This window comes from Orbicella franksi, chromosome 11, assembly GCF_964199315.1.
Source record: "Orbicella franksi chromosome 11, jaOrbFran1.1, whole genome shotgun sequence".
NCBI classification, from domain to species: domain Eukaryota; kingdom Metazoa; phylum Cnidaria; class Anthozoa; order Scleractinia; family Merulinidae; genus Orbicella; species Orbicella franksi.
In genome coordinates, this window is record NC_138155.1 from 22,579,267 (window position 1) to 22,708,879 (window position 129,613).

The 129,613-nt window shown below is 40.1% G+C and overlaps 10 protein-coding genes and 1 pseudogene across 11 annotated transcripts in view; 5 read left to right on the forward strand and 6 right to left on the reverse strand.

Moving 5' to 3' along the window:
- Positions 1-759: 759 nt before the first annotated feature.
- LOC145502859 (uncharacterized) lies at positions 760-9,344 on the reverse strand. Its single transcript, XM_081482260.1, has 3 exons — positions 6,848-9,344; positions 4,713-4,913; positions 760-2,922 (listed from the first exon to the last, which is right to left on the reverse strand). The coding sequence occupies exons 1-3, from the start codon at positions 7,301-7,303 to the stop codon at positions 2,584-2,586; spliced, it is 996 nt and encodes a 331-aa protein (XP_081338386.1). The 5' UTR covers positions 7,304-9,344; the 3' UTR covers positions 760-2,583.
- A 12,954-nt stretch (positions 9,345-22,298) lies between these two features.
- LOC145502212 (uncharacterized) lies at positions 22,299-23,790 on the reverse strand. Its single transcript, XM_081481470.1, has 2 exons — positions 23,082-23,790; positions 22,299-22,840 (listed from the first exon to the last, which is right to left on the reverse strand). The coding sequence occupies exons 1-2, from the start codon at positions 23,788-23,790 to the stop codon at positions 22,338-22,340; spliced, it is 1,212 nt and encodes a 403-aa protein (XP_081337596.1). The 3' UTR covers positions 22,299-22,337.
- A 4,854-nt stretch (positions 23,791-28,644) lies between these two features.
- LOC145502855 (uncharacterized) lies at positions 28,645-37,018 on the reverse strand. Its single transcript, XM_081482255.1, has 5 exons — positions 36,712-37,018; positions 34,979-35,164; positions 33,142-33,509; positions 31,291-31,491; positions 28,645-29,327 (listed from the first exon to the last, which is right to left on the reverse strand). The coding sequence occupies exons 2-5, from the start codon at positions 35,139-35,141 to the stop codon at positions 28,989-28,991; spliced, it is 1,071 nt and encodes a 356-aa protein (XP_081338381.1). The 5' UTR covers positions 35,142-35,164; positions 36,712-37,018; the 3' UTR covers positions 28,645-28,988.
- Positions 37,019-38,863: 1,845 nt separating this feature from the next.
- On the reverse strand, positions 38,864-56,548 carry LOC145502513 (putative skeletal organic matrix protein 3). Its single transcript, XM_081481820.1, has 11 exons — positions 55,177-56,548; positions 52,394-52,599; positions 47,772-47,901; positions 47,559-47,674; positions 45,399-45,565; positions 44,934-44,965; positions 43,797-43,810; positions 43,136-43,196; positions 42,494-42,597; positions 41,795-41,873; positions 38,864-40,726 (listed from the first exon to the last, which is right to left on the reverse strand). The coding sequence occupies exons 1-11, from the start codon at positions 55,460-55,462 to the stop codon at positions 40,428-40,430; spliced, it is 1,494 nt and encodes a 497-aa protein (XP_081337946.1). The 5' UTR covers positions 55,463-56,548; the 3' UTR covers positions 38,864-40,427.
- Positions 56,549-62,806: 6,258 nt separating this feature from the next.
- On the reverse strand, positions 62,807-79,347 carry LOC145502851 (uncharacterized). Of its 2 annotated transcripts, none has more exons than XM_081482249.1 (9): positions 77,738-79,347; positions 72,118-72,326; positions 71,311-71,431; positions 70,291-70,382; positions 68,476-68,674; positions 67,571-67,699; positions 66,319-66,794; positions 65,442-65,988; positions 62,807-65,064 (listed from the first exon to the last, which is right to left on the reverse strand). In XM_081482249.1, exons 1-9 carry the CDS (start codon positions 78,057-78,059, stop codon positions 65,042-65,044), a joined length of 2,118 nt encoding a protein of 705 aa, XP_081338375.1. In that variant the 5' UTR covers positions 78,060-79,347; the 3' UTR covers positions 62,807-65,041. The 2 variants fall into 2 exon arrangements, with proteins under 2 accessions (XP_081338375.1, XP_081338376.1); XM_081482250.1 differs by having other exon boundaries at positions 70,291-70,370; positions 77,738-79,346.
- Positions 79,348-79,834: 487 nt separating this feature from the next.
- LOC145502852 (solute carrier family 2, facilitated glucose transporter member 8-like) lies at positions 79,835-83,758 on the forward strand. Its single transcript, XM_081482252.1, has 4 exons — positions 79,835-80,386; positions 80,894-81,100; positions 81,630-81,933; positions 82,514-83,758. The coding sequence occupies exons 1-4, from the start codon at positions 80,162-80,164 to the stop codon at positions 83,173-83,175; spliced, it is 1,398 nt and encodes a 465-aa protein (XP_081338378.1). The 5' UTR covers positions 79,835-80,161; the 3' UTR covers positions 83,176-83,758.
- A 775-nt stretch (positions 83,759-84,533) lies between these two features.
- Positions 84,534-92,637, forward strand: LOC145502998 (solute carrier family 2, facilitated glucose transporter member 8-like). The gene is made up of 4 exons (XM_081482421.1): positions 84,534-84,997; positions 87,067-87,273; positions 87,857-88,160; positions 89,160-92,637. The coding sequence occupies exons 1-4, from the start codon at positions 84,767-84,769 to the stop codon at positions 89,813-89,815; spliced, it is 1,398 nt and encodes a 465-aa protein (XP_081338547.1). The 5' UTR covers positions 84,534-84,766; the 3' UTR covers positions 89,816-92,637.
- A 3,627-nt stretch (positions 92,638-96,264) lies between these two features.
- LOC145460392 (uncharacterized) lies at positions 96,265-98,991 on the reverse strand. The gene is made up of 2 exons (XM_081445170.1): positions 98,105-98,991; positions 96,265-96,314 (listed from the first exon to the last, which is right to left on the reverse strand). Exon 1 carries the CDS (start codon positions 98,958-98,960, stop codon positions 98,307-98,309), a length of 654 nt encoding a protein of 217 aa, XP_081301296.1. The 5' UTR covers positions 98,961-98,991; the 3' UTR covers positions 96,265-96,314; positions 98,105-98,306.
- A 10,605-nt stretch (positions 98,992-109,596) lies between these two features.
- Positions 109,597-111,530, forward strand: LOC145502213 (uncharacterized; the record flags this gene model as incomplete). The annotated part of the gene is made up of 3 exons (XM_081481471.1): positions 109,597-109,971; positions 110,411-110,611; positions 111,189-111,530. Coding segments are annotated over 3 exons (915 nt in total), but the record flags the coding sequence as incomplete, so codon positions are not given.
- Positions 111,531-117,965: 6,435 nt separating this feature from the next.
- Positions 117,966-120,033, forward strand: LOC145502989 (uncharacterized; annotated as a pseudogene).
- A 6,344-nt stretch (positions 120,034-126,377) lies between these two features.
- LOC145502214 (uncharacterized) overlaps positions 126,378-129,613 on the forward strand; it is a 4,015-nt gene continuing 779 nt past the window's right edge. Inside the window, exons 1-4 of the mRNA XM_081481472.1 lie at positions 126,378-126,516; positions 127,400-127,761; positions 128,235-128,435; positions 129,018-129,613. The exon at positions 129,018-129,613 is cut by the window's right edge and continues 779 nt beyond it. Coding sequence (XP_081337598.1) covers positions 126,378-126,516; positions 127,400-127,761; positions 128,235-128,435; positions 129,018-129,356 — 1,041 coding nt within the window. The 3' untranslated portion in view covers positions 129,357-129,613. The remainder of the gene's footprint in view (positions 126,517-127,399; positions 127,762-128,234; positions 128,436-129,017) is intronic.

Here is a 129,613-nt window from a genome sequence, read left to right on the forward strand (position 1 = left end):
GAAGTCAAGCGAACTCGGAGCGAAATCTGTCATAATCCCGATGGACGGATAGCAAAGAGAAAGACTGAATTAAAAAAAAAGAACGAAAAAGAGACCTTTCAACAATGAATTTCACCCACTCTTACGTTTTATTTATTTATTTTTTTAGTATAACCATAATAATTATTATGTTTGAATAACGAGAATTGATACGGTAGTTGCGTTCGCAAGTTCTCCCAAAATGACTTATTTACGATAAAACGAGTAAAACTTTAGTTACCATTCCTATTTCTTATTTATTATGACAATGTTTTTCGTAATTTCACTTGGATATACATTTCAGTTCCAGACGAAACAAAAGATTACTGAAAACAAGTGAATAACGTTTCTCCCGCGGAAACCACTTGCTTAATTTTGCGTTTAATTGGCCCGAAAAATTCAAGTACTGTTTAACATAAGTTAGTAAATGAAGCAACTTTTACGTTTATTTGCCTCAAGGTAAACAGTGAAAATTCATTCTTTGGGGCAATTATTAGCTACAATCCATTTCTTACCTTTTTCCTTTTCTCTCAATAGTGACCAGCGTTCTTTTGCTTTCATTTAAACTGTAACACACGAGCGAGTGGGCAAGAGTGCTGATGATGCATCAGTTCTGTAAGTATTTTAATTTATTCACCGTTTATTTAGTTGAACCGTTTGAAATATGCTTGCTAATTATTTTCAAAAGGATCCATGAATTTGGTAGCTAATTTACCGTATGTCAAATAGACTTAAAAATAGATGTTAAAGAAAATATACAATGACAAATCTAGAAGATGAAAAACCAGGATTTATTAGACATAAAAATGTTTAATATATTGTGGGGATAATTTTAGTGGTCAAGAGTTTTAAAATTCGTATTTTTCTTTTTTCTATTGTACTTTCTTTGCATAGTTGCATGGAAACCTTTACTTCATGGCAAATATGTAGAACAGTTAACAGCTTTGTCTGTTGTGTTGTTGTGGCTCCAACTGACGCGATTGGAAGAAAAAAGCCTCCAACTGACGCGATTGGAAGAAAACAAGTACTGACGTTTCCACAACTTGGACCAGCTCCAGGTCAACAACGGTTGGAACACAACAAAGTAAAGAAATTTTGTGCGGATTTTTGAAACTTTCACCTGTACCGTTTGCAGTAGCCTCCTTATAACAATATCTTTAACCGGAATTTTCGCCGGGGATTACGAACAGTATCCGATTGCAACCGATTGTCATCGTATAATCGCCGTTAGTTTTTCGGGAAACGTGCATTTGAAAAATCGCATGAGTAACTGGGTCGAGTCATTACAGCGTTAGTACGAGATCTCTAAAGCCTCGGCCAAACGATCGTAACATTTCAACGCAACAAATTGTTGGGCGCAACATGTTGCGGCCGTTTGGCCACTCTGTCAGTGACATGTTGGTTGTCGTTGGCTCAAGTTTGAAAATGGTCAAATTTGAGCCAGCAACCGCCAACATGACGCAACACGTCGCAACAGGGTGGCCAAACGCGTGCAACATGTTGCGTCCAACAATGTTGTGATATGTTGCGTTAAACTGTTGCGGTCTTTTGGTCGATCGGGGCTTGAGCAAATCTTTTAAATCTTGTTTGAGATTTGTTTGTGATTCGGCCGGTAGTAGAATGTCAAAAATGTGCTATAACTGCGATCTTTCAGAGTCAAACTCTCCTCCCTTAAACGCTGACCAAACGGAGTCGCAAGTAGACGCAAGTTGAGAACTTGCGTCTACTTGCGACTCCGTTTGGCCAGGCCTTGCGTGCACTTGCGTTGACGTACTTGCGATGACTTGCGCTCACTTTGGTCGAGATCAAATTTTCACGCAAGTCGACGCAAGTTTTTCACCGTTTGGCCACCCAGCCCAAGTCAACGCAAGTTGAGTGACGTCCATTAACCTATTATTAGCCAATGAAATACAGGATACGTCTGCCTTGAAATGGGTTTTTTGCGACCTGCGTGTACTTGCGAGGAAACTTGCGAGTCCGTTTGGCCACCCAACGCAAGTCTCTACGCAAGTTCAACTTGTGGCTACTTGCGACTACTTGCGAGTCCGTTTGACCAGGGCTTTATTTCTATAACATCGTACTGAGTTTAAGCATTTTCTCTTGGTTTAAGACAACATAAGGTATCCTTTGTTTCTACAAGACAGAACCGCTTTTTTTTCTTAAGATTAAACAAATTTAATTATAACTTATGTCAGATGAAGCACCGAGCGTAAATTCGTGGAAAAATGACTGCGCAAAGCTGACATCCATGTTTTCGTACAGAGATATTGTCTGTTTTGTCGGCTTATCTGTTCTTATTATGTCAAATGATCGTAACTTCGCGAGATCTGGTTCGAGCAGTTCAAACGAATGAATACATGAGTATATTATCAGATAGCAGTTTCTGTTATATAGCAATGATGTCATTAATTTTCCCATTGCAAATTGCAAGGGTTCATTAGTGCTAGATTAAAAAAAAAAAATGAAAACTGGAATATTCGGATAAAACATTGATACATTGATATGAGAACAACACACTGTCAGGAATGAACGAGCCCATTTGAAAGCTAAGTCCATGACGCATGCTCAAGAAGGGTATTTATCAAACGAATAGTCTTTCAGAAAAGGATAGCTTTTCATCATCTCTGTGATTCGCTTTATTTGCTCGTCACTCCACACTACTTTGTCCCTCGTGACGGAAGGCTTTCCATACATGATTTTACTGCATTTTTCAAAGTACTCCTCAGAGCACGTGACACCCAAATGGTCACACAATCTTTGTAGCGTTTCCTTGGGTCTTAGCACTGTTTCGTGTCCTGGAATATCAAGAACTGCATCTCCGTACCGTTCCCTGACGCGTTGGTTTGAGGCAGCTAACTCAAAATAATTTGCGATGCTTTTTTGCAGGTGAAGCTTGCTGTTTACCTGTTATAAAGGATACGGAGATCCAATATATAAATGCTTTATAGTTTTAAAATGGCTTAAGTAGCCTGGATTTTTCAGAGGGGGTGGGGCATCACACTGTGTCAAATTAAAGTGCGGGGTACAGGGTACTCACCAGATTGTCATGGCGTTTCCGTCACCTGTTGTAGGTTGTTTGCTTAAAAAATGCTTACAAAAGGGAGGGAGATCACGGGCACCCCAAGACCGTCCCCCCCCCCGGTTACGCCCTCGAGAAATGCTACCACTGGCTCCTTGTAACATTAGAAATATCCGATTAACGGACTTCCCGCGTCAAATCTGGCAAATCTGATTGGTTATTGGCTGCGCAAACTTGACGAAATGAGCAAGTCCCGACAGTTCCGTTACAGGCTCGATTTTGATTGGTTTTAAAGACAATGGAAATGAGCGGAAGTTAAACTCCAATGTCTCGTCGACGTGTTTGTCAGCTACGCATGCGCAATTCAGCCGGAAGTCCGACAAAGGGAGGCAGGTTATGTGTACAGTGCTCAACGTGGCCGAAAAATTCAGCTCTTGTAGGTTGTCTCCCTCGGCGTTTTGTGAAAACCCGGACCTCGACTGCCAAAACGGCTAGAAACGAAATTAAATGGCATTAAAAGCGTACAGTTATACTGCCACGACTATCATCTTACGATCATTAATTTTAACGAGAGTTAAGCAGGTAATAATGTGATGTACGCCATTATGCTGTTACTTAGCAAATTCATAAAAGGTAAGGAACTGGAATTTCGTTTAGTGAGAGTGTGAATGGCTTTCATGTCCATCCCAGTTGGAAACGCCGTTTTTGTCGTATTTTGCTGCGGCAAAATGGCCTTGTAATCTGATCTCGTAAGTTGTTATCGCAATCGCGAGTTAAAAATAAGAATCATGTAGGTCAAATGGCTCCTGGGCTTAACGTGGGCGTAGCTATCTATGGAGCGTTTGGTTCGCGCCCCGGCAGGGATCACTGAGTGTTCTTGGGCAAAACACTTTATTACCCTCCCGGCGCCTATTTCCACCCAGGTGTATAAATGGGTACAGACGAGTTTAAAACTGGGAAGGGACGATGGAGCCCTGCGATGAACCTAGATCTAGAATCTAATCCGGAAGCGGGGGGGGGGGGGGGGAATACTCGAGTAGAAATACTCGTACTTTCATGTTAGGCCACTAGGCCAGAATAAAGACTTTACATATTATCTTAAATGGTGCCAAACTAACTTATTACACAGTGGTCGTTGTAGATTTTGCCATCCTGGGTTGTAAACCAGTAAATACAATCACCCCGACCACAAGGGGAGTTCCTCCTTCCTCCTTCAATAATTATCATGACATTAGCCTGATATCCTACCTTTTCATGAGATGGTAAGGACTGAAGGGAGAAATTTCCTCAAAAAATATTCAGGGTTAACGTAAAGCAGAAATACATATCGGGGAAGAGAGCAGCCAAATTGAAAATCGAACCAGTGGTTTGATCGTCACGCAACCTGTCTCAAAGACGCATTGCGTGACAGAAAGAGCTGCGTGACGAGCTAACAACTGTGGGAAATTGAGAGGAAATGAAGGGAAGTCCTGGACGAATGTGTCAAGCTGGGCTTTTCTTTGTGGGTAGCTTGCTAACCAGCGTGGCAGATTTTGCGCCATGTAACTATTTCCTAGTCTCTATTGGCCAATCACAGTACACCTTTTAAGCTAATAGTATTAATTATAATTACGGAAAAACAAATCTTTAAAAAACTAGGCGAAGGGAATAATCATTCTACTAATAGGGAACTCACTATTACTCCTGCGTTTCTCGCAGCGTTACGTGACGATGTTTTTTTAAGCATCATGGTTGCTATGTTGTCAAAGGGGTTCCTATGAACATGAATGAATTTCATTGGTACTTGAACAATTTGACTGATCGCCTCAAGTTTACTCATATTGCTTGGGTCGATAAGTATCTCTGACGTGACGCCTCCTTTTTTGTCTCCCATCACCTTATAAGGAAATCAAGTCGTAAAAATATAATCAATCATAAACAATGGAAGGCGAGTTAAACACAAAGGTCATGAGAGCGTTACATTGAAAGGAGCCTTGACTGTCCACCAGGTGCTTGGCCAATAGGCCAATTCTGATATATTAAAATTCTAACTTGGCTCCGAGGCTTAGGGGAATAAACAAAAGAAATCCCATCGAGGATGAGGGATGAACAATTAATTTCTTTTGTTTTATTCCCCTAAGCCTCGGAGCCAAATTAGAATTTTAATATATCGGAATTGGCCTATAGACCATCATTTGTATTATCGGTGTAGGACTGGAACTAGCTTGCAACTGAGGCTAATACGGGAGTCTTTTCAAATGCAAATGATACTAATCTCTTTTTGGTGTTATTCCCCCACACGAGTCTCCATTGCATGCTAGTTCCAGTCCAATGCCGAGAATGCGAATACGGCCTGTTGTTTGAAATTAGAGCGTCTTTTTTTTTTTTTTTGCCTTTAATTGGTCTTACTAACTACGGTGTGTTGGAACAGCGGTTGTACTGACAAGCGTTCATCCGGGAAAGTTAGGGAGGGTGTGAGAGAGGGATTAGCGAGCAAAAGAAGTATTTGATGAACTCCGATTTAAGGACATGTTTTTAAACCTTTATGGCTTTACAATACTGCATTAACTGTATTTTCACAAATCACAATATTTACATTCATTAGAAACTTCGTTTTCAGTTTCCAAAGGCATAAGCTCCTCCCACAAATTCATGTTCGAGCAACTTAGTGGAAGGACTGGAAAAACTTTCAGATTCTTTGAAATTGGCAACAACGTCAGCACAGACCAGACAATAAGCTCAGCCTGGTAGTAATCTCCTCTCACCCAAATAAAGGTTTGTACGCTTCTGTTTAGCAATTAGATTATGAGCTTCTCTATAAAGTAGAAATCAAGATCGAATGATCTAATTGTTTAAGTATAAATCTACCAGTTGTTCAAAACTTTATATTAAATTAACTCTCTTCTCAGAGAATTTGAAAACGCAAAGAGCGGCAGTCATTTTGTTAATTACGAATGCACACTGCTAGGCTACTCACTGTCTATCAATATAGATCGTGCATACTTAGTTAATTGAGGAAAATGGTTGGGAAACTTGGCAAAGTTCTTTGTTGTATGATTTTGTTTGCTATTTTGAGGGTTGACCCTGCACAAAACCTTTATTTTATTTTATTTTATTAGCTTTGCCTTTATGGTACAAAAACAAAACAAAACAAAACAAAACAGAAATAAATAATAATAATAATAATAATAATAAAAACATTACAGTCAATATGTAGAGGTTTGGTAGGGACATCGCAACAGCTAAGTGGCCAATTACTGCGGGTCCAGTAATAAGATATATGTCAAAAGAAAGGAAGAAAAACCACATTACGTGCAGCACATTATTGGTACGTCTAGAATTCTTGTGGAGTTGCAATTCAAACAGATGGCTTTAAACGCTCGAGGATTGTCCGGATTGTAGTTCATTCTGAAAGCACGAGTCAGAGTAGTAGTCATAAAGAAGAGATTTGAAACTAGTAAGAGTAGCACTAGCTAAGTCCATTGTGCCGGTGGCAAAACACCAAAGGTGGTTACGTGCGCTGATACAACTAACTAATAGAAGCATTGCGATTATGTAATTCATGCATAGTCAATGAGAAAAAAAACAAAAGATGTGCAGGGTCAAGGGCCCTCCAACATAAATCTCAGCCTGTTTGTTTGCTTCTTTGATGTTAAGCGGCCTTCCTAACCGTTTCCCCCTATTACCTATGTTGATTAGCGTAGTCGATAAGAGAACAGCATCCGTGATAGAATGCTAGTTGATTTACACTACACCTGAACTTGTATATTTATCTTTCATTGCCTTTTATTGTAGGGGCACAAAACGTTATTCATTAAATTATGAAATTACCTTGATTCGCCTCTGATAACCTCCTTGCCATAAACCAGGCACATGGTATGTATACTTAGTTAACTCTCCAGTAGGGTTAGTATAATTGGCGCTGGCACGTATTCCAAACATAGCTTGTTCCATAGCAAGATGGTGAAGGTCATGAAACAAAGCATATCTCTGCAAATTGTTTGGTTTAACTGACTGGTATCCTTTAATTCTTGTCATCAGACCAAACTCGTGTGGAATGATAATTTCAGGGTGGGCATCCAATATAGCGCCCACTAAACTGTGACTGCTTCGTTGATATCCAATGAACATTACAAATGTCTCCACTCCATCGTATAATTTGAATAGATTCTCTGGTGAAGAAAGGAAATGTGTTTCTTCTGAAAGAAACAGAAGCAATCTTTGTTCAGTGAATTGATGGTCACATTTCCATCTCACAAACCCGTTAGGTTTATGGCGAATTGTCATTCGGTTTCAGGTTTGTGAAACTACGCATAGGAATTCAACTTCTCAAACTCATTAATAATTCATCAAGTTAAAACAAAGAAAATCTCAACCACGAAGGAGGTTTGGTTACCCGGTCTTAATTAGCATAGCTTTTGACGATTTTACTTCTCCGCTTATGCACTCCTTAGTTTTTGTTTCGATTGAGAAGATATATGAAACACTCGAGACAGCGTTTCATCGGCTATCGAAACACCTCGAATTTCTTCAAAAATACTCCGTTGCGCGTCGTTTTTTCAACTCTGTTTTGGGTGTTTGGATGTCCCGATGAAACAGTGTCTCTGGTGTTTCATATATTACATAAAATGTTTCCTGCGGTAAAATTTCAATGACAAGTCCTCCAATTCAAAATATATGTTCATGTGCTTATTCCGATGTGGCTCTTAAAGAATTAAAGTTACAACTTCTTTTCATTCTGAAACTCCTGGTACAGACTAAAAACTCGCTGGGAATAGGCCCTTTGCACGATCCGGTCACATGGTACAAAATCACACATGCTGGCGCGCAAGTTGCACAGTGGGACTTCCAAAACAATGCCACTCGTACCAGTCCACCTGGACCTGCCTTTGTTTTGGAAGTCCCACTGCGCAACTTGCGCATCAGCATGTCTGATTGTGTACCGTGTGACCGGATCGTGCAAAGGGCCTATTTCTAAAGGATAGGACTTGGTTTCAAAAGTAGCTGGACGGATCTAGGGGGATGTTCGCTAGGGGTTTCGGTTGAGCCCCCTAAATTAAACCAGCTAACGCCATAGCGACATTATGACACGCTGACCTGCCTCAGAATGCCAGAAGTCCCATTCCCGAGGACCTCAATTTTAAAAATTTTCCGGGGGAACTCCAGGATACCCCCGGAACACCCTATAGGGGACCCCCTTCGGTGGTCGGTCTCTCGAACCCCTTCCTCTAAAATCCTGCATCCGTCCCAAAGTAGTATATAGGGAGTCAGACAAATACCATTTCGCAGAGGGAGAAGTATTTCCTCATTTTGCAACCCCCAGCTTTAAGTCCGAAGCTCGCAAGCTCGCTTCGGTTAAACCAGGGAGTTGCAAAACGGGAAATACTTCTCCCTCTTTGAAATAGTATTTGTCTGACTCCCTATATACTACTTACAACAGGGAAGGGAGGGCCACATATTAGAAACAAGCGAGCCCGCTGTTATACCGCCCGAGCCGCGATGTCTCGAGCGACAAACACGTGCGCGTGGCTGACGCGGGGCCGGAAAGAAAGCTGCGAACTTTCCGAGGCCATTCAAAACCTCCCTCCAGAGCTTCGCGAGAAAATTTACAAAGATTATGTCACCATAAAGCTTTGCCAGCGAGCGGATTTGGGTTGGGACAAGGTCCACGAGCATATTTCAAAACTGCCTTTCTGCCAATACAGGCAGCAGATTGTACCAATGATAATATGCTTCGATTATCCGGACTGCTATTTCGACGGTTGTTGTTTCCCATGTTTCGAAAGGGAGGGAAATCTTCACTAAGCCTCGCTAAGTCGGCCGATGGAGTTAATACCTCTCATTGAAGCCAGCCCAGAGTACAAGAATTTTTTAAAAGTTTGCTCCTGGGATGGTTACAATTGGCACGAGTGGTTCCTTTTTGGCAGGGAGCGTTAGCGAAAAAAGGCGGCGACGATATTAACCTTCGTTCGAAGCAATGTTTTTATTTTGAAATCTGCGAGTTGCGTGACATTTTTCTCAGAAGACTGGAACCAAATATTCCCCAGGCCCTTGGACGAGCAGTACTGAAAAACATGGAGGACAACTCAAGATTTTTTTGTTTGGGCCGAAAACACGAACCAGAACAGAATTTACAAAAAAAAATACGCTCAGTCAACGCGCTGTAAGTTATTTTTTCACCACAGAAGCTGCCGAAGTGAAGCGAGAAGGAGGAAACGAGAAAATAGCAAGATTTGATCACAGCCTTCGATCGATCGTAACATGTGATATTCCTTGAACACGGGACTCAATCGAGCCTGTTTAAGTCTCCTCTGCTTCTCGCATGGCTTCAACGACTTGATATGTTACAGGAGCGCATATTTTTTTTCGACAACGAATTTTTCGACAACCAATTTTCGACAAGGACACAGCTTTTGGTTGCAAAAAAAAAGTACAAGGTCTTGGATCTGCGAACAAATACCGTTTTGTAGAGAGCGCGGCGCAAAAATCCGTTGCAACGCACACCTTCTTCTGGAAAACGCGTACGAAAACAACCTATTGTCCTGCATTTCCAAAGTAGACTATCTGGCCGGGCAAAAAAGTACAAGGTCTAGGATCTGTAGGAATTTGTTTTTTGGGAAGACAACCATATACCGTTTTGTATGTAGAGAGCGATCTTTTTTGTTTTTCGACAACCATTTTGGAGAAAGAACAAATTTTCGGTTGTCGAAAGGGCGCACAATTAGACAACAGATGCAAAAACAGAACAAACATGGTTTTGCAAGAAAAACTTCTGGATTTCAACAACCAAACAATAGTTCTCCAACCTTCCAATGTTGTTACTCTATTTTTCGCAAGAGCCAAAGACGCAGCAGAAGCAGTCGAAGACGACGATGCAGCAGCAGACAAAAGCCCAGCAAATACAGCGACAAAACAAGCCTTCGAAAGCGAAGACGCAGAAGCAGACGAAGACGAAGACGAAGACGAAGACGCAGCAAACACAGCGACAAAACAAACCTTCGAAAGCGAAGACGCAGCAAAACAAACCTTTGGAAACGCGGACACAGCAGCAGACGAAGACGCGGCAAAACAAACCTTCGGAAGCGCGGACACAGCAGCAGCAGACGAAGACGCGGCAAAACAAAACTTCGGAAGCGCGGACACAGCGGCAGGCGAAGACACAGCAAAACAAACTTTTGGAAGCGTACACACGGCAAAACAAACATTCCGCAGTGCAGACACAACAGCAGACGAAGCCGCAGCAGCCACAGCAAATACAGCGACAAAACAAACCTTCCGAAGAATGGGCCTCCGGTGCGAAAAATCCGTCGCAACGCACCTTCTTCTGGAAAACGCGTACCAAAGCAACCTGTTGTCCGACATTTCCAAGGTAGACTATCTGGAAGGGAACCTCGGTAGCACGAATTTGCGCCCGCTGGAGGGTCTGCCGGCATTCGTAGACGACATATTTGTCTTTGGCTACGTTTCTCGAGAGGAGTGCGTCTTCCAGAGAGGAAAACTCCATTGCACAAGTTGGGAGAAGGGGGTCGCAAAACTAGTGTGGCGAGCATCGCGAACGCTTTGGAAAGAGCCCTGGGGAAAAGGGGCTACATGCAGACGTCCCTCGTGCACACGGTCGCGGTCGGAGAAGCTGCAACCAGCACAATCCGCGCAACAATTGCGAGAATCGAGAAAGACACACTCTACAAGGCGAAAGGAAAATGGAAAGAAATCCACCCGAAAAAAGAGATTGCCGGGTATTTCGTGGCGAAATGCGATGTTTCCGAAATCCCTCTGGAGGATATCCACAGCAGTCTGCATGTTTTCGAAAAATGTCTGGAGGGCCATGGCTACGGAGTCTACAGCATAGACTACACGCAGGATTTTTCAGGAGTTCTGGATCGCGAAGCGCTTGTGGCCCACCTTGGTTTTCGAAAGGCGGAGGATTTCTGCACTGCAATCGCCGAAGAACAGCCGACGATTCTAGAAAACACAAAAACCGTCGGGAAGCACGTCTGCACCTGGATAGCCGCCACCGCGGAAGGGCGCACAGCACGCACAAAAATATATAACAAAGTCGTGTCGAATTTCGAGGCAGGAGAAATCCGCAAACCTGTTGGCGGCCATCTGGCAGACCACGCCGACTGCCCCAACCCGCACCTCCGCCAAACCTTCCAACACCCGGACGTGCAAGCCCGAGGGTGCACACGCATCGAAGTCTCTCTGTACGCGCCCCCACTGTACGAACTTTCGAGCAAGAAAGCCACAGACTACATCGGGAAAGTCTTGGAGCAAGTTTCCACCGAAGACGAGGAGGACGGCGTATTCGTGGTCCAACCACCCAGCAAACAGTGGCAAAACCTTGCCAAAAGCCTGGATCGGTGTCTGGTTCTCGCAGACAGACCGCAAGGAAATATCTTTGTTGGCTGGTACGCGCACACAGGGACAGAAAGAATTTCGGGGATCCACGTTCGTCCCACACCAGCGAAAGTGCGAGACCAAGAAAAGTGGGGAAAAGCTGTCTTGTGGGCGGCGGGGGACTTTGGCTTCCGAAAGATGTCCAATTTTTCGGGTAGACATCCTGTCCGCAGACGAAGAAGGGGTGGAGCTAGGCCCGCTCCGTTGCTACACGAAAAACGAAAACGCTCGCACAATACTCGCCGCGAGCAAAAAACCAACACAGCTCCACCCAAACGGGGGCGACCCGTCGAAGCTTCTACCGCCAACAGACAAAGTTGTGTGGGAATGGCGGGACAAAAAATGCCACGCAATCGGCAACGATTCTTCGAAATACGAGCTCCAAGAAATACAAGAAATCGCAGAACAGCGCAAAATATCCGCACTTTCGACAAGAAACGGAGAAAAAGTTCTTGCAGAGACTTGACACGCCCGCACAGCCGAGGAGTGTAGACGAGAGGTTTGGCAAAGAGAAGAAAAACAGCGAAAAAAAGAGGAGGAAGCGGCAAAGGCTCGAGTAGCGGAAATTGCCAACCTGCGAAAGTACGCCGAGTCGAAGAAAAAGATCGAAGCAAAAAGCATGGAGATTCGTGCAAAAGTTGTTCGAACTCTGTCTGGGGGGGGGGGGGGGGAAGTTTCGGAATTGCTAGCAGGCAGAAAATGGGATTTACTAGGCTTTCGAGGCAAAGACGGCAAATACCGAGTTGTATTGCGGCATGGGGAAGAAGAGGCAGTTGCTGTTTGGGCGACAAAAGGTTTGCAGAAAATCCTTCTAGAATGTGTGGACAGCTTCCGTTCGGCCGAGGAAGACAACACTCGTCGGAAGCTTTTCTGGCTAGTGGCTTTCTCCGGTGTCGAAAAATTTGGAGGGTTGGAGTTAGAAATCGAACCATCTAGAACTTTCAAAAACAGGGAAGGAAAAACCATCGTGTGGAACCCCATACAAGTGCTATCCGCGCCAGACAGCGGAAGACTTGCACTCTTGCAGGCTCTAGGATCAAAATGCGAGGAGTACGAAGCCCTTCGTGTGGAATTGGCCAAAAACTGTCTGCAGAAAATCCCCGCGCCGGGAAACAAAACGACGAAGAAAACAACAGACTTGCCGGAAGGGGAGTACATATGCAAACGTTTCGCTACTACAACCTTTCGAAACGCCTCGCGGACCATTCTGTTCTTGCTCCCGCTCGGAGAAGATGGGGAACCGGTAACAGACGAAGAAACTCCAGCACACGGAGTCTTTCTGGAAAAAGAGATAGCGGCGATGGGCGGCATCGAGGCGCTAGAAAAAAGAAAAACCCCATTGCGTTGCTGGCTTGGCGAGGAGAAGACAGCACCGAGCAAGAGAAAGTGCCGCAGAGTTGCGATAGCGTAGCCTTCTACACGGGAACAATAGTTCCACCTTCGAAGCAGAAAACAAAGTCTCCATCGCAAGCAACAACAAAGAGTTCTCCAAGATTCCAGTCCAACCATTTTTTCGCTGTCTCCGAGTCGATATGGCCTACAATGTGCGCCGATTTGTTTTCCAACGAAGAGACATACTTGCAAAGAGCGGACCAATCCTTCCAACAAACCTTTTCTTCTTCCAGCTGCTGGTATTTTTTCTCGCATGCACGGAATTGTTCGAAGCGGAAACGTGGAAGCTGTCCTTCTTTTCGAACAAGTTTCATTGCGTATATACTTGTGTTGCTTCTCTCCAAGCGCCGCGACACTTTCTATTCTACAACATTGCACGAGCTCCTTTGCGCACAGCCAACGGCTCTTTTTCCGGTGGAAGGTACTTTTCTTCGGGTGGCGTGTCGCTCTGTGCAGCCTTCCACTTTTCCAGTTTTTGAGATCCATTTAGCCACAGAACTAGTGTCTTGTTTGTGCAGAATTCCAAATGGAAACAACTGGTGTCTTGTTTGTGCAGCAATTCCCCCGATTTTTTTTCTTTGCATTTGTACAGTATTTACACAGTATTTTCTTAGCATTGCACAACATTTGTATACTAAAAAGGGAATTGCTGCACAAACAAGACACCAGTTGTTTCCATTTGGAATTCTGCACAAACAAGACACTAGTTGTTTCCATTTGGGATTCTGCACGTACTGCTATATTTGCAAACATGCCTCCTGCAAAAAGGCTTTCTGCCGAAGAAATTCGAGAAATCGTTGCCGCGCGGGGAAAGGAGTCGCCCGCATCGATCCGGGAGCGCTTCGGGATTGGCACAACAAAGCTATACAGAATTTGGAAAGAAGCCGCTGCAATCGAACCGAAACAAGCCGCTGCAATAGAACCGAAACAAGCTGCGGAAACAAAAACAGAGCAAACTAGCGAGCTTTTGTACCAGATCTTGGACAATGTGCACGACTTGCAAAAAAATATGGATCTTTTGTTGGGGTTGCAAGAGAGCCATTTCGAAGATGTGGAAGACATCGGTGCAGATTTGCGTGGGTTGGGTGTGGAAGAAACGAAAGATGGAATCCTGGGGTACTTACCATTTACATGGGAAAACCGGAAATTCCAGTTGGAAAATCAAATGGTTCGCGCCATTCCATTTGGGAAGCTTCAGAAAATATGGGATGTGATTTGAGGTGATGCTATTTTTCTGATCTTTTTAGTCTCTCTAGCTGATGTAAATATACTTTATAACAATTCCCTCTCCCGCAACGTCAAATTTCATTGTTTCATGTTTATGCCTGAAATTTCCAACCGGATGGTTTTTGTAAATGGTAAGCACCCCTGCAGAGCATAGAGAAAAATAGCAACTCTGTGCGCGAAAAAACCGATAGAATTGTTGGTGCAGCCAATGCGACAATGTCTGCTGTTTTTGGTGTTGTGGAAGCGGTTGGACTTGTTTTGGGGCTTGGTGGTGTTGCCCTTCTTCTGTGGCTATGTGGATCTCAAAAACTGGAAAAGTGGAAGGCTGCACAGAGCGACACGCCACCCGCAGAAAAGTACCTTCCACCAGAAAAAGAGCCTTTGGCTGTGCGCAAAGGAGTTCGTGCAATGTTGTAGAATAGAAAGTGTCGCGGCGCTTGGAGAGAAGCAACACAAGTATATACGCAATGAAACTTGTTCGAAAAGAAGGACAGCTTCCACGTTTCCGCTTCGAACAATTCCGTGCATGCGAGAAAAAATACCAGCAGCTGGAAGAAGAAAAGGTTTGTTGGAAGGATTGGTCCGCTCTTTGCAAGTATGTCTCTTCGTTGGAAAACAAATCGGCGCACATTGTAGGCCATATCGACTCGGAGACAGCGAAAAAATGGTTGGACTGGAATCTTGGAGAACTCTTTGTTGTTGCTTGCGATGGAGACTTTGTTTTCTGCTTCGAAGGTGGAACTATTGTTCCCGTGTAGAAGGCTACGCTATCGCAACTCTGCGGCACTTTCTCTTGCTCGGTGCTGTCTTCTCCTCGCCAAGCCAGCAACGCAATGGGGTTTTTCTTTTTTCTAGCGCCTCGATGCCGCCCATCGCCGCTATCTCTTTTTCCAGAAAGACTCCGTGTGCTGGAGTTTCTTCGTCTGTTACCGGTTCCCCATCTTCTCCGAGCGGGAGCAAGAACAGAATGGTCCGCGAGGCGTTTCGAAAGGTTGTAGTAGCGAAACGTTTGCATATGTACTCCCCTTCCGGCAAGTCTGTTGTTTTCTTCGTCGTTTTGTTTCCCGGCGCGGGGATTTTCTGCAGACAGTTTTTGGCCAATTCCACACGAAGGGCTTCGTACTCCTCGCATTTTGATCCTAGAGCCTGCAAGAGTGCAAGTCTTCCGCTGTCTGGCGCGGATAGCACTTGTATGGGGTTCCACACGATGGTTTTTCCTTCCCTGTTTTTGAAAGTTCTAGATGGTTCGATTTCTAACTCCAACCCTCCAAATTTTTCGACACCGGAGAAAGCCACTAGCCAGAAAAGCTTCCGACGAGTGTTGTCTTCCTCGGCCGAACGGAAGCTGTCCACACATTCTAGAAGGATTTTCTGCAAACCTTTTGTCGCCCAAACAGCAACTGCCTCTTCTTCCCCATGCCGCAATACAACTCGGTATTTGCCGTCTTTGCCTCGAAAGCCTAGTAAATCCCATTTTCTGCCTGCTAGCAATTCCGAAACTTCCCCCCCCCCCCCAGACAGAGTTCGAACAACTTTTGCACGAATCTCCATGCTTTTTGCTTCGATCTTTTTCTCCGACTCGGCGTACTTTCGCAGGTTGGCAATTTCCGCTACTCGAGCCTTTGCCGCTTCCTCCTCTTTTTTTCGCTGTTTTTCTTCTCTTTGCCAAACCTCTCGTCTACACTCCTCGGCTGTGCGGGCGTGTCAAGTCTCTGCAAGAACTTTTTCTCCGTTTCTTGTCGAAAGTGCGGATATTTTGCGCTGTTCTGCGATTTCTTGTATTTCTTGGAGCTCGTATTTCGAAGAATCGTTGCCGATTGCGTGGCATTTTTTGTCCCGCCATTCCCACACAACTTTGTCTGTTGGCGGTAGAAGCTTCGACGGGTCGCCCCCGTTTGGGTGGAGCTGTGTTGGTTTTTTGCTCGCGGCGAGTATTGTGCGAGCGTTTTCGTTTTTCGTGTAGCAACGGAGCGGGCCTAGCTCCACCCCTTCTTCGTCTGCGGACAGGATGTCTACCCGAAAAATTGGACATCTTTCGGAAGCCAAAGTCCCCCGCCGCCCACAAGACAGCTTTTCCCCACTTTTCTTGGTCTCGCACTTTCGCTGGTGTGGGACGAACGTGGATCCCCGAAATTCTTTCTGTCCCTGTGTGCGCGTACCAGCCAACAAAGATATTTCCTTGCGGTCTGTCTGCGAGAACCAGACACCGATCCAGGCTTTTGGCAAGGTTTTGCCACTGTTTGCTGGGTGGTTGGACCACGAATACGCCGTCCTCCTCGTCTTCGGTGGAAACTTGCTCCAAGACTTTCCCGATGTAGTCTGTGGCTTTCTTGCTCGAAAGTTCGTACAGTGGGGGCGCGTACAGAGAGACTTCGATGCGTGTGCACCCTCGGGCTTGCACGTCCGGGTGTTGGAAGGTTTGGCGGAGGTGCGGGTTGGGGCAGTCGGCGTGGTCTGCCAGATGGCCGCCAACAGGTTTGCGGATTTCTCCTGCCTCGAAATTCGACACGACTTTGTTATATATTTTTGTGCGTGCTGTGCGCCCTTCCGCGGTGGCGGCTATCCAGGTGCAGACGTGCTTCCCGACGGTTTTTGTGTTTTCTAGAATCGTCGGCTGTTCTTCGGCGATTGCAGTGCAGAAATCCTCCGCCTTTCGAAAACCAAGGTGGGCCACAAGCGCTTCGCGATCCAGAACTCCTGAAAAATCCTGCGTGTAGTCTATGCTGTAGACTCCGTAGCCATGGCCCTCCAGACATTTTTCGAAAACATGCAGACTGCTGTGGATATCCTCCAGAGGGATTTCGGAAACATCGCATTTCGCCACGAAATACCCGGCAATCTCTTTTTTCGGGTGGATTTCTTTCCATTTTCCTTTCGCCTTGTAGAGTGTGTCTTTCTCGATTCTCGCAATTGTTGCGCGGATTGTGCTGGTTGCAGCTTCTCCGACCGCGACCGTGTGCACGAGGGACGTCTGCATGTAGCCCCTTTTCCCCAGGGCTCTTTCCAAAGCGTTCGCGATGCTCGCCACACTAGTTTTGCGACCCCCTTCTCCCAACTTGTGCAATGGAGTTTTCCTCTCTGGAAGACGCACTCCTCTCGAGAAACGTAGCCAAAGACAAATATGTCGTCTACGAATGCCGGCAGACCCTCCAGCGGGCGCAAATTCGTGCTACCGAGGTTCCCTTCCAGATAGTCTACCTTGGAAATGTCGGACAACAGGTTGCTTTGGTACGCGTTTTCCAGAAGAAGGTGCGTTGCGACGGATTTTTCGCACCGGAGGCCCATTCTTCGGAAGGTTTGTTTTGTCGCTGTATTTGCTGTGGCTGCTGCGGCTTCGTCTGCTGTTGTGTCTGCACTGCGGAATGTTTGTTTTGCCGTGTGTACGCTTCCAAAAGTTTGTTTTGCTGTGTCTTCGCCTGCCGCTGTGTCCGCGCTTCCGAAGTTTTGTTTTGCCGCGTCTTCGTCTGCTGCTGCTGTGTCCGCGCTTCCGAAGGTTTGTTTTGCCGCGTCTTCGTCTGCTGCTGTGTCCGCGTTTCCAAAGGTTTGTTTTGCTGCGTCTTCGCTTTCGAAGGTTTGTTTTGTCGCTGTGTTTGCTGCGTCTTCGTCTTCGTCTTCGTCTTCGTCTGCTTCTGCGTCTTCGCTTTCGAAGGCTTGTTTTGTCGCTGTATTTGCTGGGCTTTTGTCTGCTGCTGCATCGTCGTCTTCGACTGCTTCTGCTGCGTCTTTGGCTCTTGCGAAAAATAGAGTAACAACATTGGAAGGTTGGAGAACTATTGTTTGGTTGTTGAAATCCAGAAGTTTTTCTTGCAAAACCATGTTTGTTCTGTTTTTGCATCTGTTGTCTAATTGTGCGCCCTTTCGACAACCGAAAATTTGTTCTTTCTCCAAAATGGTTGTCGAAAAACAAAAAAGATCGCTCTCTACATACAAAACGGTATATGGTTGTCTTCCCAAAAAACAAATTCCTACAGATCCTAGACCTTGTACTTTTTTGCCCGGCCAGATAGTCTACTTTGGAAATGCAGGACAATAGGTTGTTTTCGTACGCGTTTTCCAGAAGAAGGTGTGCGTTGCAACGGATTTTTGCGCCGCGCTCTCTACAAAACGGTATTTGTTCGCAGATCCAAGACCTTGTACTTTTTTTTTGCAACCAAAAGCTGTGTCCTTGTCGAAAATTGGTTGTCGAAAAATTCGTTGTCGAAAAAAAATATGCGCTCCTGTAACATATCAAGTCGTTGAAGCCATGCGAGAAGCAGAGGAGACTTAAACAGGCTCGATTGAGTCCCGTGTTCAAGGAATATCACATGTTACGATCGATCGAAGGCTGTGATCAAATCTTGCTATTTTCTCGTTTCCTCCTTCTCGCTTCACTTCGGCAGCTTCTGTGGTGAAAAAATAACTTACAGCGCGTTGACTGAGCGTATTTTTTTTTGTAAATTCTGTTCTGGTTCGTGTTTTCGGCCCAAACAAAAAAATCTTGAGTTGTCCTCCATGTTTTTCAGTACTGCTCGTCCAAGGGCCTGGGGAATATTTGGTTCCAGTCTTCTGAGAAAAATGTCACGCAACTCGCAGATTTCAAAATAAAAACATTGCTTCGAACGAAGGTTAATATCGTCGCCGCCTTTTTTCGCTAACGCTCCCTGCCAAAAAGGAACCACTCGTGCCAATTGTAACCATCCCAGGAGCAAACTTTTAAAAAATTCTTGTACTCTGGGCTGGCTTCAATGAGAGGTATTAACTCCATCGGCCGACTTAGCGAGGCTTAGTGAAGATTTCCCTCCCTTTCGAAACATGGGAAACAACAACCGTCGAAATAGCAGTCCGGATAATCGAAGCATATTATCATTGGTACAATCTGCTGCCTGTATTGGCAGAAAGGCAGTTTTGAAATATGCTCGTGGACCTTGTCCCAACCCAAATCCGCTCGCTGGCAAAGCTTTATGGTGACATAATCTTTGTAAATTTTCTCGCGAAGCTCTGGAGGGAGGTTTTGAATGGCCTCGGAAAGTTCGCAGCTTTCTTTCCGGCCCCGCGTCAGCCACGCGCACGTGTTTGTCGCTCGAGACATCGCGGCTCGGGCGGTATAACAGCGGGCTCGCTTGTTTCTAATATGTGGCCCTCCCTTCCCTGTTGTAAGTAGTATATAGGGAGTCAGACAAATACTATTTCAAAGAGGGAGAAGTATTTCCCGTTTTGCAACTCCCTGGTTTAACCGAAGCGAGCTTGCGAGCTTCGGACTTAAAGCTGGGGGTTGCAAAATGAGGAAATACTTCTCCCTCTGCGAAATGGTATTTGTCTGACTCCCTATATACTACTCCCCAACATTAGTAGTATTAATTAGTTTATTCGAACGTTGTTTGTAATAAATCGAAAAACGTTTTACAGTCAACTCGCTCTAAGACGGACACCATCGGTACCTGCCTTAGCTGTCCGTCTTAGAGAGGTGTCCGGCTTTTAGAGAGTCGACGTAACATGACCCAAGGAATTTTAAGATAATAATGCTGAACCTGTGCACAGTGAATACGCGTCTGTTTAAAGTTTGTTTTAAGTTATTTACTTGAACGAAACCTACAAACTGGAAGAAAAACATATTTATAAAATTGAATCTCTTGTCGTATTACAATCAATAGTTAAAGGGTTAACTAGAGTCCAAACAGTGAAGAGTACATTCTGCAAACGGGAACATATTCATATTGTATTACAATACAATTCGGTTGTCACCTCCAAGTTATTTTTTGAATGGGACAATGACTGATTTAATTTTAACTTGTACTGTATGTACAAGATAAGATAAGATAAGAGCTGTCGACTAAACGTCTGGTGTTAAAAAGAGTCACGTAAACGTACTTGGTAGAGTTTTTCTCTCCTAAATCGTAACTTGCGGTCACATTCAGCAGCTTACAAGTGTCCGTTGACGATTTCAAAGTGTCCGTTGTCCGTCTTATGGAGGTGTCCGTCTTAAAGAGAGTTTGGTTACAGTAAAATGACTGAGAAACGGCCGGGACCAGCACCAGGTGTCCGTCTTACAAAGGTGTCCATTAAGAGAGAGTTGACTGTAATGCTCATGCATGTTTACAGGCATAGCACTCATTATGCCGTTAGTTAAGTAAATATGCCCAGTCGTGGAAACGACTTTCTTCAGGTATTCCGTTTCAAAGTAAGCTGTTCTTCATCAAGAATTCTGCTTATAACCGGGATTTCTAGTTGACTTTAACTCACTGTAAGAAGGGAGAACTTAGCTCGCTCCCCTTGAAAAAAGCCTACGTGGAATAAGTACAAAGTACGACGCACCCTGTCAAATGAATATCCTATGAAACGTTATGAATAATTACAGAACCCCCTGTAGAGGCTGCGTACGATTTCAGCGATCGTTGCAATCATATGGAAACAACTCTTCGGCGATAGATCCCGCAAAATTTATCGTTTCTCAAAGTTCCACTCGTGTTTCTATTTAATAAGAGATGATAAGTTAAGTTCGAGATTTCTATGGCGCGGTAATTCACGAGGGCGCAGCCCGAGTCAGCTATCATGCAGATCACGCATAAAAATCGAGAGCGTATAATCTAGTTGTTTTAGTATAAATCTACTACTCGTTCAAACCTTTTCTAAATCCTCTTTACAGAAGCTTTGAAAGCGCAAACAAGCGGCTCAGTGCAAGTGTATACTCACTATCAGTAAAACGGAATAGATATTGAGTAGCGTGGCTAATGAGTAAACGGCATTAGTTATTATTAGTTATTAGTTATATCGCCCTTAGGTTCTACTCACCAAATATTCTGCTAGTCATCAGCGCGCTGCGGTAAGTTTTCAACCGCTTTCAGGCAATCTCTCTTTTTATAATATAAACAGCTAAGTGAATTTTAAAATGTGAATTCAGTTTACCATTTTCCTTGTAGAGGATGGCCGGCTGTTTACAAGACGTATTCTCGAAGATGTAGCCTCGACCCCTCTCGACTTTTAAAAAGTAAAGAGCCAAGAACGAACTTCCAAAGAGTCCAGTGAGGAACAGAGGAAACCATGTTCGTCTTAGAGTCCTTACAAGCATCTCATACGCCGTGACTGAATAACCTGAAAATTATAATAATTGGCGCTGGTTTGACTATTGTTTTACCTTCCAAATGAGTGTCATTAAGCAGTTCCGTCTTTGATGGCCACGCTGGTCAAGCTTTTCAAATTATTCACTCCAATGCACGACGTGGCTGTGACCTTTTGAGTTTGTGTTAATGTGACCAATGACAATTTTAAAATTGTTACCATTTAACTGAAAGTATAATTTTGCACTTCTGAGCATTAATTAACCAATATTTTCCACAATAGGATTTTTTATGTTTAAAATTCAAAACTGAAGTTGCCACGCCAACTGTGGCTCTACTTGAATACCTAATTTGTGATCATAAAAAAAAAACAATTAACACTATTCTTTATGTCACGATCACCCAAGACGCCCACAAATGTTTTGCCGCAATAAACTTAGCCAGTTTAGTTTATTCTGCCTTGCAGTTCTTCATCGGTTAGTGAAAATGAAGGGAAAATACGTCCAAAAGAACAATAATTTTATTTTAAATTCTTCCCAACGGAAAATGATTCTATTCAATTGGTATACATGACTTCTGTTCTCTTCTCAGCGGAAGTTCATCGAAAGTTTTAATTTTCTACCAGTAAGCATGCTTCAAAGCAAATAATAGAAAGACATTTTGTGTATTTTTAAAATGAAAATGTAGTTATAGTAGTTAATGTATTGACGAGAAGTATTAGATCCATATTAATGGCCCATTTCCCTTGTAGGGAAAAAGAACATGGTAATTATATCCATTAAAGTCGATTTTCCTCTTGTATTCATTTATATATTTCAGTTCTGGTATCAAAATTTGTTTGAGGACAATTTTCAATATCCCTTAATTGGTCAGAAATATTTAGCCATTGTTGAATGTTTGGTGTTTGGTTTCAATGCACGTTGTGAGGTTTCGGGGGTTTGAAGTGAAAACAAACGTGAGTTTACAAATGTAATAACGCAGACAAACAACGCAGGCAAACAACGCAGGCAAACAACGCAGGCAAACAACGCAGAGACGTGGTCTAATTACTGTACTATGATTAAGCCCGCTTTTCACTACGGCATAAGTACAAGCATAAGCATAAGCATAAGCACAATTGTAGTGAAGACGCCCAAAACACAACAATAAGCATGTAAGCATATTATTATTATTATTATTATTATTATTATTATTATTATTAAATTTTGCCGCTTTTAACTTATGATGCCGAGTTCAATCCGTGAGCCTAGGGCAGTCATAAGTCTGCTGGATTACTTGATGGATAGAGTCCTCCTAAGTATGTGAGCAGTTCCAAGGAGGACGGTCTTCTGTAGCTCTGTTATTCTAATATTGCCTGGGATCTTGCCGATGTAGTTTTCTGTTCCCTTCTTGACAAGCCCGAAAGCTCCAATGATCACTGGGACAATTGTTGTTTTCATTCCCCACGTTTTCTCGATTTCAATCTCAAGATCTTTGTACTTTGTAAGTTTTTCCATTGTTTTCAAGGAGGTGTTCCTTTCTGTGAGGATGGACATATCGATACGTAGACAGGTTCTTTCCTTCTTGTCTTTCACCACTATGTCTGGTCTGCTTGCTTTTATCTCTTTGCCGGTTTGGACTGGCATGTCCCAAAGTATAGTCGCTGTTTGGTTTTCTGTCACAGTAGCTGGTTCATGTTCGTAGTGTTTATCTTGTACTTTGATGTTATAGTGTTTGCATATTGTCCAGTGGAGATATGCTGCAGCTTTATTGTGTCTTTGTGTGTGTACTCTGTCTTGGCAAGTTCAGGGCATCCGGAGACAAGGTGGTCAACTGTTTCTTGAAATTGCCCACAGATTCTGCACATTGGGTCGGTGCCATCTTTCAGGATCTTGTTTCGGTAATAGTTGGTCCTAATACATCTTGGGCAGCAAGAATGAAACCTACTGTTTCTGATTTGAGGCTAGGTGTACTCAGTCAATTGTGGGTTTTGTCTTGGTCTACATCCTTCTCTTTTGTTCTTTTTGGGTACTGACCATGCAAAGGCTTTTCTTCCCATTTGCTCTTGAGTTGTTCTAAAGCTTGGTGTTTGGCTTTCAGCTTGACCCTTCGGGCATAGGTCGTGGCTGGCTCATTCTCTGCCACTTCAGCTTCTGGTAAACTGAGTTCTCGCCCGTATTTTGCGGCTTGATGGTGTATGGACATTGTTTTCTTGCCGCGGTCATGATCCCTCACAATTTTGAGGAGGTAATCATCTTTGTTGTTGAGATATGTGTTTAGGCTAATTGCAGTTGTTTTGTAGGTAATTTCTAATTGTACAAGACCCCTTCCACCTGCCTTTCTAGGGATATATAGCCTGCCCACGTCAGCTTTTGGGTGGTGCATTTTTGCCATCGTCAAGAACTTCCTTGTTTTTCTGTCTAACTTCATAAGATCTTCCATTTTCCAGTTTATGATGTTGAAACTATAAGTGACGACTGGAACAGCAAGAGTGTTGATTGCGTCAATTCTGTTGGCAGCATTAAGTTCGGATTTGAGCACCAGGCGAATTCTATGGCAATACCCTTTTCGAATTTTCTCTTTCATCTTTGCATGCTGGATCCTCTCTCCTTCATTCACACTAAGGTATTGGTAGGTGCCTTCCTGCTCGAGGTCTTGTATGGTGGTGCCAACATCGAGTTCAATGTTTTCGGTTTTCGCCAGTTTGCCTCGTTTGAATGTAGCTTTGTCAAGCCCAAATTCCATTCTTATATCATCACTGTAGCCTTTGACAATTTTAAGTAGGCCTTTCTAGTCTTCATCAGACTTGGCATAGGTTTTCAGATCGTCCATGTAAAACAGCTGAGTGATGTTTGCGTTGCTCATTTTGTATCCGTAGTTACTCTCATTCAAGAGAGAGGATAAAGGTGCTAAAGCTATGCAGAAAAGAAGAGGTGAGAGGGAATCTCCTTGAAAGATACGCTGTTTATTTTTATTTCACGAGAAGATATTGTTCCCTTAATATGGTTAAGCGTAAGGGTTGTTTTTCATTTGGTCATACTTGCTTTGATGAAATCTTTCATTTTTGGTGATATCTTGTAGATTTCAAGACATTTTAATATCCAGCTGTGGGGAACGGAGTCAAAAGCTTTCTTGTAATCCACCCAAGCTGTACTGAGGTTTTTCTTTCTCGTCTTCATATCTTCCTATATAGCTTTGTTGATGAGGAGTTGGTCCTCACAGCCGTAGCTCCCTTTTCTGCAGCCTTTTTGTTCGGATGGTAGTAGGTTGTAATTCACAAGATGGCTATAACATCTAGCTGACAAGATTAATGTTAAGATCTTGTACATTGTAGGAAGACAAGTGATGGGCCTGTAGTTTTGGGGGTTTGCAGTGTCCTCGGTTTTTGGAAGGAGGTAAGTGATACCAGTTGTTAGCCAGTTTAGGCACTCCTCTGGGTTTTCGATGCAGATGTTGTAGGCAGTAGTCAGATCTTCGTATAAGGCTGTCAGATGTTTAATCCAGAAGTTTGCTATTCCATCAATCCCAGGGGCTTTCCAGTTGCTGGATTTTTTGATAGCAGATGTTGTTTCAGCAATGGATATTTCCAGTCATTCCTGAGTGGGCGTTTGTTGGTTTTCATTATATATTTGTTTTATCCACTCTGCTCTCTCATTGTGACGCTTTTCTTTCTCCCAGATATTAGCCCAGAAGTTCTCAAGAGCTTCTTTCCCGGGTGGCTCGGAGATTTCGATGGTCTTTTTCCCAAGTTCACGATAGAATCTTTTGGTGTTTTCTTTGAACATTTTGTTCTGGTAGTAAAACTTTCGTCTTTTCTCAAAGAGCCTTATTCTCTGGGATTTAGCTAATAGCTGTTGTTTCAGTTTTTCCGTGACAGGTGGGATGTCGTCGTTGGATTTGAACTTATATTTTCTCATGAGAGCTCTTCTTTTCTTCTCCTTAACACGTCTTCCTTGGAGGATTTCAGCTAGGATTGAGATCTCTCCACGTATTTGTTGGATGTCTTTCTTTCTTTATTATTATTATTATTATTATTATTATTATTATTATTATTATTATTATTATTATTACCATAGAGCGTGAAAACTGGGGATGAGAATGCGACAGCCTGCTTTGCAGTGTGCTCGCTCTTCCTGAACAATATAATATACAGATCAATGCATTTGGGCAGATGACCTTATATAAAAATAACTATATGTAACTCATGACTCCAGAATAGCGCTATGTAACTTTATTCTTAAATCGGCCGAATTAACATCCGTAAACGGCCAATGTCACAACCTTAAAGCGGCCGAATTAACAGCCTTAAATCGGCCGAATTAACCACCTTAAATAGGCCAAATTAACAGTCTTAAATCGGCCGAATTAAAGCTTTTGATGCGGCCGATTTTAGGTTTTTAATTCAGCCGATTTAAGGTTTTTAACTTGGCCAATTTAAGGTTGTTAATTCGGCCGATTTACGGAAGCAACTTGAACAGTAAATATCTAATCGTCACTCTTGTGTCAGTTGTGTCAGAATATCCTGATTCTTTTACTTTACTGTGTTCAATAAGCTTACTCGTAAAGTACGATTTGATATTGCGGTACGAAGCCCTAGTAAACACTCTTAGGGCGTCTAGTTTTAACATTGGTCATTCAGCGAAACATTTGTTTGCGTGATCTTGTCAGAGTGGTTGCACTGAAAATACATAGTCGTTTTTGTGGGAATTAGGGACTTTAAGCAAAGACAACGCGGACGGCGACGGGAACGCCATAAGATCAGGGAAAAGCCAAAAGGTCCACTGCGCATGACTGGCGGGAAACAAGTTGACGTTCTGCGTTGGGGCCCGACGTGAGTGAAGCTCATTTCGCGTTGTCTGAAAACGTGAGTTTTCGCTTTCGTTTCCTCTGCTGTGTCAACGCTAAATAACCCGTGTTACTAATTTCGAGGAACTTTAATGTTTGTTTTCTCTTGTTATGTGAGATATTTCATTTTAAAGAAACGTCGAGAAATCTGAAGCGAACTCAAGCCAGTCGGCGAACATGTGAGTACCGTGAAATATCTTTTTGAAAGCTAATGTAAATAAAGACAACTTACATGAATTTCAATCGAAATTTTTCCTTTCGAGAAATACTCAAATGTGAAATGGCTCATGATGGTGAGATTCTAACACATTTAAAAGGGTAGACACCATTAAAACTTGCGTAGCTGTTTCCATTTTCAGTCGTAAGATCAGTGGTTTACTTAGATCTTTATCAGTCAGCACACTGTTTTGTCGCGCCAGTCTGATTAAACATCTGCTGATAACAAGTTCGTTTACTTCATTGTACAACTCAGCGAGAAGGGGCAAGTTGCGTTTGTGGAAGCGAAATTCAGACCAGCACTCGTCGTCTTCAAACCATCGAAGTTAAAATCAGGAAAGGAATCATTAGACCGGTTTAAATCGTACAAGAGTAGAAGTTCGTGATCGTTTAACACACCTTCATCGTGGATTATCAAGAGTTGATTGCGAACTTCTTTCAATAAAGTGATCCTAGTTCATCTTGATAAACAGAGGACGAATATCGATTATGTCAATAAGCTTTCAGTGCGGAAACCACGGTTTCCGACGGTGCCGCTTAATGTTTGTGAATTCCCGCCACAACGGCGTTCTCTCCCCAGCCTTCTCACAGGTTTCGGCGTCCCCGTCGCTGTCCGCGTTCCCGCTGCTTAAAGTCCCTACTATTTGCTACAATACGTCATATCCTCACTTTTTTTCATATTTGCCACTAGAATTGTCACACAGCGAGCGAGCCGACAACCGTAATAGAAATTAAATATTTCATTTTTCTGTAAACAGTTTTTTTATTGCATATTTACATTCATGATATCATAAGATATTCTAGCTAAGATATTCTATCATAAGATATTCTAGCTAATCATTTTCAAAAGAACGAAAAGGAACGATAACAAATCAAGAAAAGAAACGAGATCCCGAAAAGGAGAAATAATCAACTGGTTATCAATTTTTTTAAATCGGTTTTTGTGGATGATATAAATAAATTTTCCATTCGTGCGCATTTACACTCGTAATCTTTCCATCAACAGTTGCATGGAAACCTTTACTTCAAGATAAACATGCACTAGGGTTGCGGGGGGGGGGGGTGGTAATTATAAATGGGAGGGAGGTCAAGATCACGTTTCACGGAAAATAAATTGGTCCTTTCACAGTTCACGGGAAACAAAATCAGCACTTCACGTTTCACATTGACATTTATTGACACGAACTTTCGTAACTTGTGATATTTGAAAAGTAACGCCCAAAGCACAGCCTTGTTAGATGCCTTTATCCCGATGGTCTGAACATCCGTGAAGAAACATATTAATTGTTTCCTTTTATTATGTTATTTCATTATTTTATTTTTCCATACACTTATCTTTAATTTATACAGTCAGTTAGTTTTACGTATTTCCAGACTACGAAAATATGGTACATAAAAGCATGTCCCAATGACTTGTACCTGACGAAGGCTGGTTTGGCCAGCCGAAATATAGTACACCTTCAAAAAAAATCATGCTACGCTGTGTAGGATTCTTCTTTAATATTTTTCATTTTACATGTGAAGCCGATTAGATCACTATTGATCCAACGTACGTATACTAGCAAGATCATCGTTACGGTTGCTTGCTTAAACATTTTATGCTCTTTATCATCCGTCCGCTTCTTGTTCTGCGCGCAGCGAAACGAAAACCGAGTTTCTTGTTTTGCGCATGTCGAAGAGTCGGCACTACTTTCCTCCACCACTACATCGTCCTATTCGCTGTCGCAGAAGTCTTCATTATATTCAGAAAGCTGATCACCTCCCGGATTCCTTGATGAAATCGCACCTTCTCTCCTTTATCTCTTGAAAAGTTATTTTGATGTTCCTTTTGTGGTCCAAATTCTAGCCGTTCTCCCTGGTGGAGAGTAGTCTGATACATGGTGAGAGTGATATGAAAATGTGTGTCTGCTACAGGTTCAATTTCGGACAAATCAATCTCATTTTCATATGATATATTTTGCGCAAGGACTTGTTTTAAAACAGAAGCAAAAGGGAATTCAGAAATGGTCCTACATGTATTCTTTTATCAAGCGTAGCTTAAAATTACGATGTTTTGATGATTTGTAGTAGATAAGGGTGCTGGAATCTATCTGATCAGGAGCTTATCACTAAAAGTACCCCATATTCCTGTCACGGTGTTTTCACAGACTGATCTATTTTTAGTTTGAATTTACCGCGAATTCAGATCCCCACCGGAGCCTCAGTGACCAATCACAAGCACGGACTTCAATTTTAACAGACGTCATCATCTCACCGGAAGATTACAAAGACAAACAGCCAATTTTCCTTACTGATGCGCGCTCATGTAGACCGGAACTGACATATTTCGCGGGAAGAGAAGCCTAAAAATAGACCGGTCTGTAAAAATGCCGTGACTTAGGCTTAGTGTGGGAGTTGCACGCTCCTAGAGATGGGCTCCTGAACTGATATAATTTTATTATCTAGTAGGAGTTTCGATTATATATTCAGCATCAATTTTCCCTTTGGTAAGTATACATTGTATACGTTGGATATCGTTCTAACCGTTATCGCTCTAACCGACCTAATATTCGAAGAGACATCTTCTATTTCATGATAATTTAACTAAAGTTAAAGGAAACCCCAAAATTACACTTCTGTAATTCTGTTTTCTTTGTGTGTGTGTGTGTGTGTGTGTGTGTGTGTGTGTGTGTGTGTGCGAGTCTGTGTGTAAGAGACTGAGTGAGTGAATTAAAGTGTAAACTGAAGTAATATAAGAAGTGATCGTGATGTGAGCAATCCATACTGAAAGTAATGTAAGTAATTATCTGTTTTGCAAGTAAAAATTTAAACTGAAAAAGAACAACAGGCTATAAATAAATAAGCACATCTGCATGTTAAGCTGAGTTGCCCTCGACGCATTTTCAAGAAGGGTATTTATCAAACGAAAAGTCCTTGAAAAAAGGATAGCTTTTCATCATCTCCATGACTCGCTTTATTTGCTCGTCACTCCACACTACTTTGTCCCTCGTGACTGAAGGCCTTCCGTACATGATTTTACTGCATTTTTCATAGTAATCCTCAGAACACGTGACACCCAAATGGTCACACAATCTTTGTAGCGTTTCTCGGGGTCTTAGCACTGTTTCGTGTGCCGGGATATCGAGAACCGCATCTCCATACCGTTCCCTGACGCGTTGATTTGCAGCAGCTAAGTCAAAATATTGTGTAATGCTCCTTTCCAGGGCACTATTGGCCTCTGCCTGTCAGAGATGAAACGGGAAACCAATACATGCTTTATACTTTTAAAGTGGTTGCTTTAAGGACGGTGCCTACTTTTGTTAGTGCGCACACGTTCTGCGCATCACGCAAGGCATGGTTTAAACGTCACGCGCGCGCTGGGTTGACATGACGCAATCAACTACGCAACCAAGTACGCGACTAAATTGAAAGCAAAATTTTCCTACTGTGACCAAATCAAGTTTAATGAACCTGTACTTAAACCAGGAACACCAGAACAGCAGCATATCGCTAACCACTAACTGTTAACGTTTTCCAGCTGAAAAACTAGCTGTTATCTGTCGAAAATTATACTGAAATCCAACCGTAAACATGCACCTGCAGATGGCGTAGTGCGCGCGCAAAACAAGTGCGAGATACGCAAATGTTTTACTTACTGGGGAGGTGACAGGAAAAAATGTAACAGGCACCGTAAAAAGTTTTAAAAAGGATCAATAACTTTAAAAAACGCGTGGTTACCCCTATATTTTATGTTATGAAATGGAAGTGGCAAGCCTATTCAGCAGGTGATTAGTTTCTGGTTGTGAGCAAAAGATATTTAGACTGTATTTTAGCTGAAACAGAGGAAGGCTGTCAGGGACGCTAAAAGTACTGTTGCAACGATTTTGTTATTAAAAACATACCAAAAATGGTATTTACGTTACCATTTACCATGTAGTTTTCAGATCTTTATAAATGTGTTTGCTTTTCTGTATTTAAAGGCGAATTCTAAAGAAAGCTGTGCAGAAATATCCTTTCCTTCTATTTTCAGAAAAAGGCTGATGCAGCATTTTTGTTGAGATTCAAGGCTAATTATCTCGAAAAAATGCTTGGCTACCCTCTTTTTTCTTTGTGGATTCCGATAGCCCCGGCAAAGATCTACTTTTTCTGCACGGTCCTAACCTGGCGCAAAAACCTTTGTATTTAGTAGGCACCGTCCTTAATAGTCATTTACGTTTCTCGCTCACTTCAGCTCAAACTCATAAAACTCATTGCCAAGGCCGAACTCTGTTTGCTGAAAACAACCTATAAAAATGAAATCAAGATTTTGCCATAGTTTGTTTGCTAACAACGCAACTAAATTACAGCAAAGTTCAGGGTAAACCGGCCGTGTGAACCCGTTGATACCACCCACGAACTAACTGCCTTGGGAAGGAATAAGGTGAGAAAAACATTTTCGCACTTAAGCTGAAGAAAAAGAGGCCTGAACCCAACCCTACACTGATTTAAAGGAGCTCAGCCATGGCATTTCGAGTTTCTTTTGCCATATACAAAATTAACTTTAATTTGAAGGGAACCTGAAAATAGTAGTTTACCAAGATAGAAAAACACCAAATAGATACTAATAAACCATAGAGGAGCAAGGATGGTTAAGGAAGGAGAAGATTAACATGGATTGCATACATCGAACTTGGAAAATTTAGGTTAAACTTAGTAAGATGCACAAACCATGACGTAACACCTTTAAGTACTCATAACTAAGAGTCCCGTATGTAACCTGTTCTCCCCGGTAGGCAAATCCACGATATCATGCCATTGTCTTATACCCATGGAAAGTTCAAGAAGGAATTAAAGACCCCATTAAATTTCCTCAACAGAATATTCCAGCTTAACGTGAAAGAGAAAAATATCTTAAGGAGGAAGCAATAAAAAAAGCAAAATCGCACCCGTTATTTGATCGTCACGCAACGCTTCTCAAAGATGTGTTACGTGACAGAAAGCGCTGCGTGATGGATGACCAATTTAAGACGAAAGGAAATTATGGCAATTCCTGGATGCTAAACGAATGGTAGGTTTTGTACCATGTGAAAGTTTCTTTATCAACATTGATCAATCACAGCACACCTGTTACTTAGCTAATAAAGATAATTTATAAAACGCTGAGCTTTATTAGTAATATTAATTAATAATAGTTATAAGGAAAGAAAAAAAAAGAAAACAACTCACTTTAAATCCTTCTTCTCTCGCGGCGTTGCGTTTATTTGCCTTACGTAGCGTCATAGTGGAAATGTTGTCAAAGGGGTTTCTCACGACGTGTATGAATTTCATTGGTACCTGAACAAGTTGACGGATTGCTTCTAGTTTACTCATATTGTTGGGATCGATTAGTGTCTTCGATGTTTTGCCTCCTTTTTTGTCTCCGATTACCTTGAGAGAACAACAGTCGTTAAAACATAATCAACCAGAGACAGTGGAATGCGCGTTGTGACACAAAAGAAGAGAGATCAACATCTAAGAGAACACAATCCCCGTACGGGCCTTTTCGAATGACAATTTTTTCAATCTAGTTTTAGCGCGTGGGTTATTTTAGGAAAGACACGTGAATGTTCAAGTTAAACGACGTAATAAAATTTGAGGTTTGGTTTTGTTAATTAAATAAGTAAAAAATGTGCCCGGTTATTCGTAGGAAAAGGGGAGGAAACATTCTAACTGACCGGCGTTTTGAAAGAGGTTTCCAAAGATATATTAATTCGTTTTGTACTTTTCGAGAAACGACTTTCGAGGGTGTGCAATTTTTTTCGGCAGCCATGGCGCCTCAGGTGAATCAGTCACGCAGAGAAATGGCTTATAGTCGAAATAAACTTGGGATAAGCACATAGAAGGTAATTTTTCTGCCTAGCGCTTTGAAAATGCTTTCCAAAAGACCTCTCTCTATCTTAAAAGCAAACTGATTCGTTTATCTCTTAACCCGTTCCATTTTCAACTTCAGATTTAGATGGACGCGACGCGATGACCTTGATGACAGCGCGATCATGGCACCTAGCGTAAAAATAACTTCCACAGCATGACACAAAGCTTAAAATAGATTGAAAAAGATTATCATAGGGCACGGGGATGTGTTCTCTTAGATTATAGACTCTTGGGGCGCTACATTTCGAAGGGGCTTAGGGCTGTCCACAAGATGCATGCCGGAACTTTGTGGAAACGTTTTCACAAATCTTACAGTTAGGCACGAAGAATCAGAAAGTTCTACAGTTCATTGAAAATAGTAATAGCGGCAGCACACGTTCGCCTATTGTAAAGACAATTATTATTTATTAACTCGGGTTGCAATAAATCTACACAAAAATGCTTTGATATCTCACTTTTGAAGGTCAGTTATCATAAATGTGAATTACCTAAAATGACAGAACTCCACAAAAAAAAGTCATGACACTGTCTAGATTTTTGCAGCAGCTTTTAAGCAATGTCTTGAGAAATTTTAAGCAACTAGTGGACAGCTCTAACTTTGAAAAAAAAAGAAAACATTTCAAAATAGCTCCAGTTTTGGAATCAATACATGTATAAAGAATGCACCTTATTCCAAAATGGCCGCCATTTTAGTATTCTTTTGTTTACTTGAAAATGAGCCCTTGTTGCCTCGTTTAAGGGAAAATATTCTTTTGAATTTCGAGTTTAAGACCGAGGTAAAAGGGGCTAATTTGCAAGTAAACAAAAGAATACTTAAATGGTGGCCATTTTTGAATAACGTGTATAGCATTGTAAAATTCCGCTTATGTGGTCCCCCTCCTAGATGTCCTCCTACACCAAAAATAGGCTGGTAATAATTCTTCCCCTTCACCCATTTATACACCTGGGTGGAGAGAGACACTGTGAGCTCGAGAGTAAAGTGTCTTGCCCAAGAACACAACACAATGTCCCTGGCCAGGGCTCGAACCCGGACCGCTCGATCTGGAGACGAGCCCACTAATTACGAGGTCACTGCTCCTCCCAGTGTGGGCTATACCGGCCCTACTTATCTTTCATTGCCTTTTCTTGTTCAGGTAGAAAACGTTATTCATTAAATTATTAAGTTACCTTGATTCTATTTTGATAACCTCCTTGCCATAAGCCAGGTACGTGGTATGTATAAGCTTTTGGACCCTTTTTAGTATAATTGGCGCTAGCACGTATTCCAAATTTAGCTTGTTGCGTAGAAAGCTTGTGAAGGGCAGAAAATAAAGCGTATCTCTGCAAATTGTTCGGTTTAAGTTCTGGTGACAGGTATCTTCCCAGTTTTGACATCAAACCGTATTCGTGTGGAATGATAATTTCTGGATGTGCATCCAATATGGCGCCCACTAAGCTGTGACTACTTCGTTGATAACCAATGAACATTACAAATGTCTCCACTCCATCGTACAATTTGAAAAGATTCTCTGTAGAAGAGAGGGAAGTAGTTTCCTCTGAAAGAAACAGAAGCAATGTGTGTGAATATATATTGTTGGTGACTTTCATCTCACAAACGCCGGTGATTGTGATTGTCATTCGGTGTGATCGTGAAATGCATAGGAATTAAACATCCAATGTTTCCTGCCGTATAGTAGAAGTTGTTCGTTGATGATTCCCCAGAATTGAAATAGGATGTGACTCGTAAAGGAAGGCACGGTTCCTTAATTTCATTTCTAAAACTCGTCACGATTTCAGTCCTGGTTCTAAATACAAGATCTACTTCGCCAAGAACTCCCGACTTTATTCTCAGATTTTTAATTATATTACATCTTAATGCTTTTGTTTCTGTTTTATCTTTTTGTGTGTGGCAATACCTGGAAAATAGCGATACTTACAATACTGTAATGATCTAATTGTATTAGACCACTATGGTGGCCTACAAGGACTGCCATAACAAAAAACCCATTGTCTTAACAAGTTTCTTGTAAATTTATGTTTTATTTGCTTTTTCGGTTTATTTTTTGTTTCTTTTAATGTCATTTTATTTTTATTTTTATCACAAAAATATTTTAATTTAAAATCAAAAGTAAATAAATCAAGAAATTGATTTAAATCAAAAGAAAATATCTCAAGAAACAAAATAAAAACAAAATGATTCTGAAAATGAAAGTAATTTCAAACGAAACCAAACTTTGCGGCGAAATCAATTTGTGTCTTTCGAAGATTTCGACGAACTCTCCAATGATAACATTGAAAACGCGTGTTTTTTTTCTTTTTTCTTTTTTTGCTATGGCAACGATAGGCCATGGGCAATTTTGCTTTTAGTTTAGTTTACAATAACTTTTTTTTTTCAAATTATTTTTTAAATTAGTTTTTAAATTTATTTCGCCGCAAAGTCTGGTTTCGTTTGAAATTACTGTTATTTTCAAAATCGTTTTGTTTTTATTTTGTTTCTTGAGATATTTTCTTTTGATTTAAATCAATTTCTTGATTTATTTACTTTTGATTTTAAATTAAAATATTTTTGTGATAAAAATAAAAATAAAATGACATTAAAAGAAACAAAAATAAACCGAAAAAGCAAATAAAACATAAATTTATAAGAAACTTGTAAGACAATGGGTTTTTTGTTATGGTAGTCCTAGGCCACCATAAAGACCACCGTTTGAGTAAAATAAATTTATAGGTTTCATTAGGCTACTCGAAGTTTATTACTGCATGAGAATATCCGGGACACATGATCCGATTATAAGAATGAAAAACAGGGTTTCAAGCTAGCTAGAATGCCCAACTTTTCCTTAAGCTTTTCAATGATCTGTATCTTCATTTGTTTACATGTATGTCGAAATGGTCACAATTCGGAAGTTCTGTCATCTATGGAATAGCTTTAGAAATTCAGTAAGCGCGCCAGGGTACGTTTTCAACAGTGCTTTAAGACAATCCCAAACCATTAAATATGAGAATAAATGTGAATTAAATTTACCATTTCGTTTGGAGAGGATGGCCGGCTGCTTTAAAGGTGTATTCTTGAAAATTGAGCTCAGATCGGAATTCTCGACTTGAAGAAAGTAAAAAGCCACGAACAAGCTTGCAAAGAGTCCAGCGAGCAGCAGAGGAAAGCATGTTGAACTTCGTCTTAGAAGCATCTCACTGGTCGTGAATCATTAACCTGAAAAATAATCATGTTGTGTTGGCTGTTTTACATCAGGGTTCTTATTAGCTAACCATTGTCTGTGGCCATTCAAATGAGAGTCATTAAGCTGTTCTTTGATGGCTCTGCTACTCAGGCCTTTTTAAACTATTTACCATAATGCATAAGGTGGCTGTGACCTTTTGAATTTGTGCATGTGATCTTGTACAAGATTATGACCATTTAATTGGAAGATGACAATTTTGCGCGTCGAAACCTTTCTGTAGGTTTCAAATGATATGTTAGAATAGGATTTGCCAACTCTGACGATGGAAAACATAGATCTAATTTAATTTGTCGCCACAGAGAAACACGAGAGCCATTCTTTAGGCTGTCATATGAATGACTAACCACGTGCACGACACCAGCAAAGGTTTTGCCGACACAAACATGACCATGGAAACCAGCGCCGTAGCCAGAAATAAATTATTTGAAATTATAAATTATGACTGAGGCAATCTCCATGAAAAAATGTATGACTGAGGCCATGTCCATGGTTAGCTCTCTTCTTAGGTTTTTACGGTGTTTTTGATGACTATTAACAACAAAACCGAAGAAAAGAATGGCTGAGACAAGCGCCTCTGTTTGCCTGTTACCAACTACGGCCCTGGAAACAATTCTGCCTTGTCAGCCTTCATCAGTGAAGAGAAAATACGTCCAAACATGTAATACAGAAAAAGAAGAATAATCATCTTTTTATAGATATGTTCTTCCCAACGAAAAATGACTCTATTTGATCCAATACAATGCCTTCCTCTTGGGGATGTTCCTTAAAAGTTTGCTATTAGCGTGACATGAATCAAAACAAATACAAAGCTGTTAAATGTATACTGAAAATGAAAATGTATTATTTAAAGTGCAAACGACAAGTATTAATCCATTCTTGTCGGTTTCACCACGGTTATTTGTATATTGCTGGCCGATTTTTGATTTGACGTTCAAAATTAATTATCTTGTAACAGTCATTCATCATTTCTGGTATAAAAACCGTGTAAGTTTCGATAATGCTTAACCCAAATTGAACTTTCACGATTCGGTTTCAACATCCGTCGTGGGATTCAAAGTAAGCGAACACAGGCAAACAGAGAAGACGTTCACTCACTGTTTAAATAAATGATAAATTACAGAACACAGGAAAGGCCTTATTTATTTGTTGATGTTCTATATACAAGGCCATCTGCTGTAGCCACTTTGACTTAATGACCGATTCACGCAGACTAACATTATACCGGAATCATCGGTCAGTCATACTTAAACTTCAACACCGCTGCGACTACTCTTAACCAAACAGACAACCAAACAAATTCTGTACAAATTCTGTTTTCATGCTGAAAACCTCACTTGTTCTCAATAGATTTCCCTCAAATTATCGATCTGAACAAGCTATACTCTACGGAAACAATGAATTTGTGATTTTGATTGTTTAAACATTGCTCATTTTGAAGACAATTATTATGACTGGAGTGGTCACACAGTAAATTTGAATTTTTTTGGAGGGAATTATTTGCTAGAGTACATTTTCTAACCTTTTCGTTATTTGCCAGTGGTGTGAACTGTAACGTAGCGGGCGAGCGGACAGCAGTACAAAAGAAAATTATGATATATTCCATATTTCTATAAACATTTATTAAATATACTACTTGAGATATAACGCGCGTGCTAATTGGTCAATTGGTGTGTTTAGATGAATTAAAGTTATGCAAACTCTCCACTGCGTCTCGAGTTTGCATAACTCTATCGAATTCTCCGCCCCTTGTGTTTAGATGAGGTTAATATGTGAATACGGAAAAATTGCTCTATTGCTTAATTATTACACATACCCTTCTATCTCATGAAATATGCCAGCTAATTATTTTTAAACGGACGAGAAGAAACGACAACAAATCAAAAAGAAAATAACGAAACAGAAAATCATAAAATTGGACATAAAATTTCCTAAAATACTTTCTGTAGGTGATATAAATTTTGGTCGTGCGTTTTTAAATTCGCAGTAATGTTTAAGTTTTCTTTCCTTGAAAAGTTTGCATGGAAACCTTTCCTTCGTGGCAATTATGCACCGTATTATGACTTACTGTCATTGTCATTGAAGTTCGTGTGTGAATATTTAGTATATGGCCATGGCTTCGAAATAAAGGAGATAGAAATTAATTGAAGAAAAGTTATATATTTTCATTGTGTTTGAAACATATTTATCAAGAGGAAATGTATATACAGTCGAGCCTCCGTTGTGACCACCTCTCCTCGGCAACCAGTTTTCCATAATACCAAAAATTTCCAAGTCAAATCACTATATTTGGAACCTCTTGTAAGCGACCACCTTTCGTAAGCGACAGCAACCACTTTTGGTGCTAAAAGTTTGAAATTTTCATTTGTTTTTAATCTCCCGAAAGCGACCACTGAAAGATAGTAGAGCGGAAATTGGAGCAAGACAACGCCTTAGGTTTAAAATAAAGGGGCGATCAAATTTAAAGATAGCTGTCCAATCCTTATTTTAAACTGAATTAAATTTCATGTTCAGTTCCCCCTAACGTTTAGGCAACATTAAAAATCCAATTTACAACTGTGCATGGGCAGTTAGTCTGTTCAGTCACCATATGGTAATTAAGGAGGCTAAAGTTTGACCCAATATGGTCTAAGCTCTCGTAAGCGACCACCTCCCGTAATTGCTTACAGGAGCGGAGGTTCGACTGTACATGTCTTCACATTGTGTTTGACACTTTTCTCCTGTAATAGCGCGCGAAAATTCACACGTAAATGTTCTCTCTTGGTTCGAATTGCATGATGGTTCCGAATCCACCTCTATGAGGAGTGGACATGGCGGCCATCTTCTTAATGAAACAACAACAGGTCCATATTATCCATTGGGTAAGATACTGGAAACAATTTAAGAATTTTCCTGATCAGTTATTGACCTAAGTCCATCAATAGGCCGGAATATTAAAATGAAATATACCGCCTGCAGCGAGAGGCTGTTGTTTCACCGGTGGAATGCAACATCACTTTAGGTTATTCCTCAGAATTGCATTGCACATCCCTGCTGCGCACGATTTTCGCGTCATTTGCGCGCGCTCACGAACGCATGCATACACATCATATGTAAAAAGGCGGCTTTTTCTAAACGGCTTGGTTTGCGAGAGGCAATTCATTGCTCTTTTCTCGAAAACGAGTACCGGTACCTAACAATTTTTTAAACTCAGTTTGAATGTAGCGATCACTTTCTTTCTATACAGTGAATATAGAACAATTTCTATTGCAGAGTAAAACATTATCACTGAAAATGAGAGCATAGCCAGCACTCGTAAAAGATAACATGCGGTCTCAAGAACACTGCACGCTTGGAATGTATTGAATCCCTGTCGACTAAATAGGGGTGCCTTTATCATGAAATTAAAACGTACATCAAATTGCTCATTAACATTGAAGCAATACAACCATTGTTGAATTTCCCGCTAAACTTTCTCCCTATTTGTCTGCCCTCACAAGACGTTAAGTGAATGATTCAAATATAAGCGTCTACGAAAGTAGATAGTTTTAGGAATTATGGGGTTTATCGAAGGTCCTCCTGCTCCTAAACGAATACCGCGACCCCACCCTTTTTTGTTTGGAAATTTATGTTCTCTTGAAATAAGCAGCCAACAGGTAAAGTTTGAAAAAAAATCTATTGTGAGTTCTATTTCGATGGAATTAACTTAATGTTATACCCATGATAAGTAATGGTAATAGGTCTGAGTGGAGTCCAACTCGGTCTATGACTTTTAGGATTAAATAGGAAAATAAATACGTAAAGTACCTTTCTACATTGTTTTTATATTTTATTTGTTTTAGTTTACGAATATATCATGTGTGTTCATGTAGGTGCACATTATAAGCACGAGTATCGTATCTCTTTTGTTTTAGTTAAGGATTGTTGTCAATGCAGAAACGTAGTTTTATAAATCTGAATAAACAGGTATTTAGATGTTCTCAAATTTGAATATCAAATACTGTGACTACAGACTCATGGTACATTTGCCCTTCGACAATTTTTGCTATAGTGGTCGAGTCAATCGTCTCCAAGGTAACATAAAAGTTTACAATTATGGCCCAATAATCGGAGCACGAGCATAAGGTGACGTCATCCTGCTTAGCAACAACGTTGGAGAAAACCGCTGGCTCAGCGACACCTCGAAGAATGGAAAATGTTTCAAACGGTTTCCTTCAACTGATGATCGACAGATGATTTGTGAGTCCCTCATACTGTTCCTTGTCATTGCGTTGAAGTATCTGGCTAGACGCTAGAAACATTTCTGGACGCGCTAAATCTCGAACTAATCTTTTTCACCCTCATTATTCATAAATACTGACTTTTTGACAAGTTTTGGTTTGTCTCGCTTTGTCTGTTCAGCCTAACCCCTTCCCTCACGTACTATGTAGCATGCACTGACCCTACCCCTGCTCGCTTCAGTACAGAAGGACTTTTTTGTCTGAATCTCGCAACACTGTTGTGAGTTGTTCTTGCAAATCTGCATGGAATCCATGTTCCTTTTCTATCTCAGAATAACCCAACGAAGACAAAACTTGAATGTTCTGAGGTTGTTTTCTCACTATTGGTCGCTTTGGTCTAAACAAAAAATATATATATATCTACTAAACAAGAAAAATATAATAGCAAAGTAAGATAATATGCAAGTAAAAAATAATTGGAAATTACAGCAACAATAACTGTTTTAGTGACATGAACAATTAATTAAATTTAAATTCAATTAATATTTTAAGAGGAGGCCTCCAATCAGTTAGAAGTGGTTTTCTAGAGGATCCTCTAAAAGATAAAAGTCTAAACTACATTAAATATCTAAAATACAGAATAGCTGTAAAAGCTAAAAACGTAAGACTACAACTAAGGTTTAAAACTGGAACTAGGAAATCTATTCATGTGAGAAAAACGGAAGTACCAACTCTACTTTTAAACATGGCTAATACTGTACTTTGATTGGCCAACTCATGATAGTATAAAAATATTGCATAACAATATATAATTTTAACCTCATTACATGGAATACTTTCGATAGATAGGCTATTTATTCCCAGCATTCCCGCGTGCCTGCTGTTTGCTCTCTCCCCAGCCTTCACTCGATTATCATTAAAAAGAGTTTTGCCTAGAGAGGCCTTAGCGAAAGGGAGTTATCGAGGCTCGATGTTGATTAATCTATGATTACAATGGAGTTATTTGTTCATTTGAAGGATGGAAAGCCATGTTTTTCTTTCACACTGTACGGTAACGAGACTCAGCTGTGTCGTCATAATCATCTTCGTCATCTGAAGGTGGCTCCAGGGTGTTATAAACTGGAGGAGGTTCCTCTTCAATTGCCGGCTCGGCTGTGTCGTCGTAATCATCTTCTTCGTCCGAAGGTGGCTCCAGGGTGTTATAAACTGGAGGAGGTTCCTCTTCAATTGCCGGCTCGGCTGTGTCGTCGTAATCATCTTCTTCGTCCGAAGGTGGCTCCAGGGTGTTATAAACTGGAGGAGGTTCTTCTTTAATTACAGGCTCATCTTTTGTTTGCTCTAAAATAATATGAAATGATTGGTTACAATTCATTCTTTTCACTTCCAGAGTGAAACCTGGTTCGAAACTGAAGCCTGTCAACGTGAGCCCCAGTGTGTGACCATACAAATAAGAGCTATTAAGCAGTAGTCCCATCGATACTGTTTATTATGCTTTACAAAGTGGTTCTAATTTTTACGTTTGTGGATGAAACCCTAGTGTGTGACCATTCAAATGAAAGCTATTGAGCAATGCTTTCATGTGGTAGTGTTTATTATGCTATACAAGGTGGTTCTCACTTTTAAGTCTGTGGATGAGACCCTAGTGTGTGACCATTCAAATGAAAGCTATTGTGCAGTGCTTTCATGTGGTGGTGTTTATTATGATGTACCAGGTACGTCGTTCTAATTCTTAAGTTTGTGGATGAAACCCTGTTGTGTGACCATTAAAATGAAAGCTATTGACTAGTTCAAGTCCAGTCGTACTGTTCATCATTACAAGATGGTTTAAATTTTATGCAGAAGATACGTTCAGTAAAAGCTGCTTTTAACTTGACGTCTTTGAGTTAAACACTATGGTGTGATCGTTTAAATCAAAAATATTGAGCAGTACTTGCACTGGTATCGTTTATTATGCTGTACAAGGTAATTTTATCTTCGAAGTCTGTAAATAGACTGGCCCTAGGATGGGACCACTCATACACTGCTTTTAAGTGGTACTGTTTAATATGCTTTACAACGTGGTTGCTACATAGTCTGGGGAAGAAACAACAGTGCGTGACCCTACAGATGAGAGCTATTGAGTAATACTTTCATGTGTTGCTGTTCATTGATGCTGTACAAGGTGGCTCTAACTCTAAAGTCTGTGGATCAAAGTGTGTGACCATTAAAATGAAAGCTATTGAGCATGCTTTCATGTGGTACTGTTTATTATGCACTGTACAAGGTGGTTCCATCTTTAAACTTATGTAGATGAAACCCTCGTGAGTGACCATCGAGATTAAAGATATTGATCCGTACTCTCATGTAGTGCTATTTCTTTTTTTCAGGTTTTGTTGTGTAGAATTTGTGTTTAAAACAAACACTAACCACTTGACTCTTGAGCTTCCGTTCCTAGCCCGTGGTAACCAACATTCCTTGTAATCATTGGCTCTTCATATATGCCTTCCTAAAACAATTTTAAAATGGCGGTCAGTAAACAAATTAGACTTTTAAAGTTCTTAAGTTTTTAAAGTTCCTGAAAAAAACATTTTCCATTTCCAATAATCTTCGTGTTTTCTTGTAGGTAGCTCGAAAAAACATATAATCCCTGCCCGAAAAATATTAAATTAAGTTTCCCTCTTAAACGATCGCCAATTCAGCATGGAGGGAGGTATGCAGAGGACCCCATCCACACATTAAAATGATAATAATAAAAGAGATATATATCGGAAATTCAGTTTCATTGTCAAGTCTCCTTTGCCGAGATTTCTTTACGTATTCTCCTCAAGTGTGTCCGCTGAAAAATTCTCTTGAAAAATAAAGACCGTGTAGATTAGGGAGAAATCAATACAAATATTATGCGCGCATAGTGGACGACGGGAAGAATAAAGAACAGGGTCCGGATGTTCGAAGGTTGGATAACACTATCCACCGGATAAATCGCTATCCAGTGGATAAGTCTTAACACAGCAAACCACGCTATCCCTTGAATAGTGATTTATCCAGCGGATAGCGTTATCCAACTTTTGAACAACCTGGGGCTGACAAGCAGTATCCCATGTTTAATGTTTGCTTGTTAGAACTGACCTCTGGGGGCAGAGGTGGTAAGGGACCCAATCGATACGTGTTGTTGGTTGTTGCAGTTGGTCCTTCGATCGACAGCACACAATCTGTATCGTAAAATTCGTTCTCTGTAATAATTAAGAACATAACATATATGGATGGACATTAATCATAGACAGAGCACTCAAGCCTGTCCATATGCAACTCACACGCCCGTATGGACGAAACAAGTCTGTTAGTCCCGTCTAGACCACTTGTGGACTGCAAGAGTTATTTAACTTTCTGTCCCCGTTTATGTAGTTAGTTAAACAAGTGTTTTTTGGTGCTCACTTCACCGTTGAGGAAATCTATCAAGTTAAACACTTTGTTGACTTGCAGTTATAAAAAAGGTACGTATAGGTTGTTGTTGTTGTTGTTGTTTTTTTTTTTTCGCTTTTTGCATTTTTTAAAATTGATTTACAAACAGAATATACATAGGAAAAAACTAAACAAATAAAAGAGGAAATAATAATATTACAGCACAATACTTACTTACAGTACAATATGATCGTTAAGACTACGTACATCGTTCTTTACATAGCTATAACAATACAGTTTGGTACGTACAGGTATGACATACAGAGGGAAAAGCATTGTTCTTGAACTCAACAACGCTGGAAGACTTACGAAAGGACTGGTTGCTGTTTCGTTTCACGACCGCATAGCGGGAGGCCGGGTCAACGGGTTCCTATTGCAAATAGCAAGGGAAAAAGGCATCCATGAGAAGAATGACAATAGGGAGGGGTGCCTGGGGGTGGGGGTAGTTCATTAGACCTCTGAAGTGCTTCTTAGGAGCTTGGATTCATAGGGCTTAGTTAAGAACAACGATAATTGTGCCTTGGAGCCTTTAGAAAAATTCACTGCTTTCAAGCAGCCTCATGTTCTCTATCAACGTACTAATGGCCCGCCTAGATTAGCACTTGCTATCCACGGGCTAAATAACATGAAATTTTAAAATGAAGGAAAATAAAGATTATTATTGTTGTTGTTGTTGTTGTTGTTGAAAGGATGGGGAGGGACTTGGAAGCGCGTAGTCGCAAACTTCCTGCTTCCAGCACCCTCGAGCTATTTCCGTGCGTGTTCCCAAAATTAATACAGAAGATTTATTACATTTTATTTGTTATCATGTTTCAGTTTGTGAAGAGCCACTGGTTTATAAGCATTTCATGTTAAAACTAAACAAGACCAACAGTGTTCAAGAATATTTTCCGTCGTTCAAAAGTAGCAAGTAAACCAAAAAGCAATGCTACTTAACTTTTCAGCAAAGTCAACAAATCAATTGTCTTACCTCGTACCCTGCATCTACAAAGACAAGAAAAAAAAGCCAATTATTATGAAATAATGACAGTTAATTTAAAAGAAAAAGTTAAAAGCATCCATAGAAAAATTCGCAAGACTCAGACAGGTTGTTCATGCTATTTAGAAAGGTTCAGGATTATTATCCAAGTTCAAGGTAAACGAGCTTCCACCTACGGTTAAGTTATGAAATCTTTCAATAAAACAAATCTCAATATGGAAAAAAACTACAGAAAGCGGTGGTTATTCAGCGAAAAAGCTTTTAAACGCCCCCCCCCCTCCCCCGGGGGGGGAAGGGTATTAAGATAGACTGATAATCCTGCCTTACGCTGTTAGCATAATTTACTTGACAACACGAATGCCATTCACTAGTGGCTGCGCTACTCACTATTTCGATTCTGTTGTAGATAGTGAGTAGCCTAGCAGTGTGTGGTTATTAAAAAGCTGGCGGCCGCTCCTTTGCGTTTTCGAAGTGTCTGTCAAGAAGATTTAGATAATTTAGTAGTCAAATTTTGAACGACTAGCAGATTTATACTAAAATAATTAGATTATTCGCCCTCGATTTATATGTGTAATAGTGGGCTCGGGCTGCGCCCTCGTCGACTATCATGCCCGATCACGCGATTGAAATCTCGAGCTCATAATCAAGTGGATAAAAAGAAAGCTCATTTATTATATGCTCGCTCTGTATGCGGGCAAGATAACCGAATCCTGCTTTGTGATTGGCTACCCGAGTGGGCAAGATGGCGCTATCTTGTCACCTCGGGATTACCCGCTGTGTCCAGCAAGAAAATAGTGTTCATTTTCCACATAATAAATCCTTTATTGACCAAGCTTGTTCTGTCACGATGGCTTGATATTGGCCTCGTTCTGTTTTTTTTTTTTGTTTTTTTTGCGTGTTTATGGCCCTCGACTCCGTCTCAGTCCATAATCACGAATAAAAAGAGAAAAAAACTTGGCCAAGATCCAGCCATCTTGACCGAACAAGCCTGGTCAATAATCCATATTTATTAAATTTTTATGGACAGGCATCAAGTGCTTTGAATGAATGAACTATGTTATGTTCACGATATTATAAAAAAGGAATCTGTTGGGGGTAAACTGATGTAAAGTTGTCATTTTTGCTCACCTCGAGCTCCAGCTTTACCTGGGCCTTTTGGTCTAAAATTAAAGAATAGTTACGTACTCATTAAGAACAGTTATCACTGAAATGAATAGATAGGAGTAATGTAACTAAGAGCCACGCAGCTTTAAGACGTTACGTGAGTAAATAAACGATTGATTGACTGACGTACCGAGCAACCGACACACCCACTGACTGACTGACGGAATGACGGACTGACGGACTGACGGAATGACGGACTGACGGACCGACGGAATGACGGAATGACGGAATGACGGAATGACGGAATGACGGAATGACGGAATGACGGAATGACGGAATGACGGAATGACGGAATGACGGAATGACGGAATGACGGAATGACGGAATGACCCACTGACTGACGGACGGACGGTCGGACAGATCCAGAAGACATTTTGCCTCGTTATTTAAATAAGTTTTCATTGTATGATTTTTGTGAATAATCCTTACCTCGTAGACCCACTTCTTCTCAATACCAGAACACAAACGAGGGCGATTCCCGCCACTAAGGACAAGCACACACCGACCACTACAACACTGTTGTTCTTTTCTACGGTTTTTCTTTTCTTCTCGGTATCTGCAGCAGTTTCTCCAGGATGAACATTGTTGACATTGTCCTTGAAACACAATAATAAAGCATGCAATAAAAAATGTAGAGTTTGTAATACGAGTGGCATACATGTTATAGTTCCTTAAAAGAGGTAGTTAACGGTTTCCTCATCTTGAAAAGTTTAGCGTAATTTTTTTTAAGATCGTCGCTTGTAATCCTAATTGTTAATCTTCTCCATCTTTAGCCATTCTCGATCCTTTATGGTTTATAATTATCTCCTTGAAGTTTTTTGATTTTAGTAAAACCATTTTTAGGTCTCCGTCAATTTGACAATAAAGCTGACAGCTACTTGTGATAATACACTGTTCGTGGCTAATCCTACGCAGCTCGTCTCGTCCCGGCTAAGGGACTCATCAGGGACCTTTCTGCTTGGCAAACTTGTTGGGCACCGCGCTTAAAGTCCCGTTCGCTAACAAAATGATGACAGCAATCTCGCCTTATATCGCATAAGGATTCCCGACCGCACAAATTTACGAGTGAAAATTGACAATAAAGTTGAAAGTTACTTGTGATAATACATATTACATAATCCTTCAATTTAAAGGTAATTTTGTACTTGGTTAAAATCACTCCAGATGCCATGACTGAGTTCCTTTACGTGATCAAAATATAATTTTTCCTTATAGCGGAGCTCCGGCGGCCCGAAGGGTCGCCAAGCGGAGCCCCACACTCATATAGGAAAGAAAAGGAAACCCATGAGTTGATTTTCCCATGGTTATCATGGCTAGCGGTACTGCTCGTGGGCGCGTACGCACGACGGCGACGACGACGACGACGGAGTCGCGCAACATGGCGGCCATACTCCAAATAATCCGTTGACTGAGACATGCAGCCTTGATTTACCGTGTACTTCTTTGATATTGGACATCCATGTTATGATCAATTGATACCTGTCAAAACAAGGTATCCGCTGACAAGTATCACGTGACCATATCGCAGGCTCAAGTTTAAAGCTCATCGAGGTCGCGTGTTTTTTTGAAGTTGACCACTGATCAAGTGCTAGTTTTCGATTGGATCGCGGGCTCATCTGAGGTTTAAGTTGTTGAAAACAGGGCAGGATTGTTCGGAAGCCGGTTAACGCTAACCCAGGATTAAAAGTTAACCGAATTATAACTTTTTCTTCTGTACAAATGTTTTTTGCTGCTTTGTTTTGTGTGTATAGTGATTATTAAAACTCAAAACAGAAGGCCAAACAATATATAGAAAACCTCAACGCAAAGTTACAAAAATCAAATCGAAATTTTACCTTTTCCTAGGTTATTTAGCTCTGAACAACCCGGCTCAGGAGCTACGCTTTTAGGCTGGCCTAAATCTATATATTAATTATAGGACATAGAAAAGCAGTCGGGCCTCCAGAATAAAGAAAATTCTCAATTAGAGACATACAGTCTTTGTATCGCAAGTTAATCAAGCACAGCACAGGCACGATGCAAAGCAGCGCGCAATATTACAAGCATTTTCTGAATTGCGCGCAACATCGTGCACAATGCCACAGAATTAGTCTCCCTTTAAACTCATCCTTTATATTATTGCGCGCAAAAACTTCAACAATACGTTTGTCCGTTATCTGTAATACTGCCTTAAAATGGTGTAGCACAGGTGTCAGTCATTTCCTGCCTTTTGGCCATCGATTCTTTCACTCAAACGCAACGAACTTTGTTTTATTTTTTACGACTCTTTTTCTTTATGAAAGAAAGGAATACACAGTCACTGTTTATCCTTCTTAGTATTGGCCACCGAATTGAAAACATAAGAACTTGCTTTCTACGTCAGCAATGTTACGCGAATTGTTGCACAACGTTGCCACGTTACAACATGTGTCCGACATAAAGGTCATTAAAATGGACAAATGTATGACAATCAGCCAGGCTGGCTAACTGGTCAAAAAACGTTATATTAGTTAGTTAAAAGGAAAAAAAAAAACTAACAAGAAGTAACACCTTCTACATTCTAAGACTGTTCTGAAAACTGCTCTTATTGGTGTGACATTATTCGCTTACAGGTTTTGTGTCATTTCTCTCAATCCGTGCAGTCGGCTCAACTTTTCTTCCTGTTACATGTACATCTACTGCAACATCGTTGGGAACTACTTGTAGTGGTGGGGTTCCTGGTGCCTCTGGAGAAAAGAGTTCACAGAAAGAATGTGAATAGGAAACTACCAAAGCTAATTTTTCAAGAGTTTCTGAAGACAGACATAAAGAAGACATATATACCTGAAAGAGTATAATTTCCTTTCGATTTGACCAACAGACATTGAGATCTTGAATAAGCCTTCTTAGCGACACATGCAAAATCAAACTTCAAAATCAATCCAGAATATTTTGCGTCAAGACCTTTATTCCACTGAAAAACAAAACAAAACAAAACAATACGTGAAAATATGCCTACGCGTATTTTGGCTGTTTACAGTCCAGGGTCGCTAGCACCTTTAACCAAGCGACACCGCGGAAATACGTTTTTTGGGGCGCGATACAGTATTTTGCTGGTCAGCGGTACACCTTAACAAATCTACAAAATGCCTGCAACTTTTAAATGGTTTTCGCAGCGACTCTTATCGACAGTCAAAAAGATACAAAACTTAGAGCGCACACTGTAAACTTAGCTTTTAAACTCCGCTCATTTGTTGGATAGTTCTCAGTTAATATTATATATTATGCCAAAGCCAAACTGAACTTGCACACGGTGTGAAATTGTTGTTGTTTCGTGAGAGTTCATGTTCGCAAGCGGCGAGCCAGTGGCAATTTACGTTACGATGTGCGCTAAGGCGAAAACTAGGCAGCTTTTGTGTTGCTGTAACGGTGTTCTGAGGACATCAACTTCTCAAGTTTGTTGAATTGATGGGCTTGAACCGTATGAATCGGTATGTCAACGGCATTTCGATCAAAATCGTCGGGAAGACATGCTCGTGTTCGTCCTCTTGTTCGATTGGGGGCACTCACGTAAGTAATCACGGTCATCCTGTCCTCACTCGGCATCACCGAATTATAGACCAAGTTGGCCGAAATCGAAGCAGTGCTTCGTATAAATCTTGGACACGTTGGTGTAACAAGTGTAGGACTGAGTCCCCAAAAGGGTTCAAAATCTGGCCTCAACTCGAGGAAGAATTCACCGAGGTATGTTTTCTCATAAAATATCCAATTTTAATTATACTGTACTTCAGAAAGCTTGAGGTTGGCGAAAATAAAATTTTAAATTTTCATGTTTATTGTTGTTTCTTTGTTTCTTGTCATAATTTCGAATTGTTGCAGTTCTGTATTTTGCTTTTAGCGCCTCTAAAGTGTGAAAATTATTTTAAACTAGTTGCATAGCTGTTAGAGTTTAGAAAAAAAGCTATTTAGCTATTAAAAAAACCACAAGAAGTACATGACATCTGATTATCTTTAGATGGCAGAAGACATGGAATACAAAGCTGTTAAAAGTGTAATTAAAAATACATGCATACGAGACAATAAAATTACCATAAAATCTGGGTAATAACAACTTTCAGTTAAAACTCAATAAATGAATTTCATTTTTAGTTATAAATAGGCTATCCCCCCTGTATTCACACAACAATCTTCTGATTATAAGGCCACCCAGATAATTTCTGACCACATTACCTTAGAGCCCGAGACTCTATAACTTTGTAACATTAATATTTGTTTACATATTACTATTATCTGGATTTCCCAATAGGAAACTTCTTCTATTGTACATTTTTTTCTATTTTGGCTCAGCAAAAATCCTTTTAGATACTGTCCATGGATGATTTCCACAACATCAATGCTGTAAAAACACCAACTGAGAGAACACTGACCAATGCTCTCCATATGGCAACTCCTCTCCTGAACATTCAGTTGTCTGTTGATGGTGGGGAGAGGCAGGGGGCGGGAGCCTGGGAGAATAGGGGGTAGGAATCCGGAGAGAAATGCAAAATGCTAATTTTTGTCATTCATTAAGGCTTCAAATACTTTCAAAAACAAGAACTGAAAATGTTACTTGACTTTCATTTAGTGTCTTTAGAGACTTCTAGGCCGACGGGCAAAGAAAAATTCACCCTTGGGCTCAAAATGAGGCTCAAAATGAAACCCTTTGACAGTGGTTACGTCATAGGTCATTCACTTGAAAGACGGCTAAGAGTAGCAAGGCTGAAAATGAAGGAAAAAAGGAAAAGGAAATGCCTGAGGACTGTGCAGCTAAATGACTAGGGATGTGTTTTGAGTCTCTTAATTTACAGGGGACACGAGCAGGATGAACAAGGTTGGGAGTCAAGAGATAGAGGTATGGGAAGTGGGAGAACAGGGTATGGGAAGTGGGAGGTTCTGACTCTCCTGTCCCTCCCCCCACTTGATGCAGTACCTTGTCCCTAAGTAAAAGGTAAAGTCTACATAGAGCCAAGTGGCCCATCAGGCCAGGCTTATCTCGGTTTCTGCACCATGAACCGACTAGGAGTATTTCTACTACCTCCTGGATAGGATGCTAGTCTATCACAGGGTTACCCCCAGCATTAAATTCACCAGTACCCATATGTACACCTTTGTGGAGAGAGGCACTGTGAGAGTAAAAGTGTCTTGCTCAAAAACACAACACAATGTCCTTGACCAGGGCTCAAACACGGACTGCTCGATCCATTGCTGAGCGCACTAACCACATGGCCACCATACCTCCCACCTTGTCCCTTAGGCCTAACCTTAACCCTAAACCTAAAAAAAGGAGTCTGTAGATTTCAGTCAAGTCTACCTCATCACTTGCGTATTTGAGACAATTTCTAATTTCCTCACTTTGCCATTCAGTTTACAGCACCAAAGCCTGACTTTAAGTGATTCGCAACTACTGACGGAACTTGTTTCTGCAACTTACAACTTCAGACTTTGCACAAAATTTCTCACTGGAGAAAAGCAATGTTGTAGAACTAAAGTGATGAACTAAATGCAATAAATATTAATTTGTAAGAAATGTATCTGTTCTTTAATACATGCTTTTGTGTCTAGTATCTGAGTTAGATGTAGCCAAGATATATTACCAATGGTTTGTAGACGACAGTAAGCCAATTCAGAGACACAGTGGCATAAACAAACCCACTTGTTAGCCCATTTATCACAGGAAAAAAATAAATACCTATAATAATATTATACATATATAATTTATTGCCATCAGGTGCTATTATGTCTTGTAATAAAGTGGTTACAAGTTAAGTAAGAATCTTATAGAAGGGAGGATGATACAATACTATTACTAAGGCAATCATAATTAATTTCATATTGTTTCAAAGCATGTGATATGTACATGTATGATTACAATGTAAAAATTATTTTGTAGTGATTGAGCAAAGCTCATCTGAATTAAATTAAATGAAAGGAAAAACAACAACAGTCAATTATTTATGAAAGTTGATACAATGCACATGTAAGATAGGGAAATAGAAATCGAAAAGCTTCAATGACTGAGTAAACAAAATAAACTAGTGGGTTTCATTGAGGAGTTGATTGCTCCCTCTCTGAAATGTTGAATGTCTTTTCAGCATCAAAAGAAGTGAAACATGACCACATCCCATAAGTGGAAGCGGTTTCGTGTAAACAAATACAGGTGTTTGGGCATTTTAAAATATTTAGTTACATGTGCATACATGTACAGGGAAACGGTCTTGAAAATTTCCATGTGCTATCAACATTTAATTGATGGAAACAAAAAAGACCTCAAAAAAGGAAAAATTGTCAATGAACCGAAGATATTGAGCGGTCTTAAACATTTTCAGTATTTCCAGCGTTCGCTGCGGCCAACAAATCATAATATTTTCGATTTCTACTCCCTTCGCAAACGCCACAATTATATAAATGTAGGCTTAAACAATCTTTAATGATAGAGAAATATCTTGTGAATGAAATGAACAAATGTTTTATTCTTACAGCAAACGGCAGGTACAAAAAAAAAATATTTCACCCGTTCCAAAAGGCGCAGAAAGTCAGAAAGGTGATAGAAACGCCAAAACGCCAGTCTTAAAAGACAAATTCTTATCAAAGTTTCTTTGACGCGTTGCGAAATACAATCTCAATGAACAAGGACCACATGTCGGCGCAAAGTGAGTGTGAATAAAACGGTCCCGACTTACATGTACCTTAACCATTTCGTGCAAATTACACTTTAAATCCAACCAGTCTTCAAAATCCTTGCAAAAGCTGCACACAGGACAAATTTTCTGCTTTGCTGGATACCCATCGTTGATTTTCACAATTCTGAGGCGAGGGCGGCTGAAGCAACACGATCCACGCTTCGTCCGCTCGAGCTGGCTCGAGTCAGCAAACTACACATTACTCCACACAAAATGACTCCCCTGTACCGCTATTCTTTACGAACATTGCTTGAGTATTAAAAACCCATTTCAGGATGTCAAACTCACCAATAACGAGAACTATCAAGGATATTTTCGACCTTAAAACGAAGCAAAATACCGATCTCAGAGACTGCTCGATCGAAGGACAGCACAGCCCGATGGTGATGACCACTGACCAGTTACTGTGACGTCAAAAAACGTATTTCTGCGGTGTCTAACCAAGCTATTTAGCAGTATTTTCATGTGGTATTGTTTATTATGCTGTACAAGGTGGTTCTCACTTCTAAGTCTGCGGATAAAACCCTAGTGTGTGACCATTCAAATGAAAGCTATTGAGCAGTACCTTCGTGTGGCACTGTTTATTATGCTGTACAAGATGGTTCTAACTTTCAAGTCTGTGGATGAAACCCTAGTGAGTGACCATTCAAATGAAAGATATTGCGCAGTGCTTTTATTTCATGTTGTACTGTTTATAATGCTGTATAAATTAAGTACCTGATGAAACATTTTTTTCAAATTTCGTACCTGTAGATACCATCTGCTGGACCCTCCTTTGACTATGAAGTTGTTCGGTTGTTCTTTAATCATTTTCGGTTTATCCAACCGATAAGACCATTGCGCGACCCGTAATCCACTGTAGCATCCATCAGCGTCACCATCAAACAGAAAAATCCCCGCCTTACTGAAGTCTACAACTGCGATCTCTGAAGACGTGGGACGAAAATCGCAATCTACACAGTTTAACAAGGAAAGAAATTAATCAAGAAATAAGTTTAGTGCCTGTGATTTGTAATCTGCACGTTCGTGGTAGTTCGTAACCGAGCAACAACCAATGACAGGAACAGACTTCTGCTGAGCTACGCCATCAGTTTAGAATTTTTCAGCTAGAATCTCCGACGTCCCACTCGCAGGAAAAGCCGCGCGAGAGACTCACGCGAGTGGGTCATGCGTGTACTTACTTAGTTAATTTCCTTCGGTCCTTGCGGGACATAAAGCAACAAAAATCTCTCTCCATTTTAGCCTTACTTTGCGCAGCATGCTGTGCTCGCCCATGTCAGTTTTACCAGTCTCTCAGCTCAGCCATGATAATTCAGCACTGGGTGGTTTTAGCCCGGCTAGGTTTCCTATTTCTTGGGCAAACTTGGTTACTTACAGGAACTTAGCTTTGAAAAGCTAAGTGTATTAAATAATAAACTGCTATTGAATTGAATTGAATTAGTCATGCGCTTAGCATGACGAAAATATAGTGTTCCATCTCTGTCTACGAAAATTGGGACGTGACAAATTTTATATATATATATTGCCCTTTTGATCATTGTCGGCTGGTTATTCAGCCTATAGCGAATATCACAAGCATCTGCACTAGCTGTGTCTTTTGATGAGGGGTTGAACTGTTGCAGCAAAGTGATTAGTCGTATTGAGTCAGTTTTTGCCTTCTTTAGCTAGCCGAGTGCTCAAACGTTATGAATTACAATGAGACGATCATTCGGAAATACAAATCCCATCTTTCTAAGGCACCTTGCTAGAATTGAAATAACTAAGAGTATTGCTACATGCCTACATTACATCTGAAAAAGCTGTGTAAAATTTTCTGTTTTTTCCTATTTTAGTTTCCCATGCTAAGCACTTTAGTAAAGAAAACTTGATAATAAATAGTTTAACTCTGTGGAAAGCCCAAATCATTGCTTTTGAACTGACAAATGAAAATGATCAAAATCAGTTTCGCAAGTATCACAAAACAATTTTATAACTAACAAGTTAATTAATTAATTAATTAATTAATTAATTAGTTTTTAATACGTTTCGGATGAATATTTCTCTTTCTGTCGCTGAAGTCAGTTACGAAACCTATTTTGCTTTTCGTTTGTCGTAAATCGAAAACAAACTTAATCAGAAAATTTCAGAAGGTATTCTTTAATTTGAAGTTATGTAAGTAAAAGTTGGCTACCTAAATCGACGGTTGTCCTCATTGCGACTCAAAAATACATGTGCACTTTACACATTCGACGTGCGCGCCAGTTCACCAAATTAATTTTATGGCATGTTCGAAGACACACATGTCAGTTCGAAAATTGTCGAGGTAGCGAAATGGAGTTTACGTAACGTCGGCCAGAGTAGTAACGTGCGAAAATTTCTCAAAATAACCCGCAACGATATTGAAAACTGTGCTCAAAAAACAGTACGACTATCTGACACGTTTATCAGAAATGTTTTATCCTTAAAGCTTCGTTGAAAAGGAAGTTTCCACCACTTTTACGGGAGATAGAATCAAACTGTTTGAGATAATGACATGCTTGTAGCATTATAAACGGAACATTTTTGTTGTTGTAAGTGGATGCAACATTTGTAAAAATAATAACCAATTCATAAAGGTTACGGTTCCACACTTGATGCGAAAACCAACACTTCAAATTCTAATTCGACCAGGACAGAGGACTCACATAAAAAGCAGCTAAAGTTAATGTGGGTTCCTCTCTAAATCTTATAATCTATTTATTCACTTTAAAATTCACCTGATTTTTCCGCGTGTTTCGCAAGCACAGGGCCCGCGACTTTATGCCATAAACTTAAAAGTTACCATAAGAAAGGAAAGCAAGTAAAAAACAGATTTTGAGAATTCAAAGAAAGATCACTTTTTGTAACTCCCTCCGAACTTGTATTCATATAGTTTTATATGATTTATTTGTCATGCTTAACATTAGCTGAAGCCAATAGCTAGGAATAAACAGATTAGCGCTTTACGGCATCATGTTCTTGTATCATACAGTTTTAACGCCGTAAGTTGGGATATTGATATTGTATCAAGCAAATTCTCCAAAAACCTCAGTTGAATCGGAACAAAATTGCGAGACAATGTAGAGCACAGCACTTTAAAAGCCAGTTCAAACGAGATGACAGTTAACAAGACTCAACGATGGGAGCTGGATGACCCAGAGCTTTCTTCGACAGCCGACAGCTATTGCTCCTTACAAACGATCAAAAGCGTACACTACTCATGGAAATTTCAGCAAGGTCTAAATTGGATGCAATCGGTCAGTCATGAAACTGTAACACGATGATCTCACGCATTAAAGAAAATTAATTACATTATTTAGAGAGGAAGCCACATCAGCCTCATGTTGGTTTCATGCAGGTCCTCTATCCGGGTTGAATTGAGATTCGGAGTGTTGCTTTTTGTGGAGGGAGGAAAGCCCGAGAACCCGGAGAAAAACCCTCGGCCTTGATCTGGGCCTAAAGTTATATGGCCAAACGAAGCCACTCTCATTCTCTAGCTAGACAAAGAACAAACCTAACTTAACTGTCCTTACCTCCTCTAAGATCCTCATTTGGTACACACGCCTTACGGTGGATGAGGTAATTCGGCCTACTGCGGCTACACTGGCACATGCAACAGTTTCCACCTTTGCAGCCATTCGCTCCGCGGACTCGTCTGCAACCGACGCGGCTGCAAGGCGAGGTATCGGGATTAGAGAAGACATCAACATCACTCCGTATAACACAGAGTGCGTTGGTTCCACCAAAGACACTCATCAATACCAAAACCACCAGGAAGCGAATGACGAAGGCTCTTTTCCAAAACATACAAGCCATCATTTTGCACGCGTTGTTCTTGAACCAAAGGAGTTGCTTTCGTAAAAGGTGACTCGAGAATCAATCTTGTCGAAATACTTGTGCAGTATTAATAAGTGCTTTCCTCCGCGAGTTTGTTGATTTTTTTCAAAACACCGAAACTGTATGACGCCTTTCAATGCACGAGTGAAGTAGCTTTTTCTCTCGCTAGCTGCAGACAAGCCATTGTTTGTTTTTCTTTCTTTTTCATTCAGTTTAGAGTGTGATATACATAGCACAGAATCGAATATTTATTTTAATGGAAACCCAAGCTTTTCTTTAGAGAACTAGCAATATCGCACACATTTTGATTTGCCTAATGTTGTTTTTAAAATTGTATAGATACGAAAAGAAAATCTTAAAGCGATATTCGTGACTGTATATTGCGCTAGTTTCGTGTGAAAGCAAAAAGCCACAACTCATTTTGAGATAAGTTCATTTTTGAAAACAAGAAAAGAGATATCTTACTCTTTAACAGTGAGTTTTAGCGAGAGAGTGTTGTAATCTTCTTGTTTAATTCCCCGTCAACTCGACCTAAGCAACAAAGGTATAGATCAGGAATTCCATCTATTTTATTCCAATATTGAGCATGTGCAATTCCAACGGAAATATTACCTAGCAACACTTGAAAGAAACATTGATAAGATCTCAAAGCAAACATATCGCATCTTATAAGGGTAATAAAAGTATAAAATAAGACTGTCACGAAACTACTGCAACACACTATCGTTTTCAAAACGCAACAAAATAGCACTGTCAAGAGTCAAAAGCCGGCTTCACAGTGCTCAAGTTGTGATTAAAATTTTATGTGAATTATTGAAGAACCCATTATAGTTTTCAACGATTTTGCCACGACACGACTACAGAATGTTTCTACCAGACATTTTCAGTTTGACAGCACAATCCCATGCATGCATAACCCATTACAACAGCACCGTTTTAATAAAAGCTTCCGTGCACCCATTTAGTAAGTTTCAATAATACTGAAAAATAACATTAAAAAGAATGAAAAAAAACAAAAGAAACCCCATTAATAAAACGAGACCATTAACTGAAGTTTGCATCATGAACATGACTTTTGAGGTTTGACTTTTTCAAGTACTAGTCATACTCGAAAAAGTACCCTTCACAAAGATTCGAGTTGCATTAGCGTTTCATTTTTTATAATAATTATACGGGAAAAGACCAATTCATTTGTAATATCTTCTTTTAACTTATTCCACATGCTTCGCTGGGTATGATATTAAAAATTTCACTGCTTTTCACGACAAAATTCCCCGACTATTGTACGGCGATATAATTATCAGTACTTTACGAAATTGAAAGAAAACAGTAATACAAATCTTTGAGCTGGTTGAAAAAAAGATCGAAAGATACTTCTAAGTTTTTAAAGAAAAAACCAAAAAAAAGCACATATAGCTGCCATTACATTTGTCTTATCGCAGTAGCCCGTCAGCCAATTTTCAATCCTTGTAAAATGGTTTTTGTCTACTGAGCAATTAGATTATAAGCTCGATCGAATTTCTATTGGGTGATAGTTGACGAGGGCGCAGCCCGAGTCAACTGTTACACAAGGAAATCGAGAGTGAATAATCTAATTGTTTTATAAATCTACTAGTCGTCCACAGCTTTATCTAAATCCTCTTCACAGACACTTCGAAAAACGCCAAGAAGCGGCCGTCATTTCGTTAACTTAACAAGGGCACACTGGAACGCTACTCACTTTCTATCACAGAATAGATACTGAGTAGAGTAGCCAATCAGAGCACAGCATTCGTGATAGAACGCTAGTAGATTTATACCACTAGGTTTTAGTATAATTCAGTACATGTACTGGCGTTCTATCACGAATCGCGTTCTCTGATTGGCTACGCTATAGCTACTCCGGCACTATTTACAGTTTATTCTGTTGAAGAATAGTGAGTAGCACAGCAGTGTGCGCTTCTTAACAATTTAAAGTTTTGAACGACAAATAGATTTATACTGAATTAGAAATAATTATATTATTCGCTGTGCGTGATAGTTGACGAGGGTGCAGCCCGGGTCAACTATCACCCATCTCAGAAATCTCGAGTTCATAATCTAGTCACAAGAGTCAGGTATTGATAAACACGTATATCAGGCCAAAATATGTTTAAATCACACGTCGTTGAAGAAAGGTTATCGATTTTGGAATTCACTGGAGTTAGTGTATGGATCATGAACCTTTCAAGCTCTATCGGCTTAGTTAGATGAGCTCAGTCACAGTATTTTGAGTTATTTTTCCCGTGTAAAAACTCCTTTAAATTGAAGGAAACCTGAAAATAATAGTTTAAAACACCAAAGAGATGATAATAATAATACATAAAGGACCAAGGATGGTCAAGAATGGAGAAGATTAACAAGGGATTGCCAACGAAGAAATGGAAAAATTGAGGCTAAACTTTTCAAGATGCGCAAACTTTTAAGCAACTCTTTCAAATTTAATGATTTACACCTTTCACCAAAATACGTGCTCTTGATTTCGATTCTCATTATTCAACTTGAAGTATGCTGAAATGTGCTGTTATGCTAATCTGTTTTCACTTTGAACGTTATCAACTGACAGACTGAATGTCGTTGCAGAAAGAAACACATTATATACATGCCAAGTTTTATTCCCAGGTTGTTCCAGAAACGTTCAGTACCTATGTGTGGCCGGATAAATTGATAAATGATATCAAACACATATTTGCTAACCCATCAAGTTCACATTACTTTTGACGACGCACTTAGCCGAGATGTTATAATAAAGGCATTAGCTATGTACTACCCTAAAATGCAAACGCAATATTTAAATATGAAAAGGTGTTTTCAGTTTGGAAGGAAGTGAACTCCTTTTTCAGCATGCCTTCAATAACAAAATGCACTCATGGTGTAAGTTTGCCGACATTCTGAACTCATAAATAAAGATTTCACATATTTATATAAATGCAATATTTAGATTTTATCCACGATGTTTCCCGGCTAAGTTTTGCATGTGTAATTGTCTCAGCACGTGGCTGAATTAACCATATCACGACTTGTACATGACCTTAGCTATATTACACGTATTTTCTTCAAGCTATTACAAGAACGATGATTCAGTATGCGCGTTGGGGCAGAAGCCCACATCAAGAACACGAGTAAGAACGTAATCAAGGATTGAACATGTTTGGTGCATTTAGCTTGGTGGGCTATCGACATCTTACAAGGCACTAGCTATGAACCACAGTGAATGTCATGCAAAAGAAAAGGTGTTTTCTCAAGGAACTGAATTCCTTTTCTTAGCACGCGTTTAATAGAGAAAGACACTCGTATGGTTTTTTTTTTTTTTTGTCAAAATACATTCTTTATTGATACACATAAACCTATATACTCGTATGGTTAAAGTTACTTCAGTCAATCCATGCTGAACTCACAAATAAAAAATTCACATAAATGTGGTTTAGATTATATCGGCGATACGTGTACTTCACCTTTGTATTGCAATGTGTAGTTTTCCTATGCAGGAGGCTAAATTAAAGATATCACAACTTGTACATGACTGTTATAATATTACACTCATTTTCTTCAAGCTAAATTTACAACAACGATCATTTGGTATGCACGTTGAGACAGAGCGCTCCCCCCTCCCCCCTCCCCCCCAATGCAAGAACATGAGTAAGAAGGTAATCAAGGATTGAATATTTCAGTTTAGAGTTGACAAAATAAAAATACACGAGCAGTATACAGTAAAATCAATACTCCCCAGGCTTGTATGTGTTCCCGGCAAAGACTTAAGGTATCATGGTAGGTGGATTGACAGTGTTTGGAAATCGCGCTCTTACGCTGGCACTTTGAAAGAAAACCCCATCAACCTGTACATTTTCTGAAAGCTGAATAGTTATAGAATACAATCAAATCTTTGAAATTTTCTAAAAAGTTATTGTCGCAGTGATATTAAAAGAAATACCCAGAAACACTGCTTCGCTTAAACTGGTTCGCTTCCTCGCGTGAATTATCGGAGCGGCGCGATTTACATCGGAAATGTTTTCTCACACATCACCCTCAAAAATCGTGTCTGCGATTTTCCAGATGTGGTTTGGTTTTTTTTTTCTACACCCTCCTAAACTTTGATATCTTTAATGCGGACGTTTCCCCCGGACGTTTCCTTCTACAAAAGAGGCCATAACTTTGAAACGGAAGCGAAATTAAACAAAGCCCGACACGGTTTTTCGAAGGAGGTATCCTAGAACATACCTGCCGATTTTCAGCCAATTCCATCGGAAGACGCGCGTAAACGAACTAAAAATGTTCATCCTTATATGCAGCTTTATTTCATCGAGATAAACACGAAAAACCTTTCATGAGATTTGTATGAATAGGTGTTAAAAATCCTCTCCGCACTGACAGATGTCGGCATGGGTCAGTTTACCACAACAATGGGCTATGACAACTTGAAATAAACAGACGACTAATATTCTGGAGCGGAAACCCGCGTCGCAGTGAAGTCGTCCGAGAAGGGACAAACTACAAGTTAAACTGCCGTGATCTTTTACTTAAAGGATTTCGTCGGCGGCATTGGTATCATGTTGCTTAAGTTTAGGCTCCTTCGTTCTCCAGACATTTTTTGAAACCATGCCTCGCGAAGCCAAAAAGCATGAAAAAGAGGAAATCTCGAGTTCTACATTGTCAACATCTACATCTGCGCTTGACTCTCTCTTTGTGGGAGTTTCGGAATCGCGTCCGTTCTACAACAATTTCGTGCGACTAGCACTTGTTGTATTTTGTCCTTTAGCTACATTGGCGGGACTAGTGTCCTCGAGTTCCTTCAACCATTCTTCTTGGTTACAGTGCGACCCACGGTCGCTCAGAGCCAAAGATCTTGTTCGACGCTGAACCTGTGGGTTCCACCAGATTTTCGCCTCTTCGGCCTCTTCGAAGACGAAAACGGGCAAGAATTTTTCGTCCTGACATAAAGAAAATTTGAGAAGAACGAAAGCCAACTTGCGCTGAAACAACCAGATCAAGAACAGTTCGCGTGCACAACTGAAATATCACATCGCAATTCGCGTTACTTGTGACAACTGGCGGTGAATTTTAATTAGAGGTGTCAACGCGCTGTAAGAGGTTAATAATATTCAAAAATAGTTTTTTTTTCTTTACCTTAAAAAGAAAAAAGCCCTTTCCCCCATTCTTTTTGCAAAATATTTATCTCAGTCTTCTCAATTTGAACAGCCAAAAAAAGATTTTTCGCATTTTAAGTAAAAATCCACCTACCATGATACCTTAATACTTGTTTTTTTAATAAACAGTGAAAAGTGAAACAACCTTTCAAAGTAACATCTTGTTATTTCATACGGTTGCTTGCTGGAAATATTACTTCAAGCTTTTCAACAACGAAGCTAATACTTCCTGTTATTTTTTTGTTATACTAAATTTAGACTTCAAGGAGCTCAGTCGCGGTATTTTGAGTTATTTTGGCTACATACAAAATTACGTTTACATCGAGGCAAAAATAGTAGTTTACTAAGATAAAAAACACACTAAAGAGAAAATAATAAGCCGTCAAGGAACAAGGATGGTTAAGGATGCATGGAGTAGATTAACACGGATTACAAACGAGAAACTTGAAAAATTTAGGCTATATGTTTTCAAGATGCGCAAACCAGTGACGTAGCCCCTGTAATAATTATTTAATCTCACGTAATAACTAATGCGAAAAAACCCTTAAACCAATATCTTGTTATTTTATCGTTGCTTTATGGAAATATTGGTCGTTTTCCACTCGACCAAAAATTCCGGTTTTCATTTTCCGGAAGAATGGAACAGCATTTTTCCGGCATTTGCGGAAAATAGGAAAACCTTGCGAGGCCTAGGTATACGGAAATTTTCGGAAATTTCTTACCTAAAATTTCCAGCATTGGGCTTTCCTCCCGGCATTTCCAGAATTTTTGGTCGAATGGTTCGCTTTTCGGAAATTCAGTCAACAATTTCCACGGATTTTTTCATCTGTCCCCATTTCACAATGTTTAGAATTTTTGGTTGCATGAAAAACGCCCATTACTTCATGTACCACGATCAAACTGACACGTAATGCTATTTTTTGTTACATTTAATTTAGACTTCATAGTTATCAGGTAAGAAATAACAAGCTCGAAGACACCCTTACACCACTATCTTTACATTTTATAGTAAGCTCTCTGGAAATGTAGTTGCATGGTTCACAAAATCGAAAAAGAAAAGGAAGTCGTAATTTTTTTTCCTGATCTTTAACTTGGACTTTATAATTATCACTCCCAAAATTCAGTTTTATTCAGCTGTTTTCTGAAATTATGTTATAATTCAACACATATATAAAAAATAAAACGATATATAAACCTAACAGTGCTATTTTTTGTTAGCTTTTATTGACCTCGTTGATGAAAAAAGGAAGTTAATTGTATCGTACTTTTGAACCAGTAGTATGTAAATTGTAACGCTAAGTGTTATTGCGATATGATATTAAAATGGCTTTTAAGTTTCCGTGAAGCGCACGCAGACCATTCAATACAATTTTTTTTATATATATATTCCAAAATCTCTCACTCTATACCAACCCCAAACGTCGAAAACCTACCCGTTTACGCTACTATTGTCTTGAGCTTTCAGGCATTCCCTATAATTTTGATAACTTTTTACAGCTTTAAGCTTCTCTCTTTTTTTTTTCCTCGACGAGAGAGCAATTGTTACGAAGCTCAATAATTATTATAGGATTGAAAATTTTGGTTCGTGATCACATTTTGTAATGTTAGTCTTGTGATTCTGGGGCCCGACTGCCCACACAGAGAGTCTTGTGACTTCAAGTTGTTTTTCTTAGTTTATCGAGAGTACTTAAGCTTCGAACAATACCCCATCGAGACTCGTGTTTGGGTTCGTCTTCTTGCCATGGTCTGGATCTCCCACGAAAGATCCTGTTTGGGCTTCTTGTTCTCTTAACTATAGTTTCTATTGTTTGTTTCAATAACTTTGTAGTTATTAGCCTCTGACAGTCGTGTGAGTATTCTAAAAGGCTGTTTAATCTTCCAAGGTCAGTTTGCGCGTTTGGCGCAAACATAGCTACCGATGTGGTAGTTAAGTGCGTGTGCATTTGTTTGCCAAGTAGTAGAAGTAGAAGTAGAAGTAGTAGAAGATGGACGAAGCTAATCGTGCAAGATAGTAGTCCAAGAAATAAACGACCCTTAAACAGATTCTCGGTACCTCCTCGCATTAACAGAAGCAAGCCAATACAATAAAAAATTAGTTGCCAAGTTTCAGATGGGAATTTAAAAAATCCAAAAAATTGAAGCGGGAGGGGGGGGGGGGGGGGAAATAAAATTGGTATTGTGAGCCAATAATTGAGCCAAATTCAGTCTATTGCGACAAAGTATATTAATCTGCGAAATCGTTATTGAACAAGCAGCTGTTCACTAGGAATTCATTACGATGTATGATTTGTTTGATTGCTCTTCAAGTTATTGACAGCAAGTTACAAATAGTTTGAAACAAATATTGCTGTCATGAGGCTTTAGAACAAAAAGATAAAAAATTCCCAGAACGAATGTTTCTAATTTGAAGTCACGATGTTCATCTGTGATACAAAATTAACCCTTTGAAAGTATTATCATTTCCGTGATGATCAGGACAAAATCAGACATTGTACAGACAGACATGATAACAAGACGTGCTCCCTCAATATTGGCCTGGGAAAAGGAACACTCCTTAATTTTTTCTTCTGATCATCTTGAAGCCCATAAAGCTCAAGTAATTGTGCTGAACCCTCAAAAAATAACTAAAACAAAAGACACCATTGGAAACTCGCTATGCCGGCCAATTTTTTTTTACCTTTATAGTAACTGCGCGTTTCATTGCCCGCAAACTCACCTCAACCATAAGTTTGAAAAGTAATCGTTTTTGTTCACACATTTATCAGTATGGCAAGGTGTTTCCTCCCCACAAAGAGTATGTATTTTGTCTTAAAATACGGTCAGGGTTTGAACGCTTCGGGGACAACACTCAGTCACGCACTCTTCCTTTAAGTGCTTTCCGCCCACCAAAAACAAAATAAGTCGTGTCACCCGTTTTGGCCGATCAACACATCGGAATACATCGATATCGGTGCTAAAAGTGCAATACCAAGTATTCTTCCAAGTGTTATTCTAGAATTGTGTAGAATGGGCACGGAATCTTTGGCGGAGAGGCCTTCACCCGGGGGGAGACTCCCATAAATAAGCCGGCTTTATGGATATGTTCCACTGTGAGGCGTACCGTTTTCAGAAAGTTGATCATGAGTTTCGCATGGGGTATAGAAATCAGTCAGCTTTGGTCTAGAATAGAGTACAATTTACCGGGAAAGTGGCCAGTGTATAAATAATTTAGTCTGGAATAGGGTTTTTTAACCCAGGTTTTGAAACTCGGAAGTGACATTGTAAGATATTGGTTTCCGCATGAATAGCTAGTCTGGGATAGGTTAGGGGGCTTTTGGCGCTCAGCCTGGTATAAGGTTGCAAAATCAAGCTGATCATAATCTACTATAGGGTAAGGGTTTCAGTGTCCCCGGGACACACCCTACCTAAAGACTTACAAAGTACACCCCCTTCCCCCCCCCCCCCCCACCACCACCACCACCACCACCAAAGGCCTTTACAACTGAACATTCAATGTTGTTGATATATTTTATGGGGTTGCAGTGAACAATGTAGTAATAATTAATACGTTTTTTACGCCAACTAAAGTGGATTTTGCGAATTGAAAAACGGTGTCATTCGAAAGCACTATCCGAAACTCTCGAGGCGCAATTTTTCGCGCTGCGCCACAACTATCTGAACGCCTGGAAGAGGCTACTACGAGAAATGCACATGAACCCTCTCGATACACAAGTCATCGACTCTATATCAATACCAATTCCCATATGAGAAACTAAAAAATAGCCTATCCATACAATTTGTCTACATCATCGAGAGAAACTTAGTGATCTAAAAATGTTTGGGCACATATATTTTGAATGGATGTTGTGTTGAAACAATTTAGACCCAAAGTAACACATTGAATGTGGAACGTTTTTCGACGTTACAAATAAAGCACAAATGCAGCTTCAAAGTCGTTATATAAACAAGTGTCTGATCACAATATAATGTTATAAAATGGAAACCATATGTAAGTCGTAGCCACTTAAAATAAGCCCTGTACAGGTGGTATATGAAAATCGTTAATAAAAAATATACATTACGAATAATGAATACTAACAATCTTAAATTTTACAGTAAATTAAAATAATAATAACTGTTAACGTTAAAATAAATAATTCTGAACTATACAAAACAACATGGAACAAACATGGCTATCGTTAATTTGTTTACAGGAAAATAAGTGTATAGTAAATATATGTACATACATATCATTCTTTTCACATTGAAATTGTTGATCATTTAACATAACTTCAAACTGTTTCCTTCACAGGAAATATTTTTTTTGTACATCGCGCAGCAGATGGAAACAAAGAACACCTAAGCATGCTGCAGAAAAAATCAGTGACACACAAGACTTCTCGTCCACATTTCACACTATTCAAGACTCATCAACAGTTTCACCTGTAAAAAAAGGAAGAAAATTAATAATATAAACAAAAAAAGGCGAGAAACAGGAAGCGGAAAATAGGAAACAGAACACAGAAAACAGAAAACTAAGAACGCAAAACGCAAAACGGGGAACAGAAAACGAAGACCTGACAAGGAAGGACTGGAACAGAAAAAGAAAAACGAGGAACGGGGAACGGGAGTCTTTTTGAAAAGCTTAGTAAAGCTTGCTAAGAGCATCGTGCTTACAATGATGCTGTACATAAATTGAGGAGCGAGTAAAGTTAATAGAGTGTCAAATAACAAGAAATGAAAAACAGATAAGACAAAGGACAAAAGAAGAAAGTTAAAATTCAGAATCAGAAGCTGGAAAATTGCATATCAAAAATTACCTTCACTGAACTCAATCACACGTTCAAGCACAAAGTACTCGTGTCCACTGTCTTCGACCTCATGATCAGTTGAATCATGACTCTCGGCAATCAGTGTACTTCTCCTCTTTCCCATTTCAATATATTCCTCGGGATCTACGCGACAACCCCCTGATAAATCCTCATATGAAGTCACGTATCGAATATCCTTTGGTTTCACACCTTCAACGTCCTCATCCGCACCCTTCGAGCTGTTTCTTTTCGTGATGTCCTTACACAAACAACTTTCATAACCACCACTACATGAAGACACAGAACACTTTTCGCTACCCCCAGAACTCCGCTTATGATCAGTATTCGGGGTTGAAGCTGTGTTGTCGAGATCGCCAATAGAAATTTCCAAAGAAGCTCGTGGCATTTCTTGTGACTCATTTTGCAAGCCACGGAAGAGTTTATTGAGTTCTACAGGATCGAGCTCCACGGAAACACGGGCATAATCATATTCCATGCTCTCAGGCCGCGATGGTGCGTCAACTTTCGCATATCCATCACATTCTTTTAAAGAGTACTATGGACGAAAAATCGGAATGTTATCGTTTTGCAAGCTTGACATTTTCCCTCGGAAGGTATTCTCGTAAAACATGGGTAGGGTTGTGGGACACGCCTCTTGAAACCCTTCCCCTACCTCCAATTAATAACACCTTATTTCAGACCAGACCCTAACCAACAACGTTTTCTTGGTTATATTGAACAACATTGATCAGAAAAAGCTGAAAAAGATGTCAAAAATGTTGTTGGTCAGCAATAGATTTAGGTAAATGCGTACAACTGTGTGTGCTTGAACTCTTTTGTGTTACTTATCATTTCATAATAATGGATAGTTCAATATCGGTCTTACCAGTGGATTTCTTTGCAGGGACAAAGACTGATATGCCTTAGTAGGGCCTTCCTCTCCATTCAAGCCTGCTGCCGATTCCTCTGTATGACCAGGCCCTTGTTCCTCCCTCCGAAGGGAAGGCATCGACCTAAACAGCCTCTGATAAGGTAAACTTTCTTCCACGTCCGGAGAACTCATACTGACTGCTGCCGACTCTTCTGGACGAACACAGCCCTGTTGATCCCTCCTCAGGGATGGCAGCGTCCTGACCAGTTTCTGATAGGGGAAGCCTTCCTGCACTCCAAGGGGACTGACAGGCGTTATTGCTCCACTACACTCAGGCGAGGAGGAAGACGTTCGTGTCAGGAGCCGCTGGTAAGGAAGACGTGGTGCGGTGGGGTCTGCTGATTGGTCGTTGGGTCTGGTAAGGGTTCCACTGTGACCTGGTGTCCAGATGATAAGTTTATTATCTTTTCCTCTTTCATACATAGGATTACCTGAAAAAGGGAAAAGATATTTTTGTGTCATTTAAGGGGCTCATCCAAGAGCTGATTTACAAGATACATTACAACTTTGCTACAATGGACAAGTAGGGTTTCATTAACATTTTCAGGAAGCAACTGGTTTTCACAGGAGGACTGAACTTCTTTATAAGAAAAACGTCCCTCAAGATGGGTCAAACCAGGCGGGCAAAAGGTCAATTTTCCCCGTGCTTGGCCCATAATGAAACCCCTGAAGGATTGTGACAAGTCTACAATACAAAATTAATTGATTCATTTTAATCAAACCAACATTTTGCTAGTGACTGACACAAACAATGTCAGAGAATGTTAAAGAACCTATCACAATTGTAGTTTAAGGCAATAATACCAGTATTCAATGATAGCAGTTATAGCCTATTTCTGCATGATGCAAGCAGTGTCAAATTACATGTGTGTGAGCTTCAAAAACGTGAGAGATCTTTGTATTAAAAATTGACAGTAGCCACAAAAATAGAGCCTGAAAAAAAAAAAAATAGGTTTCAAGCAGTGCATTTTCAATAGCATACATGGCATACATGGACAAAGAGCCCCCACACGGGAGCTATACGACAAAGTATGCACGTATTTCAGCAAAAGATCTCTCGAGTCTTTAGATCTTAATCCTCCAGTTAAAATATATGATGTTTCGTACATTCACTTACGTAATGACGGCCTCCATAAAATATATGTCTGGGAGGGGCGTAGTAGCCGACTTATACTCCTTTTAACATATTATTTTTTGTATAGCTCACCCTTTGGTGTGACAGGTCGTGTCCTAACACCATCAACAAGGCATGGATAGTGAACATACTCATAGTCATGCAGGGAAGAACACGCTGCCGGCGTGGCTGGCTGTTCAGTAGGATGGTGATGAGTCGAGCCTGTAACATTACAAGACTGTTCAATACCCTCACTGAGATAACATTGTGCCTCTTTACAACAGTTGCTCTGGAGCAGAACAAACTGGCTAATGAAGAGAGGTGACCGTTAAATTGTGATCAGCCCAGGACTGGGACAAAAGTTCCTGCCTGGTGCATATTATTAAATCTAATTATCATAAATTAAAATAATTTCCGAGGTGCAGGCTTCCATATAATACTCTGTCATACATACATGTAGAGGTGGATGTTGTAGACAGGTGGCCAGTAGTAGAGGTTCCCACTCTAAAACTTTGAAGTCTATTTGGATGCAAGATTTAGAAACTGGGAAGGAGACCTCCTCACATAATTTAAATTTTTCAAACCCCTTTTTCCTCATAATAAGGAGTCTGCACTTTCAGTTTGCCCCAGTGACCTAAGTCACCTATCTACCCGGGTTTGAGAACATGTGGAATTGGTCAATAAAATTACAAGACAGCTTGGATAAAAATGTAACAAGTGTCTCACAGAAGGCACAATGGACCCAAACCAAAGATTAGAGAGTACAGTGTAGGAATAGTTTATTGTTTGTGAAGCATTTATTTTCATTTAGGAAGGCCTGATGGTAGTAGAGCACAAGCAGCTTTCCCCTAGTGCAGCTGTTTTTCCTCTTGCACTTTGTTTCAAGTCACACTCATCAAGCTACAGTAAGAAAATAGAGGTGCCACTCATTGTCTAGATTGTTGGTAAAATCAAAACGATTTTATTAACTGACTTATAATTGTTGCAGCTATTAGTACCTCTCCTTTTCTGTTTGCAATTCCTGCGGCATTTCAACACAAGGAATACAGTGATTACAATGATGACAATAAGAATAACACCAGCCAGACCCAAAGACACTGCAATCCAGATCTGCTTGTCATTAGCTTGGGAGTAATCGCCAGTTGGCACAGGATCGGCATTAAATTTTGTGGATTCTACCAGTGCAACTGATGATTTCTGGAGAGCATAAAAGGATGTACATTTAAGTAAATTGTAGAATTAAATAATTCTGACACCTAACTGACCTTTGTCCAATGTAATGCAATAAACAGATGCATTTAAATGTATCTGAACACACTTTCATTTTATTACATGTAATTTTAATTTGGTTCTGACAATTCGGTAACCTCCCCATAATTTTTGAGTGGCCATATTATTGGGTTTATTATGTGATGGAGAAAATTGCTTCATTGCGATTGGCAGAGAGCAGGCCAATTTTTAATTTGCAGTGCAGATCAAATTAACACGTGGGTTTTCGCAAGTTTTGCAGTCATACAATAAATGAGCAACTGTATGAAAGACCAAGCAAGCAAGGATTTACCATTACAGTACTCATGATATAAATTTGAAAATTCTTTTAAATTCTTTCAATTTTTCTAATACGAGTAATACATGTACACATGTATTACTCGTAATAGTGTAAAACCCTTAACTACAGTGTATTTGCATTCATACTATTGCCTCTAGTAGATGCAAATTGTTAAACAAAGTACACGCAAGTCAAGGACAACAGTTGGTTATACTTAAATGATCAGCCAAAAAGGGGTTTTCAGATACGCTGTACATGTACATGTAAGAGAGTGATCATTAGACAAACATTTAAGTTGCTAATAATGTATTTCAGTACAACTTGAATCGCATGAAAACAGGATGCCAGGGTTTTTCTGTAAATGAACTACATGTAATGTATGTTTGGGTATTAACTCAAGACAGGAAATGAAAACCACAGACAGTCACATTCCCTGGACGTCATCAATTGGAATCCATATAATTTCCCATTAACAGTTAAGAAGGCTGATACATGTACTGTACATGTACTTTATACAACATACCATACAAATCTGAAAGTAACAACTCCCTGAAAAGATATGCTTCCCAAAAGTGACGTTAATTTTTTACCTACGTTAATTAAACCCCAAAAGTAATGGCCCACCTGAAATTGGTGGCCCTTTGAAGAAGTCTCTAAATAGAAACTCTGATCTCAATGCAGATGGAACAGTCTGACTGTGTGCAGGACTGAATAACTTGGAGAGTTATTTGCAATTTTATTTCAAACTTAACTGAATGTTTCTTGAAACTATGTGTTATAAGCTGTATTTGTCTGGTAGTGTCAAATGGTACAGTGTAACTAGTTGCATTGCAATATACTGTAATGTGACCATTATACTTTCACCCTACAGTACCAACATTTGGCGCCTTTTCTGTTTTTACGGTTTGCTTTGTTTATATGGGTACATGTAGTCAGTAACATACATAAATGGAACTGTTTAAGTTCCATGTAACACATCAAGTTTGTCTGAAATGACTGTGAATTACTGTACAAACGTTTCTTTCAACATCAGAAAGTAATGGCTATCCAAAACCCCTTTTGCCAGCTAAATCTGAAAGTAATGGGGACTTAAAATTCTATGGTATACATTAATAATTTACAAGTACTAATCTGAATATTTACCCATATGAGCTTATACAGGTACAACTGTATGTGTAGGTGTAGTAATGTTTCTAGCATGAAAACAAAAATGTATACAGTAAAATGATATCTACAGTCATGCACATTGTATGTCAAATCTTACCTGGACGTTCTTGTTTTTCTCTGTTGGAACTGAAACTGAAGAGGGAGGCTTGCTTGGCATATCATTTTGAATCACAAAATCTGAATCTGAATCTGGTAAAAAATTGAATCAACAATAAATTAATAAGAAGAAAAACTATAAGCTACAGCTTGCAGTAAATTACACATTACAATAAATTGTGTTTTTCAATACTACTGTTAAGTAATAAACACAAAACAGAAAGAGCTGGTAACAGTAAGTTGTATTCATTTATTTAATTGTTCTGAAATATGGTAGTACAGTGGAACCTCTTTAATACGGACAGCAAAGGGCCAGAACTGAGTGTCAGTATTACGGAGGTCTCTGTATTATGAAGGTACAGTCATGTACACTGTGTAGAGAAAATTTATTATAACAGTTCTGGTTTCTCTGCAGGGCAGGAAAAAAACCCAGGTTTGATTGCCCAGGGCAAGTAAATTTTGCTCTTGGGCAAGTGAAAATGGAAGTTTGGTGGTCCAGTGGGCAAGTGAAATTAGCCCCTGTAGTCTTGTTAGTTGACAAGTCAATTAAACACATCTATTGGGCAAGGAATATTTTAGTGGGGGCAACTGGAAACCAAAATATACTGGCCCACTAGGCAACTGGATTTCAATTTTTTTTTTTCCTGCCATGTCTGAGAGCAAGTGAGCTGTCTGAAATTTACAGGTGTCTTTAGTTAATATTATAGGTGGTTTTGGTAAGGAAAGGTTCAGCTCTTATGTATAATATACAAATTATGAAACCAGACATTGTCACATTCCCAGGCCTGTTGGAATGAATTTGTATGTAATTCCTATTAGGAAATCAGAGGACATCTAGCTAGAAAATGTGAAAATCTTATAAGTACATGTACGGTATGTATACACGCTGCAAACAACAACTTTTTTGTGGTCTACACTATAAGATATTCTTGGTGTGCAGGTATGTTGTAACAAAAACAAAATTCAAAACAACAACAACAACAACAACAACAATAAATTTAATTTTAAACATGAAACTTACATCGATGTGTTCCTTGAGCCTTCAGCATGAGGCAACGATCATCTGTTTTTCCATGATAAGTGCAGCGAATGATAACTTTTATAAGGAGTCCTTCATAAAATGAATCCATCTGATCCTCCCACTGGAACAAAATTAAGAGGAAGATGCTCTAAACATATTTATCCCAAACATAACTAGGCACACGTATAGATTACCCAACTTCCAAGAGTGTTTATACAACTCAATAGAAACACAGGGAACATGTTTTCTATTTCATTTAGAAAATTCCGAGACAAAAAAAAAGTTTACTTTGATCATCAAAATATAAATTCTCTTTGTTTGCACCATCATTACCTCAATAGTTCATGCTAGTAGTTCTACATGTTTCTATTAAGTAAGAGAAACCCAATTATTTTTTTAAACCAATCTGCACAAGCATTTGCTTTGGGCTATTTTCAATTTTTTCTCTTAATGTGTAGTTCCAAAAAATATCAATACCTTCCCCATGGAAGGGAATTTTTTTTAAGTCCCCCCACCCCTCTGGAAATTCTGTTTGAGCTTCATACATTTCTTTAAATTTTTTGGTCTTACAGAGCCCCCCACCCCCCAGGAAATTCCAATCCCTTCTATGGGGGGAGTATGGATATTTTCTGGAACTGAACAATAAAAACAATTATCAGTAAATTATCAGTAAATCAAAAACATCTAATAATATTAGTACTTTGTACTAATTTGGTGTATTTACAGACACATCATCATTATCATCATCATCATCATCACTATCAATGCTTAAATCAAACTGTGTTATTATTTAGCACATCTACTTACAAATAAGAATGTTATCCCTTCGTTGTAGGACTTGGCATAAAAGATGTCAGATTTAGAGAACGTCCATGATGTATTGAAATAAAATTTCCAACTGGAAATTTGCACTTCATCACAGAAGCCATCTGGTTTCAATTTTGAATTTCCTTTCACATGAAGATTGAGAACCTGCAGTTGCTGGGCACTGCTAGTGTAGAAGTCACAGATATTTCCTGAGTAGCAAGATAGTAAGCAGTCAGATGGTAATTAAGAAATAAGAAACATTTTCCTTGTTTCTATTGAGTTTCAGTATGAATCTACTAGCTTTCTATCACGAATGCTGTTTTCTTATTAGTTATGGTATGCTACTCACTATCTATTCAGTTGTACTGTAGATAGTGAGTGGCCTAACAGTGTAAGGTTGTTAACAAAATGGCAGCAGCTTCTTTGCATTTTTCGATAGTGTCTGAGAAGAGGATTTAGCTTCTAAATTGAGATTTACATGTATACTAAAACAATTAAATTTCTTGCTCTCAATTTCAATACATGATACATGTAGTAGACTCATGCTGTGCCCTCACCAACTATCAGCCAACTACTGTCGAGTGCGTGGTAATCAAATTGTTGAGCATAGTTCAGACAACCAAACAGTGCTCAGCAGTAGTTGGAAGCTGGGAGCCGCCGCCGAACATTTGATTGATGGTAGCGAAAAATGCAACTGTTGGTTAAGCTTTGAATTTAGATTATTCGCTCTCAATTTATATTGGCTGATAGTTGGTGAGGGCACAGCATGAGTCTACTATCATGTATTGAAATTGAGAGCAAGAAATTTAATTGTTTTAGTATACGTGTAAATCTCAATTTAGAAGCTAAATCCTCTTCTCAGACACTTTTTGTCTGTTGAGCTTTGAATTATTTTTAGAGACCACATGTTATTAAAAGGTGTAGTAAATAGATCCAACATGAGTGCAAGTCTAAAAAAATTAAAAATGCTATGGGAACAATAAATTAACTCACAGGAGAGTGTTTTCACAGTTTTTTGGAGCTCTTCCAAAGTTTTTATAGTTCGTATAATTTCATAAACATGGAGAACACGTTGTAACTCTATTTCTGTTAGATAATAAATGTACTGTGGGAAAAAGAAAGGAAGAGTTTATTTGAATAATAAACCATAAATTACATGATAGCCTGCACAACAGGTGGATTAGCAGGAATGCACAACACCCGAGCATGCGCGAAATGCAAAAACAAGCGCAAGGCAATAAAATTCCACCTGTAGTCACACCAGTTTGTGTTCTGCTGCCCCCTTGAAATGATTGACATGGAAAGATTGAGAAGAACTAATCACAAAACGATTCAATTCATTGGCGTGAAAAAAAATATCTCAACTAATAGTGAGTGCCGCGAAATGAGCTATGACTATGTATCACAAACACTACCATGTGTTTCCCTTCTAGAAGCTTATAATCAATCTCTGGACTCTTGCTAATTGAAGGGGTGAGTGCAAAACCATGCTAAGTGACGATTTGGGTGAAAAAAAAAATTTCGCGAAAGGGCTTGAATTCTTGCATGTGGTCTTCAATGTAATAGAAAAACGTGGTCCTGTATTTTTGTCGCTGGTGTTTGCTTCGTTTATAAAGACGCCGCTAGGAAAACCGAGTGGTTTTTCTGCATACGCAATATCTCAAAAACGAAGCGAGGCTTAGCGGAAAAAATACGGGACATTGTTAAACATACCTAAACAAAACTGCATGCGAAATTTGGAGCATTTTCGACAAAGTTCACTTTTGATTAAAATACCTAGCGCCCTTTTCCCGCCAAGGTCTTCAAATAAACGAAGCCGGGCCTTTGTTATGATAAACAGAGCCGATCCTTTGTTATAATAGCCAAGCCAAGCCTTTGTTATAAGTCGAAGTCTCGCCTCGGTTTATCATAACAAAGGATCGGCAAGCCGCGTCCGCAAGGACTTTGATTTCACTTAGAAAGCAGCAAAATGTGAATTTCACGCAACGTATAAGCTCAAAAATGTTGATTTTAGGTCAAAAAAGGTTTAAATGTTGATTTCACGTTAACGCGTGACAGCAAGGAGGTTGATTTCTCTTAGAAACGAGCAAAATGTCAATTTCACGCAACGCATAAGCTCAATGATGTTGATTTCAGGTCTAAATAGGTTAAAATATTGATTTGACGTTAACGCGTGACGGCAAGGAGGTTGATTTCACTTCGAAACCAACAAAATGTCAATTTCATGCAGCGCATAAGCTCAATGATGTTGATTTCAGGTCTAAATAGGTTAAAATGTTGATTTCATGTTAACGCGTGACGGAAAGGATGTTGGTTTCACTTAGAAACCAGCAAAATGTCAATGTCACGCAGTGCATACGCTCAATGATGTTGATTTCAGGTCTAAATAGGTTAAAATGTTGATTTCACGTTAACGCGTGACGGCAAGGATGTTGGTTTCACTTAGAAACCTGCAAAATGTCAATTTCACGCAGCACATAAGCTCAATGATGTTAATTTCAGGTCTAAATAGGTTAAAATGTTGATTTCACGTTAACGCTTGACGGCAAGGATGCTAGTTTCACTTAGAAAACAGCAAAATGGTAATTTCGCGCAACTTATAAGCTCAATGATGTTGATTTCATGTGAAAACGCGCTATAAATAGGGCTGACAGATTAACAGATTAACCCTTCTCCGCAACGTACGGGTCTCCATACATCTGCATGTCCGCTGATCCCAGAAGCTCAAAACACTACAAATCATGCCGATTTGAAATAAAATCAACGCAACCTGGATCACAGATCTATGTTACAATCGATCGCTACTTGTTGGCCATTCTTATGTTTAAACAATCTAGTTACCAGTTCGAGAAACGTCCACAGAACGTGATCGCAATGCATGCCAGGAAGGGTCTTTACACCTCGTGCGCGGGAAAACATGGCGGTCGATACAAGACAAATTTTATAAGTCTAAAACCAGTTCTCGCTTTCCAAACTTTGACGCTAGCAACACTTGGCAAATGGGCCACGACTCACCAGAGGGTATTTTTTGGGGGCAAGAACTGCTCTTGGACTTTGCTGCCTGGCTCGATCTGACTTCGAACGCCGATAACACAATTACGGTATATCAGCTGCCTTCGAAGTTTCAGAACACATTTTGATTCTTTAAAACGTGCTGATGACTTACGGGTTTATCGAGACTTTATGATGTCTCTCAACCACCAGGCAGGCACACAAGGTACTTTAAAACAATGCTTAAGATATTAGTTGACAGAGCTCTAATGCAGCACATCTCTTTTTTGTTCGATGAATTTCGTTTGACTCTCGATCGATTCACGTGTTGTGCTCACGTCACAATACCCGACGTAAACAATCTGTTCCCAGATTTCTGCTCTATATATGCTGTGAGATTTGATTTTGACTTCATACACTATAAACAGTCTGCCTGTTTGCTGTTCAACAAATAAACTCCTAAAGACATGGCTAGGAAAAGCCAAGTATTTTTGCATACGTTATAACTCGAAAACGAAGCAAAAACCAGCGACAAAAATACAGGGCCGCGTTTTTCTATTACATTGAAGACCACATGCAAAAATTCAAGCCCTTTCGCGAAAAATTTTTTTTCACCCAAATCGTCACTTAGCATGGTTTTGCACTCACCCCTTCAATTGTCACAGTTGCAATCCCCAACTGGTTAAGTTCAAGAACCTGTTCTTTTGTGATTGCTCTTAATGCACTGATGGCAAAACATGGCACCTTTTGCCAATGTTAACCAACACTTGAATCTTCGGAAAAAGCTGATAAATCAAACCAGTCAGTAGCACACTTTCTTCTCTAATAACGCTTTGATTCAATCCTTCTGTTTGTCCTTTAAAAAATCAAAAAGTGGAAAAAAATTCAGAGCAGAAGCAAATGCATCTTCTCTACTCAAGGCTGCCATTTTGTTTTTTGTTTTTTTCTCACATCTGACATCACGTAGCTTAAAGCAACCAATCAGCAAAAACTGTTTGCCAGGCAACGGTTGGAAGAGCCTTTACAATGGTGTGACTACAGACAGATTTATTTTTTATTCGCACAGAGGCGCTTCGTGCCTGTTCCTTCACTTTACACCCACACTCATGTATCATGCTAGCCCACTAATCCACCTGTTCTGCAGACTAATAATCAATAATTATTACTTGATTGTATCTTGCTCATGCCATCAAAACATCAATAGCTCACACACATCACAAAGGGGAAAGCTGCGTTGCTAAAAGGATTAAAGTATGGCGTGCAGACAGCGTGCCGTTTCTTGAAGTTGTCTAAATTCATAATTTTTGAAAAGTCAGGGGTTGCTAGCCTACAAGTAATCACTAACATTGAGGCATAAACAGTGAAGAGGTAGAGGACCCCCCCTCCCCTCTCTCTATCACTTGTCTTACGCCAGTCTAGCAGGCTCGAATGTGGACTGAGTAGTTTGAGTTGGGGTGCTAGCCTGGGTCATACAGTGTGTTCCAACTGCCGCCTGATAAAGAAGCTCAAATAGGTGTACAGATATTTCTAGATATTTCACCAAAGGGAAAAAAGAAATAACAATGTATATATTCTCTTTCATATAACAAATCAAACACAAGAGACAGTGTTTCCTCGGGATATTCAAACACCAAGAAGAGAGTTGAAAATACGATGCGCAGCAGAGTATATTTGACGAAATTCGAGGCGTTTGGATAGCTGATGAAACACTGTCTCGAGGGTTTGATACATCTTGTCAATCAAAACAAAAACTAAGGAGTAAACAGAGAAGTAAAAATGTCAAACTCTATGCTAATTAAGACCGGGTATCCAAACCTTCTTCACAGTTGTGATTTTCTTTCTTTCAACTTAAAGAATTATTAATGAGTTAGAGAAGCAGTCATAATTCATCTACAACTGACACACGTGTTTCACAGGCAGGCAAAACTATTGAACCACACTTCATTATAAGAAAAACTTTTCACTAGTTGGACATCAAACCAGCTGGGCAAAATTGACCTCATGGCCAGTCAAATTGCTCGGTGCCCAGCCCTTAATTAAATCCCAGTGCATGAAAAGTTATGGTAGTCTTCCAGGGTTATTTTTCTTACAGCATGTATTCTAAAACAATATTCTTAATGTATCACTGGGGTTGGAGGAGTGAGGTGTGATAAATTACAATAAGCATTTTTGGTTCGGAGTCAGTCTGCACATTTCTGACAAATTTGCCAATGATTTGCAATTCTCTGATTTTCTAGTTTTTGAGTAATTTTTTTAGTCAATTTTCCAGCTCAATAGCAGAGTTGCTACATGTACCTGGCCCAGCCCCTTGTAATGGAAGTTGCATGAGTTTCACCATGGCTTCATCAAGTGAGCAGAAACTCTACGTTTGTGCAGTAACAAAGTACAGCAAAACATTTGTTGCTGTTGGTTTTTGTCTGCATTAGATGGCTGGGTCATTCAAATCAAAACAAGTTATAATTCAATTGTTTGATTATGACCTCAGTTTGATTTTCACGAATAATGATTTCACTCGGTTAACTGCACAGGAACTAAGGATGGACGCTTCACTAGTTTTTGAACTGTAATAAATTTAAATTTCAGCCTTCATTGTTTAAACCACTTAGAAACAAAACCTATATTGTCTTACCCCGTGTATCCGTCAAAACATCTCTGTCTTTGACACAGCCATGCTGTCCGGAGTGCGTTCTGTAAAAAGTAGGTTTTGTTTTGTTGGCGCAATGGCAAGAACAACCACTACCCGCGCCGCCATTTACTCCACGAGAAACGGCGCCATACTGTTCACATGATGTCGCGCAACTAAAAGACTCCACGTTCACCTCGAAAGAATCTCCTTTGTCCCTTGAACGTGTTACACTTAAAACTTTCGGTGATGATCCGTGAACTGCCACAAAAACTACAGAAAAGATGTTCCAGTATTTGACAAGCGAGGCAAGAAAGTTCCAACCCATTTCGGAATTTCAACAAAGCTTCGCCAAACTTCCTTAGTTCTTTCTGTCTCGTAGTTAAAAATAAGCGTTTTGGTAATTCTCTTTCTATGGGAACAATGTCTTCAGGAAACCAAGTGACATCTTGCACTTTAACGCCCAAACCACAACGTGAGTTGTCCGACCGGCATAGCTCCTCGTCCGCCATTTTGCTCATATAAGGCTTTTTCAACGCGTGACGCATTTCCTACTTAGCAGGGATCCCCTCTGTACGTCCTTTGTGCTACCGCGGTTAGTTTCAAATTACCGTTAAGTACCTCATGCTCAAGTACCGAGCGAATGAGAAATCGTTCTAAGTAGTGTTTTGTACAACGTGTGAACTAGGAAATGCAGTGTTTAGAACATAATTCATTGGTGGGTTCCTTTTCGGTCTGGCTGTGGTATATTCTTTTAGCTCTCTTGGCGCTGTCGAGGGCGTGGCGAGTCTACAAGAAAAAGACTGCACCGTGGAGGGCTTAAATGCCGGAAGGCAGGATATTTTTAATTCTATCAGTGGCCTGCGGAGGATTAGCCCCCCACGCAGACGCCTTGTAGTACTGTTGGGGAGAAGCGTTGTGTTACGACCCTAATAACGGCTACAAAATTATTTATAGAAGGCTATACTAGAGGATCGGCGATGTTGCTGTTTTTACACCTTCGGTTACCGGTTTTCTGCACCCGGAAAAAGGGCGTAGAGAGAGTTGAAAATGATCATCACAAGAGATAATCTTTATGAAGCGGTGGGCGTCACTGAAAGATTCAAAGACTGAGGGAGACAAAAGAAGAGAATCAAAAAACAAACAATATGTTATTGAATAGATAACAGACTAAAATTTTGCATTTTAATTTTAGCATACACGTTCACATTTAAACGAGCAGGCTCACTGGTGAAATGTGTCTAAATAAAGTACTTACTACTTTACTTACTTCCTTACAAACTGAAACAAACAAACAAACAAACAGAGGTATCGGCAGCCGTGACTAGCCCCGTGGGGTTTATACGGGGAATTTTCCGCTCTAAGGGGGCGCGTGCAAAGCCTTTTCGTTGTAAATCAACCATTTTCACAGAAAGGTAACCCTTTCAGATATATACCTTCCATAGAAAATGGTACCCCTTTCATATGACTGAGAAACAAAGGCAGACGATTCAAGATATATTATAACTGACCTTAGCTAAGTTTCTCCGCTCCAGTAACTTAGGCTAGCGAAATTCTTATTTACCGTTTTTAATAGTTCGAACCTAAAAAAAAAAGCGTTCCCTTTTCGGATAGTCCAAACAACTTCTGTCACTATTACGCCCTGAAAAGCAACAGAGCACCTCTGAGTTATTTTTTATACGATGAGAAAGCCGTGAGAAACTGAGAGCGAACGACATTAAAACGATTGAGAATAAGACTAACAACACTGCATATTGCATATGATATCCGGAAGCCTAATTCATTTAATTTGGTGATCAGTAAAAGCAAAGTACAAAACGGCTATTTGATTCAGTTTGCTAGGGAGGCTAGGCCCGGCAGACAAACATAAGGCTAACATATAATAATTATATGCTCAGTGGCCTCTAAAAGAAACCATGTCTGTAAACATGGTGAACAGTGAAAGTTAACAATTCTACCAATTTTAGCGGGTCCTATCCAAGTGGTTCTATCCAAGTGGAAGAACGCTGTTGATTAAAAGTTCGATTTTCGTGTAAAATGAGTGCGCGAGAAACTCGCGCGAGTAGTTCTCTATGTTTGTGTCTGTGACCCTGTATACTGAGATGTCACTTAACATTTAATTCTTCTACTAATTTTAAAGACTTCCTTCCAGAATCGATGGAGTTTTTGCCCAAGTATAAGCACATTATTAATTATTTAGACGTATTTCTTTTAGCCAATTTTTCGTGCAGGAAGTCTCGCGCGAGTGAGTCCGGCGTGACATAACGCACGATCTCTCATTGATTGGCCAATCTCGTGACAACAAAGAAACTTCCGTTCCGTGACGTTCCGTGACGTGAATCCGGCGTCATTTCGTAATAACAGTCATTTTCGTTTCGTTTCGCGATCAAAATCCGTAATTGAGTCACTAAGTAATTTATTTCATTCAACATGGATACAACTGTAGATGTGGAAATTTCGACATCAAACAATGAACGAACAAGACTTATTCCGAAAAGCAGTTCTCGAAGAGTCTTATGCGCTACATTAATTTCTGTTTGGGGGACGCTTAGCTTTGGATTCTGTGTAGGTTATTCCTCTCCGGCCTCGTATGATTTGGAGTCAGTCGCGAGTCAAGATATCCGTTTGAGTAGCTCACAGCAATCCTGGTTTTCGGTAAGTGTCAGTGATAGTAAACATTCAAAAGGTTTGTGATTATTAACGTTATAATTGTATACGAGATTATAAGGGATTTTCTCTTTAATACGCCATATTAGCAGGTTGTAGTGATGGTTTATGACGAAGTAACCGACTTTCAACTTCGTACCCCTAGGGTAGCAAACGGGGGCGGGGAAGGGGGAGGTGGAGGTGGAGGCGGAGGGGATATGATCTCCGGTTTCACACACGAATTAAGACCAGCGCAAGTTGCAAGGAAGCGTTCGTACAAGGCATTTCATGGCCACAGTGCGAAAATGGAACTCGGGAGCATTTTTCTTTTGTTGAGCGAAATAACGGCGGCTAGAAAATAACAAGCCCATCTCTCGCGACCGGCGATGCGATTTTTGACTCTATCACGGCTAACCGAAACATCTTAAAACATATGACTTCCCTTTTTGCTCTTCTCTACATGGTCCGGATCGATATTTTCCATAGTGCTTACCGAGGTCTTTATTCTCGTTGCAGTCTTTGATAGCAGTCGGCGCTTTATTTGGAGGAATCATCGCAGGAAAGGCAGTCAGCCTGATTGGTAGAAAATTCACCATCATCCTTGGCGCCATACCTTTCGAGCTGGGGTGGCTTTTGATTTTCTATGCAAAGAATCATCTGATGCTGTACGCTGGGAGGATCTTCACAGGTGTAGGATGTGGGATAGAGACATTAGCTGTTTCGGTGAGTTGTAATTACTGTCTGACCTGCCAACAGGTTCGTTAGCCGATGTATAACCCGGAAGAATAGGGCATAACGAAAAACGGCGAGTCGTAAATAGGCATATAGCCTCCCATGGCCAAAAAAGACGCTGTTTGGGTTTGTGACGCAATCTATCCCTCCCAAAAACGCGTGACGTGCCCAAGGAGCGTTCTGAGTTAGAGGTTCTGAGCTTCTAAGCTTCTGAGAGGACTGACGTCTTCGCCAGGTGGTCCTTCCTAGACTCCGCTCGATTAGCTAGCTTTTTTTCCGACCCCCAACCCCTTCCTCGTAAGAGAATGGCAGTCATAGAGATTGCCCAGGTCTGATCATAGAAAATATTGCATGTAGATCCTCTTCTCCTCCCTGTCCGAAAATCGGCTAGGAAGGCATGACTTCAAAACCCGCCCAGGCCATAATTTCTTTATAAGGCCGAGTTGCGACTGTTCAATTTGCAAAACATGTAGCAATAAGCATAATTTGTAAAAAAAAAAAAAAAATGTTACTTTTGCAGGTCTATATAGCTGAGATCTCCCCAGCTCGCCTACGTGGAATGCTTGGCGCAATGAATCAACTAGCTGTGACATTAGGAATTATACTAGCTTATTTAGCAGGATATTTCTTCTACTGGGACTGGTTGGCATTGCTTGGGTGCATTCCATCAGCGCTACTGTTCATAATGATGTTCTGGATGCCAGCGAGCCCTCGATGGTACCTCGAGAAAAACCGGAAAAGCGATGCGTTGAAATCGTTGCTGTGGTTACGTGGATCTCAGACTGGTATCGAGGATGAATGCCGCGAGACTGAGGCTACACTAGGTAAGGTCATTTTTGATTGACAGGGGCGTAGCTAAGGGGGGGTCCTGGGGTGCCCGTGACCCCCCCTTTTGTAAGCCTTTTTCTAAGCAAACAACCTACAACAGGTTGCGAAAACGACAGGACAATCTGGTGAGTACCCTGACTTTGAAACTGTGTGACCCCCCCTTTGAAAACTCCTGGCTACACCCCTAGTTGCGAGTGAAGTCTGTGCGGGTCAGACCTGTTCGTGTTTGAATGAGATTTGAGGAAGGTGAAATTCTAAAGAGTGTCGTAAAAAGATGTCAGTATGTAGTGTTTTGCCAAACACATCACACAGACGAACAACACAACAAACCAATGTGAAGTCGACTAAAAGGTGCTCAACTCGTGGACAGCGCGGGAAAAATGTATCCGGTGCCTAATGCCGCGGTAAAACACCTTGACGTCACGAGTTGGTCGCACCTGCCCACGAGAACACAAATTAAATACGTGTAAACAAAGATTCGAATGGGTTTGATTTCATCATGACTGATTTAATAACCCTTTCACTCAGCCTTCGTATGTTGTCATAACGCGGTTTCGTTTGTTTTTATCCCTACAGAACTCCACGGACAAATTCAATATCAAGAATTCTTCACTGCTCCAGTTGTCAAGCCTGTCTTGATCAGTGTTGGTCTGTTATGCCTACAGCAAGTCGCTGGAATCAATGCAGTGTTGTTTAACGCCGCGAACATTTTTTCTAAAGCAGGTCTCAGTGATCCGAAGCTTGTTTCCTTTCCTATCAGCATAGTACAACTCGTTGGTACATTGATTGCCTGTTTTCTTGTGGACAAAATCGGAAGGCGCCTCCTTCTATGGACAAATGCCCTTGGCATGGCAATCTCTCTAATAGGCCTTGGTATTTATTTCAAAATCTACCAAACTACAATTGCAATTTCTTGGCTTTCCATTTTGACTTCGGTTCTGTTCAGTTTCTTTTTCTCCCTGGCTTGGGGCCCAGTTCCCTGGGTCGTCATGGCAGAGATAATCCCCCTTAGAGCGCGTGGAGTGGGTACCAGCCTTGCCACTATAATATGCTGGATAATGTTTTTCCTCGTTACCAAGACATACGTGACACTGGAGTCTGCGTTCGGAAATCAAGGCGCTTGTTGGTTTTATGCCGCATGGTGTTGTGTTGCCTTTGTTATCGTTGTCCTTTTTGTACCTGAAACAAAGGGGAAAACGCTAGAAGAGATAGAAGCGAGCTTTCATAATTCTCAGTAAAAGCTCCGTTAAACTCGCTCCACTGAAGAAAACCAAGTTCATATATGGAGTACCCTCTACCTCGTTCCCAATGTCCAGCCCAGGATCCTCCGAGTCTTCGGTCAGCAGTTAGTTACCGAAAGACTGAGCCCGCGATTTTTAAGACAGGAGGTGTTGCTAAGCAACATGATTTAATCTGAAGGCTACAAAATGAGGATATGAATTTCGTAGTTCTTGCTTTTTCTAGTAGGTCATCGAGAATCAGAAAATAACTTATGTATGGACATTTTAGGGGTCAGTTTTGGCCAACAGGTGCTAGTCCATTACAAAACGTGGAGGAATCTTTATAGTTTCCAGTAGTTTAGTGGCCGCCATTTTACAACAGAAAGTATCCTGGCTTACATATTTTTCTTCACGGACAGTTCCTCTGGTTTTACCGTAGGGACGGGGCGGGGGGGACCTCTCATAGCTGCATTTCCTTTGATGAGGATTTTACAAATATTTGATACTGTTTAATCCCATTTTCTGGGTTTTAACAACGTTTTAAAGATTATTTAATGTTTATGTTATGGAAACGACGGGAGGACATTACTATATATTTTTTACCATCTTCATCTCGTTTTTAGGGACAAAAATGTATTTAAAGTTGATTATTTATTATATATTATATTATTGCATTTCCGTATAGTTATTAGTATAGTTATTTTAAAATTTTCAGATTAAACCAACTTTTTAATTTATAAAATAACTGAGAAATTACTTGTGCTCTCTTTGGTTTGTTTAGACTCAAACTTGACTCGTGACTCGAACTTGACCGAGGTCGGCTTGACTCGATTTTGTTACGATACAACTCGTCCTTACTGGCCAAAAGATGTTTAAAAACATGGCATGTTCATTCTTGTTTACTTTGTTTTCAATTACTTTAATAAGCTAGCTGACGCATTTAGACAGTATACATATTATACTGTAAAACTCTTTCAAATTAACTTGTAACGAAACCTACTACCAAATAGTGATGAAACCGGCTGATCGCTAATCAGAAGGGAAAACGCGTCCAAGAAGCTTTCATGTCTTTCGAATTCATTGATTTCCGTACCATAGTTGGTGCAAGATCCATAAAAAGAAATAAAAAAAAATAGCACGTCAGCTGACACGTTTTGTGGACGGCTTTCCCCCCTCAAATCCAGCCAAACATAAGATTTTTTTGACTGAGAAAATTTTCCACCTGAGCGAAACCTCCACTCATTCTCCTCATATTCCTGATTAGGTGAAAGTCTGTTTCAACACAGTATTCGTGAAATACGAACAAAGTCTCTCATCAAACCGCACTTCTCTACTTTCGTTCAAGATGTTCCATGAGCCGGGATTGCGTGACTTCATGATAGTCCTGCCGATCATATGCCAGTCTTATGATTGAAGCGTGATTCAGCAAACTCGCGAGAGGTACCTGCAAAACTAGGACGAATGAAATTTCTGTTCCTTTGAAGTCTTGGAGTGTGCCGATCCGAAAGCATATCTTAATCAACAATTCCCATTTGTTTCTTTTGGTAAAACCCCTGGAGCCTCTGATCAGTCAAATCGAAAAACACATTTTTCATCCGTTTCATTCTAAATGGATACAGGTGTAGATGGGGAGTTACCGACATCGCTCGATGAACGAACCACGCTCATTCCAAAAATCAGTTCTAAAAGAGTGATATGCGCTACGCTGATCTCTATTTGGGGCACGTTTAGCTTTGGCTATTCCTTGGGGTATTCCTCGCCGGCTTCGTACGATTTGCAGTCAAATTCGAGCGCCAGCGAGGATGTCCGTTTAGACAGCTCCCAGCAATCGTGGTTTTCGGTAAGTGTCACTGTGAATGCGTTAAGAGGGATTGTGAACATTAGAACAGGGTAAGGGTTTTTTGTCATTTTATTCTATTATAATTACTATTTTCTCTTACGCCGTTAGCGGTATGGAGCTCCCCCGGCCGGCAGTCGGTTTTCCACAGTTACGTCACGCTACAGCTATGGTCCACCGTCCACACTAATCCGTCGCGAAAACGGAGCTTTTCCAAAAAATCTCTTCAAACTGGAGGAATTTGAAAATGCCGGCTTTTCGTTTTAGTGTGGACTGTTAACATTTTGAAAACGGAGCTTTTCGAAAACAATGGGTCACGATAATCATATGATTCCCTGCCCGAGGTTACTCAATATCCAAAATGACAGGTGATTGTTGCGTTTTTAAATTCCTCCGGCGTAGTGTTACGGAGGCCTTCTTTGTCAGTACACAGTTACCTTCGTGCTTAATGATTGCGGCGTTATAAATCAAAATAGTGCACAGACTAATGAGAATTCGAAGACTGCATAGTCTATTGTAGCCTAGTTTTTCAATTTTAAATTTTATAGTCTAGTTTTTGTCTTTTATTGAATAGATAACATATTTAAATTTTAAATTTTAATTTAGCATACACGTTCACATTAATTTAAACGAACCCCAGGCTCACTAGTCAAATGTGTCTAAATAAAGTACTTACTTACTTTTACTACTGCATGATGAATTATGTCACTCAATACGTCCACATACTCAGTTGTAACGAGAGAGGAACAATAAAATATTAGTTTGGGACCACATGAAGTGTCCGCAATTCCGCAATAACGGGAGTCCGTTCCGATATATCGGAAAGTAGATTCCATAATTTTCATAGTACTTGGCTCTTAATAGCGCGATATCCGTAATTGTGGGGTGTGCTCAAGGCGAGATTTTACTGTATTGAGGAGTGAAGAAAGAAGATGCCCTTTGATGGACTAATCCCGGGTCACGAGGTCAATGCTATTGAGAGTAACGCGCGAAGTGGAACGAGTGCGCGCAAACTTCGCGTCTATTGGTTTGGTTTGGAGGACAGTAATAGATTTTTTGCTCCTTGCCACAGGCAACAATAATTTCTATTTTGAGCTCATTTTTGTAATTATTAGATAATTACACCTTGAATAGCCATATAAATATGATTTTAGCTCACAACCTCGTTCCCAGGGTCTTTTGCCCCCGCCCTCAAGCCAGGGAAAAGACCCTGGGAACGAGGTTGTTTATCTCAGTACCCCGGCATGGTCAATCGAACCCAATCGAACTAAATTTCAATCGCAGTCAATGGAAGGCAATCTAATGGATCGAGCTCGATTCGACTCGATTTTGTTCGATTAGTTCGGAAATCGAACTCTCGCAAAGTTCAGTGTTCGATTTCCGAACTCAATCGAACTCAATCTACGGATCGAGTTCGATTGAGTTCGATTTCTGAACGTTTCCCGGATTGACCATGCCGGGCTATATTGAAATTAAAGTTCGAGCAGAAGAACTTAATTAACCAGTTGGTTTTCTTGTTAGCTCCCCATACAGTCTTTAAAGTACTATATTATATGGCTAGCTCCCTGAGCGGGCAAGATGATTCAAATCCTGCGCTAGTCATTGGCTACCCGAGAGGGCAAGATGGAGCTATCTTGCCCGCTCGGGACTACCGCCGTGTCCCGCAAGAAAAATTTCCCCGAAAGCCATATAATAAATCCTTTATTGACCAAGCTTGTTAGGTCAAGACGGCTGGATATTGGCCTCGTTCTCTTTTTGCGAGTTTATGGACCTCGACTCCGTCTCGGTCCATAGACAAGCAAAGAAAGACCTTGGCCAATATCCAGCCATCTTGACCTCACACTTGGTCAATAACCCATACATATTGGCAGCAGGTAAGACTATGATCTAGTCTCTTGCAGCGGGAAATTGAAAGGAAAACAAGGAAGGAGAAATCAATGAAGCATGTGACCGTATTAAGTGTAAGGGAACGTACAAGACATATTACTTCGGATCCCTTGTGACCCAGCTGTTTATATCGTCAGAACCGATAACTTCCGTAATGCTTATACAGCCCCTTCTTCTTATTGTAGTCTTTGGTAGCCATAGGCGCCTTATTTGGAGGAGTCATTGGAGGAAAGGCAGTCGACCTGATTGGTCGAAAATTTGCCATCATCGTTGGCTCCATACCTTTCGCGTTGGGATGGCTTTTGATTTTCCTTGCTAAGAACCGCGCGATGCTGTATACTGGCAGAATCTTCACAGGTGTAGGATGTGGCATAGAGACATTAGCTGTTGCGGTGAGTTATTATAGGTATTAAGCGGGTTCTAGTCTCCTGCGCAGTAGCTCGGGATAGTCAGCTCTCTAGTCCCCAGTCATCTGGTTTTTTTTTTTCCTTTCCAGTTCCTTGCACGCTTTCCTCATTTCCTCTCCTACACGGTCAAGGCCGCACGAAAGAGACTGGCTACGGAATGGAGAGAGGGGTGAATGGAAGACTGAGCCAGACTTTACTCGTCGGTCTGCGTTCGACTCGATCTAGTCCTAAAGTTTTTCTCCCCTCCCCATCTAACACCCCCCCCCCCCCCGACCCTTCCCTTAAAACTGACCCAACTAAAGAACAATTCACAGATCTTTTTGAAGTAAACTACAACAACAAAATAGGTCAAAGTCATCGTGGTTTTCTCGGGTCGGAACACAGAAACTATTACAGACCCTCTTTTTTGTTTCCTGTCGAGTCCGATTATTAGGACCGAATGGTCTCGAATCTTGCTGAAGTCCTAAATTCCTTTAGGCTTTAGCGATTGCTCATTGTGCCAAATTATTGCAGTGATTAACTTTTTTTCATTGACTTTTTGCATTAGTGAAAAATGTTATTTTTGCAGGTCTATATCGCTGAGATCTCCCCAGCTCACCTACGTGGAATGCTTGGGGCAATGAATCAAGTCGCCGTCACATTAGGAATTATACTGGCCTATGTTATTGGATATTTCGTTCTTTGGGACTGGCTGGCCCTGGTTGGTTGTTTCCCCGCGGCGCTACTGTTTGTCCTCATGTTCTTTATGCCAGAGAGTCCTCGATGGTACCTTGAGAAAAACCGGAAAAGCGACGCGTTAAAATCGTTGCTATGGTTACGCGGATCTCAGACTGGTATCGAAGATGAATGTAAGGAAATCGAGGCTACACTAGGTAAAGTCTGTGATTGATACCGGGGTGCACGTAGGTCTTAACGAGTTAGATATGCTCGAAAGTGTGAATATAATGAGACTGAATGGAATTGGAAAGCAAAAATGCCACATATCATGTTGTCAATGCCCTGACAAGCAGAGCCGGGTTGTTCAAAGCCCGATTAAGTTAACCCAGGATTAGCGAGAATTTTGGTTCCATTTTGTAACTTTTCGGTGAAGTTTTCTGTTTATATTGTTTTTCCTTCAGTTTTGAGCTTGAGTAATCTGAAACTACACAAAACATAAGCAGTGGAAAACATTTTTATAGAAGAGAAATTTATACTTGGATTAACTTTTAATCCTAGGTTAGCGTTAACCGGCTTTCGAACAACCCGGCCCAGATGGGACAGTTTACAAAGTCATAACGTACAACTAGTGCCCAGCGCGGAAAAACATTTGAGTAAATCATGTCATAGGTGTCAAAAAACGCGGGAATAAATTTTACCGGTGCCAAAAAGCGCGGACAGTGAAATGTGACTGAGGCCGAAAAGCGCTGGAATAGATGTAAATGTTGCCAAAAAGTGCGGAATAAATGTAACTAGAGTCAAGAAGGCGGGAAGAAATGTAACTGGTGTCAAAATGCGCGGGAGAAATGCAACTGGTGTCAAAAAGCGCGGGAAGAAATGCGACTGGTGCCAAAAAGCGCGGGAATGAATTGAACTAATTCCAAAAAGCGCGGGAGTAAATGTCGTGGTTCCAAAAAGTGCATAGCTAAGTTACTTTTGGCTGAATACAAATACTCCCAATCCCTTCATACTACACAAACTGGAATAAGGTCTGGCAGGTCGACCCTTTCAGTTTGACCTAATCAAGTGCCAATTTAGTGCAAATTCTTTAGAAAGTTTTCCGATCTAGGATGTTTCAAATGGTTCTATTAAGACGTATTGAGAATTGAGAGGATTTTGTCCTTGCACTCAACCGAAGCCGTTAATTTAACGCTCATTTGCTTTTTGCTCTACAGAGCTCCGTGTACAAATTAACTGTCAAGAATTCTTCACTGCTCCAGTAGCCAAGCCTGTCTTAATCAGTGTTGGTCTGCTATTCTTTCAGCAAATCACTGGAATCAATGCAGTGTTGTTTAACGCCGCCGATATTTTCTCTAAAGCAGGTCTCGGTGATCCGAAGCTCGTTTCCCTTCCTGTCAGCTTAGTTGAACTCGCTGGTACTGTGAGTGCTTGTTATCTGGTGGAAAAATTGGGAAGGCGTCTCCTTCTATGGACTAATGCCCTTGGCATGGGAGTCTCTTTGATCGGACTTGGTGTTTATTTCGAAATCTACCAAGCTCACAGTGGAATTTCTTGGCTTTCCATCTTGACTTCGGTTCTGTTCAGTTTCTTTTTCTCACTGGCATGGGGTCCAGTTCCCTTTCTCTACATGGCAGAGGTCATCCCCCTCAGAGCGCGTGGAGTGGGTACCAGTCTAGCCACTATGGCAAGCTGGGCGTCGTTGTTCCTCGTTACCAGGACATACGCGAATCTCGAGTCTGCTTTTGGAAATCAAGGCGCTTGTTGGTTTTATGCCGCATGGTGTTGTGTCGCTTTTGTCATCGTTGTCCTTTTTGTACCTGAAACGAAGGGTAAAACGCTAGAGGAGATAGAAGCGAGCTTTAATCCTTGAAAGAAAATTAGATTACAGCTGTTGTGTAACCAGTGCTGCAGCTATTTATAACTGCAATTGAGGGGTGCGTTATTTCTTTATCAGTAATAAGTCAAATTATTCTCGCATTTTAATTGGTTCTTGAAATATGAGATGGAGATTAGGAGAGGCAGTGTGGCTGAGTAGTTAGGACGCCGGACTTGAAATGCGGAGGTCGCGGGTTCAAGTCCCGCTCTGACAACACAGCTGGAATTGTTTCTCGGTAAGCCGTAGTTTATGATCAACTCCTCGGTCATACTTGTAAATAGCCAGCTTTTTAAGCCTATTATGTTTAGTTGATATCACAGCTTGTTTCTTTCAGTTTAAGCAGCATGCCAGTAAACTAGCTAAGTGTAGCTAGGTGTAGCTAGGTGTAGCTAAGCGCATTGACTACTATAAACAAGAGCATTTGAACATTTTTTTTAAATTACTTCTGATTTATTGGAAGACAGAGGTATCATGATGTCATTAACATTTTTCTGTTTCGTTATAATACAAAACCTATAGATTCCATGTTGCCGTGCGTCTGTTCAGTAATAGATCATAGAAGACGTGTAGATATGGTAAGAACATCAGTGCCTCGGCTATCGCCTCGTGTGTGCCACTTGTTTTTGTTCTTACAACATTTTGACAAAATCTGTGATCTATTACTGAACAGACGCACGGCAACGTGGAATCTATTTGTTAAATAGATGCACGGTTGGAAATAATAGAGTACATATATCCGGATGTTGTGTTGCCCGGGTAATCACCACCTCTTCTCAGATGTAAATACTTTCGCTTTTTCATGCTGCATTGTAAACCAAATAGAGGATGATGTCCCATGTTTTCTAAGAAAATAATGATTTTTTAAGGTCTAGAAAAACTGATGAACGCGCTCGAATTTCGCTTGTGCGTCCACCAACAGTTTTTCTAGATCTCCAACGTGGATTGTTTTATTAGAGAACATGGAATACCATCTTTTATTTTGTAAATACAAGTCGGCGTTTGAAGGAAAGCAAGCATTACCTTAATCCCAATCTCCAGCCCAGATTACTCCGCTTTCGTCAGCGGTTGGTTGCCGAAAGACCGAGCCCGCGATTTGTAAGACAGGAGGTGTGTGCCAAGCAACCTAACATATCCCGAAGGACACCAAGAGATTATGATCTAAGTATCATCGTCTCTTAAGGCGACGAGAGAGAGAGAGGGGGAGACAACAAGTCAGTCTAAAACATGTATGTACGTATATTTTTAATACCCCTAAAATCTGACGATACTAACCATACATTTCCAGCATACCATGTTAACTAAGGCCCGGTTCATACGTCGCATTTCTGCCGTGTCGAATTCAATTCAACGAATTAAATTCGACAGAAATTCGACGTATGAATCGGCTGCCGCATTTCTGCCGCACGTTCGACTGGTTTTGTCGCATTATCCAACAGAAATGCGACACCGATTCAGACGTCGAATTTCTGCTGTGTCGAATCTAATGCACACATTATGTTAATGTATTGAGCATGCGTAAATGTTTTCCGTCAAAGAAAAAGAAGAAACTTGGCCATTCTCGACCCAATGCAACCTGAACATATTGCAACACATACTGCTCCGTTGTCAGCCTTCTCCTCGTTCCATTGGCGGTCAATTTTTCGCCAAATTAAAGTCCTTCGTCGCTCAGTATTTTCGTCCGCCATATTGCATACTCTACGTCCTATCACTTGAAGTTTCCTTATCGTTCCGTCACAATTAAAAGTACAATTGTAATTAACAGATTCAAAAGAATTCGTAGTGTGGAAGGAAGAAAGAAAGGATTGACATTGACATATCTTTAGCTATGGTATTTAACAAGTGAATATTCTTTTAAAAAAGGGTATTTCTTAATCATTTTTGTGACCTGCTGTTTCTGCTCGTTGCTCCAGACTACTTTGTGTTTTCAAACGTTTGTTCAAGAACAAATGCAACTTACTAGTCTGCTTTTTGACAATGGGTGACTCCGAACAATGACCAGATGGTTGACGGGTTAATTTTTAAGCGATGACCTATTGTGTGACGTCATCGCTTTATGCTGGCAAGCATGTATTCCTTTGGATAGTGATTTTGCATAGTTTGTCGCGCTCATGTCCGTGTGCTTATGTCGCGCACTTTTTATCCCCCTGTGGAAGCGAAATGCACTCTGGGAGTTCCTCAGCTGCTTTCCTTTGCTGTTTGTAGGTTCAGCAGAGTGCTTTTAATTGTAGCTTTTAAAAGAAGATTTAGGGGTGGATTTTGGTTTAGACAGTATTGGATAAATTTGCGCTCACGGGCAAACTCATAATGAAATATCTTCGATACATACAATTGTAGATAGACAAGCGGGTCGCACACGCGATATGACAAGTCAAGAGAAAATGATTTTCTCTTGGACAAGTATATGGTTAAAACAACAAATTAATTTCCGGTGAGGTAGTTAGCTTTGCCAAATTTCTTTAAAGATAATAAGGTGTTGATTTCAGAGAGAGGAACTTTTCAGCGAAGTGCTTTTTATTTGGGTTGGTACATTTCGCTGACCCCCAGCACATGGACTAACAAGATGGACCTGGTACATGAACTACTTGAACGAACCACCAATGGACTACCCTAAGTGTAAACCCCTAAAATTTCTAACCCAAAAGTTTAAGAATCAGTTTGTCTGCTCATGTTCCAATTTTCTAGGAACAATTTTTAAACGTCATCGCTTCTGCATGCATTGCGTGCCGTTTATTAAGTTCTGCGAATCAGTGAACAGAAAACATTACATCATGCACTTCAAGTAGGCACTGGAAACGAATAGTTTTTGGTGCTTTATAATTTAGCCGGTTTCGTTGCAATTGTCCTTTACTGACATCTCAGCAAAGAAGGGATCTGTTCAGAAATACAGCTTATTAGTAAAGTTTTAATTCTGCAATATTTAACAGACATGATATTCTCGTCCAGCTGAGCAGTTCAATTTCAAGGAGACTTTCAGGATTTACGCTAACTTCCGTGAAAGGATCAGCAGTTAATGATGGCTCCTTTTCAAACCACGAGTACGGATAAACTTGCAAAGACCCCGTAGCTTTTGCACCACATAAAAACGGAGAGTTGTTTCTAGCAAAAGTGACCCGCATTACTGCGCTGATATTTTAAGCTAGACAGTGTTTACTTAAACTTATTTGTTTTGTTTTTCTAGAGCCTAAATCATATCTCTTCATATCATTTAAGTTAGACAGTCCATAGCGCGAACCAGATTTAACTTTCGCAACGCAGCTCAACTTCCTGTGACTGCATGCGTTATGAGTTGCAGTTTATTTTTGCCTATTCACAAAATGTAACTTCTCACAGAAAGGTGAATTCCATTTTACTAACTGAATTAATCCATTGATGATTCCAGATTTTATGGATTGTAAACAGCCCAGACACCTATTTAATCAGTAAAAATGTAAATCTCATTTATAGTGGTCATGCACTTAACTATACAAGCACTAAGCTTAGCTAGTTTACAGCCATGCCACTGAAACAAAAGAAACAAATATTTCAAATAAATGTAACATAGTTAAAAATCCCAACTGGCAGGAGGCAGACCAGTTGGCTATTTACAAAGCGTGACTGAGGATTTGAACTCGGAACTACCGAAAAACAAATCCCGCCAGTCCGGGCAGGGTGGAAGCCTTGAACCTGGGACCCCCGGATTACAACACCAGCGCCCTAAAGTAAAACCACTCGGCCACGCTGCCTCGGCAGCCTCGCAGGTCTTTGTTGAGGCCATTAAGTGATCTCATAAACTGAAAGCGGGATTCGGCTTTGTAGAATTTTACATAAGAACAGAACAGACAGCTAGTCGACAGCCATTTTAAAACTGACTCTTTTCGCCCTTTAGAATTCCACGACTTACTCTTCAATGCTTACAGTAGTTTTGTCAAAATATATTGTTCAGAAATACAGGGGAATAATTGTTAACTATTCTAAGCTACCATCCTTTGTTTCAAATGAGCGTGAATTTGCACGAAGCCCGTATATTAGTTTCTAATCGGTTTGAGATCAGATACCGATATTTTCCTTGGTTCATTCTTTAGTTAACGTAAGTGGTAGTTTTCTTTTCTCCTACAAAACTTGCCGGATGATTCCCTCATGAATTGTGGCCGTAATTTGTAACCAGGCCATCAACTGCTATCAAATTAGACGTGGCAAATTAAAAAAAAAAAATGAGTTGAATAAGTGAGTAAGTAAGTAAGTAGGGTAAGACCATTGTTAAGGTCCGCGTCTACAAACCATTAGCGTTCATTACCAAGGACTCGGCCAATCACATAAGCGGAATTGCCTCATGACGGATGCATCGACTAAGCTGTTTAGTTGCCAGAGACTGAGATAAGATCACGTTGAGACCAAATAAATGCTAAAATACGGATCCTGACGGTTTTATTAATTTCCCGAAGATTTTGATTTTTTAAGTTAAGACGCCAAGGAGAAGATTTAAGGTAAGTACATCTAGCAAGAATTTACTGGTTTCAATATTACTGACAAACACAGTTATGTTGATTTGATTCAGGCAATGCTTACTTATTCATGATCCAAAGCACTTATTTAGAAGTTCGCAGCTGAGCGAGGTTAAGACGGAATACAATTTTCGCTACATTTTGATTTCAGTAATCTAAACAAAATTTTGTAAAAATTGCGGTAAAAAAAGTCAATAAGTACTGAGTGTGCCCTCTCTTGCGCGTGATTACAATAAGGCTCACTTGGCAGCTGCTCGGGTTTGTAAGCATTTTGAGGGGTGGTGAGACTTTGCGGGGAGGCTGGTGTTTTTGTCAATGGCCGATTCAAACGATTCCCAGAAGGGATGCCAATAGATAGGATTGCCGGAAAATTTCTTCAACTCGAGTTTAGGCAGCTTTGCATGAGTTGCCTTGTTTGTTGACCCGCCTGATTTCATCCCTGGCGTTTGAAGGCTTGAATAATAAGACGACTGCGAACCCAAAATCGCTCCTTGCCCTTCCTGACTTTTTCCCTCATTTGTTTTGGCATCAGTAGCTAATTCTAGGTCGACTATACATGCTTGGATTGCACTGGCGAAATCACAACTTTCACCCACGGTTTCTTCGATCTTTGATTCGTCTACCAAATCGAGAATTTCGTTATCCAATGTCTTTAGCTCCGACAATTTATCCTGCAATGTACAACGCAAGGATTTGAGCTTCTTCAGAGCGTTAGGCTCTTCCGGTTTGTCTATTTGATCTTTTGCTTCGTGGATGGTTTTCCTAACGAACACGCGGTGACTTTCACGAACCTTCACCTTCTTCTTCAATTTCGACATTGTTTATTCGAAGCTTGTTTTCAGTTCCTTTCCTGTCCCGGGTCTCGGCACCAGAATGTTGTATCGATCCATACTCTTTATTTTGATCCTTTGATAGATTCCGAGATATGACAATGTTGTTCTAAGAGTTAATTCCGTGTTCCGATAGATGTTTTCCGCAATACAGATATAGATCAATGTCCACGCTAGACTCCTTCCCGTTCTCTCCGATTCCTTTTCTGCACACGTTTTTCAAGTGTCAATCACGAGACTCGACTCAGACCTCGCAGGTCAAACCAGCTCCAGTCCCTAACTTATTTACAACAAAGACAATTGTTAAGGTCCGCGTCTACAAACCATTAGAGTTCATTACCAAGGACTCTACCAATCACATAAGCGGAATTGCCTCATGACGGATGCATCGACTAAACTGTTTAGTTGCCAGAGACCGAGACAAGATCGCGTTGAGACGAAATAAATGCTAAAATACGGATCCTGACGGTTTGATTAATTTCCCGAAGATTTTGATTTTTTAAGTTAAGACGCCAAGGAGAAGATTTAAGGTAAGTACAGCTAGCAAGAATTTACTGATTTCAATATTACTGACAAATACAGTTATGTTGATTTGATTCAGGCAATGCTTACTTATTCATGATCCAAAGCACTTATTTAGAAGTTCGCAGCTGAGCGAGGTTAAGACGGAATACAATTTTCGCTACATTTTGATTTCAGTAATCTAAACAAAATTTTGTTAAAATTGCGGTAAAAAAAGTCAATAAGCATTAAGTGTGCTCTCTCTTGCGCGTGATTACAATAAGGCTCACTTGGCAGCTGCTCGGGTTTGTAAACATTTTGAGGGGTGGTGAGACTTTGCGGGGAGGCGAGACTAGAATTTTTCAGTGCGAGCCTGAAGACATTTGATCGAGGGTTAAGTGTGTTAAACTCGAGTGTGAGACTCTTAAGACTTTTACACATCATTTATAACTTGAGAAACAAAATATTCACGTTCATATCCCTTCATATATTGGGACTTCTAGACTTTCTCGGTCTTTTAAAGATCGAGACTGCGAGACAACCTTATACATCGTTTACATGGTGAGAGAGTTTTTATTCCCGAAGAAATTCTTAGGACCAAAGGTACGGAAAGCAAAAGAGGAACTGTGATTGGCTTTTCGCTTCCTTGACGACCGCCAAGTTTTTCTCAAGCATGCACTGCTTAAAGTGCACCTAACCCCCAAATTTTTTTTTCGCTAAAACAAATCTAGACTTTATTTGAAGCATTTGGGCGAAGAAATTTTTGGATTTGTTTGAATCCTCAATTTTCTATGCCCTTTCAAAGTCGCGATTAAGTGTTTCACGACCGCGTTTTAGGGAGTCTGGGGCGGCGGTACCTGATGACGTCTACCCAGGAACCAAACACAATAGCGCCTCAGTCAATTCTCTGTATTTGCTCGAGAAAATAGAACGCAAAACTAATCGTTCCGATGTATTTTGGGACTAAAACGTCCAAGTTTTGTCTCAGAATCATTTCTTTTTCGTCACTGGAGTCAGAGTTAAGTTTCGATTCGGAAGGCTCCGAAATAAACTTCGATCGAGCACGTTCGACAACTGTGAACTCACTGCTTAGAGCTTTGAGAGCAATTTACAATATTTCAAGCGACGACGGGGTAGACGTCTTTGCGGACGAGCTGCTTGTATATTAGGAATGGAAAGCTAGATACGAAGTGGAGGAGCAGGCAAACGAAAAGCAGGAAAGAAAACTCAAGGACTGCTGTGGATGGTAATTTCGTCAACTAAACATAAGATTCCCACGCGTGTTTATAGCCCGTTTACATTTGTCCTTACCGAGAATGTATTTTGTCAAGGTTCTGTTAAATCCAGTTTGTGTTTTACTTTCAGTTGAATGCTTCATGTTTATAAGAGCGACGTACGTGTTGCAGTTTTCGAGACTTGATGACCTCCAAAACATTGGCTTCGATCGATTGGAAATCGTATTGTTTGGACCTGTATTTTTGAAGCTGCGGGAAGCAAGGCGGAAGGAAACATTTCATATAATTACCGATTTCACATTGTCACACGTTTTAAGTCGTAACTCCAAATAACCAATGTAAATTGTTCTCAAAGTTTGCAGTGAAATTCGTCGGATAAGCGAAAAGGATGTGTTCCCTAAGCGGTCCGCAGATAATGTTACGCGGTCATATTTTCGACGCTATTGCACAGAATCTTTGTCGCACTGCTGATTTCCAAACCTTCGAAAAACTCTGTGAGTCTAACAATTTTGTTATCATGTAATTCTAGAGGATTAATCTTCGACTTTCATCTAAATCGAAAGAGAAATAAGTGTTGGTTAGCGGCGTACAGTTGCGATCTATTTACATATCAGTATAACGCTTCTTGATCATGACCGGATGACACAACTTTGCCGGTTATGTTATAAATACTGCGGGATTGGAAGATATAGGTTGTAGGTAGTATTTCTACAAATTGCTGGTTAGCTTTAAGTAGAAAATTTATGAAAATAGCGTTCGAAAGTCTGCGGAACAAATTCCAGTGAGAGTTCTTCAATGGTTCTCACAGATTCAGTTCGCTTGTTTCGGTTCGACAAAATCAACCATCGTTTACGTCTTTATTGACCCATTAGCCGATCATCGTCAGTAAATTGTACAGTATATCTTTCTTTAAATCTGGAATATTGCTGCAACAGCCGATAGCACCTCTGGAAGGCGTTTCTGCGCACTTTTCGAATGTGTATTGCACCATCCTGAAGGAAATGAGAGGAAATGAGATATCCAACCTTCCTGGGTAGACGTCACAAGAGTCGCTGGACCCATTCTCCTCAAACTCGGTCGTGAAACAAAATGGCGGTGTTTTGGAGCTATTTTCGAGATTTCGTCGTGGCACAGAAAATCGAGGATTTAACGGAATTCAAAAATTTTTTCGCAGAACTATTTCAAATAATAAGTAGATTCGTTCTAGCGAAAAAAAAATTTGGGGGTTAGGTGCACTTTAACGGCGACCAATATTCATGACGACATATTATTTGAATGAGATTAAATTTCGATAAACATTTCAAAATAAAAATGAGCGATAGAAATTTTACACAACGTTTCGATGTCGTCATGACATCATTATCAAGTGACAAGAAAATAACGGTTCAACAGTGTTATATATGCGGTGAGAGGTGTGATTGTTCATTAACACATTTGTTTAAACAAATAGTTTCGCGCGGATGGAATGCGATTGCGTGTTCAGGCTAGGTTTCTTCTTTCTAATAAACAGCATTTCGTAAATCAAGCAATCCAGCTTTCCGTTGCATTTCTTTAGGACGGAAAAATTATTGGCAAGGTCGTCGATGTTATAAAGGCCGTGATCATTCCTTAAATGCTTTCCGATTGCGGAGAACCTGTGTTCATCAATACGTTGGTGCAAATGCCGGCTGGTATACCCGACATACTCTGCATCGCACAGATCACATTGGTAATTGTACACTACCCATTGTCGATTAATTAGAGATGGTTTTGGTTCACGCATCTTGAGATCTTCACAGATTTTGCGACTCTTGAATACTGGTTGAAGAGTGTGATTGATTTTCTTGCTCAGGTCAGATAGTTGTTTTTTCACTGCATCGGCTGACGTTTGATCTTTAAATGGCAATACCACTCGGTGAACAGTGTCTTCGTTGACGGGTAGTTGAGGTGGCACGAGAGGATCTTTGGTCATCATTGAGGTGACAAAGTGAGAAATGATGGAGTTAATTAGGCTTTCAGGGTACTTGAGGTTCGTAAACATCAGCTTCAGGCGATCACATTCAGTCACGAAAGACTCCCATGTGGATGACAGGTGAAAAGCACGGTTTACCATGGTTTTAATGAGCGATTTCTTGTACCTTTTGTCCACATGCCTTTGGTGATGGAGTAGTAGGCCGGTATTTGTTGGCTTCCGGTAAACACTGGTTTCCAGTTTGTGACCTTTCTTAAGTATTTCCATATCAATAAATGGTAGCTTGTTGTCAGAAGGTAGTTCCATCGTGAAATTTATGGATGGGTGACAGTTGTTAAGTGTTGTTAAAAAGGCTTCTGCTGCTGGCACATCCTTCATCGTAGCAAGCGTGTCATCGACGTACCGCCTATAAAACTCTGGGAGCTTGTTGTCATGCTCTAATTTCTCTTCGATGGAGCAGAGAAATGCGTCTGCCATAAGGGGTCCCAAAGGTGAGCCCATTGCCACTCCACTGTAAAAGCGATCCAAACATTAAAACTTTTAAACTTTAGATATTTCAATTTTGGTAGATTATTTCCGGATCTGCTTTCCGGGTGTCAAAATATGTCAGAAAGTAGCCTTAAGCTATCAAATTTTACAGAACGAACAGGACAAGTTTTAGACAGGAATTCTTTGCCAAAAGTTTGTTGTACTCCGAACCGAAAACAATTTAAATTTTATAAACCGAACAAGAACAGGTACCGGTTTTAGTAAGACAAGAATCCCATGCCACAATGTAAGTTTGACTTTGATGTCCCTTCGAACCGAAAACAATTTAAATTTTAAACTGAATTGGAGAAGGTACTTTTAGTAAGACATAAACTTCATGCCACAATGAAAGCTGCCTTGTTCCCCCGAACCGAAAATAACCTGATAGTTTCCTAGCTGGTAGTACTGTTAAATTTTGCAACAAACGGAACTTACCGTACTTTGTCGAAGTGTCTGATCTCTTTTAGGAATGCATGCGACCTATTGACAGAGGTCGTTACGTTAGTTCAACGGAGGAACAATTAGCATTGAGGCGCAGGTCATATAACCCGTTAACCTTTCGGGCGCCACGTTGACATACATTCCATGCTCTCGTTAGGTCTCTCATGAATGGTTCGATACCCTTCCAGGGAACAATAGAACAAACGACAGAATCAATGCCCCCAGCCTTAAAACAATAAGGGCCGACCTGAACCATTTGCAAGGGTCTTCATGATTGGCCAGACGAAACAATAGGTATACAACACAAACAATGCCCTAGCCCTAAAAACAAAAGAGGTGCAGATTAACAAGAACGAATCAAAATAGAAGTTTTAAAGAGGTGCGAGTCATCTGAACAATAACAGCTGCTACAATAATAAAACAATAGCAGCTTACGAGAGCCACACATTTCCATTTATTCCGCTCAGTATTTGTGCATGTATAAGGTGCATTTGTTTACTTACTTACATTTGAACCCCGCTTTTTCGAACTCTCAAGGGAAGCGCAAAATTGCTCGAAATAGCGGGAGTTCGAAATAACTGATAGGGTCTTAAGAGTCCCTGTCCATAAAAATGGAAAATAACTCGGCAAGGGTCGAAAATTCGATTTCGCTCATATTCTTATGGTAGATAGGCTAGGGCATGACAAAAACTACTGGATAGTTTTTTTGGCAAAATGTCCTTTTATTTCAAAGAAATATGTAAATTACCAAATTCCGTTAAAATCGTCATTTGACGCACCATTTTATTAAACAAGTTTGAGAGCCTCGCATGCAAAACCACATCATTCTTCCGTCTTTAGAACACTCAAATACTTTTGTGCAATGTTTAAATGTGTACTGGGTTGATTTTAGGGAATGTTGCGTTGTCTTTTTGGGTGCACAATAATTAAATTTCGAAGACATGTATTTCATTCACTTAAAAGTACTTCGTGAATATAATTAATTTTCACCATGTGCGAAACCTTCAAATGGACCAAGCTTCTGGTGGCTGAATCGCAGAAGGATGGTCTACAGATTCCTGTAAAAATTTCTTTGGGCAAATGATTGTGAGCGACGCGAGAGCTTTTCAAAGTACGTTAAAAATGCAAATATTTGACCATCGGTCGTCAAATTTCAATTTACGAGTTAGACGTTTATTTTAGCATGCGCCACATGACTTGACTTATGTTAAGCTGAAATAGACACAGAGCTGATAATTTCGAAATGTTCTAACCTTATTTGCTGTAAAAGGCAGGTCCAAAGCCGATTTGACGTGTTTCTAGTCGATCTCTCACCATTCGTCGGACATAAAGCAGATGTTTGCTTTTGTTTACACAAGGTTAACGTCCGATGTACATCGCCTACTGTCAACCTATTATTGGTCGAATACTATGAATCTGTGACCATCTTTCTGCGCATATGAACATCACTGCATCTAAGTCTAAAACGGCTGAGTCATTTGTAGATAGTTGCTTGCTTTGCGCTGCGCCAAAATATTGCGTTTGATCGATTGCTGACCATTGCTGATAAGCGTGTCGGCGCAGCACAATCTTACAGCCGTTATTGTTCGTCACGCAATGCTGTCACGGCATATGCTGCACATTTTGATCTATTTTGTATAGAGTACTCTAAGGATAAGTGAAACAATTTAATCATTGTTCATCTGTTTTTTCATATATATAATAATATATGTGTATATTTATATAATCATATTCTATAGTGTACGTGGCCTCGGTCCAAATCACGTTTGTTGTACGTTCTGATGTTTCAGACAACAGCTGATAAAGCTAGAACCTGTACTCACTAGAATTTTAAGAAAATCGCCATAAAAAAATTATAGATTAATGAAGCAAGAACTAGCTGAAATAAAAATAGGAAATCACAACGTGTCTAATTCGTGAGAAAAACAGACTAAATTTAATTAGTAATTACGTGAGTAAATAGCCCTGGCCATGCCATTTTATTTGGCGTATTTTGTTTGCTTAGTGGCGAGGCATTGGTATGTAACAGAAAATAGAGGACTGTTGTCAATACAGTCCAAAATTATCGTCAGTGAAATATTGTAAATAAAACACCTATTGACCGGTTACCTCCGCGGCCATCATTTGGTCATTCTGATAACGGTTTCATTATTGTCTTTACCCCTATTAAGCGGCCACCCAAAATTTAAGAACTTTGTTTTGGAAAGGGCGATGGCAGATAAGAGTCTGAAATTGAAGGTGCATGACGAGTGATAATTCAAACACACGTCTATCATGATTGTATTGAATTGACTCCATGTTCACCAAGAAATTTATAGCCCGATAGTGAAAAATTAAATATTCAAGGTACACCAACCTCTATTTAAGCGGCTAGCCCCATTAAGCGGTCGCCACCTATTTTCCCGAGGGTAGCCCACTGTATAACATGTAAACCAAAAATAATTGCACAGCGCGAAAAGACCTAAGTATGAGTTTAACGTTACAGTATTACGCAGGGGCATGGTAGGTAGCGGTGGTCGAGTAAAAGATAACAACAGGGGAAATGATAAATTATTCATTCTTTTCCTTTCTTAATTTAATCTCTTCCTACTCAACACGATTGTGTGCTCCCAGTGATTCCAAGCCGTACGGAGCCTTACGTATTAGGATAGAAATTGTCCCACCCCTACCCCCTAAATTGGGATGACAGAATTGCGTGACGAACAAGGAACCGCTGCAAGCAAGGATTCAAGCCATCAAACCATGATGATCAAACGTAATATTTAGGTGTAGTGCAAAGCAAGCCACTATCTACGAATGACTTAGCCGTTTTTGACTTAGATGCAGTGGTGATCATATGTGTCGAACGAGGGTCACAGATTCATCGTATTCGACCGTTAAATAAGTTGACAGTTGGCGATGTACATCGGACGTTATGTAAACAAAAGCAAACTTCTGCTTTTTGTGCGACGAATGGTGAGAGAAACACGTCAAATCGGCTTTGGACCTGCCTTTTACAGCAAATAAGGTTAGAACATTTCGAAATTATCAGCTCTGTGTCTATTTCAGCTTAACATAGGTCAAGTCATGTGGCGCATGCTAAAATATACGTCTAACCCGTGAATTGAAATTTGACGACGGATGGTCAAATATTTGCGTTTTTGACGTACTTTGAAAAGCTCTCGCGTCGCTCACAATCATTTGCCCAAAGAAATTTTTACAGGAATCTGTAGACCATCCTTCTGCAATTCAACCACCAGAAGCTTAGTCCATTTGAAGGTTTCGCACATGGTGAAAATTAATTATATTCACGAAGTACTTTTAAGTGAATGAAATACATGTCTTCGAAATTTAATTATTGTGCACCCAAAAAGACAACGCAACATTCCCTAAAATCAACCCAGTACACATTTAAACATTGCACAAAAATATTTGAGTGTTTTAAAGACGGAAGAATGATGTGGTTTTGCATGCGAGGCTCTCAAACTTGTTTAATAAAATGGTGCGTCAAATGACGATTTTAACGGAATTTGGTAATTTGCATATTTCTTTGAAATAAAAGGATATTTTCCCAAAAAAACTATCCAGTAGTTTTTGTCATGCCCTAACCTATCTACCATAAGAATATGAGCGAAATCGAATTTTCGACCCTTGCCGCGAAATTAAGAATTTGTCTGATTTTTACAGGCAGGCACTCTTAAGTTCGAAATAACGAGGAATTCGAAATAACTGAGTTAGAATAGGTGGGGTCCAACTGTACATGGGTTATTGACTAGGCGTGAGGTCAATATGGCTAGATATTGACCAAGTTCTTGATTTGCTTCTTTATGGACCGAAACGAAGTCGAGGTCCTTAAAAATGCAAGGTAGAGGTACACAGTGTGGGACAAAGCACGTAATCTCTGGCAAGTCAGATAGCGTCATCTTGCTCACTCCGGTAGCCAATCACAGTAGGTAGAACATAAGAATATTCAGCCTGGGAACAAAACATATACATTCTTAAAATAAAAAAAAATAGTCTGAAGCAAATACCAGAAGCATTTTATCAGTCCAGTTTAAACCGTGTGATGGCGCAGTTACTAGAAGTTTTTCATGATACTCGTGAGTCAGGGTTAATCGTAAAAGGGGGTATCTTCCTTAAAGTGCCTATGAAGTAAAAAATAATTGCTGCTTATTTGAAAGGCTTTTCAAAGTAAAGAAGAATGGCGTTTTCCTTTTTGGAATATCTTTTTTCGTTTGAGAGATATTTACGTTTTTGTAAGGAAAGTGATGACGTCATAGGTGGTTCCACTAAAACAGCACAACACTCAATCGACAATAACTTACGAAATATTAAAGCAGTGTTCCTTAAACTTGGCACCAGAAATGTACATCACCAAAGAAACATAATGACACCCGTCGTGCCATTGCCATGACAACAGTTTTGCCGCTGGTTCTGTTTTAATTAAGACTAAAATTTCCAGATTTTATCTTAAACAAGGATCATCCACTCCCACCAATCTAATGGGGAGAGTTAAGACAATATGAGAACCATATGTCTTCCGAGCAAGACCCTCTGTCCCACTTTAAAAGGTTGCAAATGGGGATATTTGGTTTTTCAGAGAAAGAGACTGGAGCCAAGAGTGTTGCCATGGCAACAACATAGTAGGTGTCATTCTGTTTCTTTTGTGATGAACATTGCTGGTTCCAAGTTTGAAGAACACTGCTTTAATATTTCTAGAGTTATTCTCGATTGAGTGTTGTGCTGTTTTGGAGGAACCAACTATGACGTCATGACTTTCTTCATTTGCATAATACAAAAACATGAATATCTCTAAAACGAAAAAAGATATTCCAAAAAGGAAAACGCCATTCTTCTTTACTTTGAAAGGCCTTTCAAATAAGCAGGAATTATTTTTACTTCATTGGCACATTACAAGCTCGAGATTTCTATGAGGTGATAGTTCACGAGGCCGAATTTTGAGGTTCTTAAGTCGCATAACGCTCAATGCCCTTTCCTTGGTGTTCTTGGGAATTGATTTGTCCAGTAACAGTTCTAAAACTTCCTTAAAACAGCGAAAACAGAAAAAGTTGCCATTATGTGAACGACCTTCAGCCACTGTACAGTAATGCGTGATAGTGTTCGAGTAGCTCAGCCAATCAGATTGCATCATTTCCATAGGTATACTTCTAGAACTCCACTTCTCAAACTCATTAATAATTCATGAAGTTAAAAGAAAGAAAATCACAACCGTGAAGGAGGCTTGGATACCCATAGATTTTGAGGATTTTACTTCGACGTTTAGTCCTTATATCAGACACTCGAGACAGTTCATCAGCTATGCAAACACCTCTCATTTTGTCACAAAATACTCCGCCGCGCGTCGTATTTTCAACTCTCTCTTTGGTGTTTCAGGATATCCCGATGAAACACTGTCTCTCGTGTTTAGTATATTACTTAACATTTCATGAGATTTTCATGAGTCTTGTTACTGCTAATGATCGGGGAAAAATGATAATCATACTTTGGCAAAAATCGGGAAAATCTCCTTCACAACTGCTGCGGCAATGTAATGTCTTTTAGTTGATAGATATTTACTCGTGAGTAAATTGTAGTTCAACCGGCAAAACTCTTATTTGTTGGAGTGTTTTCTAATTCTAGCCCAAGGCATGGTCTTGTACGATTGCTTTCCAAAGATTAGGAGATGTGTATTTGAAGTGTATGATGACATCTTCTCAGCAAAATACTTTCACCGATCTGCAAAACTAGAGGGTTAATCCGTCAACTATGTCCTGGGGGAGCGGTGGCCTCACGTTTAGTACGGTCGCCTCCGGATCGAGTGGTCCGGGTTCGAGCCCTCTGGGGACATTAAGTTGTGTTCTTGGGCAAGGCACTTAACTCTCACAGTGCTTCTCTCCACCCAGGTGTATAAATTAATGCTGGGGGTAACCCTGTGATGGACTAGCATCCCATCCAGGGGGGAGTAGAAATAATTCTCATGGTTTCATGCTACTGAAACTGGAGACAAGCGCCGGCCTGATAGGCCACTTGGCTCGTATATAGACTTTCCCTACCCATGTCCTGGTCAATCTTTGAAATCACCAATTGACAAAAGGGCAATATACCAGGAGCCATAATCGGGGACGGAGACCGTAAGCGCGCGCCATTTCAAGTATTGGGGTTGTCCCCATGATATGGGACAATAATTCTATTTTTAGAACAAATTGCGCCATCACCTGCGGCACACGCGCGTATATGCTGCAAGGATTTTTGCGGATGTCGCGCGGGGGAAATGGCGTCCGAAATTCCCGAAATTTTTCATGTTTTTGGCTCACAACTCAACGCGTTTACGTCTGTTGGAATTTTGCTTAATTAAGTATCTTCGTCGTAAGCTGCTCCAGTTTGAGTGAAGTAAGACCGTGTCGAATTTAGGTATGTTCCGCTTTAAGCTTAATATATATCGCTGACCAAGTTGTGTTCCGACGGATGCTTCTTTTACATGAGCTGTATATTACTGCACTTTAAATTTCACATATTTTGAAGATTAACAGCTTTTCCATTACACAGCAAAAAACTAGCTGGATATATTTAGATATGGCAGTGCTTCAGGACTTCATGGTTTCCTAGCTCCTCTTGCCACACGCTTGCGAGGAATTTGCCAGTCTATCGCGACCGAAAAGTAAAACAAAATAATTGCTACTTAGAGCTTCGCCTGAATTGTAAGCAACGCTTGATGTTTCATCAAGGCCCAATAACTTTACGTCCGTAGATACTGCTCAGTTTTATTTGTGTAAAAATCCAGTAAATTCTCTGTTGTCGATGAAGAGAGCGCCCGTCGATGCGTGTTTTGTACAGTCAGTAAACATGACAAATTGGACTTCCGCCGCCGCACTAATTCGTACATCGAACTCAAACAATAACTCTATAGTTTTTAAATATGTTTAAGATTGATAAATGTTTGAGAACAGATTTAAAAGCTAAGCTGGAAATATGTGAATAAAGCAGAAATAATCAGCAAAGTTACAATGACGCTTTCTTTAATCAACTTCAAATAACGATTTCGATTTTGTTGATCGAGTTATCAAAACTCCTTGTCTATTTTCATTTTCGCAGTGTAAAACTTCACTATGCTTATGTTGAAGAAACACACATGATGTTAGTAGCCTTTTTTGCGTTCGTGAAATTTGTTGCAGCATCTCAGCACAAAAGATAACGAAAGAAATCTTTGTCAAGATTTGTTGACAATTGAAAACACCGACTCGGACTTGAAAGTGCACGAGCTGCACTATGCAAATGAGCTAATTGTACGCGTCAGACTTTCCTTTCAACAACTTTTGCAAACTCACCAAACAAGCAGAAACAATAAGAAACCATCAAAACAGGTTTTGGTTATGATTAACCATTTTCTGAGAAACTCACAAATTAACTCGATACCAGAGTAGAGAGTTTTCTTGCTATATTCTTAAGTCTGAACAAACGCAAAAACAAACGCGTAAGCTTACAACTAGCGTGAGCAGATCTTATTATTCATTTCCAGCGCGAGATTGAAGTCTTGTTTTCTACCCTGAAAAACCCACCTTTTCCGTTAGTTCAGAGCATAAAACTACATATAAGCGCCCTGGTTCGTATTCCCTGCCTTATTCCCTGCCATCGCTGTGAAAAATACGCAAGAGAATCTCTCAACTCTCACCATTTGATCACACAACGTGACAACATCCACGCGAGAGCCCCTGACATGTGCGTGAATCCGCGCGGATATATGACGTCAGGATGGCGCAATTTGTTCTAAAAATAGAAAAATTGTCCCATATCATAGGTGCGCGCGGATCCTAAGACTTACGGTCTCCGTCTCCGCTTATGGCTCCTGAATATACTGAATACATTTGCCAACAGTTGTTGTTTATTATTAATAATGTTTGTTTTTCTTCTCAGAGAATAAACAATGACTTCGAGGAGATTTCTTCTAATGCTTACGTCATTTTCGGCCTTGGTCGCTGTTTTAGTTTTTTACATTGTTATCAGCAAAAAAGAACCTAATGCATCCAAAATGTTCGAAATGTTCGAAATGTTCTCAAGAAAACATATTGGTTTCCACAGCATGGAAATTACTCCTATTCCGAGGCAGAGACTGTCAAACGGTGAGTTATACCGTGAGCAGGGTCGGATCAAATACAGCCTCGCATCCAGTCGCTATTTACGGGTCATACGTGTCACTGAGATTGGATTGTTTCAAAGAGATTAAGCGGTCTGGAGCGAGTGGAGCGTGCGGACCTTACCATGATACCCTGCGCTCCTTAATCCACCCTAGTATCCAACCTTCTCTCCTACCAAACACGTAAATAGCGACTGGGTACGAGTCTGAATCAAATATAGGCATGGTGGCAGTTCGCGCAACAATGCATGCCCAACTAGCAAGAAGAGGAAATTTTTTTGTTATCGTTGACGGCTAAGTTTGCATCCTATAAAACCGACATTTAACTAGATTAAAGCAGGAAATAATTATAATAGCATACATTCCTGATTTGTAGTTACTACATTCACAATTTTTAGAAATTAAGTTTAAATTACAATTTTTTGAGAACTGGAAAATTATTAAAACAAGTATATTTATTCTAAATTTATGTGTCAGCATATAGCATGTCCCCAAATGTGGCTTCTGGGATGCTGTCCCCATGGTGGCCCCCCTACGTAGGTAAGCCTGTCAAAATATGAAAGACCCGTACAAGAAGATTTCAAACTCTCTTAATGTCAATGGAGTGCTTGAGGAGATCAGGCGACAAGCAACCAAACGCCCTTCACATCATTTGTGTAACCGTTTCTGAACAAGTGGCAGTGGCGGATCCCGACCTTGAGCTAAGGGGGAGAAGAGGGGTTGTTTTGCTTGCCCGCCGGCTTTTCTTCCTTCTGTGATTTCTTCCAAAATAAGGGGGGGGTCCCGGTCCCCCCGGCCCCTCCCCTAGATCCGCTACTGGGTGGTCCTTGTAACTAAAGAAGGGAATGGACACACAGACCTTACAAGTAAACAGGGGCTTGTATAGAACCTTATAAATGGCGCCTAAACGTGGATAACAATACTTATGAATCCAAAGCCTCTCATTCATGTGAAAAATCCTTTGTCTGGAAACATATGTACGAGGCTAACGATCTATAAAGTATTGTTACACAAATCAAGGGGCATTTATGCAAATGTTCAAAATGTATATGGTCAAGCATGACGTAAGGTAAGGTAAGGTAAGGTAATTTATTTTACGTCAAGAACACGGGGAGTGGTTGCCCAAGTCTCCCGAGCCAGGGGCTCATGATAAAAGTGTTTGACATACATGTTTAAAAAAAAGATTTAAAAACTATATATTAAAAAATACAAAATTATCATACTATTAATATCTTAAAAAATATGCGTTGAAAATACAATATTAAAAAACGATAAAAATACAACATGTCTATAAAGGAATCATTTAAGACAAGAACTGCATTGGCAGCCACCAAAGTTTGTTGTATTAAGATGATTGATAAAAGCTGGAACGTTTGCTGCATTTTTTTGCTGCCGGCGGTAACTGATTCCAAATTCTAGAGATGATATAAGAATACGAGCCGTGGAAGAATCTACTATTGTAAGGGCGTTGTTCTACGTTTAGCCCGCTGCTTCTAAGATTGTATGGCGTGACCCGGGGCTTGAATAAGTTGGTGATATAACGTGGGCCATTTTCTTTATAACACTTAAAAAATATTATCAGAGATTGTTCAATACGTCTATGTTCTAGCGTTCTCATGCCCAGATCTCTAAGTAAGAATGTTCGGCTAATTCGAAACTGAAAACAATTTTGAGCCCAGCTGAAATAAACTAAATTTTATTTTTCTTTCAGTTAAAACTGCTTCCCTCTCTTATGCAGAGAAACTGCTCAAATTGTACGATGGAGTGGAGACATTTGTAATGTTCATTGGATATCCTCGAAGCAGTCATAGCTTAGTGGGCGCCATATTGGATGCACATCCAGAGATTATCATCCCACATGAATACGATGTGATAAAATATTGGAATAAATATCGGCCATCAACTGTTAGAAAAACAAAACTGTCAAAATATCATCTATTTTATGACCTCCACCAGCTGTCTAGAGAACAAGCAGTGTTTGGAATTCGCTCTAAGTATCCAAAAGGGAAGATCGGAGGTTACAGATACAACGTGCCAGGCTTATGGCAAGGAGGTTATCAAACGAGAATAAAGGTACGTTAATAAAGTAATTCTGTGCCTCAATAAAACTTTCTTCATTCCATTGGTCTTTCTCCCTATGTCTCTCGCCTACACTTTCCCCTGTCTGTCTGTCTGTCTGTCTGACTCTCTGCCTGTCTATCTGCTTGCCTGTCTGTGTGTCTGTCTGCATGCCTGTCTGTCTGTCTTTGTGTCTGTCCTTCTGTCTGCCTGTCTGCTTGTTTGCTTGTCTGCCTGTCTGCTTGTCTGTCTATCTGTATTTCTTTCTCTCTTTCTTTCTTCCTTTCAGTTCTTTCTTTTTATGCAAATTTGTTTCTCTCGTTCTTTCTTTCCTTCCTTCTTTCTAGTCTTTCACCCCTTCCTCTCTCTCCTCTCTCTCTCTTTCTGTTTGTTTGTTTGTTTGTTTTTATCTAGCGTTCTTTCTTTATATCCTTTTTGTTATTTATTTCCCAAGGTTATCGGTGACAAAAAAGGAGGAAAGACAGCCTTAGCCTTGCACCAACTCGGAAATCAGAATGTTCTTGAAGAAATCAATCGAGTCGTTCAAGTACCAATGAAATTCATACACGTTCACAGGAACCCCTTTGACAACATAGCAACCATGATGCTCCGCGCTACAGGGTCACGTGATGCTGTTAGGAAAGAAGGAGTAAAAGTAAGAAGGTTATGGTGTTTTTGTCATTGGTCATCATGCTCACTGAAGGGTTAAGTTCATGTATGTTACACGAAGTATGGAGATAAGGAGTGACGACACCTATTTATTTACAATTAGCCGCCCCCCGGCAGGGGAGAGGGTCCTCCCAGAAAAATTGGGTGCGGGTGTTCGGCAAGCTTCCCAAAACTCTCAGTTTATTAAAGACCAAATTATGCGATTTTCCCTACCCTTTGTTTTTGACCTGACCCTTTAATCAATACCCTGTTTGAGACTTGCCTTATAATTAGTTCTCTTTTTCAGTTCAAGACATTGTGAAGGTCTTTAGTTGATGGTCTTATCGTGGCCTTAAAGTGGCTTTCCCTTAAAAGCATACCCAAATCAATACTAGAGTGCAAAAACCATACCCTATTTGAGACCAAAATGACCAAAACCGATACCCTATTTATGACCAAAACATCTACAAAACCATGCACTTTGGGGCCGCACATACCTATATATTCCACGTTAGAAAGTAATCCCCCCCGGGGGGAGGGGGCGATTAGCACTCCTGCTTTATGTTTTCTTTTATCTCCAACAGAAAGAAAACACGGTGCAGCTTGATGATCAAATTGAATCCTACTTCAAAATGGCAGCCTCCAATCAGCGCGTCAGGGAACGGTACGGAGCTGCAGTTCTCGATATACCAGGACACGAAACAGTGCTAAGACCCAAGGAAACGCTTCAAAGATTGTGCGACCATTTGGGAGTTACTTGTTCTGAAGATTACTTTGAGAAATGCAGCAAGATTTTGTATGGAGCTCCCTCATTCACCAGAGAGACAGTAGTTTGGACCGAGGAGCAAAAAGAGCGCGTCACAAAAATGATTAAGAAATACCCTTTTATGAAAGAATATTCTTTTGATAAATATCCTAACTAAGAAAACAGTAAGGTGTGGTTATTTGTCATCCTCCGAGGAAATTTTGACACGTCAATTCTGTCTATCATTTTTGACGTTGCCATGGCAACCACAAATTTCATGCAGGTTTGGCCAAACATCAATTTTTTTGACATAATTCTGCATTTTTTTTTTTCAATTTTTTTTTTTTCAAGTCAGACAAGTTCTCTGCAACGAAATGCAGAAATTCACGAATTTCTACATTACATAAGCAAGGTAGCGAGTCAAATGACGTCAAAATCAACCAAAATGCTATCATCTTATAGAGCAAGCTGAGGGCCATCTAATCAGTGTAAATTCATTTCGCTGTGTCTTAACAACACGAAAACCCAGGGGAGGGGCTCCATCCACCCTCCCCAGCCCCTCCTTGTACCACGGTGGGGGTATGAGTTAGCTTGTACGTCCGAGGGTTAACAAAAAACGTGAACCTATCTTGCTACCGAAGTTTTGAGCGACTACCAGATTTATACTAAAGCATGTACTAAATCATTCTCTCTCGATTTCTATGCGTGATAGTTGACTCAAGCTACCACTGGTCAATTATCACGCGATAGCAATTCACATAATTTGGTCTGAAATAGGTCAAGGATTTCAAGAAAGCTACACTACACTCCGGCATAGCAAAATTGTCAGGGAGTGCTCCCCCCTCTTCCCTTAGGGTTTACACACGTACTTAGTGAAGCTTGAAATGTAAACCTTTGTGCTAAGTATGAGATGAAGTTTAATTTACTGATGTTGTTGTAAATTGAAAACCATCGAAAAGTGAGAAAAGGAGAGGTGTGCGAACGAGTGACGACGTTTTTGTTTTACTTGTGATTGGACAAAAAAAGTGGTAGTTGATAAAAGCCAAATCGCTTTTTGACACTGTAATATAGAACGCTCTAATATCCTTTAACTTTCACTATTAACCTTTCTCATTTGCATTACAATGTAATCCAACGTGGATGCGAGGCAATAAGCCTTTTATTCACGATAACCGCTATGTCTGTTTTTACATTATAATGCAAATCAGGCAAGTGCTTTCTGAGGGGGCAAACCAGCTAAAATCGGGAAATTTCAGCTGGTCTCTTATCATGTCTGATAATTTTTTTCATGTCCATGCTTCGGTTTCAGCATTGGAGTGAAAATATTCCGAGTTTTACAGAATTTCGGCGCTTTTATAAAAAGAAAACGGCTCGCGTAGTTAATAAGTCAAGTAATCAAGAAATTTTTCAAACTTAAATTAATATTAAAATTATTATTCCATAACTTGACTCCCAAGTGTAATTTTGGTGCAGATACTTGACCATTTAGGCGAGCCGATTTTCAGAAAAATGGGAACCATGTCAATGTTTGCCCCCTGGCGGACAACGTAGCTAATTTGCATTATAATACGAAAACCATCATGGCGGCTATCGTAAATATGGGCTATTTGGGGCTGAAACTACAAAATTGTTCGATATTGCCTCAGATATATCCATCTTGGATTATATTTAAATGCAAATGACAAAAGTTAATCATGAAAAGGCCGGGCTATACTCTTTCTTTTTTTTCTTTTAAAGGAAATTGTTTTCCGGGCGAGGCTGAATATTGTTATATTTCTGCCGATTTTAGGCTAAAAATATTCTTGTGAATATTCCTAGATTATAGCGTATTACGTTTCTGTTTTCGAATGTAGTTGGCGTCTGGATGGTGTTTTATTAAGTAATTTTGAAGCCAGCCTGTAGGTACTAAAGCCCAATGTGACGCAGTTAACTTCTTGCAGATTGAAATGTTTAGCATCGAACATACGGCTAGTGCTGTTTTTGTTGCTTTTTTGCTAGTTTTGCTGTTTAAGGAAGAGAAGAATTTTATACGGTTTAGTTAAAAACATATATTATTGTATTGTATATACCATCTCTATCTCAGCCTCGAGTTTATTCTTAAACTATTCTTAAAATTTCGCAAATTTCGCCCTTAAAGTAAAACCACTCGGACACGCTGCCTCGGCAGCCTCGCAGGTCTTCGTTGAGACCATTAAGTGATCTCATAAATTGAAAGCGGGATTCGGCTTCGTAGAATTTTACATAAGAACAGAACAGACAGCTAGCCGACAACCATTTTAAAACTGACTCTTTTCGCCCTTTAGGATTCCTCGACTTACTCTTCAATGCTTACAGTAGTTTTGTCAAAATATATGTTCAGAAATACAGGGGAATAATTGTTAACTATTCTAAGCTACCATCCTTTGTTTCAAATGAGCGTGAATTTGCGTGAAGCCCGTATATTAGTTTCTACCATTGTTATGGTCTGCGTCTACAAACCATTGGCGTTCATTACCAAGTACTCGGCCAATCACATAAGCGGAAGTGTCTTATGACGGATGCATCGACTAAGCTGTTTAGTTGCCAGAGACTGAGATAAGATCACGTTGAGACGAAATAAATGCTAAAATCTGATACGGATCCTGACGGTTTGGTTAATTTCCCGACGATTTTGATTTTTTAAGTTAAGACGCCAAGGAGAAGATTTAAGGTAAGTACATCTAGCAAGAATTTACTGGTTTCAATATCACTGACAAATACATATATTATGTTGATTTGAGTCAGGCAATGTTTCGTACTTATTCATGATCCAAAGCACCTATTTAGAAGTTCGCAGCTGAGCGAGGATAAGACGGAATACAGTTTTCGCTACATTTTGATTTCAGTAATCTAAACAAAATTTTGTAAAAGTTGCGGTAAAAAAAGTCAATAAGTGTGCTCTCTCTTGCGCGTGATTACAGTAAGGCTGACTTGGCAGCTGCTCGGGTTTGTAAACATTTTGAGGGGTGATGGGACTTTGCGGGGAGGCGAGACTAGAATTTTTCAGTGCGAGCCTGAAGACATTTGATCGAGGGTTTATAGTGTGTTAAAGTCGAGTGTGAGACTCTTAAGACTTTTACACGTCAGTTATAACTTGAGAAACAAAATATTCACATTCATATCCATTCATATGTTGGGACATCTAGACTTTCTCGGTCTTTTAAAGATCGAGACTGCGAGACAACCTTATGAAAATAGCGAGACTGCGAGACGCAAATAACTGCGAAAAAAATTCTGAAGATTATGAAGTACATCGTTTACATGGTGAGAGAGTTTTTATTCCCGAAGAAATTCTTAGGACCAAAGGTACGGAAAGCAAAAGAGGAACTGTGATTGGCTTTTCGCTTCCTTGACGACCGCCAAGTTTTTCTCAAGCATGCACTGCTTAACGGCGACCAATATTCATGACGACATATTATTTTCAGGAAGATATAAAATTTTGAGAAACATCGCAACGTTTCGTAAAACATGTTTCAACAGAATCTTCTGTCATCTTCCGTTTTAATTACAAAACTGAAGATGACAGAAGATTCTGTTGAGACATGTTTTTAAAAAACGTTGTGTTGTTTCTCAGAATTTTAACATGTGTGCTACTATCCAGACCTTTTGAAAATATAAAATACTTTTACGTTCCTAAAACGGATATCTTGGAATTACACGGTGTATCTACTATTGGCCATTTGATGTCATGGTTTAATGTGAGTCCGTAAGTTAATTTGTCGAATTTTATTGGTCACACGCCGTGCTATAAGCTGTACAGTACGTTAACTCTTAACGGTTAACGCGAAAGCGTTTGTTGCATGATTCAGAAAATGGTAGAATAGGTGGGGTCCAACTGTATATGGATTATTGACTAGGCGTGAGGTCAATATGGCTAGATATTGACGAAGTTCTTGATTTGCTTCTTTATGGACCGAAACGAAGTCGAAGTCCTTAAGAGCAGCTTCGCCTAAATATCAACTAGACTTGGAAATAGCGAAAAAATCGAATTTCTTCAAACTCGCCCAGAATGAAGCCCTACGGGCACTAGTTACAAAAATATTGTTTTAACTCATTTTAGTCCACTTAAGAAAATGGGCGTGGAAAAGGTCATAAGGTTATTCATTAATATCTCAGCAAATATTTACAGGAGAATAATCTACTATATCTCATTTAAAAGAGCATAAAAAATACTCTCTAGAAAAAAAAAGTTTTCCTTCATGGAAGCTAGTAGTAATTTTTAAACAATTTAAAGAAATCAAACTTCACAAAAAAAAAAGGAAAAAATGTAAAAAAATATTTAAAAAATGTATTTCCACTCCACTGGTCAAATTTGATGTAGAAATAACTAATTTCCTTAATTTATCAGCAAACATATCCCGAAAACAGAGCGAAAAACCATCGAAACCGAAATTTTTTAGAATATTTTTTTTTATCTAATTAAAAATCTCGCATTTCCGTCACCATGGCAACAGCCAGTTGAATATTAACTCGAATCGAGTTACGTGTCTTTTCGAAAAGTGTGTTTACTTAACAAAACGAAGCTTTTTTCCAAAGTTCCTGAGCTCTACGATTCCAAAAACGATTCAAGACACATAATTCAAGAATTATTTGAGATTGCAAACGGAAAAACGGCGGTCCGAAGGGAATTTAGTCGCATTTGAACAACATGCGTGGATTTGAGTAGCACATGGCGAAGGTCATGCAAGCTCACTTACCTAAAATTTTCGCTTCTAGTTTCTTGCTAACCGTAAAATTACATTCGTATTTACTTCAAATACCTTTAGGAATGTTGTCCGCTTCCGAAAACATCTTCAGGACGTTGAAATCATAGACATCGCTCGCTCAACAAAACGCCGCCATTTTGACTTAAAATTGGGTGATTTCGCAATGTCGTCATGTAAGCCACATTGAAGCATTCCACGTGAAACTAGCCATGTGCTTAGGTAATTATCTCTAGTTTTATGTCTCCAAATTTCAGGGGAAACGATAATAATCCGATTTTTTTAGAATTTTTTTAGTCATCAATCCTGAAGTATTGAAATTTATTTTTTTACGCAATTTTTTCTTTTTGATGCTCCAAATCGGCCAAAATCGATTGAAAATGAGCGGCATATTCAGAGGCTCGTAAACTCAAAAGTAAAATTCTTCATTACAAACTGATTGCACGTCGTATTTGCACTTCCTTTCTTGTATATTTAGAGCTAAATAGATCGCGATTAGTCACTCCAGTGACCATAGATTGAAAACGTGACAGAAAATTGGCGTTACTTTCGATTCTCACCAAATTTGGACGGTGGGGTGATCTCATCATTAGCCAATAACAGGCCATTTTTCAGCTCTTTTCGTCATATCCCCCCCTCGGGAGATTTTTGGCAAGTTAGCTAATTAAGTATGCAAGCCAACGTAATGGCGGACGCTCTCGGCGAAATGTTTATTTGCTCAAAATTGGGGCAAAATCTTTCGGAGATGGAAGTCAGGACATTTGTAAGGATACAGAAAGTAATTTGGGACCAGTTGCTGGCTTCTAACGCTGAATTTATCCAGAAGTAAGCTGTATTTTCGTTTTCGTGCCGAAAGCCACGCGGTGAAATATTATCGGCTTGTTACGCTGTCCTGTTCTGTTTTTTCTCTTGGTCTTTTTTCTAGCCTGCCGAGGCCATTCTTTCGTCTAAATCAGTTGAAAAAAGTTCGAAAATGATGTTCCCATTCAAGTTTAAGCTCTCAGGCGATAATTCTGGAGTTTTTTGGCCGAAACGTCGGCTTTGTTATGTCCGTGTTTTTCGGTTGCTATGGGCGACCGTAGTGTCCTTTGTTAGGTCAAGCCTGGGAAGTGAGGTCGCAAAAAAATTCTAATTAATTCTGGTTTTGTTCGATTTCGCTGAAATTTTAACACGATAAAGCTGGATTGTTAAGGAATAGATTTACGTTCTACCGATGTGTGGTAGCTATTAACACTAAAGTGATATATCGCTTCGAAGTCAGGGTTTTGAAGAGATTTTGTTTGCAACGTGTGGGTTCGGCGTGATTTTGTAATCGGAGGATTTTGTTGACCCCGAAGGAAAAAATATCCCGAAAAGGTCATTTCATCGACGATTCAAACGAATATAAATATGTATATGTTCCGAGCTAACTTTCTGGTGAAAAAAAATATTTTTTGACGAGCGCTGGGTTTTTAATTTTTTTCCCGCGAAGGGAAGGGACAACGAAGAGTTAAAACTAAAATATTTGACGAGTTTTCTAAATTAACGACCCAAGATAGCTTAACAAGAGGTCTACATTTGGCCTATTTTCAAATGCTAAAAAGGCGTTCTGGTACACGGCTTTTCCCAAAACGACCAGTTTGGTCTGAACGAGCATTGTTTCCTCTTTAAATTGGTGAAATAAAATTTTTGGGTAAGTAAAACTGCGAGCGCTGTGATGCCGAACTAAATGCAGCACTTCTTCCTGAAAACGTGACCTTTGACTCAAGCGTAACGAAACCGATTACTGCAAGAAAAGCAAACGCTTCGTTATTTTGAAACATTTTCTAGTGATATCTCTCCGAAACCATTATTGCAAAAAACTGCTTCCAGATATGAAATCTTACAGGGTTAAAGAAGGAGCTAAACAGCGTATTTTGACACAATAACTTTGTTTGCTGAGAATTCAAGTCAATGACCGTTAACGAATTTGATTCCAGTGAAATTTGCGAACTTGAAGTATGTTAGCCGATACTTACCTGAATATTTATGTTTATAGCAGAATCGTCTCCTTGGATTAACCTTCAAAAGAAGCTGGATTCAGCTTTGGAAACCTCTAAAATAAGAATTGTTTAATGTTCCGTGACCTACCCGCTGCTATAAATTCCATGCACATGCCGACCGCATGTCTGTCGTAAAACCAACTGAATTCCACTGACAGTTTCCATAGGCAACCCCAAAATAAGCAATCCCCAAAAATGTAAAGTGAAATTGGCTGTCTTCATGAAGAGTTAGAGGCTAGAGTCAAGTTCCATTACCTTTAATTGAAAAGTGCTTGATTTTACTTTGTTCACTCAGTAGTTACTGTCACTTTCGAATACTGCCTATCAGTCACGCCAAAACACTGCAGACCATGCATAAGTTTCCCATACAAAGTCTTTTACGCGTTTGTCTATCGAATCGAAAGTCACATACTGCACTTGTGCAGCCTGTGGATAAATGACGAACTTTCAGATATATCGAACATTATTTTGTAACTAGAGCTCCCTAAAAATGAATCAAAATTAAAGGCCTAAACAAGTGTCTGCAGTCTGCACGGTCTGCAGTATTTTGGCGTGACCGATTCGCGGTATGGGTCGTTTTCACGTGACGTCATCACTTTCTAATATCCAGAACGAAAGAGCCACCAAAGTTTTTGTCCTCATCAGGCACAAGAGGTGGTATATTTATATCTGTTTACAATTTTACAGCTCAATAGCGTGCTTCGTTTGGAATCCAGAGCATTTTGAATTTCAGGGTTATGGAGGTGCGTGACACAAGGCTATGATCGAGTTTGTCGAAAAACATATACTTATCCCATGATTTTGAGCCTTTTTAGAAGTTAAAGCATTAGGAAAAGTGCTTATTGTAATATATTCGTAACCGGAAGTTGTGTTAAGCTGTTGTATTACCCAAGATGCTTAGAGAATAAAGTTGTTGTGTCGAGCAAGCCTCGTCAACTTGTGTTGTTATGTCACCGAGCCATACTTTTGCTAGTATGTTTCATTTTGGCGACGAGGATGGGATACTCTACATGCACGAAGACGCATGAGAAATCCAGTGAAGTTTTGATTTTCTCTGTGTGAGGAAAAAGGTTTGTTTTCGACCGAGGCAACTTGATCAAAGGTTGAGCACGTGCTATCAAAATGGCGGGAATTGGATTGTTTGGTCGTGTCGGCGAGTTCAGCCCTGAGCGAGAGACTTTTCGTTCCTATGTGGAAAGAATGGAAATGTTCTTCATGGCAAATAATATCATAGAAGAAACAGGCGAGGGTAAAGAGGAAGCCAATCTCGCAGTTACAAATAGAAAACGTGCTATCTTTCTGACTGAGATTGGACCCGAAGCATATTCTACCCTGAGCAATCTGCTGGCACCAGTGAAACCAAAAGACACTCCTTTTGCGGACATTGACAAAGCATTGGAGAAACATTACAATCCAGCGCCATTGGAGATAGCAGAGAGTTTTCATTTTGGAACTCGCTATCAAAAACAAGACGAATCCGTCAGTGACTTTATTGTGGCCTTGAAGAAGTTATCGATTCATTGTAACTATGGAGAGTTTCTCAACCGAGCTCTGAGAGACCGTTTTGTGTGCGGATTGAACAATCCCAAAATACAGAATAAACTTTTGAACACCGAGGATCTTTCTTTTGAGAAAGCGTGCCAGATTGCAAAGTCAATGGAAATGGCAGAGAAGAACACCCAAGAATTCCGTCCTGTCAGTACAAATGATGACAGCCAAGGCATAGTAAATAAACTGGGAACTGTAAACACTAAGGAACCCTCATGTTACCGGTGTGGTGATAAGCATGCTGCACCTAAGTGTAAATTTAAGTCAGCAAAATGCTACAAATGTAGCAAAGTAGGTCACCTTGCATCAGTTTGTCGCAGTAAAGATGTTGAGTCTAGCATGAAAACAAAACAACCAGGAGCTAAAGGTACTGTTCATAGTGTCTTAGAATCAAACACAGGTTATGATGATAATGATGAGTTAGGTATTTATTCCATGTATGCAGTTGGTACAGATAATCCTACCAACAAAAGTTATACTGTAGAAATGACCATAAATGGTTCACCATGTGCAATGGAAGTAGACACTGCAGCTGATTACTCAATAATGAGTAAGAGCACACATTCTCAGAAATTCAGTAATTTTCCACTTCGTCCGTCAAAAGTTGAATTGAAAACCTATACGGGTGAAACCCTTACAGTGTGTGGTGAAATGCTGTGTGATGTAGTGTACAAGGGCCATGAATATACATTGCCAATTATTGTAGCTGATTCTCAGAAGAAGCCTACTTTGCTGGGAAGAAATTGGTTAAACCATATAAGGCTTGAGTGGGGTGAAATATTTAGTTGAACAAGATCCGAGTTGGAAAGTGCCAAAAGTCAACTTGATGGATTACTAGTTAAACACAGTGAGTTGTTCAAAGATAGCTATGAGGGCATGAAAGGGTTGGAAGCACACATCACCATGAAAGATGGTGCAAAGCCCATATTTATTAAGCCACGTAGGGTTCCATATGCACTAAAAGATGAAGTTGAAAAGGAGTTGGATAAATTAGAGACAAATGGGGCAATCGTTAAAACTGACAGATCAGACTGGGCAAGCCCAATAGTAGTTGTGCCAAAGGCTGACAAATCGGTTAGAATTTGTGGGGACTACAAAGTAACCATCAACTCAGCTGTTGAAGATGAGCAGTATCCCCTTCCCACCCAACAGGACTTGTATGCTGCCCTCTCGGGATCAAAATTTTTCAGCAAACTTGATTTGTCGCATGCATATGCTCAGCTAAGTGTTGATAAAGCAAGTCGTGAGTACCTGACAATTAGCACACACAAGGGACTCTATTCCTACACCAAATTACCATATGGGGTTAAATCAGCACCTAAAATATTCCAAGCTAAAATGGATATGATTTTGCAAGGAGTAGAAAAATGTGTATGTAAGCAGGATGACATTCTTATTGGTGGTGTCAGTTGGCAGGAGAATATCAAAATCCTGGCTGAGGTATTGGAGAGGTTGCATAAATATAACCTGCATTTGAAGATGGCAAAGTGTGAATTTCTGAAGAGGGAAGTTGTCTATTTGGGTTTGAAGATAGATGCTGAAGGTTTGCATCCAGTTGAGGAAAAAGTAGATGCTGTAAAAAGGGCACCAGTGCCACAAAACGTCAGTGAGTTGAGATCTTTTTTGGGCATGGTCCAGTACTATCACCCATTTCTACCAGGTTTAGCAACCACACTAGCACCATTACATGAGCTCCTCAAAAAGGGTGTCCAGTAGACATGGACAAAAGAGTGTCAGCAAGCATACGAAGCTTGTAAACAATGTCTCACCAGTGATGGTGCACTGTTGGTGCATTATGATGGGGACCGTGAACTGAGACTTGCTTGTGATGCGTCCAGCTATGGAATTGGAGCAGTCATTAGCCATGTGATGGATGATGGCCAGGAGAGGCCAATAGCCTATGCCTCTCGGACACTGAGTTCAAGTGAAAGGAACTATGCACAAATTGAGCGTGAAGCATTATCAATTGTTTTTGGTGTAAAAAATTTTCACCAGTTTTTGTATGGGCGTAAATTTACCCTGATCACTGATCACAAACCATTGTTGGCAATTTTCAATCCAAAATCCGCTATCCCCACGCTAGCAGCAGCTCGAATGCAGAGGTGGGCTCTAGTACTTTCGGCGTATGACTATGAGATTGAATACAAAAGATCTGAAGACCATGCCAACTGTGATGCTCTCTCAAGGCTACCACATGAGGACTCCACAGTGGGAAGTGAGGGTGTGGTCTGCAGTGTGAGTGTAATTGATGATGATTTTCCAATCACTGCAGAAGATATAGGAAAGGCAACCCTTGTAGATCCTGTACTTGGTAAGGTACATCAATTTGTGATGTCAGGTTGGCCAGAAGGGTGTCCTGATGAGACCCTCAAACCCTATCATAATAGACGAAATGAGCTGTCCTGTGAACAGGATTGTGTCCTTTGGGGCTCTAGGGTGATTATTCCACCAATCTTTAGAGCCAAAATGCTGGGGCAGTTGCATTGGGAACACCCTGGTATATGTGGTATGAAAGCAATTGCTCGTACATGCATGTGGTGGCCAAAAATGGATCAGGAAATCGAGGAAGCAGTGAGAGTATGTACGGTATGCCAAAATGTTAGAAATGCCCCACCCAGTGCACCCCTGATCCCATGGAAGTGGCCAACTAGACCATTTCAACGGATCCATATTGATTTCTGTCAGAAGGGTAATGATTACTTCCTTGTAGTAATCGATAGCCACTCAAAGTGGATTGAAGTGAAACATATGAGCTTTACAACTACTGAACGGACTATTGATGAGCTCCGTTTAATTTTTGCTACTCATGGTTTACCTGAAGAGGTGGTGTCTGAAAACGGACCACAGTTTACGTCCATTGAATTTGCCGAATTCATGCGCAAAAACGGCATCAAGCACACGTTGGTTCCACCCTATCACCCTCAATCTAATGGGGCAGCGGAGAGGTCTGTGAGAGTTGTTAAGGATGCTTTAGTTAAACAAGTGCTTGAGGGTAAAAAGGGCATCTCTATGAAACACAGACTTGCTAATTTTCTATTTCGGTATCGCACAACTCCTCACAGTACAACTGGTGTGACCCCCGCTGAGTTGATGGTGAAGCGTTGCCTAAGAACAAGATTAAGTCTGATTAAGCTTAATCTGGCACAAGTTGTAGAGAATAAGCAAGAGAAACAGAAAATGTATAAGGATTTGAAATGTAAGAGGGAAAGATCCTTTGTAAGAAATGACAGGGTGCGGGCACGAAACTCGAGGGCTAATTCTAAGACTGATAAGTGGATTCCAGGCACTATAATTAAAGTTTGTGGGCCCAGAACCTATGTAGTTAGGACAGGACACAAAACCAGATATGTGCACACTGATCACATGATATGAGCACATGATAATGTACCAGATGATGTCAGTGAGCCAGATGTCGTGGTGCCTGAATCAAGTGGTCAGAAAATAAATGATGATAATGTGAATCCTCTCGATAGTACTTCTGAACCACACCTGAAAACGAGGATACTGTTGTATCTCCTTTAGTTGTAAGTAGTCCACCTACAGTTTTGCGAAGATCTCAAAGGATTAGAAGACCAGTTGTTAAACTTAACCTGTAACTGTAGGTTATCACTATGTCTTGGGTATAAGTGCATCCTGAAAATCTGGGGGAAAGCAGTGTAATATATTCGTAACCGGAAGTTGTGTTAAGCTGTTGTGTTACCCAAGATGCTTAGAGAATAAAGTTGTTGTGTTGAGCAAGCCTCGTCAACTTGTGTTGTTATGTCACCGAGCCATACTTTTGCTAGTATGTTTCACTTATGTAAATGCTTGTTTGATCAGTACTCATAATCAGTCGCCTAGGTAGCCAAAGTAAGCTCCAGATGTTTACACTATTTTCCGGTCGCCATATTGGTGTACCACGGAGGTACACCAACATGGCGTTTTCATGCTGGGCTCTGTAAATATCGGCGAAACATTTCGACGAATATCTGAAATTTGCGGAAACGCACAGGCCTAAAACTTGGAGAAGTGGCTTATTTAGTTCTCTTCTACAACATCATAATTTCATAGCTTTTTCCACTGGATGGTTTTCGATTTATTTTTTTATTGCGTGACAGTGAAAACGATCTATTCGAAAGTGACAGTAACTACTGAGTGAACAAAGTCGACGCAAACAAATAAAATCAAGCTTTTTTTAAAGGTAATGGAACTTGACTCTAGCCTCTAACTCTTCATGAAGACAGCCAATTTCACTTTACATTTGTGGGGATTGTTTATTTCGGGGTTGCCTATGGAAACCTGTCAGTGGAGTTCAGTTGGTTTTACGACAGACATGCGGTCGGCATGTGCATGGAATTTATAGCAGCGGGCAGGTCACGGAACATTAAACAATTCTTCTTTTAGAGGTTTCCAAAGCTGGATCCAGCTTCTTTTGAAGGCTAATCCAAGAAGACGATTCTGCTATAAGTATAAATATTCAGGTAAGTATCGGCTAACAATACTTCAAGTTCGCAAATTTCACTCGAATTCGTTTATAACGGTCATTGACTTGAATTCTCAGCAAACAAAGTTATTGTGTCAAAATGCGCTGTTTAGCTCCTTCTTTGACCCTGTAAGATTTCATATCTGGAAGCAGTTTTTTGCAATAATGGTTTCGGAGAGATATCACTAGAAAATGTTTCAAAATAACGAAGCGTTTGCTTTTCTTGTAGTAATCGGTTTCATTACGCTTGAGTCAAAGGTCACGTTTTCAGGAAGAAGTGCTGCATTTAGTTCGGCATCACAGGGCTCGCAGTTTTATTTACCAAAAAATTTTATTTCACCAATTTAAAGAGGAAACAATGCTCGTTCAGACCAAACTGGTCGTTCTGGGAAAAGCGGTGTACCAGAACGCCTTTTTAGCATTTGAAAATAGGCCAAATGTAGACCTCTTGTTAAGCTATCTTGGGTCGTTAATTTAGAAAACTCGTCAAATATTTCAGTTTTAATCAAATCGCGATCTATTTAGCTCTAAATATACAAGAAAGGAAGTGCAAATACGACGTACAATCAGTTTGTAATGAAGAATTTTACTTTTGAGTTTACGAGCCTCTGAATATGCCGCTCATTTTCAATCGATTTTGGCCGATTTGGAGCATCAAAACGAAAAAATTGCGTAAAAAAATAATTTTTGATTTATCGAACTTAAAACAATATTTTTGCAACTAGTGCCCGTAGGGCTTCATTCTGGGCGAGTTTGAAGAAATTCGATTTTTTCGCTATTTCCAAGTCTAGTTGATATTTAGGCGAAGCTGCTCTTAAACACGCAAAGAAGGTCAAGGGACACAGAGTGGAACACAGCGGGGAACAACGAGTAGCCAATCGAGTAGCCAATCACAGTCGGTAGAGCATAAGATTATTCAGCCTGGGCACAAAACATATACATTCTTAAAAAAAAAAATAGTTTGAAGCAAATACCACAAGCATTTTATCCAGTTTAAACCGTGTGATGGCGCAGATACTGGAAGTTTTTCATGATACTCGTAGGTCACGATTAATTTTAAAAGGGAGTATCTTCCTTAAAATCTAACATCTAGATTACGAGCTAGAGCTCGAGATTTCTATGAGGTGATAGTTCAGATTACAGCATTTCCATAGGTATACTTCTAGAACTCCACTTCTCAAACTCATTAATAATTCATCAAGTTAAAACAAAGAAAATCACAACCGTGAAGGACGTTTGGATACCCTGTCTTAAATAACATAGATTTTGAGGATTTTCCTTCTCCGTTTACTACTCCTTATTTTTTTTTTTCGATTAAGAAGATACATCAAACACTCGAGACAGTTCATCAGCTATCCAAATACCTCGCATTTTGTCGCAAATACTCCGCTGCGCGTCGTACTTTCAACTCTCTTTTCGGTGTTTGGATATCCCGATGAAACACTGTCTCTCATATTTGATATATTACTTATGGATAACCTCTATTTACCTTCAGTTTTCGTGAGGCTTGTTACTGCTAATGATCAAGGAAAAATGGCAATCATACTTTGGCAAAAATCAGGAAAATCTCCTTCAAACTGCTGCGGCAATGTAATGTCTTTTAGTTGATAGATATTTACTCGTGAGTAAATTGTATTTCAACCGGCAAAACTCTTATTTGTTGGAGTGTTTTCCAGTTCTAGACCAAAGCATGGTCTTGTACGAGTGCTTTCCAAAGATTATGAGATGTTTATTTGAAGTGTATGATGACATCTTCTCTGTAAAATGCTTTCACTGATCTGCAAAACTAGAGGATTAACCCGTCAATTATGTCCTGGGGGAGCGGTGGCCTCACGGTTAGTACACTCGCCTCCGGACCGAGTGGTCCGGGTTCGAGCACTCTGGGGATATTAAGTTGCGTTCTTGGACAAGACACTTTGCTCTTACAGTGCTTCTCTCCACCCGGATGTATAAATGGGTAGCGCCGATTTTAATGCTGGGGATAACCCTACGATGAACCAGCATCCCATCCAGGGGGAGTAGAAATAATTCTCATGGTTTCATGCTACTGAAACTGGAGATAATCGCCGGCCTGATAGGCCACGGGGCTCGTATACAGACTTAACCTACCCATGTCTTGCTCAATTCTCGAAATCACCAACTGACAAAAGGGCAATATACCGAATAAATTTGCCTACAGTTTGTGTTGTTTATCATTAATAATGTTTGTTTTTCTTCTCAGAAAATAAACAATGACTTCGAGAGGATTTCTTCTGATGCTTACGTCATTTTGGACCATGGCCGCTGGTTTAGTTTTTTACATTGTTATCAGCAAAAAAGAACCTAATGCATCCAAAATGTTCGAAATATTGTCAAGGAAAGAAGATATTGGTTTCCACAGCATGGAAAACACTTCTATTCTGAGGCAGAGACTGGGTACGAGTCTGAATCAAATATAGGATGGTGGCAGTTCGCGCGACAATGCATGCCCAACTAGCAAGAAGAGGAATTTTTTTTGTTATTGTTGACAGATAAGTTTGTATCCTGGAAAACGGACATTTAACCAGGTTAAAGCAGGAAATTATTATAATAGCATACATTCCTGATTTCAAGTTATTACATTCACAATTCTAAATTTATTATGTGTCAGCATATAGTAGCATGTCTCCATATGTGGCTTCTGGAATGTTGTTCCCATGGTGGCCCACTTAAGTAGTCAAGCCTGTCATAATATGAAGGACCCGTACAAGAAGATTTCAAGTTCTCTTAATTTCAATGGAGTGCTTGAAGAGATCAGGCGACAAGCGACCAAACGCCCTTAACATTATTTGTGTAACCGTTTCTGAACAAGTGGCAGTGGCGGATCAGGACCTTGAGCTAAGGGGGAGGAGAGGGGTTGTTTTGCTTGCCCGCCGGCTTTTCTTCCTTCTGTGATTTCTTCCAAAATAAGGGGGGCTCCCGGGCCCCCCGGGCCCCTCCCCTAGATCCGCTACTGAGTGGTACTTATAACTAAAGAAGGGAGTGGACACACAGACCTTACAAGTAAACAGGGGCTTGTATAGAACCTTATAAATGGCGCCTAAACGTGGATAACAATACTTATGAATCCAAAGCCTCTCATTCATGTGAAAAATCCTTTGTCTGGAAACATCTGTACGAGGCTAAGGATCTATAAAGTATTGTTATTCAAATCTAGGCGCATTTATGCAAAGGTTCAATCTGTATATGGTCAAGCATGACGTGAAAATGTTCCGGCAGTTCGAAATTGAAAACAATTCTGAAGCCAGCTGAAATAAACTAAATTTTATTTTTCTTTCAGTTAAAACTGCTTCCCTCTCTTATGCAGAGAAACTGCTCAAATTGTACGATGGAGTGGAGACATTTGTAATGTTCATTGGATATCCTCGAAGCAGTCATAGCTTAGTGGGCGCCATATTGGATGCACATCCAGAGATTATCATCCCACATGAATACGATGTGATAAAATATTGGAATAAATATCGGCCATCAACTGTTAGAAAAACAAAACTGTCAAAATATCATCTATTTTATGACCTCCACCAGCTGTCTAGAGAACAAGCAATGTTTGGAATTCGCTCTAAGTATCCAAAAGGGAAGATGGAAGGTTACAGCTACAACGTACCAGGCTTATGGCAAGGAGGTTATCAAACGAGAATAAAGGTACGTTAATAAAGTAATTCTGTGCCTCAATAAAACTTTCTTCATTCCGTTGGTCTTTCTCCCTACGTCTCTCGCCTACACTTTCCCCTGTCTGTCTGTCTGTCTGTCTATCTGCCTGTCTATCTGCTTGTCTGTCTGTCTGTCTGCATGCCTGTCTGTCTGTCTTCGTCTGTCTTTCTATCTGCCCGTCTGCTTGTTTGCTTGTCTGCCTGTCTGCTTGTCTGTCTATCTGTATTTCTTTCTCTCTTTCTTTCTTCCTTTCAGTTTTTTCTTTTTATGCAAATTTATTTCTCTCGCTCTTTCTTTCCTTCCTTCTTTCTAGTCTTTTATCCCTTCCTCTCTCTCTCTCTCTCTCTCTCTCTCTCTCTCTCTCTCTCTCTCTCTCTCTCTCCTCTCTCTCTCTCTTTCTGTTTGCTTGTTTGTTTCTATCTAGCGTTCTTTATTTATATCCTTTTTGTTATTTATTTCCCAAGGTTATCGGTGACAAACAAGGAGGAAACACAGCCTTAGCCTTAGACCAACTCGGAAATCTGAATGTTCTGAAAGAAATCAATCGAGTCGTTCAAGTACCAATGAAATTCATACACGTTCACAGGAACCCCTTTGACAACATAGCAACCATGATGCTTCGCGCTACAGGGTCACGTGACGCTGTTAGGAAAGAAGGAGTAAAAGTAAGAAGGTTATGGTGTTTTTGTCATTGGTCATCATGCTCATTGAAGGGTTAAGTTCATGTATGTTACACGAAGTATGGAGATAAGGAGTGACTACACCTATTTATTTACAATTAGCCGCCCCCCGGCAGGGGAGAGGGTCCTCCCAGAAAAATTGGGTGCGGGTGTTCGGCAAGCTTCCCAAAACTCTCAGTTTATTAAAGACCAAATTATGCGATTTTCCCTACCCTTTTTTTTTTGACCTGACCCTTTAATCAATACCCTGTTTTAGACTTGCCTTATAATTAGTTCCCTTTTTTCAAGTTCAAGACATTGTGAAGGTCTTTAGTTGATGGTCTTATCGTGGCCTTAAAGTGGCTTTCTCTTAAAAGCATACCCAAATCAATACTAGAGTGCAAAAAACCATACCCTATTTGAGACCAAAATGACCAAAACCGATACCCTATTTATGACCAAAACAGCTACAAAACCATGCACTTTGGGGCCGCACATACCTATATATTCCACGTTAGAAAGTAATCCCCCCCGGGGGGGGGGGGGGCGATTAGCACTCCAGCTTTATGTTTCTTTTATCTCCAACAGAAAGAAAACAAGGTGCAGCTTGATAATCAAATTGAATCCTACTTCAAAATGGCAGCCTCCAATCAGCGCGTCAGGGAACGGTACGGAGCTGCAGTTCTCGATATACCAGGACACGAAACAGTGCTAAGACCCAAGGAAACGCTTCAAAGATTGTGCGACCATTTGGGAGTTACTTGTCCTAAAGATTACGTTGAGAAATGCAGCAAGATTTTATATGGAGCTCCCTCATTCACCAGAGAGACAGTAGTTTGGACCGAGGAGCAAAAAGAGCGCGTCACAAAAATGATTAAGAAATACCCTTTTATGAAAGAATATTCTTTTGATAAATATCCTAACTAAGAAAACAGTAAGGTGTGGTTATTTGTCATCCTCCGAGGAAATTTTGACACGTCAATTGTGTCTATCATTTTTGACGTTGCCATGGCAACCACAAATTTCATGTAGGTTTGGCCAAACATCAAATTTTTTGACATAATTCTGCATTTTTTTTTCCAAGTTCTCTTTAACGAAATGCAGAAATTCACGATTTCTACGTTACATAAGCAAGGTAGCGAGTCAAATGACGTCAAAACCAACCAAAATGCTATTACTTATCT

Bases quoted from the DNA above. Each gene is read 5' to 3' on its own strand.
- LOC145502859 (XM_081482260.1), bottom strand. From the start codon at position 7,303: ATGACAATTCGCCATAAACCTAACGGGTTTGTGAGATGGAAATGTGAC. The intron at 4,914-6,847 runs GTAATTTCATAA...TTTCCTTATAAG, and splicing joins GTTATCAGAGGCGAATCAAG to GTGATGGGAGACAAAAAAGG. The intron at 2,923-4,712 runs GTGAGTTCCCTA...CCTTTATAACAG, and splicing joins CGAGAAACGCAGGAGTAATA to GTAAACAGCAAGCTTCACCT.
- LOC145502212 (XM_081481470.1), bottom strand. From the start codon at position 23,790: ATGGAATTTGGGCTTGACAAAGCTACATTCAAACGAGGCAAACTGGCG. The intron at 22,841-23,081 runs GTCAGTACCCAA...GAACTTGCCAAG, and splicing joins GGAAGAAAAGCCTTTGCATG to ACAGAGTACACACACAAAGA.
- LOC145502855 (XM_081482255.1), bottom strand. From the start codon at position 35,141: ATGCTTCTAAGACGAAGTTCAACATGCTTTCCTCTGCTGCTCGCTGGA. The intron at 31,492-33,141 runs GTAACTTAATAA...TGTTCTCTCAAG, and splicing joins GTTATCAAAATAGAATCAAG to GTAATCGGAGACAAAAAAGG. The intron at 29,328-31,290 runs GTGAGTTGTTTT...CATCTCTGACAG, and splicing joins CGAGAGAAGAAGGATTTAAA to GCAGAGGCCAATAGTGCCCT.
- LOC145502513 (XM_081481820.1), bottom strand. From the start codon at position 55,462: ATGATGGCTTGTATGTTTTGGAAAAGAGCCTTCGTCATTCGCTTCCTG. The intron at 45,566-47,558 runs GTAAGCGAATAA...TTGTGTTTCAAG, and splicing joins AGAGAAATGACACAAAACCT to GACAATGTCAACAATGTTCA. The intron at 41,874-42,493 runs GTCAGTTCTAAC...AAATTGTTTTAG, and splicing joins TACCACCTCTGCCCCCAGAG to GAAGGCATATATGAAGAGCC.
- LOC145502851 (XM_081482249.1), bottom strand. From the start codon at position 78,059: ATGGGTTGGAACTTTCTTGCCTCGCTTGTCAAATACTGGAACATCTTT. The intron at 70,383-71,310 runs GTAAGTTTCATG...ATTTTTTACCAG, and splicing joins GGCTCAAGGAACACATCGAT to ATTCAGATTCAGATTTTGTG. The intron at 65,065-65,441 runs GTAATTTTTGAT...CTTTTTTTACAG, and splicing joins TGTGATTGAGTTCAGTGAAG to GTGAAACTGTTGATGAGTCT.
- LOC145502852 (XM_081482252.1), top strand. From the start codon at position 80,162: ATGGATACAACTGTAGATGTGGAAATTTCGACATCAAACAATGAACGA. The intron at 80,387-80,893 runs GTAAGTGTCAGT...TTCTCGTTGCAG, and splicing joins CACAGCAATCCTGGTTTTCG to TCTTTGATAGCAGTCGGCGC. The intron at 81,934-82,513 runs GTAAGGTCATTT...TTATCCCTACAG, and splicing joins CGAGACTGAGGCTACACTAG to AACTCCACGGACAAATTCAA.
- LOC145502998 (XM_081482421.1), top strand. From the start codon at position 84,767: ATGGATACAGGTGTAGATGGGGAGTTACCGACATCGCTCGATGAACGA. The intron at 84,998-87,066 runs GTAAGTGTCACT...TTCTTATTGTAG, and splicing joins CCCAGCAATCGTGGTTTTCG to TCTTTGGTAGCCATAGGCGC. The intron at 88,161-89,159 runs GTAAAGTCTGTG...TTTGCTCTACAG, and splicing joins GGAAATCGAGGCTACACTAG to AGCTCCGTGTACAAATTAAC.
- LOC145460392 (XM_081445170.1), bottom strand. From the start codon at position 98,960: ATGGTAAACCGTGCTTTTCACCTGTCATCCACATGGGAGTCTTTCGTG.